The following is a 140,137-nucleotide window of genomic DNA, read 5'->3' as shown; positions in this document are numbered from 1 at the left end:
CTTTTATAAATTAATCTGAGGTCCAAGCTTTCAAAATAAAGTCAAAGATTACAGATAACTGGCTAAGCAGCTAAAGCAACAAGAAACAGAATATTACACTCATCAATTAAAGGACGGTACAGAGCTTACATCTGATGTTGTTGCATTTTTCTCACTTAATCTTTAATTATATATTTTTTAAATGTGTTATTCTTGAAAAAAAAAAAAAAAAACTTTAATGTTTTTCATTATTTCACTGCAGGTGTTCCATAAATGAATCCCCTTTGTTGTGTTACTGCAATAAAAGTTTGTTTCAAGAAGAGGTTGAGAAGAGGTCACTGAGTCTCCCTCTAAGATTGAGAGGAGTAGAAGTATAAAGTAGCAGAGAAGGAAAGTAAAAGTACTTAAGCAAATGTTTCAGTTACTTTCCACCAGTTGTAAAATAATCTCACTGATTGTACCCAAAGGTATGAGTCAAGTTGATTAATATTTGCAACTTAAACTACTTGAATGACTTAATTGTTAAATGTGTAAGTGTTGGGTTTGTTGTGTGCCTCTCAGAGATTCTGGGCATGTTACTGTCGGTCGTGTCCATCTGGGTGTTGACAGCACTGTTGGTCGTATCGGCCGTACAGAGGATCACTGACGGAGACTATGACATCGACACTCAGATCATGCTCATAACCTCGGGCTGTGCTGTTGGGGTCAACGTCCTGTGAGTGTGATGGGTTCAACATCAGGATTCGATTTTTTTTTTTTACCGGTGGTCAGACGCTCACTTGAAACTTGTTCACATTATTATTTATTTTATTAAGGATGATCCTGATCCTCCATCAGTCTGGATCCTCGCACGGTCACAGCCACAGTTTACCCTCCAGCAGCATGCAGAGGGACACACAGAGTCATGGGCACGGCCACCATCACGGCCACGGCAACGCCAGCGTGAAGGCGGCTTTCATCCACGTGGTTGGAGATCTGGTGCAAAGTGTGGGAGTCCTGCTCGCCGCCACCATCATCCACTTCTGGGTCAGTGTCAGCTGAAATACCGACTCTGTCAACATCGTTGCATCTGAACTGAAAACGAATCCAACTGAACAATTATGCTGACATGAAACCTACCGACTACACGAGCTATTTCAAAGTCGCAGACACATTTCTAAGCTCAGAATAAAATCCTGAGAGTCTTGCTGGAGTTGGGGCGCAGTCTCATGATCTCAGTCGTTTGGTGTGAGGTGGTCCTGAAACTGGATCCAAGTTGTTTTAAGGCAGTCTTTAGAATCCAAAGCTCTCTGAGGAATCAGGGTGACACCATAAGAAATTTAGTTTGTTTTGTGTCATTCCTAGACGCCTCAACCTTCAACAAATGTCTACTAATCTGCAGCGGAAGAAGCAAAATAAAGTAATTTTTCTTATTTGACTGACGTGCTACAAACTAGTGCTCTGCTATTTCAAAAAGCTATTCTAGTCTTTATAGAAATGTATTAAAGATCACTTTTTTTTTAAAGTTGTGTCTGTGGGCCAGACAGAGACAGCTGAAGAGAGACAGGAAATGTTAAGAGGAGAGGGAGTCGGGATGACATGCAGCAAAGGGCAGAGGTCGCTCGCCGCTGTGGCGAGGACTATAGCCTGACTATATTCTTACATGGGGTACGCGACATAACCCGCTGAGCTATCTGGCGACCCCCCTCAAGAAAACTATTTTTAAGTAGAAACCAGTGAGCCTGAGTATCTACGGGTCTTTTGTTGCTTTTTTAACGGATAGAAAAACATAGATTCACATTGAGTTTCACTGTTTAGTAAAAGTCTCTCCTTTCTAAGAACCCTGGTTGTTACAAACTATTCTTTGTTTTTGATCATCTTTCTGTTTTCCTTCGCAGCCTGAATACAAAGTGGTAGATCCAATTTGTACGTTCCTGTTCTCGGTTCTTGTGGTTGGAACAACTCTGCCTGTCTCAAAGGATATTTTCAGGATACTGATGGAGGGTAAACACTCTACAGCGTTGTCCATGTTGACATAATTGATGAAATGACTCGGGGGATGTGTGCTTAATGGTTTTGATTTGATGGCCACTGTCATGATCTTTGTTGTCTGCAGGCGCTCCTCAACACGTAACCTTCAGCTCCGTCAGAGATGTGCTGCTGTCTGTCAGAGGAGTAGTGTCTGTTCACAATTTGCACATGTGGAGCCTCAACTTGAATCAGTCTCTACTTTCAGTGCACGTGGTCGCAGGTACGAGCCAAAATCAACGTTACCTGTCTTCACCTCATATGGTCTGGGTTTAGAGGCAGGCGTGGGATTGGTTAAGGACAAAAAGCAGAATATACATGAAACCCACTCACTAGACATTATCCCTCTTATTACACAACTTTTTACTTAAGGAAATCAATAGTTTGTTGACGTAAGATTAATTAGATAATTGTTTGGATTTATTTGAAAAAAGGTTATATTTAGTTTGAAACCATTTGCAATGCAATACAGTCTGATTTGAATAATCTTCCGAGGATTTCCAGCAGCATTGGCAAACGCTGAAAATCCATAATTTATTATTTCAAGAGTTTGTCTTTATCCCTCCGTAAGCTCTAATGATCCTGCTTTAATACATATCCTCTTATTCATGCTTTAGTTCAACATTATACTGCTGATTAAATTATGGTTTTATCAGTTGTATCTGCAACTTTATATGGAGCGATCTCAGCCAGATTTCCCTTTTATAAATGTCTCTATGCTTTCAACCCCAATGGGACTTGACTGATATCTGATCAGAAGATGAAAAGAAGATGTGATCATTTCATCAGCAGCCTAAACTGAATCAAAATCAGGTCCTGTTGAGAGCAAATCAGGAACAAGGTCCAACTTAAGAGCGAAATAGATCATAGAAAATGTAAATGTCTTATATTTGATGGATTCTTTAAAATGATTGTTAAGCAGAACTCTGATGAAAATGTCACTATATTTTTGTCCTCAGGGAAAGATGCTGATTCACAAAGCGTCCTGACGAAAACAACGAAGCGTGTGCGCTCTGAGTTTGGTTTCTCCAGCATCACGATACAAGTGGAGCGATAAAATGCCGACTGCTGACTGACCCTGGAGTGTAAGAGACTTGTAGCAGGGCAGGAACCTTCCTCAAACGCTGGTTACTCCTGCACAAAGCATCTTAATATTCATTTACAGGGACTTTTGCTATTTTTTGAATGTATGGAAGTCAGTTTTTCTTCTGTAAACTGCAGCCCTCCTCTTTCAAGTTCTGCTCCACATATTTTATAGATGTGTTTAGTTACTATCTGTATATCATCAAATTCTTTTTGTTTACAGATTTATTCATGCTGTTACAGTGAACATGTTCAGGGGTTTGAGCATTATTTTGCTTTTGGCTTCTTTTCCATCAAGCTTGTAAACGAGAGATTTGAGAAAAAATGAGTGATTTTTATGCATGCAGCAGCAGATGTCTAGAAGCCCAGTTACCATATTTATTGAACTATTTACAGGGTTTCTGAGTTCTACTGGATGTAACTGTTTAACATCACTTTAAATATTTTACACTTGCTCAATATATTTTAAGTGTAATTAAGATACACCTTCTTTGTATTTTTTGGTGGGGTAAATTGTTAATGCAGATCACAATAAATGTACTTCCACTACTAACACCACCTGCATTAATACAGCCAGTGTAACCATTATATTTATTAGACTAGACACATTTCAAACGGACTTACAGAAACATTTAATTTGAAGAATTTGGTAAGATGTGATCTTCCCTAGTAAGGTATTACATGGCAAAATACTAATCCAACTTAAGGAATGACATCCCTTCTCAGGTTAGGAAACAAATGTGGCTTGTCAACCTTAATGTCTGCTACCTTGGAAAAAAACAAAAAAAACGCAACTATAAACACTGCACTGGGCCAAATAACTTTGTAATCTTGTAGATCACAGACAAGACATGAAAAACTTGAGGACAGAAGGAATACTTTGAGACAGATGAGTTACAAGTGTTTGCAACATCTGCGGAAAAATCCAAAACTAACCGAGTGTTCAGTCTTCACACACCATGCACAGAGGCGGTAGTCATGGAGGAGGGCAGCCCAGGTACCAAATCTGACCTGTGGTACCTTTCCCTGCATGCCATTCCCCACTCTCTCTCCCGGATTTCCAACTCTATCCACTTTCCTGTCCCTTCAAAGAAGACACAAAAGGCCCTAAAATAAAGTGTGTGATCTTGGCAAACTAGCAACAACACTGAGGAAATAAGGGAGTTAAAAAGAAGCGTTCGTACGGATCAAACATATTGGTATTGATTCAGAATTTCTCAGTGTAAGGACAGCTTATGAGTTTCTGAAGTTAGATGTATTTAAGGTTTAAGAAAAAAATAATACCTATGCTAAAACAGATTTATTCCTTGAATTAAGTCTCCTAATGCTTATGGTTAGATTTGGAAGATTCTGTAATACGACTACAGACTGATGATAATCTTGTTTCTCATTTTCTGATGATAACATTTTAGGCCTCCAAAAGATTTTTTTTTTTCCTCCTACATCAAACTTTCAGTCTTTAAGTTTCAAAATAAGAATCTACATTGAAACAAATGAACAAATCATTTAGTAACATCAGTCAGTTTTATTTCAACTGACAATCCTGGTCAGATGATTTTTCATCCTCCTCACAAACATACAGGCTCATAATTCTAGGCTGCACATCGTCATCAACAAATTAATTTAAACATTAGTTTCAAGTTACCATCACTCATTATTTTTTCCATTAAGTCTGGATGGAAGTCTTGTTCACAATGAGTCATGGAATAAAAGCACACAGATATGCAAATGTTTTTAATCACGCAGACATCTGGCCCAGATTGCACAAAAATATCCTCCCAGGGAAGAATGTGTGAGTTAAATTGTTCAAAATACTACAAAGAAGGCCAGAATTGTCTGGTCTTTGACACCCTTTCTGAAAGTCTTGAGCCTCACTTTGTCGTCTCTGGGCGTCCATCCTTCCAATAGTTTTTGTACGCCTCCAGGAACATGCTCTTGCAGGATATTTTAGCTTTGAGTTTGGAGCAGATGAGGAAGGAGCCGCCCATCTTGCGGTGGAGAGAGTACGTCTCCTCTGGAGGCGGCGTGAGTCGCTCCCTCAGCATGACAGGGATGAGGCTGTGGATTCGCTCGGTGGTGCTCTGAGCGCCGAAGTCAAAGGGTTCCTCAGAGGAGAAGGCTTCCCCGAGGATCATCACAGCATCCACGTGGGCGCTCTCCATCGTCTTATGACAGGACATGAGTTAGTCAACCAGCTTTCAAGCAAAAACTTTTTTTTTTTTTTTTTTTTTAATTACTGAAAACATTTAAGAAACGTTGCATTACCATTGATGCTCATTCACAACTACTAAGTGATGAAGCAGCATTATTTCAGTTTTACATATTTATCAGGATGAATATATCTGTTTCTTTATGTTTTAAATTTAAATATAAGTTCTCACTCGCTATTAATGCAGTTTCTATAAGTCACCAGTAGAGGTCGATAACGGTCATAGGTGTCTTAATTCTACATATATTAAATTTGCTCATTGTTGAGGTTTCCTGCCGTGTTCACAGATATCCAACCCCACATTTCAGCACCAGATCAACTCTACATAATGGTGTTTGAGTTTCCTACCTTTGACTCGTATCCAGTGAGGAACTTCATTTCTCTGGATTTCTGCAGAACACCTTCCCTGTCCTTGTTTGCAGCTGCATTAATAACCTGATCAGAGAAATTAAAGGGTTGACGTGTGTGAAAAAAAATACAAAAATAAAAGTTATTATTCAAAACAGCCATATCAAAACATCTGAATCCAAGTTTCCATTTGTCTTATGTCATAACATGAAATTCTCTTGTAATAACAATGTTGTATATAGATAATATCATTAATAGCTTACGTTAAAATTAAAAACCACCCCCTCCACACTGACTGGATTCATATCATGTTATATTAGAGGGGGAAAATACTCATTCTAATGACTGAAAAATTTTGTGTGGCTAAAGTTTAGATGTTATAACAATTTTAAGTGGGACAATTAAATGTGGTTATAACAAAAATGTGCAAAATTCTTGCAATAAGATTCATAAATACTGTTTATTTCACCGAGCTGAAATATCCTTACCTCTATGTAAGTGTCAGTGAAGCTCTTATCAAATCCTCGTGTAGCTCCGAAATCCAACAGTGCCACCTGTGGATGAAAAAAATAGACATCAGTAAACTGAAAAAAAAAACAAAAAAACAAAAAACAAAACATAACTATACAAATAACAAAACCAAAAGGGCACATTTTTGCAAGTGAGACAAACTGACCTTGTGAGCTTGTGGATCAAAGAAGAAGTTGGACCAGTTTGGATCAGTCTGCATGTATCTGAACTCAAAAAGCTCTCTCAGACACAGGATCAAGATTTGCTCACAAATCTAGTGCAACAAAAAAAAAAAGAATGGAGAAAAAAAACAAAAGAATTGTCATATAAAACCCTGAAAAAACAAACCTCTGATTGTTATTCTAAGCTGGTGCACCATGGGCAGTGACACTGGAGCTCTGTGTGTGTGCTGACATGACTCTGGAAGGATGACTTGGCAAATGCAGAGACCTTTGAAAACCCCAAAGCGGGCGACATGTTGGCAGCTCACAGGTGTAAACTGTCCTGTAGGTTCATGGTCGTCATACCGCATTCCGGAGCTCTTGAGAGAGGTCGGTGGCCTGGTCCAGAGGGAAACCGGGCACCAGCGTTGTTGTCAGGACGTGCTGGTTGCTCAGCTGGTCAATCACATCAGGCACATAGAAGTATGGGTGATCCTTCAGCAGCTCTCTGATTCACAAAAAAAGAAAAAAAAGTCAAAAAGACACGTGGACCTCATCAAGTCAGCAACATGTCAACTACAAAGGGTAATGTGTCTCATTTAGCAAAATATCAAACTAGCAGTTTCTGTTTTCAGTCATGCTACACTAAAAAAAAAGAAGCTAGCCACCGCTCATCAGGTATTAACTAAACATTCTTCTTCAGACATTGCTGTGGTCAGTCCTCTCTTCACATCAACATCTACCAACATACACTAAACACTCTGTCAGTCACATTGGCTGCAAACCCCCCCCCCCCCCCCCCAAAAAAAACAGCAACTTGAATGTGACAATAAACTGAAAAGAAAAAACTGTGCCATGCTTTGCGAGCAGTAAAAAACGGTGTGCATCGTTTTTGTCAACCCATGCTTCCCCCATTAAACTTTGTTCTCCTCTTTTGGGAATCACTGCTCTAATCTATCTTCTAAAAGGGGAAATAACACATACAGATACTGTGCAAAGTGTCAGGCTAGCAGTATTTATGCTAACCAAAGCTACGGGGCAGCCAGGGATGCTGACTAAACAATATTTTCATTTTTCCTACTGGCAGTAGACACGTATCAGTCCTCTAATCTCGCCCTCAAAAGCAAGAAAAGAAAAGTGGAGCGTCTTGTTGTGCACGATGTCTGGCTAGTGGTTTCCCTGTATCCACTCTTTATGCTAAGCTTTGCTAAGCTAAAGGCTGCTGCTTTAAGCTTGATATTATCCATAAAAGCCAGATGTGATTCACCAGCTTTAAAGTGAGTATGAGCATTTTTAATTTTGCCATTTTAGGGCAACATTATTTTCATCCTTTCCAACCTGTCTCGCTAACAACAGTCCATTAAAAATAAATACATCGATATTAAAATACGCAAGACAGAAATGACTCTGAATTCAAAAATTAAAAGGCAAAGAAAAACAAGGTCAATACAGTAGAAAGGAAAAAAACCCAAGAAGTCATTTTGTGTTGCAAGACTAAGAAAGAACTCACTGGAATTTTTTGGCACACTTTGCCTCTCGTATGTAGTCACACTCTAGCGCCAGCTCACGACTCATGACCTCAATAAGGTGATCAGGAAACAGACCTGTGAAGGAAGGATGAATGTCAAACAGCTGTTATCGTGTAAGTGATAAGTCGCTCTCAAACAATGGTACCTTCAGGCAGCGCGTTGCTCAAACTCAGTGCAGTCATGATATTATTCACGTCACTGTCGATGCTCTTGGCAACTCCCGGGTACTGAAACAACAGATTTTATTGTGTCCTTTCAGCGTGGGTTATTTTGTCATAGTTCTGGGTGTTATCTCTGTGTAAACACTCTTCTCACCTGGATCTTCATGGCCACCTCTCTGCCGTCCTTTAGCCTTGCTAAATGCACCTGACCAATGGACGCCGCTGCAAATGGCTTCTCCTCAAAGTACTCCAGCTTGTCTCTCCAGTTTGGGCCGAGGTCGCTGCTGACGGCTTTCTGCAGAGAGAAGAGACAATGAATCATCCATGACCTCGGTCTGCTACCGTTTGGTTTAATATATCCAGAGCTCTCTTTATACTGTACCATCATCTGTTTAGGAGGCATGAAGTCTGCACTTTGTCGAACACGCTCAAAGATTTTAGCCAACTGAGGGTTTATGAAGGCGTCATCTGAGATTAGAGATAAAAGGAGAGGAAAGAGAAAATACTCACTTTGAATCTTACTACTGTATAATGCATGCAGTCAAATGAACACATACACATCTCAAGGGAGAATAGTTTCTAATAGATCCCTGAAATTCTTGAACAAACCCCTAAAATGACTTTATAGAAAAGTATGAGGGCATTAGTGTGGAGTAAAGGTCTTAGGAAAGTGAGTCAGTTTCTTTCAAATTAAAAGATTTCAAAAAACATGTCTAAAATAAACCACAGTTATTTTCATTTATAGTCTTGGTTTAGCTCTGCAACATCTGCAGATGGAGATCAAGCTCATGATTAGCTTCGGTACTAAATAGAGACTGAGGTGAAACTGTTCTGTCAAAAGGATTCATGACTCCCTATATGAAGGCACACAGTATGACAATCACAACCCTTAGATTACGGCTGCCTGGCTGCCTATCACTTCAACCTTTTCCGGGAATGCCAAAACAAGCAGAATTACTGGAAAGAAATACATAAAGCAATACAGACCATTTTAACACCAAAACAGCCTCTGATTTATAGCCATTCATGTATACCTGAATTATATCTCCCCTGATTTAAAAAGTATGGACACTTAATGAGGCACTGCCTGCAAGCTGCACTGATTTCACACTTGACATGCGTCATTATCCACATTCACCCAACAACACCTCTTTAAAATTAGCGTACTATTTAAGGTTTCCGGTCTCTCACTCTGCTCTTTCACTGTCAGCTCTGACCTGCACTCTCGCTCAGCCTCCCAACCAGCATCCACCTGTATTTTAAACCATCCAAACGTGAGCTGTCTGACTGAAACAGCTTTATTGCTGGCGGCAGGGAAAAAGGCTTGGAGAAATGCATGCAAGACTTTCATTTTAGTTGAAAGCATTTATAAGAATGTTGTAGTTTGTGTATGCATCCAGTATTTGCTCATCTGTTCTGTAACAACAATGTACTCTGGAAAAATTAAAAATTAAATAAAACAAAAAAAGAAGGATTTAAAGTCATGAATTAATTCTTAAACTTAACATAAAAAAAAAAAGATTAATCAACAACAAATGACTGATCAACACTTTTGCAGTAAGTTACTTCCAGCTACTCTGTGTTTGAAATGAGAGGGTTAAAAATCACTGAGGGTTCTGCACACACCTTCAAAACAAAACAAAACAAAACAAAACAAATTGGACGACCTTGCCTAAGTCTGTGACTCAACTGTAACGCTAAAACCTGAGGCACACACGGGGCTGTGAGGAAGAACACTTTGTACTGTAAGCGTGCCGGTTAAAGTCAACACACGGCGCTGTCAGTTTAGCCTCGGCTGCCCTACAATAACTCGACAGGAATGGCACTTATTGTGTCCAGCTGGCTGGAGGTTTATTTTAGCCGATGACATTTCCCTGTTGGTGAACGAGTCTTGTTTGTTTGCCAGTGAGAACCAGAAGCATGTAGAAGACTTTATGTGAAGACGGAGGGTCAGTTTACTGTTTGTTCTCTGATAAAAGCTGAACCTTTGTTTACACACACACTGACACAGGGGGGTTTTAATGTGTGGTTCTTATCCACGAACTTGACGACACCTCACCTTGGATACTCAGCATCTGTCCCAGTTTCAGAGCAGCACCTCGGACTTTGCAAAGCGTCCGGACTATTCTCTCTGCGTTGGCTTCGGTGAGGAAGGCACTGGAGTCTAGTATGGACTTTTTATCTCCTGAAAAACAAACAGCCTTCAGTAAAGGTGCCACCATATATCAGCTGTAGATTACATTCTTATGGTGTTTTTGCATTTTTGTCCACACCAGTATTTCTTTGACTTAATAAACTGTATTCTGCTTGAACCAGACCTTCCCATGAACAATTCAAGTTTGATGGTTTTGAAAAATGTGGTCAACTTTCATAAAAGTTCACTAAACAAAAACACTCTTACAATGTAATGAACAATTTTGCCCAACTATCTTATGGTAGTTTACAATACAATCTGAGCAACAAGACATTAAAGGGTGATAATGTGGCTTCATATCATTAAGTTCTGTTTCCACCAAGCGGTCCGGTTCAATTCGGTATGGTACGCATTGATTTGTGTTTCTACTGTAAAAAGTTCTGAATGGTACCAAAATAAACAATCTGTACTGTCCTACTTTTTTGCCACCCTTGTGTTGTGTTGAGGTGCTTAGTGTACCGATCCGTCCCTAAAGGATGAAGAATCAAAAGAATCATCACTTCCTGTGCGACAGTGGTAATAAATGACACAGAACGCGCCATGTTAAAATATCCTTTGGATTTCGAGAAAGTAATTTTTAGGGCTGTTTTTACACGGCCCCACGGTCAACCTTGACTGTGCAGCAGACCTCTGCACCATGTTGCCCTTTGTTAACTGTGTTGTGTTCTTCTTCTTCAGAAGAAGAAGCTGATGCTGCTATAGTCATCCTGCTTACCAAGACAGGATATGGTTAGCTGTGGAAGTTCAGGGTTTACTGTACCAAACTGTACAGAACCAAACCGGACCGCTTAGTGGAAATGGGGCTAAAGGGTGTGGTAGGCCTTTAAAATATATTTTTGTCTTTTAGAGCTCTTTTAAATGAGTACTTCTTTTTTAAGGTTATTTTCATGCTTTTATTTTAAAGGTAGGACAGTGGATAGAGTCAGAAATCAGGAACAGAGAGAGCGGAGTTACATGCTGGAAAGTAGCCACAGGTCGGACTTGAACCTGGACCGCCCGCTTGGAGGACTACAGCTTATTATTATTATTATTATAATTACTTTTTGACCTCAGTGAGATAACTCATCTCTTCTGAAGCTAATGAGACACCCATTAATCAATAAATAAAGAGATACTGTACCAGTTGTTAACAAGTATAGTTCATTATCCTTTTGACATTTGGCAATGTAGGGACTCCAGCAAAAGGAGAAAATTTAGTTTTTTTTATATTCACAAGACAAAATAAAATAAACATTGTCACCTTGATGTTGAGGTTTTAAACTCTTCTTGGCCACTGCAGCGATCGCCCCCAAGCCGAGTCCGACTGCCAGACCTGAGGAGGGGAGACAAAAGTTGGTGCAATCTAAATGCATTTTCTCTGGTGAATAATTGACACACATATTTTCAACTTTAGTGTTTACACTTTATTTTGTACTCACTATTTACTAATAACAACTGAGAGTATATAAATGATTCATGAATCACCTGATCAATGCCTTACTGTGCATCTAATAGGAGCAACAACAACAATAATTACAGACAAAACAGACGTGATAAAAGCAGTCAGTGATCAGGAGCTGATCTGACTTCTCTTGGGAGTCTTTAAAAGTTAACGGGTTATTAAAGGCTAATACACGGAATGAGAAACAACTGATCTTAAAGTTAGCGTGCTGCTGATGATGGGAAGAAGGCTACTCGTTGACAACATTGAAACGTGTTTTGTATTAGTTAGAATCTCAGGCAGGACCCCCAAACATTTCCTCAGCTATTGATACTCTGTAACCCCAGTCCTGTGAAGGAGGGCGTCAGCACTCCCCCCTCTGTCCGACCCCGGCTCAGCAAAAGTGGTGACCGAGGTCATCAATGCAAAACCACTCAGCTTAATCCTAAAATTAAACCTGTTGCTCAAACTGGACACTGTATCGAGAGGAATAACATAAACACCCGTCTTCTAACACTTCTAGACAGCAAAGATAATATACTATTTATAGAGGAAATACACCGACTTCATGTGATGTATTTTTATTAAATTCATGTTCAGTTCAATAAACTGCACCGCTGACATCCTGCAGAGTTAAACCACGGCCTCCCATGAGCCCTTGCTGCTCTGGAGGAAGTAAGCCTGTGTTATTTGTAAAAACTTCTTTGCATAACTTCTTTAAAAAAAGTCAGAAGTTAAGTGAGGAACTCCCGAGCCAATGTAATATTTCAAGTTAGCTTCAATGTCCGATTCTTGTGGACTTTATTTTAATTTAAAAAAAAGAGGTAACTAGGTAATCATTGGGTTAGTTTAGAAACAAACAGAGGGGATGTGCTTAAAAAACTACTAAATTGATCAACTAATTGCTTATAAAGAAAACCGGTTCAGACCATGTAGGAGAATCCTAATCGTTGAGAGAAAATGACCAATAAGAACAGGCTCAAAGTTACATTTTAAAGAAGGTTCATTTCACTGAAGCCAATGCAGCCATGGAAAGACATGGAAAATGAAGAACATGGATGTTTAAAGGGTCGGTTACAATGGCTTCAAAAAATCTGTCTTGATAACTTTTCTATGAGGAAGGAAACCATTTCAACACATTTGTTAAAAGATGAGTCATGGTGAATTAGAAGGAACGTAAACCACTCCACGGGGGAGCATTACAACGGAAAATAAATCTGAGATTAAGCACAACACAAAAGCAGAAAAAAATGGCAGAAGCAGATATCAACTGAATGTTAAGACATGAGACATCGAGCATGCACCAATCAAACAAAAAAAATCAGGGATGTCAGCATTAACTAGATAATCGCGATTAATTATGGCGCACCGTGGATAAGCCTCTGCAAAAGAGCAACACTGCTGAATCTTTGAATGTCTCATTTCACTTTTAAAAAAACTTTCAGACAGCTCAGCTGACGAGTCAAAACCAATATCCACTTTAGGACAACAAACATTTAACTTTTTTATGGTTCCTTTTAGCTGTTTTCAGTAACGAGTTTATCTTTCTGTGGTTAAGTTAATGCTGTAACCTTCAATCCAACACAAGGTCCTTACTTCATTTCAAAATAAAAGCAGAAATGAATTCAGATAGCAAGTAAATTACACTCCGCTCAAGACAGAACAAAAAAATAAAAAACAATTCCTGAAGATATTTATATTAAATATAATAAAATATTATTAATAGAATTGCTTTCTTCTTTTTAAGGTTTATTTTTGGGGCTATTTATACTTTTATTTCAAAGGTAGGACAGTGGATAGAGTCAGAAATCAGGAACAGAGAGAGTGGGGAATGACGTGCGGGAAAGGAGCCACAGGTCGGACTTGAACCCGGAGCCGCCCACATGGAGGACTATGACCTCCAGACATGGGGAGCACACACTAAACACTAGGCTACCAGCGCCCCTGAAATAATGGAATTTCAAACATGCAATCAAAACAAGTGATTAATCATGATTAACTGCTGAAATCTAGCGATTAATCGAGATTAAAAAAAAATGTAATTGTTTGACATCGCTAAAAAAAATTAACTTACTTTGATTCTTTTATATATTTGAACGTTATCTATGAAAGTCCTGTCATTTATGCTTTCAGGATTAAAGCCGTAATGTAACCGAGTTCATATTAACTGTCACTTCTCTTTGGCTGATGCAAAATGACAAGTTAACATACAACTTACCTCCAAAATTCACAAGCCTTCCTATCCGTGTGACAGGAACCTTCCTCTCTCTGGCTCTTTCACTGAGCTGACACACAAGAAAATAACTCAACTTGAAGGACAAAATACAAATAAAACCTCCCAATGTAATGTTCAAAGCAAACCATAGAAACAAGAAGAATTGATGTTTTTTTTTTTAAATAAAAAAAGAAAAGGTCTTACCACTTGCTTATGTTGCTTGTTGTCTGTTTTCTTGGGGTTTCCTTCTTTATCGATGCCATCTGAAGTGAGCCGTCCCACTGTGGAGTTGTCCTGGGTAAATGATCGTGCATGTCCACAGAACAACGGGCTTGACCAGCTCCTGTGGTGCTTCAGACGTTTGGTGCTGTGTCCTCCACTGACAGCTCCAATGAAACATGTACTGAGACAAGCTCTAACTGTTGAATATCTGTGAAAGTGCGCTGCTGTGACGCAGACTTTTTGCTGCTTGTTGAATGTCTCCTGAGAGAAAAAAAAAACATAATTCATATGAGTGTATGAGTGGAAATTAAAGGACTGGTTCAACATATTTTTATCTTACATTTATTTCTTTTCATGTCCAGAATTAGATAAGAAGATCAATACAACGTTCATGTCTGAGTAAGTAAAAGTAAAATCATTCAAAATCAGCTTACATCACCTAATAAAGCTAACTTGTTAACATGTGGAATCAAAAAATGAGTGAAGAACAGTAAAAATGCCGTTTGTATGTGCATTTTGCTTCCATCAGCCAGAGGTCAGCTATCTGCTTACCCCCGTTTCCAGGTTTTATGCTAAGCTAAGCAAACCAGTGTCTTGCTGGAGTATATTTACAGTAAAGATGTCAGCATGGTGTCTCCAAGGTGTCGAACTACTCCTTAAGAAATGACTAAAACATCTCTCCATTATCAAAATAAATGAAGGCATTTCTAGGACATACTAACATGGCTTCTTGTTCAACGTAATGCACAGATATAGGGCTTGACTTGATGTAGTGGCCAACACTTACAACTTGGACATGATGTGACATGTTGTTTCTTACTGACATGTTAGCAGAAAACATTCCATAACACCTCATACAAAACACACCTCATATCAGATTACAAAGTTGTGATTATGCATGACCTCGATCACACTGGGATTGGATCTCTTACTAAATTTGAGCAATCTTAAACCATAGGTTTGTAGATTTGTCCCATGCCAACATCCTGCAGAACAATTTTTCAGTTTCAGGAGAAGCCTACCCTCAGTAAGGTCTGAAAATAAGTACTGTCCCAAAAATGCAGTTTATCTAAGAAAAGTGTGGCTTCAGTTGCATTTTAGTACCCTGTCAATGTTTTTAGCAAAATGGTCAAAAGCCAAACAAGCACAAGAACCATTGTGATCCAAAATCTTGCATACATTTGTTTGGTAAAATATTGTTCTGATTCTGATCTGTGTGAGATGAAACAAGGACACAAGTAGACTACTTCTCTACTTCTACTGTTAGGGCTCACAAGCCAAAAAGTTGGAGAAATATTTGCCCAAATGTTTGAAAAGATGTTCTTCCCTGTTGAAAATGTGTCTTTTTTTTTCTCCTTCAGAATTAAAGACCGTTATGGATCTTCAAAACTCCATACAAGTCGTCTAGTCCAAGCATCCTCCTCCTCACAACTTACTATTGTTGTTGCGTTGATGAGGTGATGGTGGCAGAAACAGACACAGAAGGTATCTGGGTTGCATGTTTGTGAAACTCTATCCCGCTCTGCAGCTGTTTAACTGCCAAATCTCGTCTGAGTAGCTCACCCTCTCTGGTCCGCTGGCATGATGGAAGTTTAGCACCCTCTGGTTCCCATTCAGGCTGCTTGGTGGGACTCTGCTGGCCGCCTGCTTCATCCAAGTCAGACCCCTCCAGACCACGATGTCACTTGTCATTGTGGTGTTGTTTAGACCTGCAAACAAAGGTAGAAGGAGTTGATGTTCTAGGCAACAAGTTACTTTCGGATTGATGGAGGATTTCAGCTGTGGAGTCTGGCCATCAGTTTTATGTTCCCATGCTTGAGGGATCAAACGAGACTCCATATCCACAGCATGCTTGGGAAATACAACCTTAACAAATACTGATAAAGGTGCATATTGACATGGCTGCCTGTGTGATAAGAGAGCAAACAGAAAAAAACGCCGTGCAAACTGAAACGTTTTAAAACAAACAGAAAGCCCAAAACACTGAATCAAGACTCCAAATGAGAATGAATAAAAGTGACAAAAGTTGAAATGCTACTCACCCAAATGTGTAACAGAAGTCGTCTCATCTGTGTGAGCACACACTGAGCATCGTGCGGGATGTATTTATCACCAGCAGCCCTTCACCTTGATTTGACTTGACACACTTTCATGTAAACACTGAAACTCCACGGAGGCAGCGAGACGGGCGACACTCTAAAGGACACGCTCCTTTTCTCCCGAGGCGACCCCGGGGGGGAAGTTCAGCGAAGGCGGACCAATGAGGCAGAGCTCCGCCGCTAGCTCCGGACCACAACAAACCTCCGCACTGGTTGGACGGACTGTCAGTCTCTCCACAGAGATTGCGTGAATACTGACGTGGCCGCGCAGGGCGGTCCGTGAAGTGCACATATGATGCATTTATGGGACACCATCATCCGGATTTTTCTTAAAACTCATAGATATAATGAAATTTATTTGTTTAAATATGCTTTACTGGAAATTAAGCATGTATGTATGGTCTCATTATCATTATTTACTATTATTATTTTTCCATTTTAGTTTTTCCTCTTGGTCATTATCTGTTCTTCTGTTGTGCAGTTGAGTTTATGTGCCGTCTTTTGGCTGTGTTCTTCATTTACAGAATGAGTATATTTTGCAATGCATTTTAAAGAAACAACTATCCAGCATGATGACTGTGTGTGATCATTGCAATAAAGTAATAAAACAAAGTACACAGGATACAAGAGCGATATAAAAAGAGCAACAACAGGAGACAGAATAGCCAGGGCAATGTTTGTTACATAAACATATTGAGTGTAGTACATTTGTTCAGGACTTTAATAGCTTTTTTGTTTTCAGATTTATGTATACGTTTTATATAGTCTTCAACATCTTTAAGAAAATAAATAGGATTTTTTTTTTTTTTTTACTTAATTAACATTTGTGAAACAAAATCATTTTGCCAGTAAAATGAATCAATTAACTACAAAAAAAATGTTTTATCTTCTTTTCTTTGGGTTTCAGTGGAAACAAAATACTACCTTCTCTCACAACAAGGCAAAGTCTCTAAAAGACATTTAACAAACAATAAAGAAAGTCTAAGTCTAAGTCTAAGTCTTCTCTCACAACAAGGCAAAGTCTCTAAAAGACAAGGTCCATGGCGTTAGGTCCATTACTGAAGTCTTGCCAGATTTTTTTTAATGTGCGTACAAAGCCAAAAAAGGTCTAATACCGATTCTGGGGGGTCCTCACAAAAAAAACAAAAACAGTTTGTGTTTATGTCGCTTTTTTTAAATTAGACCTTAAAGTGATTGGCATGATAATCACTTTATGGTCTAATTTAAAAAAAAAACCTGCAGGTTAATATTTATGACTAATTCTAATGGACACTTCTTCACTTTATTCATCATTAGGTATTTAGGAGGAATCACCTAGACTGTCTTGTTCATATCAGTTATAAAACCCTTAAACAGGGCATGTAGTATGTTTCTAGTATTATTTTGAGGATGTAGTGAGGAACACATTTTTCCTTCTGGTGAGTCAGCTGGGTTTGGATAGGGAGACTGAAGTGGGTGGAGGTCTTTGCGCCTGAAGGAATGGCATCATACACTCTGTGGCTAATTCTCCAGGGTTACTGAAAAATGATATGCAGACGAGTCTGTAAGTGAGAAACAACCCTTCCCCATTACACAGCTGGTTTAGCAGAAGAATGGGTTTTTAAGCCCATCCTTAAAGCTGCTAACAGTTCTCTTTGTTTCTCTTGAATTTAAAGTCATACTGATGTTAAAATAAAGATTTTTGAGACTTTAAAAAGTGAAATGTATTAACTATAGTATAATTAAATAATGGAAAGTATAAGCAAAGGTATTATTAAATAAATTAAAGTAAGCTTTACATAAAAAGGATTAAAATATTTTCAAATATTTCTCCTATATTAAAACTATAAAAAAATACTTTAAAAAACGATATAAATAAAATGAATAAAAAGATCATAAAAAGTAACCTGGATTTATTTTTATATTTAAAAATAGAAGTTATTTTGAGACACTGACAGCTTAGAAAAAAAACATACCTGGTCTTATCTTGTAAACTTCCCTTTCTTTAATAATAATAATAATAATAACTTAGAAACCAAGGACGCTTAATTTCATATTTCTCTCACCTGTTTCCTACATTGATGTCAATAAGATGTATAAACATAAACATGTGCAGTTCACTGTGAAACACAAAGATCTAAATCACCATCATAAGAGGAGGACTTGAAGGCAGCAACACTCTATAAAGCTGTAGCTGTGAAGTCTGGGTGATTTGGGGTCAGACTGGTTATAGTATATGATGTTAAGTAAATTATAAAACACTTTAATAAAAAAGAAGGAAACATAACACTGAAATATGTCATGAAAGTGTCCAGGTAAATTATTGAACTCATTGATATCAGTGCTCTACTTAGATCAGTAGATGGGTCATAAAAAGGAAGATATGTGTTATCATTTTGACTCAACATGACATCCAACTGAAGTTGATATCAGCTGTTGTTTTTGTAATGCTGGATGTTTGAGATTCATCACCTACAAGAGAAATGTACAAGTTGTGTGGTAAATAGTTCTCTCTTCTTCCTTTATTTAAGATTTAAGGGAGATAAATAAATGTCTTTCAGCTTTCAAGTACAGTTCTACTGTCCACATACTCTTTAAAATGCGTTCCTCTGAAACTGTGATTTTTTTTATTTTCTTACACTTCGTGGCATCTTGGTTCAATCAGACTCCCACATCAAGTTAGTTGGACATATCATTTTAAAACATTCCAGCCAGATGACGTGAGTTTATAGATCTTTGTCAGGGTCTGATGGCGGTCTTTATCTTTGGGAAGAGTCGGAGGGCGTTCTGTGTGGTTACCTCCATCACCGTCTGCAGCGGCACTCCTTTAATCTTGCTGATGTACTCAGCAGAGATACAGATGTTTCTGGGCTCATTTCTCACCTGCAATCAGGACACACAGCAAGAAGGATGTAACAAGAGAACACAGTGAAGGACGTCTTAAGGTATTATAATTTCAAAAAGTGAAACAGATTCTGTGTCTCACAAAAATACAAAAACCTGGAAGGCACAGCAGAAAGTTGTCCTCAATGCTAATTGGAACAAAAGGCTAATACAGTCATAAAATATTTTTAATGACACTCATATTTATAATCTGAGGGGAAAATGACTTTACCTGCTTTTCTGGCCCAAGAGCAGGTGAATCTGTTTCCAGACAGATGTTCTCTAATGGCAGCTGTTTCACAAGTTTCTGCTTCTTGGTGGAAAAATTCACAACACAACCCATCTTAAGTCATTAACATTCAACTATAGAAACAACAAAATTATGAGACATTATGAGCAGGGTTTAGTTGACTTCACTGTCAATTCTGTCATAAACAGGAAAATATATATAAAATATACACCTATGTCTTCTTACACATAAAGGACAAAAGATAATATAAGTACTGCTGAAAGTGTACAGTATGTTTGTGTAACTGAGGAGAATCTTTAAAAACAGGCTGGGATGTGATACAACATATTGATATTAATATCATACACTCTGCTGTACCTGTTCACTCCGTATTATGGATGGGGGGATAGAAAAGAAATACCCAGCCTTCACTCCCTCCATGGCAACAGACGGTTTCCCATCAAAAGCATGAAGTAGGGCTTTTTCGACACCTAGTGGCGAACAAGATGTATTGCAGCGTTATCCCAAACACTAGAGAAAGAGTATAGCAACAGGTAAGGAATCTAAACTGTACCCTGTTCCTTCAGGAGATGGATGGTGGGTCTTCCTGCAGATCTTGAATGAACATTTCTATAAATAAAACATAAACATGTATCTAACATGAATAGTAGTGTAGTATTCCCTTTTCAGTATCAATGTAGCTTTGTTGGAATAATCCCTTTTTTTGTTGAAACAAAGGTTTATAATCTTTACATATCATCTTGGATGTATAGTCTAAAGTCGAACAGTGAGACTCACAGAGGGAGATCCAGCTCCTTAGCGATCTGTGCCTGACGAATGAGGACCTGTCTTTGGCTCTCTTTATCAGAGTCACAGCTGACATATCTGGGTGTAAAATCCAAACCAACCTAAAACAATACATGCAAAACAGACAGAACAGTTGTCTTCAAAGCAAAAGAACGACAGGACAGCAAACGATTATTGACTAATTACAACCAGAGATGTTGAATAATTACCTCCCCAATGGCCACAAGGTGGTCTTTGTATTTCTGTATTATCGGTAAAGCAGCATCTAGATCCTGCAACAACAACAACAACAACAACAACAAAAAAGTCGGAAAACAACATCCTAAATGTTGTTTAGACCTTGCAAAGACAGGTAGAAGGAGTTCTATGCAACAAGTTACTTTTGGATTGATGGAGGATTTCAGCTGTGGAGTCTGACTTAATGACTAAATGACTAAATGACTTATCTACAACATGACAGATGTTAAAATTCACCAAAATTACACCCACAAAAAAAAAAAAAAGAAGCCTCCCCCTCGCCACGTTGTCTGGGATTTAAATATATCTGTCGCTGAGATTTCTGCCACCATCCCAACACTGTGGGATTGAAGTATAAGTAAGTATGCAGTATTGGAACAAATCCAGGAGCTAATCTTTCTCTAGGAACAATTACCCTGTTACTTTTTGGATGTCATTTTATAGAGTACTGACAATGTCTTCAGTGTTTCTGAGGAGAAGTGTATTATTTAATGATAATACAAATTTGGTAACACACAAAAAAATATATATATTTTAATTCTACTTTGGGTGAACTGACCCTTTAAAACAGGACCCTACCTGCAGAGAAGCCCCCCTCTGTTGCTCTGGGGACACTTCTTGAACAGGGTGAACACCCAGGCAGGGGAAGATAAAACCTGGAAACCTGGAGAAAAGTGTAAATGTCATTACACAGAGACACATAAAGGACATTTATTAATATTGGTGTGATGACCCTGTGGAGGATAGTTAAGTCGACCTCTGTGACAACTCAACAATCTTCTCAAATTCTCCGGCATGCTCGGCCACTGCTAACAGCGCCAACAGCCCAGCCTAGGAAGCAACAGAGCAAAGAAACGTGTCACCAATAGTATTCTTTGAAACTACTCTCACAAACTGTAATAAAAGACGGCTTACCTTTTTGGAATTTTCAACCACCTCATCGATGTCCTAAAACACAACAATTAAGTTAAAACATAATAAATTAATCCAAAATAAAAATATCCACTTGTATTCTTAAATGCGTGATCATACCTTGTCAAAATCCCTCGCGGAGATATGACAGTGACAGTCAACGTAGCCACGCATGTGTGCACGATTCAGCTTTCAGAAGCCAAAACATTGTACCTTCTTCCGGAATGAGAGAGAGAGACTGCGCATGCGTACACACCAACAACGGGAGCGCAAGATTTGGAACGCAGCGTCGCCCGGTGCGGTGGCGTTCCATTACATCTCATTGGTTGAGCGGTCACCGGTTCACCTGCGGTCAACGAATGCAACACACCCCCCCCCCCCCTCTCAGAAGACTCAAAGCCTGTTCATGTTACCTTTAATTGTCATGTTTCCGTCTGATTTGATTGCTTGCACTTTCAAATGTGAAATTTTAGCGTCAAATCAGTGCGATATCCGTCCAGTTCCCTCCATCGTTTTGGGTTAATTTGACCTGAAATGGGATGTTTATCCGCGCTTTTCATTCCAGTGATGCTTCTGGTAGTTGGCACCAGTCGAGCAAAATACGAACCGGACTGGAAGTCCATCGACTCCAGGCCGCTTCCAGAGTGGTTCGATCAGGCAAAGTTCGGCATCTTCATACACTGGGGGGTCTTTTCGGTCCCCAGCTTCGGAAGCGAGTGGTTTTGGTGAGCTTTTGTTCCAGACTTCAATTAATGAACACAACACAAGCACTAAACTTCGACTTTACACATGCAGATTCTTGGGACAGCTGGACACTCAATAATATTACATTTGTAAGCCTACTACAAAATAAGTGCACTGAGTTTATGTAGGCTTTACTAAACTATATATATATATTTTTTATCTTAGCACTGCACGATATAAAATGTGATGTGCAATAATATTGTTTAAGCATTGATATGAAATGGGATAAATACACTAATATTGAGGAATATGTATTGGCATTTTATATATAGCTCTTTGAAATATGTTTCTCTTGAATTCCCAACAAATCCAAAAAAAAGCTTCTTTTTTTTCAGCACTAAACTGGCACAAATGAATCTTAGGGTAGGCGATTATAACTCACATGAGCTTCATCTGACTGTTTCAAAGCTGTATCCGAGCTTCACTGTGTTAAACAGGCCTTCATTCAAAACATAGACTGTGCTGAGTGAAAAAAAAAAAAAAAAAAACATTGCTTGATTACTTATCAAATATTTTCTTCTTATTTATGGTGATAAATTCAAACCTTTGCCATGTGTTTGTTGTAAATGCTCATATTGCAATACCAATACAATTGGGAATTATTGTTCAGCCTTAATGATAACATCACAAAAAGACTGGGGAAGGCTTTTAGAGGGGAAAAAAAAATAGTTCTCAGTCATCACCATGATGATCCCTCAGCCTATAGCAGTTACTCCAATTTTGTTTACCCCGTGTATCTGTCCTTGTTTGGGTTATTATTACATGCTTTTGTTTAATGATCGATTTAAATGTTAAATAACTTTGCAAACATGCAGTTATAAAGTTATTATTTTTGTCACATGGTAACATTTATTTTTATTTTATTAAACACAGCTTACCTTGCATTTGTTTTGTGTTCCAGGTGGTACTGGCAGAAGCAAAAACTAAAGCCGTACGTTGACTTTATGCAGCGTAATTATCCCCCAGACTTCAAGTATCAAGACTTTGCACCTCAGTTCACCGCGGAGTTCTTTGATGCCGAAGAATGGACGGACATCTTTGCCTCGTCAGGGGCGAAGTACATTGTCCTGACGACAAAACACCATGAAGGTATGATCTACACCTTGTTTCCCTCTTGTTGTTGGCAGCAAAAACACTAAAAGAATGTAGTTTTAATTTCACATTGAGTAGTTGAAGTGCTTTGTTCATCCCCTCAGACATGCAGAAGATGAACTTTGTTATCCACATATTCCCCAGGTTTCACACTCTGGGGCTCAAAGAACTCCTGGAACTGGAACGCTGTGGATGTCGGACCAAAAAGAGATCTGGTAGATGAAGTGGCGAGCGCCCTTCGTGGCAACAGTGACCTGCGTTTAGGACTCTATCACTCTCTCTTTGAGTGGTTTAATCCACTCTTTGAACTGGACGCTGCCAATGTGTTCACGACAAACTACTTTCCTACCAGTAAAACGCTTCCTGAGCTGTATGAGCTCGTTGTCAAATACAAACCAGAGATATTGTGGTCAGATGGGGACGGAGACGCACCAGATAAGTACTGGAACAGCACAGGTTTCTTAGCCTGGCTCTATAACGACAGGTAATCAAGTAAGATTTCATTTAGACAGTAAGTTTATGATTCATTAGGATGATTCATCTTATTCCTTCACAGTCCTGTTCGAGACACAGTGGTGACAAATGATCGCTGGGGCTATGGTTCCATCTGCACGCACGGTGGATATTACACCTGTGCTGATCGCTACCAGCCTGGACACCTGCTCAAACACAAATGGGAGAACTGCATGACCATCGACACAAAGTCATGGGGCTACAGACGAAATGCCGCCCTGAGTGACTACCTCACCATCGAGCAGATCGTAGCAGTAAGAGTTGTCTTTTACCTGTCAACTTTTTCAAGCTTCCACTTCATTAGACAAAACATTTTTTTTTATTTCAAATGATATATCTTACATTAAGCTACTCTAAAAGTTTCAGCTATATTAACTCTGGTGGAGCGCAGCCCTCCAGCTGTTCACAAATCTTTGTGTAGTAAAACAATGTTAGAGTATTTTCAATAGTGTCCTTCCTGGAATAACTTTACTTTATGAACCTGAAATGATGTATTATGGTGAAACATCCATAGGCAGCGTCTTTCACTCTTATAGATACAGTATGTGTTTTTCAGACTCTGGTGGAGACTGTGTCCTGTGGGGGAAACCTGCTGATGAACGTCGGCCCCACACACGATGGAAGGATCGCTCCGATCTTTGAGGAGCGTCTGAGACAGATGGGTCAGTGGCTGAAAGTCAACGGGGAGGCGATTTACAACACAACAGCATGGAGGGCCCAGAATGACAGCGTCACGCCTAACGTCTGGTGGGTGCTCATTGTAATGGCCAATGAAGTGTGTCTCTTCCGCCTGGAGATAATTTAAGAATTTATTGAGTTGATAACGTTCTTTCCAGAAAATAGGTATGTACATGACTGGTATTTAGGGAGTGTAATGTAACTTGTGAATGTAGCGATCATGATAGGTGATTTTATTAATCACTTTTTTGGGGGGGGGGGTTTGTGGTAGCAGGGTGACTCCTCTCTAATGCCAATAATGAATAAGATCAGATAAGGTAATAGGGAAATCATTCTATTTATAAAAACTGTATGAGCGACTTTTTACTTGAATGGGCTTTGTCATTAACAGGTACACTTGTAGACCACAGGAAAAGCGGATCTTTGCCATTTTACTGGAGTGGCCTATGGATGGATCTGTGATCCTGAGTGAACCTGATGTGACAGAAGGACAGACTCAGGTAAGACAAAAGGTCGAGCTTTAAGCTTATTGACATTTAAGAAAAAGGCTTTTTAGTAGAATATACTGCTTTAAACAGACATTTTTTATATTGATTTATCAAACACATTAAACTCCTTTTTAATGAATCTGGTTAAAGCAACTGTATGTAACTTTTACACAATGACATTGTAGTTTCAGCAGTCAGCTGGGTTTTGTTTACGCCCGCATTCCAAGACACGAAACCAGCTTAGCCGGGCCTGGCATACTTCTACTGTCGAACAAAGTATGTAGTATGCAGTTCATACTACATGCTGTGTTTGTTACTATGTAGTAGGTGGTTTCAAAAACAGCCACTATCAAAGTAATCACAGTGAGCAAAAGAACAGCGATCAACAAGAAAATACAGAAACCCAGCTCAGCTCCCCGTCCCACTGATCAGAAAACATGAACAGATACAAATACATATAATATAATCATTAACAATAACCAAAAACACCAAAATATAACCCATTACATACTATAGCCTTAAAAATGACTTTAAAGGTACACTTGAATCCATTCATGGCTCTTAAGGTAGCAGATCAATAAATTACATGTCTGTATTTAAAGCCTTCATGTATTTGGTCTAACTCTTGACTAATCGTGCACAGAGGACTAAACTCTTTTTTTCACCCTTTCTGTCAACATCCCAACCTGGTCCTCGTGTTGTTTTTGTTCTTAAAAAGGTGGAGCTCGTCGGTCACGGGTCCGTGCATTGGGAGCCTGTAAAGCCCAGCGGACTGCGGGTCTTCCTGCCCCAGCTGTCCTTCAGACAGATGCCATGCCAGTGGGCCTGGACACTGAGGCTGACAGGTGCCACTTAAAACCAGCTCACATGAAGAAGAGACGGAGCTGCAGGCCTGAGAAAAGAACCCACACTTTTTATATGGACATTTTTTAATAGACTATTACGATATAAAAAATGATCTTTTTCTAGGTCTGGAAAAAGAAACACATCACAAAGTTATTTGTTTAACTCTTGTGATTGAAGTCTAGCTCAATGTTACTGCGTTTAAGAATGTAAGTCGTTATTTTTTAAAACCAGAAACAGCCTGAATGCAAAAAATATTGAGCTTTTGTAGAAATTATTTTGAATTTTTCTGCATTTTTGAAGTTAATGTTTTTTTTAACCTGGTCATCAAAGAGAAAACAACAACATCGCTGTACACTTTTATTAAGAATGTTAATAGCTTGTCCATGAATCACACCCAGCGTTTCTCAAGCCAGCAGAGTACTACACAAAACAATCCATGAGCCAATTCGATTACCTTCATGCCAAACTACACTTAATATTTGGAAAATTCTAAGCTATATGCAACTTTATATCAAAAATACGAAAACCTTCCTCCAATCTCTCTTATATGACAACATCACATGTCAGAGATTCCACTGTTGAAGAGGAGATTCATCCCCAACACACTTTTTATCGCCTATCTAGTCGACATCAAAAGTAATAGAAGTATTTCCACGTCCCTTAAGGGTTCAGTATACTTCCTTGAAATTACTTTTCATTAAACCTACATGTTAAATAAATGTTCCTGCAGTCTGCAGAATTCATCAAATGATAAAGTGTGTTTAGAATGTGAAGGAATGTTTGAATCACATAAATGAACCTTTGATGCTCCATGTTTCTTTTTCTTTTTTTCTATAAGTATGCATGTAGGGGGAAAATTGCACATTCCAAAAATAAATCATGCTTTCTTATAGGATTTGGTTGTATTTTCTTCACCTTGGGACACTTAGTTTAATGCAAAGATTATCTCAAATAGTATGACCTCGGGATTTAACAATTAAACTAATTTCTCAGGTTCTATTTTGGATCAGTGTGTTTCTTGCGCAACTACAGTGTAGTCCTCCTGCTGTAGATGTTTGATTTATGAAAGCATTATGTAAGTTTCTCCTCGAAAAGATTTTTTTTTTATTTTTTGGCATTTGTGCCTTTATATGAGAGATAGGACATGTGGACAGAGCTGGAAATCAGGTGTATGTATGTGAGTATGGAATGACATGTAGGAAAGGAGTCACAGGTCAGATTCGAACCCAGGCCGCCCGCTTGGAGGACCACAGCCTCCATGCATGGTGCGCGCGCCCCAACCACTGCGACCACTGCATCACCAGTACCCCAGCACTTTTCTCCTCTTAATTGGCCTGTTTAAACTGTTAAAAAAGCAAATGGCATTTTGTTTAGAGTCATCCACTACCGCATTTTATTTCCCGTTAAACACTTCTGTCATTTCAGCCCATTGTAACTTGGGAGCCATATGAGCCAAACAAATATTTTAAATACATTATTTGCAATAATCATCCAAAGTTCTGAAATGAAGAAAATGATAGCGAGATCGAAAAGAATAAATATATAATGACCTCTTAGCGCCCCCTGCTGCCTACATCTTTAATAGCATCCTGGTCGTGCAGTGTATTTTTTTTTTAAAGGACGCTGACGACGCAAAACTAATCTCTACAACCCCAGCTGAGCACAGATGACCCCGAAAAACAGGATCCAGTGTCATGCACCAGAGAAATGTCGGTGAAATGAAATGAGCGGATCTGCATGCTGCAAAGTGACTGGTAAGCCTCAGCTCCAGCGCTGCGTCACGTCGCGCGTTCATAACCTGTCTTTAAGATGAAACTGTTGTGTTTCCATCACGATGGAAGAGGTGTATTTGTCACCTAAGATGGTGAGTCCGGTGCAGGGCAGATCTCTGTGTTGTGTCTGCTCTCTGCTGCACGCCTTTAAGGTGGGAGGTCCCTCTCCTGCAAATGTTCCATGACGTGCAGAATGGGGGGTTCGCAAGGGGTTCTCACGTCCTTGCATTTCCCCCCCTTTCAGCAGGCTATCCCCAAACCACCTGACAGCTGATCCCCTAAACAACAACAACAACACGCACAACAGGAGGATGTGAGGATGTAAATCATGTGTGGACAGATGCACGCTGAACGGGACACACAGTAAGGCTACTGCACATTTGAGAGAAAAATGGCGATTTAAAGTGGCAAACCACTGTTTCATTTTCCATTTAGATGACATGTTCAGTCAGAATTTGCAAAATGCAAGATAATGCAAATCACATGTACAACTGGGATGATTAAAATGTCAGATTGAAGCTCATATGATGACACTTTTATAAACTAAAATAAGGATTTTCATGTTTTAATGTAGTTCACTGAACTTAATTTCCAAAAACAAAATTTTAAATTGATTTTTTTTGTATCGAGAAGGAATAACATACATATAGAATATATTCATTTGACTGTCAAAGAGGACTCAGGGTTTACCTTTTTATTATTTTCTGATATAGAGTCTTAAGTGATTAGATTATTCTTCCCATAAAAATGTAGCAAAATAAAAAAAGTGGAAAAATGTTCATGATGATTTCCCATAACCAAAAATTTAAAGTCCAGACATTTTTTCATAACACCAAAATATTGAATTGTACCTGTAGGGTAGGAGAAAAAAGACATGAGACGATATTCCTGTTTACGAAGCCCATATGAGTAACTTGCTGTTTTTGCATAAAACATAACTCAAATTCTGAAATGCTCATCACATTTGTCGCTGATTAATTTCTTTCCATTGGCGAATCGTTTTTCAACCAATGATGTATGATGTAAAATGTTGTAGGCAAGTTACATAGAGCGCATTACCTGCACGTTAAGTGAATCAGCACACTTTGGTCATATTGTATAGTGTGTGTGTGAGTGTAGCAGCTCTGATTGATTGCAGCATTTTAAATCATAGACCCCCAAAATTGCAAATTTTCTTGATGTGCTTTTTGAAACGTTGATTTCCACTGTGCATGCAGCTCTATTTTTATGTCCACCAGCACAATAAGTATAACCTGTAAGTCTGCATGATGAGATATTGATAAACTGTGTGGCTGCAGCCTCTTTTCTTCACTCATTTCTGCAGTCTTGTTGCTGTAATCTACTGTGGTAATTATATATGTAGACAGGAACCGGCAAGCTGCAACAGACGTTGGCATGGTTTCCATGGAAACACACAATCATGTCAGATTATTTTCAGGTACTGCTGCGATAATGGTGTAAGTACAGCTGGTTTGAGAGGCTGATTTAAAGCAACGGATAAATGAAACGATGGCAGATTGATCCTAAAGGGGAATCAGGTGATTTTTTTTGTTTTTAATGGATGAATGATTGATGGATTGAGTGAAAGGAGTGTATTCAAGTGTTTATTGGTGTTTGTATCAGCTGTTTGTTCAACCTGTAGTGTTCCCCTGTAAGCGATATCTCAGTCAGCCATATGACAGCCACTACAGCCTGCAGGGAGGAAAACCTCATTCCTTCCATTCATAAACACCACCCCCCCCCCCCCCCCCTCCCCCTCGTCTCTCCCTCACTCTTTGTATGTGTGTGTTGTCCCCTCTCTCTCCCCTTCTACCCTCCCCTCCGTTTAACCGCTAATATCATTAGAGGCCTGCGAGTAGACGGGTGCATGTGTGGCATTCAATCACATGCAAATTTGTGGCAGATTTAAGCGCGGTCAGCGGAGCCGTGGTGTAGCTTTAGATAGTGGAAATGCCAAGCAGTGTGGAACATCCTGGGGGACAGACCATTATATTTATAGAGATAGGCGACTTGACCTTCACTGCACATTGAGTATCAGCCATTTTAGTGCCGCTCCTCTAGATACTGAATACAGCACAATGGATCTCAGCTGCAGTGCAGTTAGTAAGCTTCAACTTCATCTTCGGCTTGTTAGAGGCGATATCTAATAATAGCTTCCTGCAATTCCATACTGTGGAGGGACTCTGTCGATACACAGTCTCCACATTCACTGCTTTTTTGGCTCTCAGAGAGGTGAAGTTTTCAACAGGAAATGCACTCTGAAATTACAGTTTGCTGCACAGGAAATTCAGGCTTTCCATTTGGGTAGGATTCTAACTTCAGTGGAAAAACTGAATGTCCGCACATAAGTTTGAAGCCTTTGTTCTGCTGCGTAAGCTTCATGTTAAGACCTCTGTTAAATATGCTTCAGCTGTAGCCCAAAGCCAAGGACTCCTATTCATAGAGGCACCCAGTTGTTCTCACCCAATGGCACACGGGGAAGCTGAGGAGGATGGTCAAAGCGGGTGAAGTATTTATAGTTTTGTAAATTATATTGTGTTGAAAGGCCAAAGTTTCACGTAAATGACTGAGGTGAATGATTACAAATCTATTAAAATCATGGGGGAAATCCCACTTTGGTGTACCAATACTAAAATACATAACAGCACCCAAACCCCTTATGATATCAATTGATTTTGGCAGATGAGATTAGACAGTTTATCAGCTGTAAATTCCTCACATCACATGTTTTCTACCTGTTGCTGGTCCAGCTAGTGCCAAGTCTGTTGTAAGTGGTGTAACCTGTAGCAGTAATATTAAACTAATCTAAGATCTTATGTGTTCTACATATGACATCGAAGTAATGTAACGGCATCAGTCAGATAGATTTTGTGGGCCAAGCTTGAAGTTTTCCTTTAAATAAATGTAACAATGTAAGTAACCACATGTCGCCAAATGAGGCCATATTTTGTAATCAAGCCTATTTGCCACAATAAAAGCTCCCACATCTGTAGTCCTACAAACCGGCTGTTAATTGCGACATTCCTGGGACACATCTCCCTTCAACCCCCAGTAGCTGGTTCACATAAAAGCGTACACATTATCACATCGTTGTAACGCTCTTGCCACTTTCTTATCTCTAAAAGAAGACACTTATGGGTCTCGATCCACCAGTTGAGAACCACTAGTTGAGAACCACTGGATTTACACACGTTGTCCTTGTATAACCTTATTTGGTGTGACCAATATGTGACTTATACTGGAGGGAGAACGCTGATATTGCAAAGCTTAAGATGAATGTAGTTAGATTAATTCATGTTTGCTGAATTTGACATCTCTGACTATTGTTAGGCTACATTTTAGCATTTACCATCATGATGTTGTTGTTGTAGCTTTTGTCAATTGTCATTGATTTACACCGGCTTCAGCCTTGCTTCATTTCATTATATGAGTAATAACTACTTAACAAAGTATACTGCTGTGTATTTCAGTCTTGAACAATGTTTTATATGTTCCATATTTTATCAATTAATGATATTGTTTGAACTGTTGAAATGTAGTGGAGTGCAAGTACCACAAAAATGTAACTTCAGCATTTCAGGAAAATATACTTTGTAACTCAAATGCATTGTTAAAATGTCGAGGTCACTTTCCTTTTAAATCAATTGTTAATCGGGCAATATCAAAGGCTGCACTGTACAAAAGTGAGAAGTATGTTATAGATAAATAAGACATTATTGCATAGAGGCTGAAATAGCTGTCATACTGAACTCATATATCTAATTCAGAGGATGAGGTTTGCAGCTGCACATAATCTGCTGTATTGTCCTACTTTTTTTTTGCTGTGTTAATGACACCCTCATCACGACTCTCTCCATTCACAAAGCAATTCCTGTCGTGATGGGAAGAACTGGCTCTGAACAGGCTGTGGGTGTCTCAGAATTCAGAGAACATGTCTAATTTCTGCAGCATCCTCCCAGCCAGCCACACGAAGTCTTTTCACTGAGTTCCTCTCACTATACAAAACTGAATAAGATCACTCTGTAGGAAATGTATATTCAGAGCTGCTCCACCATGTGATTAGTGCCTTTCATAGAGCCTGTCACTTTTTCCCTGTATCCTCCGCTCAGCATATATTCACACGCTCCTTACAAAAGATTATATAGATTATAATTGTTTATAAATGCATGAACCTGCATGATTTTATCCAAGATTTCACAGTTTTAGGCTAATTAAGATTTTTGAATTTTGGGATGAATGAACTGCTGTCTAGAAAGGTGATGTTAAGCTCTTTGCATCATGATATCTGACTCCCCCACTTTGTGTGTAGAGTGAGGCAGCTGCTGCTGTAAGAGAGAGAGTGAGAGGAAAAGCGTCCTTAAACGTGGGCTGTTGTGTAATCCCTCCCAGGGCCCCTTTGCTATTTTTGTGCCTGGGTCCGCACGTCACGGTTGGGTATTTTCTCTGGTGACTAGCTCGCATCAATAGATCTTCTAATGTACACCCAGTCAGCCAGCAGCTTCATGACTGATGGGACTTTACCTTGCTAATTTATTTCATTATCGTTACCCGGGCATGAGGAGAATGGAGATACGGACTATGCAGTATGAGGAATGTCACATGTGACTGTGGATATGGGACAAGGGACTATTCAAATGTCAGGTTTGTATTAGGATTATGTTTGATATCTGAATGTCAGCTGCTGTATCAGCCGAGGCTTTCTTCCCATCAGACCGTGTGCTTTATGTCATTCTGATCACAGTCAGGGTTGTGGATTGATACTGCATGCTATGTGCTATGCTGCTGTTAGAGCACCATAGAGGGTTTTGCCATCCAGCTACTCTAAAGCTAGTCATCTCCTTATGATATTTATGGATTTGTTGTCAGCGTGAGGCTTCATGTCTGTTCCCTTTAATGGCCAACTTTAGCCTCTAATGATGTAATGCAGCGGCATACTGATGCTCTCCATATCCAACAATTGTTTGGACATTGTCCCCTCATGTGTATGGATAGCAGTATGAGATGTGCCCATAGGAATGTCTATGTGTTTAAATAAATAACTCCTTGAAGTCATTTATCCATCCATGCGATCATACTGTACCACAGTCAGCCCACTACCATCGTGAAACACACCTACTGCCACCCACCTGCCTCCTGTTGTTGCACGTCATTGCTGCTGTGTCATATATTTTCGTAAAGGTTAGTGCTTGTTGCCATGAGCAAGAGAAATTTGCTTGGAAAGGTGTGCTGTTACAGGCTTTGTACAGAAAAGTCTGAATTTGTTGTGAGACTTGGCGGCTCTGTTCTCTCTCTATCGTGCTCAGTTCAAAGGTATGCGTTGTTTCTGAGGGTCTTATCTTGCTGTCACTCTGCACCCATATTCCCCCTTCCTTTCTGTTGTAGCTTACAGAGGATGGAAACTAAGCAATGAGGTCAGACCGACCTTGAAAGGGAGCTCCTTATCAGGCCTCTGAATTGTGTTACCCCCAGGTACCCCACTTAGTTTACCTCAGTAAACCTCCCCGTTGCAACATGGATCGTTCCAATCTGAAGCAGCCCTCACCATCCTTTATATGCACTCATATATTTTCTCAATCCGGCTCAGGAAGAAGCGATCGAATCAGTTTGAAAGCTGAGGTTCAGAACTAAAAATATCCATGTGGGCATTTGCAAAAAAAAAAAAAAGAGAAAGAGAGAATGGGATATATCATCCTTACAGCTTTAAAGCATCTCTTGGCATCTCGAGAGTCACCTTGGATTCGTATCCTCTGGTTTATGCCTGAGGAGTGTGCGGTGTGCTAACAAAGAAAGAGAGGGAGTGAGAGAAAGAGAGTCGGAGGATGTCCTAATTAAGGGGAACTCAGAGGGTTTGAACCAGATAATCTTACATAACCTCGTTAGGGAGGACACAGCATTTGATACTGAGAAGATGGAAATGACGTGCCCTCAGAGATCCATCCCCATGGTATGAGACGAAAGTGAAGCGGCTAAAGCAATTCACTTTAACCACGGGGATGATGATGATGAGTCGGGAATGTTTATGCAAAGGGAAGTATGCAGTCCCGGGTAGCTCTGAGTGGAAAGTGGAGATGATGACACTTGTAACACAGATGGGTTTAAGGGTTGGGATCCCAGAAGAACAAGGCAGCGTATCATGTTACCATACAATCTTGGCTTTGAGTAAAATAGTTTAGCAAAGCATTTTGATATTTAATAATAAAAATACTGCATTATAAAGGCTGTGGGGGAACTCCTCACACTTAATCACCCAAGATTTAACCATGTCATCTGTGTGTAATGGCATGCATCAACTTGAAAAGATCAACATTTTTCAACATTTTCTTTTTTTTTTCTGTCAGCCCAAAGAGCTTCAAGTACTATATTTTGAATAGTTTTTCATCTAAACATCTTGCACAATTCTGTTGCACTGCTGTGACTGAAACCTGGGAAAAGGATGTGGGTGTTATTTCGTCAATATTTCATAGACAAGCTATTTATCCTTATTGGTTTCTTTTAAACGTCTTTCGCTTAGTTTATACTAGCTCCTGCTTTCTCTGCAAAAACGTTTGTGTTTGACGATATCTCAATTTGTCCCGGGCTTTTAAACTTGAAAGAGTAAAAATTGCATATGACATTTCACTTTTATAAAAAAGGAGTTGGTCTTTAATTGTACAAAGGAGATGTTGCTTTGATAGATAATCCTTTTCTGCCCACACTTTTGTTTCATAAAAATGAATACATCTACGACCATTTCTGAAATTCATACTACAGTTAAGCATGTGCCTTATATACCTACATAATTCTATTTACCCCAACAGAGGTGTTGAAATTAATTGTTTCTACAATGCATTTCCATGCAGACGTGAACGATTCTGCATGAATTCTGATTTTGCTTATTGACATTGCTTGGAGACTTTCAAGCAATGTCATGTTAAGACATTTATGTTGACATTGATTTCTAAAACACTTTATAAATAATAGAAAACCGGAGTTCATATTTATCTGACTGCTCGTCTTCATTAATGAAAAAGAAGATATCGAATCAATTTAAATCGTTGACAGGATAATCGTACTTGAGTCGAATCAAGATTCCAGTGAAGATACACAGCCCTACAGGGTTACAGCAAATGTGTTTCCTCTGCCAGGCTTTATGATTTGATTGTTGAGAGTAAACTTTTTTCACAACTTTGTGTTGATAACCCTTTTATGCATATTTCTGATATCCTTATTTCAGTTGTCTAATTGTCAATTTTGTTTGGTTTCTTTCAGATGACCCTTCCCAGCAATCAATTCATACCTATGTTAACATCACTACAGTTACATAACAGTTAGTGTCCTTGACAATTGATCCTAAAGAAAGTGACATTGGATTAATGGAGTCACTTGAAACTACTGCAGGAGTGGAACGCTCCACTGAGGGTCAGGACAGAAATGTTGCACAGAAGAAATGCTCCTCAGACGCAGCACAAACACAAAGGAGTCCATCAGTTGAATCAGAAGGCAAGGGTTGGCACCAACAAATGCTGGAAGGAAAGAGAAGAGACACATGTGGTTTCGAAGAAATGTCTGACTCAGGGAAATCACTGCAATTAGAAGATCAGCACTCCCAAATCCAGTCTGCAGCCCACCAAGAATATGAGGCGTCTTCACATCCAGGACAGCCCACAAAACAGTTTACCAGTGGCAAACAGAAAGCTCTATGTCACTTAGGTTCTGCACAGTCCCCGGGACCTGCATCTGAGAGGATGTCCACCAGTTCACATGAAGTGCAGCAACAGTGCTCCCATTCAGGGATGGATCAGCTGTCAGAGGCAGCAAGCAAGGTGGAACAGAAACCACAAAAGCCAGGGAAGTATGTTTGTGATTACTGTGGAAGGGCATGTGCCAAACCCAGTGTACTTAAGAAACATATTCGCTCGCACACCGGAGAACGACCCTATCCATGTGTCCCCTGCGGGTTCTCCTTCAAAACCAAGAGTAACTTATACAAACACAGAAAGTCCCATGCTCACTCGGTCAAAGCTGGAACAGTGCCACTCTCAGATCTTGGTTCTTACAATGCCAATACAGAACAGGGGTCCTTTGAAGGGGAAGGAGAGTTATTCTCTGATGCTGAGCAAAGCACGGACACGGACGAGGACACTCTTAATGACCCGCTGCTGCTGCTGGACTCTCCAGTGGAGGGATCAGATAACACTGCTGTAAAAGTACTAAATCTCATTGCTCAGAAAAAGGGTGCCACGTCGATGTCAGCTCAGGATGGTTCATCCCAGCCCCAAGAAATCAATGCACCTCCTGCCGCTGCAGAGGCTAGCCGTGCAATTCAATCTTGCACAATCAAACAGAGACTCGCACTTCGGCTGTCTGAAAAAAGAAGCAGCGACTCGGAGCACAATCTGTCCCTCCCTAGTCAGTCTAGCAAGGGCAGCACGGACTCTGGATACTTCTCGCGCTCTGAAAGTACGGAGCACCAGACTGGTCCTCCGAACACTAATGCAAAGTCCTATCAAGAAATTATGTTTGGAAAGTGTTACAGACCAAGCCCTAAACAGACTGAAGCTTTTGTAGCTTGTAGCACGGACTCAGTTGAGTATACTACAAAACGGGCTGAGAAAGGTGTTTCTCGCGTTTTTACCCAGGAAAAAGACACCGTTGAGTCAATCAAAATAAACACAAAATCGTTCACAAGGGAAGAGCTAAAAGAGCCCCAGTTGGACTCTGGCTCTGATATGGGGCTTCTGATCAGAAGTAACTCAATGCCAACAGCCTCAGCAGTTTGTCTGACTATGCCTCAAGCCCTTAGAGGCAGCCACTCGTTTGATGAGAGAACAAGCAATGGGGGCAATAGAAGACTCAGGCGGCAAGCTGCTTTCGAACTCTCTGCACATGAAGGCCATGCAGACACTGACAGCCATGCAAAGATGAGCGAGAGTGGCATTGCACCCTCAGGATTGGAAATGGAAAATTACCCCTCTTTGGCATCTAATATGAGCCATCAGAGACATGCAATGGAACTGGCAACAAGGAAACGTCGGAAAGAGAAGAGGGAAGAAGAAGATCTGCCAGGTCAATATGAGGTCCTTCATGAACAGTGTGAAGAAATGTTTGATTCAAGCAAAGACTATGATTCAAAACAAGCTACAGCTGGGATTATAGCACTGGGAAAAGGACACTCTTCAAGTATGCTAACACAAGTGGAAAGGTGTGATATGGACATATCAGTTAGTCTTGAAATGTCTGGTCGAAAAACTTTAGGGAATGTAATTTCGGTTATCCAGCACACAAATTCAATAAACAGGCCTCACTCTGAACAGTCAGAATCTTACAAGTATCATGGGCAGAGACAGGAAAGTATTTCTTCATTTCAAGTTATGGAGGCGAGTGAAGCATATGAGATGGAAAGGAGTGATAGTAGGCTAAGGCAGTCATTTCAAATAGGCCCCAAACTTGTGCGGCAGCCCAACATACAAGTCCCAGAAATCAGGGTCACAGTAGAGCCCGACAGTCCAGAAAAAGCTCCAGAGGTGCAGGTGAAAGAGCCAGAGAAGCACGTGGAGGAGTTTCAGTGGCCTCAAAGGAGTGAAACTTTAGCACAATTCCCTCCAGAAAAGCTCCCTCCAAAGAAAAAAAGGCTACGCTTAGCTGATATTGAGCACTCCTCTGGTGAATCTAGTTTTGAGTCTGCCTGCACCAGTCTTTCTCGCAGCCCTAGCCAAGACAGCAACTTATCTTATAGCTCAACCTTCTCTTTTGATAGAGAGGACAGCTTGAAGTCAGTCTCTCCGGCCAGGCAGGATGATTTTGGCAAGCCACTAGAGCTCTTAGCTGTGCCAGGGAGTGGGCACTCCCTCTCTGTGCTTAACCAGCGTCAACAACATGAAATGAGACGCTCCGCCTCAGAGCAGGCGCCGTGTAACTTGCGCAAGGAGTTCCCAGAGGTACGCAGCATATCATTTGACTATGGCAGTCTTTCTCCAACATCCAAAGTTAGACACGTGGACATTAGTGCTGGCCACTGGGCTATGAGGGAGAGAAGGAGGGGAAACTTGGTACGACAGGAGTCATTGAATATGGACACTGAGGTAACACACGTCCCGTCACAAGTATTTCCGCAGTGCTTCGGCACCACGTCTCCCCCATTCACAGCAGTTGCTGTTCTGCCACAGACTTTGCCAATTTTCTCAACCGGGAATACATTTCCCCAGCTGTCACATCCGAGCCTGTTAGTTCCTGTAAGAATACAGACTCATGTGCCATCCTTTGGCAGTATCACATACACTTCAGTATCACAGATGATTGACAATCAGTATGACGGTGTTTGCTCCATCACATCCAACCCTCAGAATCAAAGTTCTCGTTTGTCTGGAAATTTAGATTCTCATAATCTGTTAGCTCAAACAAGACCATCTTCAACACAAAACCTCAATGTTGAAGCCCTTGATCTGTCATCAGCTAAACTTAAGACAGGTATCCCTCTCTCTCTAACCTCAAGAACTATCTCAACCACTAACGCCTCCAGTGGTGGCGCAAACAAACGGATGCTATCCCCTGCTAGCAGCCTAGACCTTTTCATGGAGGTCAAGCAGCAAAAACGTGTGAAAGAGGAAAGAATGTTTGGCCAAATTGTAGAGGAGCTGAGTGCTGTGGAGTTGGGGAAATGTAATTTGAGTGAAGAGAAGGGGCAAAGGTCAGAGATGCAGGGTGCATCAACACCTCATGCTCAGGATGACTCACATAGGAGTAAATTTATCACACTTCAGCAAAAAGTGACAGAGCCAACTGACCACAGACTTGAGTCAGCAATGGAAAGTAGCTCCCTGGAAACCAGCTCACTATCCTACTCCATGATATCAGTCAGCGAAGTGAAAGAAGTTGGCATGGAGGAACGAGTGCAGATGGATACGATGGCACAGCTGGGTAGTAGTCAAGATATCCTGATCTCACACGCTGAGCATTCGAGACTGTTATCTCAGTTTCCAAGTCTTCGCACGACGACAGGTGTGAGCTGGTGTTATCTCAACTACACTAAGCCAAGCTGCTCTCACACCGACGCCCCTTTCTCCTCTGTGTATGCCACCTGGTGTGTGAGTTCCCACAACCCCAACCCTCTGGAATTGACAACCAGTTCTTCGCTGGCTCTGCTGCGGTCTAGACAGAGGGGAGAGAAGGTTATATACACAGTGGCTGCCATGTCTCAGACTGGTACAGGGAAACTGGTTTCATCCCTCATCCTTTGGAGGCAGTCCATGGAACAGGTGAAAAAATGAAACCATATCTGCATTGTTTCCAAAACATATTACTGTCCCATATGAAAAAGGGTCCTGTCTTAGTTTTGACTTCTTAAAATTAAAATGTTCTTGCTGTTATATTATCCTTTGTTGGAATTACTTTTAAAAACTAAATATTTAAGCTGCAGGAGCAGTACTGCCAAAATGACAGCTAGAGGTTATTGTCTGAAATGTAGATTTTTTTTATTTATTGTGCAATTGTGAAGTCTTTACAAGTGCTAGACGATACAAAAATCCCCAAAATGAAATGTAGATAGTTAAGGACTCTATTACCTTGAATACGGCACATTACACTAGATTCAGCCATTACTAACAAGTCGATAAAATTAATTTCTCTATGACTTATTATAAGCGTTTAATTGCCAGATGCTCTGCAGGCAGCATAAACAAAAAAATCTTGGCAGTGGAAATACTAAGTACCAAAAAAACAATATTATTTCATAATGAATATTTAATGGTATTGTTTCACTGCATTGTATTTTGGCTGATATATAAGTTATATAATGACATAAATCAAGGTTAATATAGCTCTCAAAAAAAAAAAAAAAACACACAATATAATCAGTGACCTGTTTTGGGTTTCCTTCAAACAGACGACGAGCATTCGTAATTTTTGCCAACCAAGCTGTATAGAACCATGTGTGACTTACAATATTGAAAGCATCACATTACGTTGTCGTTGTGGTGTCAATTTAAAAGGGATGTTAACAAAATGTTTGTTCATCTGATTCAGCTGCAGAGGAAACCAGAGCCCAAAGAGGTGGACATCACCTACGGGAAGAAGGTGAAAGACTCCAGCTGCAGAGTGAAAACTACCAAGGAGGAGTGGAAAGAGAGGGAGGCGTCTACAACCCAAACAGTGCCAACACGCATTAAGATCTTTGAGGGAGGGTCAGTCAAGATATTACTTATCATAACACTTTCCATTTCTGCTGACAGTAATTACAGCAGCTATAATAGGCTGCTAGTAATTACACTATATTTCAGTCTTTGTTCTCTTTCCTATTCGGGATGTTTTTATGTACAGTATTTCTGAATAGAACTCTCTTTATTTTTTAGGTTCAAGTCCAATGAGGACTATGTGTATGTCAGAGGTCGAGGAAGGGGAAAATACATCTGTGAAGAGTGTGGCATTCGCTGTAAAAAGCCAAGCATGCTGAAAAAACACATCAGGACCCACACAGATGTGAGACCGTACATCTGCAGGGTGTGCAACTTTGCTTTTAAAACTAAAGGTGAGAATCCTCTTGGCTTATACATTTAAGAGTTTCGATATGTTGGAAGTCTGTAAGTGTTTATTTAGATCAATAGATCACAAAAATTGCCCATATTACCATACAAAATGCCCTTTTTTTTAAGAGTGCCTAGCATTTTTCCTATTTAGAGGTATCATTGTCCAAAATCAGCGTCGCAATCTGGCCTGCATGAATGTGAGAAAACATTGTTCAATATTGCAATAAAGATCTAAATTGTGATAAATAAATAAAACCAAAGAGTGCATATAAGCGCGTATAAGCCATAACTCTCAGTTTCTTTATCTGTCTGCTGTTCTTCATGTTTTACATAACACCTGTGCTTACATTATGTCCTTTCTAATCCAAAATAAATCCAAAAAACAGTCGTCGTCGTCCCCCCACTAGTCACTAATTTATCTGAAAGTAGCTAATAGTTAGCGCTAGCTTCATATGACTGCATTAAAACGATTTGAAAGATTGGCCATTATACACAGGCCTCCATAGAACTTGTAAAATGTACACATGCTGAGTGAGAAAGCATTGCTTGACGACAATTTAAAAGTGTTTAATTTTTGTATTGGAATGAACTCAGAACTTTGCGATGTGTTTATTGCTAATGCTCATGTTGCGAAAATGATAAAACCACGATTAGTTGCGCAACCCAAGTTCGATAAAGGATTTTCGCTCTTTGAAAACGGATCCATCCTCTTTGGGGTAGAAAATGAAATTTGCCAGCACATATCTCCTTAAATAATAGACACAGGTTTCCAGAGGAGTGGTAATGTTATAATTAAAAAGCACATCCAGAACGTATTTCTTGTTTCATCCTTTTACAGGAAACCTGACTAAACACATGAAGTCAAAAGCACACATGAAGAAATGTCTTGAACTGGGAGTGTCAGTGACATTGGATGACACAGAGATACAGGAACATGGTAAGATACTGACATAATATTCTCGCACATTCATGAATTACAGCTGATAAATCTAACTTAACTGGTGCGTTTGTCTCTGAAGTTGACGATAACCAAGAAGATTCCAAGTCAGAAGTTGTGATCACAACCAAACACCAGTTCTCAGATGCGGAAGACTCTGACGGCATGGATGAAGAAGCTGATGAAATCGACGAAGACGATGAGGAGGATGAAGAATACGAGGGTGACTCTACTCCAAAGTTGCGCTCAAGAAGCACAAGTCCTCAGCCATGTGGAGTTACTTCTCTGTCAGTCACAGCCACTGCTGCTATTCATGGCTGTTCCCTCACCTCTCTGCCTGACCCAGATGTTCGCCAACAGTCCTCAGGTATGCGGACTGGTATGGACCATAGACCTGTCCTCGCAACAGACCAGAGAGAGAAGTCCATGGATGAAGACTCTCTGGCTATGCTGTCTCCAGACCATGCCAGCTTTCTATTCGACCCCTATTCTTCTTGTCTGCTGTCTCCTGGTTGGGAGTCCCCGATCAGGGAGCCCTCCCCTTCACGTCTGCGTTACCCGTCCCCGAGGCGAGAAATCTCCCCTCGTGGTCGCTCCTCTCCCAGATGGGATACCTCCCCACTTAGGCCGGGTTCGCCCAGCTTGACACCCATTCAGCACCTCTCCCCAGCATCAATTGAACATCCCATGTCTCCCGGAACAGAGCTGGCTGGAAGGCCATCAATCAGAGGCCGGCAAAGAGTTGTGCTTAGGGCAGTTTCCCCACGCCGAGGTTCACACCAACACAGAGGAATCAGCGATAAAACCAGACACCAGGCAAAGATGGAAATGGCTCAACAACAAGTACGCTTTGATATGGAAATGGTATGTACCATGATAAGCCAAGTTCAACTATGTTGTAACAAATTGTTAAAATCTTGCAATTAATTTCGCAGAAGCTCCTGTAAAAGTACGATAAATTAAGATACGATACACTTTACTGTCCCCTCGGGGAAAAATGTGTCTTCCCAAGTGCTGCCTTTATCTTAGTCAATAAATGAAAACAGTAGAAACTAACAAGACACATGTAAACAGAAAATCCCAAACAAAAGCATACCAAAAACACAACAACATATTATGCCAATTACCCATATTTCACAAGATCTGCATACAACCCAATGTAATTAAGAGAAAATATTTAAAAAAAACATCAAAAAGCATAAAGTTTTGTCTGTGTAGAAAAAGTTTGAATAGTATGAATAATCCCTATCTAATTGGTGGTCTGCGATGTAGAAACTTTTTAATGTTGACCTAAATAATGCTGTGTTCATCACATCTCTGCATTTTGCTTACTGTGTTATATTTACCCATGAGAAATCATCTCAGCGATGTTGAAGCTGCTCCTGACGCTGCCAATATGTCTTTTCAGGATCAAAGGAGCAGCTTGGCTTCCAGTCTGCCTGTTGCTGCCAGTTCTCATCACCAGAACATCCTCAGCCACCTCCCACTTCACTCCCAGCAGCAGGCCCACAGTTTGCTCCCCGTTGTTCCCGTCGGAGGCCTCCAGATGTTACACTCTCCGCCTTCGTCCAGCACTGATGTCACTAGTTCCTCCGCGCCAAGCCCCCAGAGCAGCGAGGGCCAGCGTTGCAGCAGCAGGGAGGGATCTGTCCAGGGGCTCGAGAGCGGAGGAGAAGACATCAGAAGCCAGAACCAGCTGTCCCCCGAACAGGCCGCTCAGGAGAAAGCCTTCAACCCCAGCAGCAGGGACAGTGGACAGGAGGAGAACGTCCAGACCTGCTTGAAAGCCATCGCCTCGTTAAAGATTACTACAGAGGACCCTCATTGAAACCTCTTTTTGTGTCTTTTTGATTCGACACAGGAACAGACACCTCTCTGCCACATCTGCAACCTTGTTGTCCTCTGCCCTTTAGGCATATAACTCCATCTTTATCCCATTAGAGGCAATATAACAACACTTCCTCTGGTCTTGAACACACTCCAGACAACTCCTTTTACATCTGGGTTGACATCAAACCTTCAGAGTGAAGAAGAAACCTTACCTGTCTGATGTGCTCTTCTCTTCAGAGACTCTTTCAAATGATTGGACGAGCAGCAGGATGTCTTGGGAGGGGGGGGAAATCATTATTGGGTGCAGGTGCAATATGGAAAGATATTATGCTAATATGCCTTTGTTTGATGTAGTTTGCGTACAATTGCACATAAATTATATTTATGGATTCTGTACAAATGTCCTTAACATATACTCCTTCTTAGATGCATACAAACAGTGTATTTTACTGTACGTGTACTTTGAAAAATAGACTGTTGTTTAACGTAATCATATCAAGATGTGATGCAGTAGCGCAGTAAATAAAGACTATTTATAAGGGGGGAAAGGATGTGTACTATAAAACAGTCTGACCAAATTTTAAGTAGATGCTTCTTGTGCAGTTTGGTGCTTTTAATCAAGCGGCAAGGGTTTGTGCCTTTACTTTTGCTTTTCATGGCTCTGTTATCAGAAGGTTGTTGTTGAACAAGGAGAAACATGTCGAGGTATTCTTTATTCAGAAGTGTCTGCGGCGTCAGAGACACCTTTAAAAGGAAAGCTTTTTTGTTGTTTTTTTTTCTGCCAGTTCTGCTGACAGACGGTTGCAGCTTCATTTATGTGAAACAATCTTAAATAATGTATCCTTCGTTGCATTTCTCTTAATGTTGTGGTTTTTATCTTGGTATAAAAAATGCATGGGATTTGCTATTGCACAAAAAATAGAGGAAGTTAATATGTAATTATGAATACTGTAAAATGTATTTATATATTAGAACGTGAGCACTTATTGATACTGGTAAATATTTGACTACTATTTATATGGTATATCTGTACTTATGCAGCAGTGATGCAGTTATGCAGTGAGCCACGCTGGCATTGCTTTTGATCTCATGTATTTATGCTTTTTATTAAACAGCTTTCTTTCCCTCTCAGATACAGATGACCAGAAGCATTTTATGAGTTTTGACGATGCACTTTCATCCTTTCATCTTTGATGTTTTCACTGACATGGTCAAGTGGAAACAGGGGGGAGTAAAACATGTTACGTTCTCTCGTGGTTTTGAAACATTCCAGTTGTTTTTTTTGTTTTTTTTCCACGTTTCTCATTTTGTGAAACATGTTGCACACTATTTCAAGGGGCTATGATGATCAGACGAAAGTGTGTGTTTTCTTGCATTCAAAGTGTAACTGGATAAATCAATATCACTTACTGTTAGTAATGCTAAAGTAATGATGTTAACAGCGTGAGTTGGTTGACTTTACCTGTGGCTCAACCCAAATTGTAAGTAATCATTCACCAAATGCATTACTTCTTCTTTGTAAATATATGTGTATTTGTATTATTTAAACTATTTTTGCAGTGTTGAATTCTGAAAACTTTTTAAAGCAGATTGTTTATATCTCTTTAAGGGGTGAAATGCCTGCAGTTGACGTAATGGAAGTGTAATGAGAGGCGAAAATAGCACAGTGTTGATCCCTAACAGTGTGTCACATCTTTAAAAAAAAAAAAAGAAAAGAAAAAAAAAGTGTATTCACATCACTTCTCCAAGTGGTTATGTCACCAGTTTGAGAATGAATTTCAAAATCAGAAAACACTTTGTTCACTCATGTTTACATAAAAAAAAAAAAATTCAAAGGTGCACTGCTTTAATTTGTTTCCCTTTCTGAAGATGTATGTAGCTTTTTGATTTCATGGTAATGTCATTTTGTTTGTCGTGGTAAAGATGCAGAGTGCTCACGAAATGTGAAGGGAAAAGTGAAGCCTTCTATTTGCTTTTGCATACAGTATGTATACAGATTGTGTTTTGTTTTTATTGCATATTCATAATGACTGAACTGCATTGTGCCTCTCATGTCTATGAAATTCCCTGTAAAACACACAGAGGACGAATCATTTTTACCTCTCAGCTAAATTCTTTTGAGGAGGGAAAACCTCAGTAGCCAATTTGTGTTTAGCTATTTGCATCAAAAACCGGCGAGTCGAGACGGAGTGCCTCTTTTATGCTATGAGGACTTTATTGTTTGGTGCTCTACTTTTTCAAATTAAATTCAAAGTTGTTTCAAAAGAATATACTTCTGAGTCTGACCCAAGGATGTGTGTTGCAGCTTATTTCACGTTCTCGACGTTGTTATTCAAAATGACTTGCATACCTTCCATGATTGTTTAAATTGGAGCACTAACAGGAGGGGCTTTCAGAACAAATCCTTCACTTTTTATCTGGAGGGGGGGCTTTGGAGGGAAAACTATCTCTAGAGTGAAAAATTGCAGCAACTCCTACCAGTGACACCCTCTGGTGAAAAATGATTACTGCAGTCATAACATGGAACAAGAACAAAAAAAAAATAAATGAACACTTCCAAAAATAGCTCTCACCTTGTGGATAATATTCATACATTTTCAGGATGCATCAAATTCAGCAAACCAGCAGCGTGTTCCGGCAGCACAAAACGTGTTCTCCACCTTGAGTACTGAAGGTGTTATAGGCATACATAAAGCAGGGGCACGACTGTGAGCTTCTCTTGGGGAGGAGGTCTGTTCTAATTCTGGCCAATCAAAGGGACAGTTAATTTTCTCTGCTGCTCAGTGACTCGGCCTGTCAGGCCCATTTGTTAGAATAATTATATGGCTGTTAACAGCATCCCAGCTTAAAATAAAATTAGTGCTGCATTGGTTTAAAGCAGCAGAGGCATCGCATAAAACCACTGCATAAGATCTCAACAGAAAAACCTTTGGATGACGAAACATTTAGATTGCCCTCAAACTGTTACTTCATGTTAAACTCCGAGGTCTTTTGCTTTTTAGATTACAATCAGGCGACTGTGGTTTAGTGGGTGAGGGGTCCTGGACAGAGACAGAGACACACACAGTATCTCTGTCCTCCCTCTCTCTGCTGAGAGTGAGCCGTGCTCCTCTGGTCTATTTTGAGGTGCTCTTATCACAGCTGTTGTATCTGTGGTGGCAGCCTGTCCAAGCCCCTCGACACTCTTCCTTTTCCCTCTCTGGCCCTTGGTGCTGGTAAGACCCTGTTTGCTCACTATCCTGCTTCTTCAGGAACATTTACTCTCCAATAGCAGAGAAATAACCTTTAAATTATGTGATGGTTTCCAAACTTCTTCTTACACTAAAAAAATGTACTAATAACTGCTTGAATTGAATGACTTTCTAAAACTTTGTTAAAAAGGAGAATGAGTTCAATCATCTGAGTGTTGCCTGTGTGACTAAGAGAAGAGATTCATTTGTGAAGGATTAGACGTCCTTTTTCATTTATGGATCTGATTGTACACCCTCACTCTGCACATATCAATACTGCCTTTTCTATCTGTCATGTATTTTCAGTTGAATTTCCATTTGGATCTCTGCCTGCTTTGGAAATATTGAATATAGTAGGGGTCACTTATGTAACGCTGATATTTTAATAGTTGTAAATGCAGCTTTTGAATGCACAACCGATGACATTGACATCAATAAGAGTGGATTAGAAATAAATAAATAACTTGCCCATATAAAGAAGTTCTTAAAATAGCCTGTGGGCTCTGGAACAGGTGCCATGTGCTCTGCTTGTGAAAGCTCAGGCAGTGTGAAGGCTGCACTAATTTTATGCACGTAAACAGGCTCTGGCTTTGAGCCTGTATAACACAACAAGGACAGGCACTAAGGCACCATATTACTTACTCAGTGTGGTACAATAATATGCTTTTCTGTCACCTAAATTGAACAGGGATGATTCATTTTTTCTTCTAAAAAGGCAAGATTTTTTTCTTCAACTGGACATTGTCAAAGATGAAAAACTCAATGTCTACAGCAGCAACAACTAAAGTATCTCATTGGGCTCCTTCAGTAGAGAATAAACCAGTGTTTGAAGTGCCTCAAAGACCCCATGTTGGTGCTGCTTTAGAGTGATCGATGGAAATTTCTATAGTTTATAAAATGTGTGATTAGTTTCCTGATTGATTGACTTATTGTTTGGACTAAAAATATTAAAGAAGTGAACAATTCCTTTTAAAAAATCAAGGTCAGGTATCGAACACTGCTTTAGTAAAATAATCCAAACACCAAAAATATTCTGGATTACAGAAAAAAAGCATTAATTCTACAAGTAAAAGAGTTAAAATGTAAAGTCTTACACTTTAAGCAACAGTTTTTTCCAATTTTCCAAGCAAACACTTGCAACCAATGTTGATATCTTTCTATTCATTCATTAATTGGCAGATGTATCAGTTACAGTGCCGTCTTTACAGTAGGAAAAACATAGGAGTAAATTGTAAAATGTTACACTGTCGCAGGCTTACTCAGGCACTTTTCACATCATTATTTTTATGCGTGCTTTCCCTACTATTAAAAGTGACAATCTCTGATGTGAAACAGCCCGTTGCGTTGCTTTTCTTTGAGACAAAAATGAGCTAATCCCTCTTCAATTAACAACTTAAAGGTGACATTGATAAGATAAACACTGGTTGGTCCAACAGAGGGAGATTAAGTGACTAATGTTGACTAAAGACAAACATATAATGATACACCACGATATCTGATTGACTGAAGAATCATAATGCCTCTAATACAAAGTGCAGGATTTAGATATTTGTTCACTGCTTCTTCTCTGAATTTCATCATCTCGCTTTCAGCTTCTTCTTTGACCATTCATGTTACCCTCATTCATGTCATAAGCACTGTGAGGACTCAGGATGTAGTGGCGTCGTGAAATTGTCAGGGAAATCTGTACAGAGTGCCGTAAATGTTTTTACATTTTTAATACCGATATGTGGCAACAGCAATACTATAATTTTATCAAACAAGTCAAGACAGTGACATATTCCTGTACTGATATTTCTAGTTCCAAGTGTCTTTCCTTTTGTGCTTGCTAACTGTTTTTATTGAATATTGAGAGGACATAAGAAAACAGATCAGTGTTTATTATGAGAGAGCAATCGCTTGGGCCAGGGTGAGAAAAGCATCAAATTGATTACAGAACCAAACTGCTTTCCTCTCAGTGCTCGCTCAGAATAATGGAGGCTTGTCAGGAGAGCATCCCTGCACCCATTGGTCCTGAGGCATCGCCAGCCCAGGGTCACCACATTGACCTGACAGAAGACCTGGCCCAGCAGCTGGAGGACATCATTAGCACCTACCAGGATGCAGAGATTCCCGCTGAGCCAGAGGACACGGAGGAGGTCACAGCCGTCAAAGAGACAGACTCCCGCAAGGACCAGAAACTGGAGAAGAAGATGCTCAAAAACCTGGGTATTTGTGGGTTTTTTTGTCTCCTCAAAATGTCTTTATTGATTTGAGCTGAAATGGGTTTCATTCAGCTCAGTCAGCTAAAGTCCAAGTAGTACTGAAACTGATAGGTGCGTAAGCAGAGCTGAAATGCGTGTAAGTGCATCCATCTGCAAAAGACGAGAAGGTAAAATAGTATTTCCACATTCCTTTTATAGTGATGGACTTCTTGTAATCCTGGAGAAGGATTCCTAAAAATGACTTGTGTATCTATCAGATGATGAATAATTTAACCTCTTTTTTTTTTACACAGTAAATACAGCACAGTATATCATTGTGAGTTAATCTCAGTCACTTTGTGCTCTGGGCCATTTAAATTAAATCAAGCTCAAACCTGACTTGACTGACGTGAATTTCACTGCGGCTATTCAGGGAAGGAAGCCATGCTGCTGATGCAAAGCTTGAACAAACTCAACACTCCAGAACAGAAACTGGAAGCCATCATCAAGAAGCACGCTGAGCTGGTGAGTGGACGATAACAAGGAATTTGAAATTTGAGAAGAGAGAAAATACAAGTGATTTGTATCTCTACTAGGCCTTTGTGATATGAGAAAAACCTGCGATATGTGATAACATTGTTCTATATTGCGATAATGATATAAAGTGCCGTAAATGGAGAAATATTAGTTAGTTATGTGTATCCAATTTTCTTAATGTTTTTGTTTTTACAGTGCAAATTGTTTCTCCCAAATTTGAAATTAAAAACAAAAAGCAATATTTGTTTCACCACTAAATGAATCTGAGGATAGCTGATAGCGTGCTCAAGCTTCATCTGACTGCATCAAAATGGTGTGAAAGAACAAACATCATGCCCAGCTGTCCATCTGACAATCAAAATGTGTGCATGCTCAGTGAGCACTGCTTGTTTACCAAAATCATTTTTAGCAAAAAAATTCAGACTTCTGCAATGTTTTAATGCAAACGCTCTAATTGCAATAATAGTGACATCTCTACCCTTATGGGCACATGGTGGATTTTTCTGTGTCTTTGCAGTTGGAGGAGCATCGGAGTGATCAGAAGCAGCTTAAATTCCTGCAGAAGAAGTTGCTCCAAGTGATGAAGGAGAAGGATCAGCTGCAGAGCGAGCACAGCCGCGCCGTGTTAGCACGCAGTAAACTGGAAGGGCTCTGCCGAGAGCTGCAAAGGCACAACAAGACCTTGAAGGTACTTCAGCTTAATCTCTTACAAGGATGGTTTCTAATCTGCTGAAATCAACATTTGCCGTTTGTTGTTTTTTGGTGTGGGCCGGCTGTTGTTACCATATGTTGTGCCCAACAGGAGGTGACATCAGCTGACACCAGAGATCAACCATTATGTCAGAGCTAAGGCTATGACCTCTTAAACCGCCCCACCCACATCTCGTGCTGCAAAGACATTCAAAAAAGCAGATTTCATTTGTAATTCTAGTGAAGGGGTCTAATGGTTTATTAAGTCAGTGGCCAATGAGCAATAGATTGATTTTTGGGAAAAAGGAAGAAAAATCTTCAATATATTTAAAGATCTAGAGAAGTCTAGTAGGGTATATTTTTGTGGCTTTTTATGCTTTCATTTGAGAGGCAGGACAGTGGATATAGTCAGAAATCAGGGAGAGAGATAGTGGACTGGCATGCAGGAAAGAAGCCACAGGTCTGATTCAAACCCTGGACTTCCCGCTTAGAGGAAAACCGCCTCTGTACAGTGGGCATGCAAACTAACCACAAGGTCACCGGCACTGTCTTAGAATATCATATTCCCCCTCGGGCTTGTAAATGATTTTCTCTTTATTAGTTTGTGAACTGGCTCTTTTTGTCATTCTGTTGTTTGCAGGATAGAACTTTTTTGTCTGTTCACTGTTTAATCACATATTGAACATTCAGCTCTTTGTGATACTTCCACTTAATTTGGAAATCCAATTTCAAATAGATTGTTTGACTTGACAGTTTGTAACTACTTATTACGAGTTAAAGAGACATAACACCGTTTCAGAGTTCTTATCTGTGAGGGTTTACTTCTCTTCTTTGAATAATGTGTCAGAAATTGGAATATCTTCCAGTTATGGATCTGACAAAATGAGCAACCTGAAATCACCTTCGCTTTTGGAAGTTATGTGAGAAAAACAACACTAAACTCAAAAACTATCAGCAGGTAAATTGATAAAGAAACTTGAGCAACTTTGGGTTTATTTGGGTTATTGACAAAATCACCTAAGGCTTTAGGGAACTTTTATGGTCTTTTTTTTTTTTTAACCACTTACTGAAAAAAGAATGTCCAAGTAAACGTATTCATTATTCAAAAAAGATGATAAATAAATAAATGGACAATGAACTGTATTGTTAGCGGCAGCTCAAATAACTTCACACTTTTAGAATTTAGCTCCCTGGTGTGCACTTACAGGCACTCTAGATTTATTATTTGTATTTCTAAACTAACAGTTTTCTTATTACTTCACACCCTTGGAATGGCTTCTATTTGGGCCAGTACTTAAGTAGACGGGTAATATGAAACCACAGAAAACTTTCAGAAACAATGGGTGCATCCACAGTTCCACATTGAGAGTAAAGTTAAGCAATGCACTCTTCCTGAAACAAGTGAAAAAGCTAAAGATGCCCCTGGTTTCGTAGCACATAGATAAAAAGGTTATATCTGTCTATATCCGACCTGCAGGAAGAGACCCTCCAGAGGTGCAGAGAGGATGACCTGAAGAGGAAAGAGATCACAACCCACTTCCAGGGGACGCTGAGTGACATACAGGCCCAAATCGAGGAACACAGCAGCCGAAACACCAAACTGTGTCAGGAGAACAGCTCTCTGGCAGAGAAACTGAAGGGGCTCATTTCACAATATGACCAGCGAGAGTCGGTACTGACCCTGCCAAACACATACACAAAGTTATATATACCACAATCTACAACATGCAAACCTCCCTGACACCACCTGAACTGTTCTTATGTAAAGTCTCGTAACATCTGCCAGCTTCAAGCCCATGAATTATTTGCACATTTCACCCATTCTTACATTTATGAGCTGCTGTATTTGTTTTATGTGGCCAAGGCGCCCTGAGCGAGAAACGAAACAGCTTTGGGTGTGAAAACGACTCGTAAATTCTCCTGATTGTCTTCCAGAACCTGGAAAAGGTTTTCAAACACAGAGACCTGAAAGAGAAGCTGTTGGAAACCAAACTCACGCAGGCAAACATGATGCTGAAGGAGGCCGAGGAGAGGCACAAGCTGGAGAAAGAGCTTGTATGTATTTTGTTTATAAGATTTGTCGATTGATAAAAGCACATCCTATTTGCTGTTCTATTCCCCTGATGCTCATTGTTACTGAACATTTCATTATTCCACAGATGCTAAAACAGGCTGTGGAGTATAAAACTCAACTGAAAGCCCTGAGGGGACAAGAGAGTGATATGAGGACCCAGGTACAGTAACACAGCAACATGGGGTTTTTTTTACCTCTCTGGAGACTTGTATAATATTCTTCTATTATTTCTCCTCAGCTCGATATGTACTCAAGGAAGTTTGATGAGATCCAGGGCACGGTATCAAAGAGCAACAGTGTCTACAGCGGCTTCAAACAGGATATGGACAAAGTGAGAGCTGCTTCACTGAATGTTTGATATCAGCTTCTTGGTTATGGTTGAATTACTTTGTTTATCTGAAAATAAAACATAATAAATACAGTCATAAGAGAGACAAATCCCATGAGATCAACACCAACAATGACAAGCTGTACAATCCTGCACTGTACTGCGGGAGCTATTTTTAAACTTGGCTTTGAATGTGCATTGTGTAACGTGATTTTTTTTGTGTTTGTGTGTGTGTGTGTGTGTGTGTTTGTGTTGTAGATGGCCAAGAAAATGAAAAAGCTGGAGAAGGAGTGTCAGTCTTGGAAGACTCGCTTTGATGGCTGCAACAAGAGTCTTGTTGACATGGTGTCAGATGTAAGAGATGTTGTTCGGAATACGAAAGTGTTGAGTCATATATACACACGCACTCCTGAAAATTTCTAGAAACTTCAGGCCGGCTGCCCCTGAAGTCTTCCTGAGACTAGCCCTGTCGGACAGGAGGGAGGAGAGAGTCTCAGGAGACATGACGTAAAAAAGAAAGCAAGGAATATTAATGCTACTTATAGTTCGACAAATTCAAGATATCAAAACATAATGAAGCAGTTGAGAGATTTCCTCGGTCGCAGAATAACAACTTAATCACCCCCTCCTTGTGAATTTTCCTGAATATTTCCCGCTGCGTTCTTACATTTTTAAGTTTACTATGTAGCTCGCAGATATTGCACAAATTATTGTTAAGTCGGAGTGAAAAATGTGCCTGTACACAAGCAGCTCATCCCACACATTTTGGAAGTTTTCAGGAGTTTTTGTGGCTATGTCTAAATGAGGCTTTTGGTTATTTCATTACTGATTGACTTCCCTTCATTTAACGCTGTTTTCCATTACTCTTTAAAGAAAGCAATCAAGGAAAAGGAGTTTGAGCTTGTCACTTCCAAGAACCAGAAGCTTGAGAATCTATGCAGGGCTTTGCAAGAGGAGAGGAAAAGTCTATATGAGAAGGTGCAGGGAGCCGGAAGCCAACTGGACAGCAGCACTACTGAACCAACAGAGAAAGAGTGCCCTGAGGTGCTGGAGACCCCGAAAGACCCAAAGGATGACCAACCCGCCCAGAAAGCTGAAACCCCTGAACCTGAACCTGCGACCACTGCTGGGAAACAAACAGTTGAATCTCCGCTCAACAAGGAACTGGCTAAACTCAAGTCCGAGCAGGCCCACCTGAAAGAGATCGCCAGTTCTTTCACCATCTCTCATGTTGTACCGACAGAAACACTCGCCAGCCAATCACAAGGACTCTCTGAGGGCGCCCAGGAGCCAGAGGAGCATCACATAGAGGAGAGCAACGGCGAACACCTTCCGAAGGTCGAGGAGGACAAATTCCAAGATCAAAGGGATCTGGAAATGGAGTCCGTTGATTAATGCTGCGACTGCTGTGAAAAAAGCAAATATAATTCATGTGAGATTCTTAGCAATAAAAAGAAAAATGCTGGCTTTGTGCTCAGTGTCTGCTCCTCATGTGTAAAGATTTAAGAGAAGGTTAATTTAAGTCTCTGCAAAAAGCTGCCAAAAAACACTTAACAATTCAAAGCTTTTTTAACACATGGACCCAAAGTTAAAGAAAGTTAAGAACATTTATATCCTTTCCTATGTCTAACATTTAGACTTACAGAGTGGCAAATGGCAAGAAGTTATCTTACATGCCCATTTACAGTAGTTGAAAATTCCCTAAAGTTTTTGAGCATTACCAGGATGTTTGTCGGACAGAAATTTGATAAAGCAGATATAAATCAGAAAGCGATCCTTGGTGTGATTCAGCAATGGTGTTATGAAGCAGTGTGTCTCCCAGGCTTCCTTTCCTCTCAGCATTATAACAGCAGCATGACAGCAACGCTAACAGTGATCTGCACTGCAGTTGGTTGACAATGTATGATGAGGTTCCCTTTTCTTTAATAAGGCTATATGTTTAAGAAAGCAATCTTCTGAGTGCCTTTGAAGGGTCATAACATTAAACAATCAGTGTGCAATCCAAATGAAGAAGCTCTGTTTACATTCCAATATGAGTAACGAATTCAGCCGCCATATTATTAATAAATGGATTTGTTCCCCTTTTTTTAATATGTATCAATATTCTGCTCTAAAATCCATTATCAGCCCGGCTCTTGAATTTTCCACATAGAAAAAATGATATGTGGCCCTCTCACACGGCTGACTGGCCTAAAACCTTCCTGATTCATAATCAATACAAATATTAACAATTGTATCAGCACATTTCTGGTTGTTCTATAAACAGTCAAATGTACAAGATTTAGTTTAAAAAAAACCTGATAAATTAACTTTTATTCCTAAACTGTATTTCAGCAAGAGACATCCAATCCCAATTTAGACCCCCAATTTGGACCCTAGACAGAATTTCTCTTCACATCTTGACCCAAAATAATTTGACATTTTTGCATCTGACTGTCGTCTCTCTATATAATACGCAGCAGAGGCTCATGGTTACTGTAGTATCTAGATGGTGCGATAATATTGTAGCTTGTTGCATGAGCATTACTGTCATAAAGGAGCCAATTCTCCTCGCCCCCTTATCTGTGCAGATCAAGTGCAACTACTGGAAGTTTCATCGTATCCAGCATCTTCAGTTTTCCTCTTTGATTGAGCTGCTTTAATTTATACCGCCTTATGCTGCAAGGAACAACTATTGATGGTCATACTGTATTTTGCATGCTAGTGCAAGCTAGTATGCCTAAATGTATCTCAACCCAGTATTTTTGTACTAATCAAGATGTTATTTCTACAACCCAAGATACATATTGGTCAGATTTTAAGTGGCAAAAGAGGAGTCAACCTACATAAAGTAAAATGGGTAATGAAAAGAATTCACTGACTAAGCTCGAAGAACAAACTACACAATCATTCTCACAAACTGTCTCCTTCTTAACTGGACTTCACGTGTAGTGTTAGGGGGAACAACCCTTTAAACTGAGCTTCAACAGCAAATCTGCTATTTGCACATAAACCCAAAGTGGACTTTGAGAGGGAGTCAAGCTTGTCGTACTCTAGTGAACGGATAACATTTGATATAATCTCACGAAACAAACCGAGAACCACACCGAAGCAGAAAATGGCTTTTAGAGCAGACGCCACTGCAGCATCTTGTTCAAAAGCTCTCACGGCTTTTGTTGAAGACGGAAAAGCTCTGCTGGACCTCGCCAAGAAGGAGAGCAGTGAAGGTAGGAAGCTTTTTATGCCAGACAAGTGCACATAAAAATAGTCATGCAGATACCACGTTGGACAGTTGGCATGTGGTTTTATAGGTCTGACCCTGAGTCGAGGGGCTGCAGGCGGCCTGTCAGTCATTAGACATAAAGAATAAACGCAACACACTGTTACACGCTAACTTCATTTACTTTTCCTAACTCAGGCTCACTACAGGAATTCATCAGGCAGAAAATCCGCATAGAGCAACAACAGTCACTGCTGGGTCTGATTGAAGCTGGTGCAGTTTTGTACAGAAGGTTATGAGTACAACACATAATATGACTTCATGAGCTTATTGTACAGCTACACAGATTCAACTTTGAGCTCTGCGACTCATAGAGATAAACTGTTAGCTTCTGTTTTATGTTTCTATTGTCAGTTTGTGTGTTCAAAGGAAAAAGGATGCAGAGGACCCGTGGAGAAAAAGCACTCAGTAAGACCTAATGAGCTGAAATGATTTAACCAATCCAATTTTGAAACCAATTCATTAACGTAAGACGAAATTACAAATGTAATAACTTTTGGGTTTTCCTAACATGACACAAAACATTCTCGAGTTTAAGCAGACTAATTATGATAAACTTTTCTTGGTTACTCGCTGATAGTAAGTCAATCACTGAGCTCTGCTTTGTTGAAGTTGAATTAATTATCTGATGGTAAGTTAGCCCGGCTCATCCAAAAATGACGTTTCAAAGGTTTTTTTTGTTGTTGAGGTTATTTGAATAATTTTATCCTCTGAATTATGATAAAAATCATTAAACAATCTGGACTCACTCAGGCTGCTAGAACTATTGTAATTGACATCCTGATTTAGTAAAAATCAACCTAGTGACTCCAAATAGTCATTTGGAGTCAATTTAAAAAGAAAATCTTCACGTGCATTCATATCTTTCCATCATAAAATAACAGTCCCAACAAACTGAAACCATATTTTAAAAGATCTTTTTTATTGCTTCTCCAGCCGTGCAACTCTGCAGGGTGCTTTGCAGGACTTTCGGGAATTAGAAGTGAGTTCATAAATTATTATCGGATATTAAAAAAAACAAAAACATTTCTGTCTGAGTGTTGAGTCTTTACTGACTGTGGCTGATGTCGTGCAGGTGCAGTGGGATGCCTTTCTGCAACATTTGGATGATGAGTTACAGCTAGCTGCTCAAACACTGGATGATACCGAGCAGATCAAATGTATTTCACCTGATACATCTCTAATCGACGCCAGAACAGGAGAGTATGTGGGATGAATTTTTGTCTTATTATGTAATCATTCTTGTTATGAATTCAAACTCAACACAGTGCAAGTTTAAATTAGACAGAACTACAACATTGACACTTTGGCTGCCAATTATAATAATAATGATATAAGCCTTTTGCTCTACCTTTAATGACAGAGAACGTGACAGTGCCTCTGTTTTTGAATTGTAATCTGTGATCACAACTTCTGCACTTTATCTGTGAACCAATCAGCACATTTTAATTGTAGTTGCTCTTAACTTATTGTTTGTAAACTCTTTCTTAATCATGTAATCTTTATTATGACCTGTGCTGCTGCCCTATTGACCAGGTCTAACCTATGAAAGAGATCTTGGTCTCAAAGGGTTAATTACCTTGTTAATTACCTCGTTTCATGCAAAAGGGGCAGGAATTAATTTTTTCTAATGTCCTTCACATATTTGTTGAAATCCCTGTCACTAATGTATTGTTTTAATTCCTAAAAAGTGGGCACAAAATGAGAGTAATGCTTTATGTTTTTGTTCTGTCCTGCCAAAACTATTGTGTTGTTGTCACTTATTTTGCACAGAAGAATTGTACTTTATTTTGTAGAAAAGTGACATTAGAGAAATATTTTGGGAGAGGTCAAAAGATCCTGCTAGTGTTGATCCGTCAGTTCTCCTGTCTACTGTGCCGTCTCCATCTGAAAGAGCTGGAGAAACATCAGGTAAACAAGACTGGAGACTTAATATTAAAAACAATACTTCATGTTTTATAGATAAAACAAAGACAAAGGCTTTAAGTCTACACATTCAGATTGAAGCCATACCAGTGCCAGTATTATGCCAACATATTGAAAATATATTTGAAAATTCATGTTTGTTCTTGCATAAAAAACAGATGTTTGATGCTCTATGATGTTTCTAGACTATTTAATTTTCATTTGAAACAGATATTTCAGACCTCAGTATAAAGAAATAAAACAATCATGCAATCTTATGAAAACACATTGTGTGCATTTTTACAATTCCCGGAGTAAAATCATGAAACAGTGACTTCAGTGACATTTCCTCCTGTATACATACAAAGACTACTAGTGTGCTTTTACAGTTTATTTAGTGGAGAGATGTTTGGTATGATTGAAAAATTGAAAACTTAAAAGTGTTTAAAGAATTTTATCAGATAAAAAAGATAAGCCCTTTTTTATATGCTATGCTGTAAATGATAATCTTTTACATTTTTTCTCCATCACTTTTAAAATTGATTTACAAGTGCTCTTTCAGAACATTGGTTCATAATCAACTGATCATGGGTAAATGATTTCTCTCCGTTTGCAGACTGATAACAGTGAAGTTAATAAGTTCAGTATTATCAGAAAGAGAAACCTGAAACGTTACTGATCAAATTCTTTCTTTTAAAGCTAGAGAACACGTCAGTTTTGAGGGATGGATCCTAGAAGTGATTATTGTTGTTTCGTTCTCTGTTTAATACAGCCAGGAGAACAGAAGCGTTTAATCACTAAAGGGTCATGACATCCATGAATTAGACCACTCTTTATGATGCTTTTATCACCCTTCTATCACAACAGTTGTAAAATACAATCTGATATGAATCTAAATTGTCACTGTATATGCCTTTTTTTCAGCGCTCCCTGGATTCACACTCAATTCAAGTGTTGGTCATTTCATTTGGCTGTCAGGAGGGAGCTTCTCACTGGCTGAAGGAGACCGGCTGTCAGTACGACATGCTTTTGGATTCTGACAGAAAGGTCAGAGGTCATCAACACACAATGATAATACAGAATGCGCACTTCATAATTAGGTTGTCTGACTCTTTGATACCTTAATAAGATCCTTAAAGATTACAGACATACGCTCAGCTCCACTTTCGGTCAAACAGACATTTATCAAAAATAAATGTCAGATAGCAAGTTTTTTAGAGCCCCAACTTTGGACCCAGGGCTTATTATCGATAATTGATAGGAATTATTTTTTTATTTTAGTAGCACCTTTATTTTTTTAATGATACTAATACTTTTAACATGTTGTTACTTTTCTGTGACGATAAACAAAGATAAACATTTTAGCTTTCACTCAGTTTCTATGTTCTTCCTCTTTTACACAATGCTTGTGTTTGAAACAGGTTCCTCCTCAATCAAAAAATAATTCCAAGAAGAATTTTTTCCACAACTAAATGATTTTGAATTAGTCTGAGGGTAGCTCATTAGCTAATAACTGGCCTGAGCTACATCTTATTGTGTCAACAATAGTTTGAAAGCATGGCCTTCATCCAATGGGTAAATTTGCTACGTCCTGAGTGAAAAAGCTGTGCTGGTTTACATGAAACAGTTTTCTTATTAATTGCAATGTGTTTATTGTGAAGGCTCATGCCTACAACTGAGATATGTCAAATAATAGTGCATCACTTTAACAGAAAGATTTATTGATTATCATTTTATTTTAGTACCGGGTATCAGGTATTGTGACAATCTGACTTGACACTTCACTACTCTGTTGAGCTTGCAGATGTACACAGCATTCGGCCTCGGAGCATCGTTGAAGAAAGTGTTGAGCTTCAGTAACATGCTGCTCTATGCTGAATATGTGGTGGACAACATGGAATTTCCAAGAGGCCTTCCCTCCATTCAAGATGACATGTTTCAGGTAAAAGGATGCTCGCTGCTTCATGTTCAAACAAGAACATTTTAGAAGGAAGAAGCAGAAAAAGTGGTGTTTAAGCACTGATTACTACACCAGTTAACAGGCATGTGCACACAGACAAAAAAAAAAGGCCTTGTGCTCCTGCTGTTTGCCCTCTGCAAAGTATCCCCCTTTATTTCCTGGCCTGCCGAACATTTAATCTTATTTTACCAAATGTAAAATAAGATCAGGTCAGGAGATATGTGATAAAGGCCAGTGTGATGCCCTCTCCTCGATCTTCTTTCCTGCTGCAGCTGCAAGCACATACGCGAACATGCATGCACACATGCACAGGCACTACGTCAGTGTTATGATAAGCAATGCATTCATCTATCTTTGTAAGTGAGGGAAAACAGACATCTAAGTTCAGATATAAAGGTTTTTTTTTTTTATGTTATACTGTCTCTAAAGATAACGTCCTCATATGGTCCTTTAATGATTTTGCTTCCTCTGTGTTTTTCAGCTGGGAGGCGACTTTGTTGTGGACGAACATGGGAGGGTGCTGTTCTCTTACTGCTGTCAGAGTCCCATAGACAGACCCTCAGTGGAGGAAATTTTATCTGGACAATAAAAATATAACACTCCTTAATGAACAACACTGGTCAAATTTAGGAGAACATAATTAGCAAATAAAGTCTTCCTTCTTAAACAAAATGTATTATCCCATTTCAAATAAATTGTGGATTCAATTAAATTTAACACAAGTATTTTAATGATAGCTGAGCAAAATACATATCTATTGAATCTTTCCATTTCTACTGGGGTTATTCCTCAGGTCTAGAAGAACGCTCATATAGTCCCACTGCATAAGGGTGTGGATAAAACAAATTTCAATAACTATTGGCCCATTTCAAAACTATTGTGTGTGGATAAGGTCTTAGAAACATTAGATAAGTATCAGCTCAAATCATTACTCTGTAGTCCTATCTTGGGTCCAAATCAATCTGGCGTTGGAGCTAATCCCACTGTTTGTCTTTCACTTATATATGTTATACAAGAGACAGCAATGTGTGTTTGAGGTGATAATCATTCTGTGGGTTTGCCATTGTCAGAAGGGGTTCCACAAGGTTCAATACTGGGTCCTTATTTATTTACAATGTATGTCAACAATATTACTTCTGCTATCACAAATTGTAACACCCATCTTTATGTTGATGATACAGTTCTGTACTGCTTTGCTAACGCTGCATATTCAGCCATGGAAATCTTCCAGCAAGCATTCGATCAATCAATAAAAACTTTTTTTGTTTAATCTGAAACTGGTTCTCAACCCTGACAGGACTGAATACATGCTCTTTACATGCATGACACTGCAGAATTTATTTTGCATATCACCACTTTGACAGAACACTGCACAGCAAAAGTCAACCAATGACTGAATATTTTAGAAAAATGTCTATGTTTAACCTATACTCAATAGCTCAATAACCTGGATTACAGTGTATCTTGTTTCTCTGAAATGCTACAGTCAAGGTTAATGTTTACTTTAAGCTATATTTTGACTACTGACCCAAAGTGGATATGTCTATATGTCTGTGAGCTCCTGTTACCAAACCAGAGTCCTTTGGGCGGGGGGAGACAGACATACTAATTCAGACTTGGAGTTTAACACCATCCCAGGCCAGGCTTGTAGCACTAGTTCTACATTTCACGTTTGCTACAACAGTATTAGCATAACACATATATTGATTCACCTGTCTCCATATATTTACCAATCCGGACAAAGGTAAATTTCTTTCTCATGATTTGCACAATAATAGTGAGGGGAACATGAAAGTAAAGGGACCGTGGAGATTAAAGGGCCCATACTGTACATTCCTTAGTCTGGACTGATTAACTTGCTCTTCATTTTCCTTGAAAAGATGACTAGTAAACTCAATAATGAGAAAGAAAGGAAGACTCTGATATCAACACTGACGCATCACTTGTCTCCTCCTATTTTCAGAGTGGAGCTGTTATACCCAGAAGCATCGCATGCCAAACATTAGTTAATCACCTCAGATGGCAAATGTAGACAAACTCTTTGAGTACATAGGAGACTTTGGCCCGTTCCAGAAGAAGATTGTTACGCTGGGTTCATTACCGTTGATACTCTTTGCTTTTGTACTTGTCGGGGTTGTTTTCTTAGGGTACACACCAGATCACTGGTGTTGGATTCCTCAATCTGAGCACCTCCAGGAGGAATGTGGCTGGACAGATCTTGAGGTGAGGGAAGTCACCGTTCCCCGCTCTGAGCAGTCAGGGACCTTTAGCCGGTGTGAGAGGTTTAATGTGGACTGGAACAAAAGTCCAAACAAATGTAATGATCCAAACTGGCCTCTGAATTCAAATGAAACCCAGTTGGAGCATTGCAGCAGATGGACGTTTGATAAAAGCCACAGCACTATTGTTTCTGAGGTGGGTTCCTTTTATTTTTGTCCCTTCCTATGTTATAAACAAGAGTAAGAATTTTGATATAGGAGGATGTACCTGCTATTGTAAATTGTCAACAGATAATTTCTAGGTACATAAACTACAAAATGTCCTCCTTTGATGCTTTTGCATATGATTTCATCATTTGAGGGATTACTTTAAGGAAAGGAAACTAATGTTATTCCAAACTTCTGTGATGTGATGTAACATTGTTTTCATGAGCAAAGCTGTCTTATGGAAAAAAAAAAGCAATATTTGCCTTTTATTTTAATAAAAGTATGTTATTTTTTTATACCAGTTTACAAATTGTTTATTACTATAACCATAATTACCTCAAAATCTATCCAAGATTTGTTTCTTTCTTTCTTTTTTTCTCTTCTAGTTCTCATTGGTCTGCGAGAGATCTTGGCTTGCTGATCTAAATCAAGTTTTCCTTGCATTTGGTTTTTTCATTGGAGCTTTTGTCACTGGATACTTGGCTGACAGGTCTGCTACAAATATTTGTTCCCCCTCACAGTTTTAATTGACGATTACCGTAACAAAAATTGGTCTTTACAATAGTCAAAACGATGATGATCTTTGTCTTTCACAGGTTTGGTAGGAAGCCATGTTTAATTGCATCAATGCTTGGCCTTGGTATCTCGGGTGTAGGGGTCGTGTTGTCACCATGGTACCCGCTGCTGCTCACCTTTCGATTTCTGCAAGGATTTTTTGGAAAGGGATCCTGGACAGCCGTTTATGTGCTTGGTATGATACAAGACTTTTGAGGGAGAAAATGTAATACATGTGTGCAGTTTGGTGAAGTTGCTTTCATTTCCAAGGAAACCACCAGTTAACCAGACCCACTTAACACAGGAATCGGAAACACATAGCTTAACAAGTAAACACAACATTGATGTCATGCTTCATGACTCATGCATAGACAACCCGAAACTGAACGTCCACTTCCTGCCGGTTCATTGTTGGTAGCGTCCATAGCTACCACCATAGCAACAGTAGAAAACGTAATATCCCAACGTTTTTCTAGTGAGACCTGAAAGAATCTTTGCAGAAACAAACAAACTAAAGATCATAAACACAAACCGAACGAAGATTATGAAGATACAATGTACATTTGTCGCCAGAAAGGTTATCAAAACGACACTTAAGCCTCAAACTATCTTAAAATATTGCATTTTCCGGCAAAAATAGAAGGGATTTTTTTTTCGCAAGGGGAAAACTGGGCAGTCACGTGACCTGAGGTATGCCTATACAAAAGAATAGGCAAAAGGAAACGTAGGCATGTCACAATTTTAGAGCCCTTATTGTGAAACTACTACGTTTTGCGCTGTGGAACAACATAGGTATTATACATTTTGACATGAGACTGGGTCTAGATCAGGATTCCCCCAAACTTCAATACCCAGGTACATGTGAGCCACCACCTCTTGTTGAGCATTCTAACTTAATTTGCTCAAGCTCAACCAAGTCGCCTTTATGAGAAAAATGTTCCACAATAATTGTTCACAAAGAGTTCAAAATGTTGCACTGTTTATTAGTATCAGTTCTTTTGCCTGAAATGCCTTAAACATTATACCCTGCCTGTGTTGATAATCTGTGATTTAAAAATATAATACATATGTGAGATATTATGCTGTCTGCTAAGTCATTAATCTTTTCTGGTACAGTCATTGAGTTCTTCGGGTCCAACAACAGGAAATTTGTGTCCATGATGAATCGTACTTTCTACTCTGCTGGCATGGTCATCATGCCTGGTCTGGCTTACTTCATGTCGTCCTGGAAGATGCTGCAGCTGGTCATGAGTGTGCCCTGCATTCTGTTTATCTCATACTATTGGTATACATACAGGGTTTGCTTAATATATGACCATTTAATTTATTTGCATGGCTATAATAAGTCCAACACAGATGTGTATGTCTTTAAGGATTGTTCCTGAGTCTCCACGCTGGCTGTTTTCACAAAAAAGAACCACAGAGGCCATGAGAGTTGCTTCAAATATTGCAAAATACAACGGGAGATCTTTACCACCTAATCTTCCAGAGGTATGACAAGATTGTGAAAAACACAGTTTAATATTTGAAATTGTCATTTTGGTCAAAGAAAAGTCGGGAAATGTCAATTTTCGAATCTGTCAACTATAATACATTTTTCAGATAATACTTCTGGAGGAAAAGAAAGCAGTAAATCCTGTGTCAGTGAGGGATTTGTTCAGGACACCAAGTATTAGAAAAAACACACTAATTTTAACTTATGCCTGGTGAGTAGGTTTAATTCTGTATCATATCCTTTGTTCATGTAATACAGGCCAGCATATGTGAAAGTAGTTTTAAAATAAGATTTTTATTTGATCATTTCCTCATCCAGGTTTACTAGTACTATTGTGTTTCAAGGCCTGGTCCTGCGTCTGGGGATCACAGGGGACAACCTCTTCTTGGATTTCTTCATCTCTGCTGTGGTTGAACTTCCGACTGGCCTCATCTTCTACCTACTGGTTGATAGAGTTGGTCGCCGCTCCCTCATGGCCATCACCAACCTCATTGGTGGAGTCGCTTGCCTGGCTGTCCCCTTCATCTCCCGAGGTACGTTAAACTGACAGTCCAGTGACAGGCTGTGAAAAGTCAAAACAGCTGCAGGAAATTTAAGGTCTTGGTCGGTAATGCGTTGTTACTTCTTGGGTCCCTTTTCTTTCCTGATTTGTGTCCACAACAGATTTTGCCTTCTTAAGAAAAGGTATTGTAATCGCTGGGAGGCTTGCTGTTGCCATTGGATGTGAGACATTGAACTTTGCAAACACAGAGATGTATCCAACGCCTCTTAGGTGAGTTTAAATAATGTGTAAACAATTTTACATCAGACTAGGAATGTGGATGGTAAGTCATCCAAACAATTAAATGGTCGCTACTAGCCTGTTTTAATCTTCTTTTCAAACAAAAGCCCTTCTAGGGACGGGTGTTGCAAATTAGCATGCGCTGAAACACTACAGTACTTGTATGGAGGGCTGTTTTCAAATCGTCTTTGTATATTGTATCTGTCCCTAACATATAAACCATGAATAAATAGCTGATGCTGTAGCTTCGGTTGTTGGCTACTGCCATATTGCGGTAATGCTCTACAACACAGATGTAAACCAGCAAACATGACAGATGGTATCTCATAGTGTGGAGGAGTTTGGAACTATTTTGTTCTAGAAAATGTAGATGAAGTTGTATTTAGGCTGTGTCAGGTCAAACAGGCATATAACTACACAAACGGAGCAATGCATAACCAGCTCAGGCATGTGCCGAGTGTTAGCCACACTCTGAATTTAATTCAATAGACAGGGAAATTAGTTGCTTGGAACATCCCTCAGACTAACACAAAGCAGGCCTTAAGACTACATGGTATTATTAGATCTTTCTGCAACTTTGGCGGCAAAGGCTGACATGATCTCTATAAATGTAAACACCATGTCTCTTTAAAAAGAAACAAAGTTTATATAATGCATATCTCACTCGATTTTGTAATGACTTTTACATTTCCAACAGAAATCTGGGAGTGTCAGTGTGTTCATCAGCGAGTGACTTTGGAGCAATTGTAGCCCCATTTTTGCTCTACAGACTGTCCAGTATCTGGCAGGAGCTGCCTCTTTTTCTTTACGGTACACTCTAGGCACACTCTCAGAACTCTTAAGTAATACATACTTAGAGAAAAATTGCTCCTTACCAATTTGAGATGCTTTTGCTTTCTTATATAGTCATGTCTCATTGTTTCAGGTGTGATGTCGGTGCTCTACAGTGGATTGGTGACAATGTTGCCTGAGATGAGAGGAGTCGCCCTGCCAGAAACCATTGAGGATGTGGAGAATCTAAGAGGGTAAATCGAATAGAAAAAAAGTTTAGAAAACAACAATAGGAAGAAAAACTAAACTCTTTATACAGATTTCATATGAAAACAGTTTTTTTTGGTGGAGGAAAAGTTTTTGGAAGCATTCTGGATCCCAATGTAGTAGTTTTAAATACTCACATTTCTACTGTATGGGCACAGGCTATGCATTGAGTGGATGCAGCATCAGCCATAATGTAATCCATCAGTTATTGTCTGACTTCCAATTAGCCTCTTATAACTCTCTATTAAACAGGTTTCTGTATTTAAGTGCAATGGGCATAGACTCAAAAATAATTAATCAATAAACGTTGCTTTATTGGCCTATGAAGTGCACAAGGAAGAAAGTCTTGTCTTGATTTTCCTGTGATACTTTATTCCAAGAAAAACTGGCTACATTATAAGTAAAACCTGACGTTGCTCCCAAGGGCAATATTGTTGTCAGACAATAGCAGATAGGTGCAGAGATTGGCTGAAACCGACAAGATACAACAACAAAAATGATCATAATTTCGAAGTCTGAAGAAAGAAAAGTTGAAAAACAAATCAAGTGATAAGGTGTTTCTGACACAACAGGAAAATGTTGCAAGTAGGGGGGAAGGTGGCAGGTTAGGTGGCACATTCTGACATGTAAGAGACAAGATTTTTTTTTTTTTAAACCTAAATGTAAAACTATGCAGGTGTAGCAGAAAGGCTCATACTTTATTCTTTAATGCCGCTTTTTGTGTTTTTGTGTTTCTGACAGGGGGAAAGGCAAGTCAAAGGTCACAGAGAAAAACGGTATGATTATTTGACTGAGGCCTTGAACAGCTGGATCATTACTGGATTACCTCTACACGTGTTGTATTCAAAATATAATGCGAGTGTTATATATATATGTGATATACTGAGAAGGTGTTAACTAGAGAATTGCACTGTTAAAGGATGCAACACGTGAGGTGTCAAGAAATTGATTGAAGAAAGAACTCTTACTTTGCAGCGTCACCCTCAAAATGTTAATATCCAGTGCTGAAATTAGGTTTATTTATATCTAGATTGAAGACCTTGTGTTATGTTGATCTAATGGTGTAATAGTTCATAAAAAATCAGAAACTTATGTACTGTAAAATAAGGTTTTGTTGTTTTTGGTCTCTTTTGTTTGTTCCTACCAATGTGTCTGTTACTCGATAAGACATTTACAATAAGTTTTTACTGATTTAAATTCAATTAGAAGAAAAATAGTCTTTATCTTTTTCTTTTTTGTGGATCCACATCAAATAGTGCAACAATGTAGCATATTGAGAACCCCTACAAAATTGCCATTGAGAAGCTCTAGGATAAGTCTTCTGATATTCAGCGATATATTATATGGTTCTCATCATTGGCTGGCACCACAATCCTGAATTAGCTTTTTAATTAATCTGCCAGTGGCAAATAAAATCAACAAATACGCCAGCCAATATATTTTCTGACGGTCCATAGAAATGCTTGAGAAACAATGTCATCAAAAATAAATGTTGAATTAAAAAAAACTTCCTCACATCATTTTGGTGTTTCTCTCTCTTTTATCCTTCAATCTTTTTTAATTTAAATATATAATATAGCCAACCATAACTTAGAACAAGAGTTTGACAATATTGTAATATTGTTCAGTATATTCTAGGCAATATTCAATTTCAAAAGGAGACAGGAGCAACAGTTAGAAAAAAAAATATTTCTATAGAAAAGCGAACAAACGTTGCAAAATGACTTGAGAAATTAAAAGGTTGCCAACCTTATCTGAGTGCTTCTGATGACAAAAATTACACAGGGAGTCCTGTAGACCATTCTTCCATAACTCAGGGGTTTCTGAAAAGATTTAAACAGTAATTTTAATAAAGACCCACATACATATGGACGTGTATACAAGTGCATTGCACCTTTCTAGTCTTCTAGAGACGACTCAAAGATGCTTTTACACTAAATGTCACACTCACCCATTGACACCACATTCACACACTGACGGCAGAGGCTGCTACGTAAACTGCCCAACAGTATTACTAATCTAATTCTTATGCATTCACACAACGCTGACTGTGCAACTTGGGTGCAATTTTGGGGTTTAGTCTTAGCTAAGGACACTAAGACATGTGGCTGAAGGAAGTGAGATAGAATCCTTTGGTTTGAGAGACGAGGGACTCTACCACTGAGCTATAGCTGGTGTGGTTTTGAAATGTATATTTTCTTATGTAACATTGACAGACTGCTGTGATTTATTTTTTTCTTCATAAATACAAATTTAAATGATTGTTCTTATGGGCTGTATCCTTCTTCTTTTTTCTCAAAATAAAGTTTCACCTTCTAAAAGGCAACTTATCTGAATTCCAACATCCAGACAACAATACCCCTGATTATGCAGTTTTAAAGCTATAGTGTATATCTAATTAAGAGTTGTTTTTGTCGAGGCTTTTGTTCCATTGTAGTGTTACCAGTAGAGCCTCGGAGCAGCCAACAAAAGCTGCCCTACATAGATGGTGCTGACTGAATGGGAATACATGAAACCATAAATTGTGTTGAGAATCTTGGGTGAGAGAAGTGGAATTCCCACCAGCGTAAATGTTAGTGTCGCTACTAAAAAGAGGATGCAAAGCTCTCATGGTGAATGTGGAAACGTCTGAGACTCCTGTGCACTATAAACACAACGTGATGACCTCAGCAGCATGATTCAATTATTATATAAAAGAAAGCTATGATAGGTTAGCATTTCAATCCCTTCATGAAAAATCCACAAATGCACTTTAGCTCATGGAAATGACATGAAACAATTAAAGAGAAATTGACAGATCTATTTTGGTGGTGGATCATTTGCCTGTAACAGATATACGATTAGGAAACTGTTTGTCTCACATAATAAAGATCTGCTGACCCGTTAAATAGGGGCAGAGGGGTGTGGGGGCTTAGAGAGGGGATGAAGTATTCAATTATGTTTAAAAAACTCACTGCACAGTACAATGAGTTTAAAACTAATGGGGAGTAGATTGATAAAGGGGTGGGGTCCTAGTGGATACAATACCATACAGACAAGAACTTTTCTGTCACAGGATATTCCTCTCAGTCTCTTTCTGGGGAAAAAAACCCATCTACAGCAAATTAGCAGACAGAAACTTTGAAGTCCCTTGTGAAAAATGCCGGAGGAGGAAAAACGGGAGAAACTAGCCCAAGTTATCAGACAATGGAACAATAACAGACTGGACCTTTTTGAAATAAGCCCACCAGATGAGGTGAGTAGCCTGCAGACATCAGACAAGGTTCAGAAACCATCTACATTCTGTGCACCTTTATTTCTGCATAACTATCTATGCCAAAGTTTTGGATGCACCTTTAGATGTGTTTTTAGAGTTGAACGATGTATGTTAAGGAAATGGAGGGTTACTAATAAGGGCTTTTTTTTTTTAATATCATACATTTATGCTGCATTCAGGTGCTCCTAGGATGGTCCCAGTTTCTGAGTCAGGAATTCATTCATCCGACTTCAGTGTGTTCACTTGCTTTCAATTCTGAAAGTCGGAATATTGAAGCTTTAGAGTTATTTGTCCCAGACTGGCTGACAGACTGGGGAGTTCATGTTAGTTGCTGTTCACATAGTGGCCTAGATTACTTAGAAGATTTATTTATAAGCATTTAACAATGCTATTTAGTCAGATTAAACGCTACCTGACTTTTTACTCAAGGTTGAATGCTAATATAACTAAAAACTAAAATATTGTTTTAGCTAATGTGCCTGACTTGTTATGAAGGGTTAAATACCATACTAAAAACTGTACTAACTAGTATGGGTTATTACAAATTACATTTGAGCAAAGAAATTATGTGCAATACATGAATTAATCAAAGTTTCTTACCATAAACATAACATATATTGCCTGCCATGTTAATGACAGATATGACGTGAAGTCGGCAAGTCGGGCACCAAATTATTATGGAAATGTAGGATCCAGTATTTTTGGTGCCTCAATCTCTTCAGAGACGAAAAGCTATGATATTTTAACCACTGTTTCTTTTGGCCAATCAGCTGGTAATGGTTTTATTAGTCCCCTGACCTTCATGCAAATGTAAAACACAGGTTTTTAGACGTGTATTGTGGAACGAAAGCCTATCAATCCCATGTTTTAACGCAGTACAAAGTAATAAAACAGTTTTTTCAGCAGAACTTGGAGTTTCATGGTGTGATGCGCTTCTACTTTGAGGATCATCTTGGAGGAAACGTGGCCACAAAGTGCCTGCGTGTTTGCAGCAGCTCTGCAACTCACGAGGTCATCGAAACACTTTCAGAGAAATTCAGGCCTGATATGAAGATGCTGACAACAAGTTATTCCCTGTATGAGATCCAAGCAAGTAAAGGTAATCCCTCCACTTATGTGTCCAGAGAAGTAATAAAGCTTTAAGATTCTGGATGAAAAAGGAGCAATAGATCTCCACATGGTGGCGTATTTTGGTAGCCAACCCTGGGACTTTGCATAACCTGGTTCCTCAAAAAAAAAAAAAGGTTAAAAGACAAACAAAAGATTCATTATTCCTCCTTTATATCAGAGGAATACTGTCAATGCTGTCACTAGAAGTAAAAGCTTATGTAAGGCTTTAAGCAGACTACACAGCAGTACAGTAGCATGACTTCAGCTTTACCTCCACAGAGCTACCGACTTGGTAACACAACTAACAGCCTAATGAGCTTTATGTTCCAACCTCTGTGGTTTTATTTAGCCGCTTATTTGCAAAACCCTTTTTTTTCCGTCACATTTAAAGCTTCAAAATTCTGGAGCAAGGTTAATGCCCCCCTTGTTTTACTTTTGAACGTGATGTGAAAATCTCTTAAGCCTTTGTTAACCACAAGGCCTTTTTCAGACTTCTGATCTTAAACTTTAAACAATTGACTTTGAGATAAAGGAAATTCATTCACCGACAACCAGAGTCTCAACTCTCAAAACTCCTCATCTCACATAGTCAAACGCCACATAAGAGTAAAAAAAAAAATGTTGAGCAGGAAGAATGAATGATGTTGGTTTTTGGACTCCTGTCATTGTATAAATACACATGTTTTTGCCACAAATCAGCAAGTTGGTTCTCAATTTCTGACATCCAGCCAAGATTCAAGATTCAAGATTTTTATTTGTCACATGCTCATACAGATGTTCATATCCAACTTTATGCTGCTTTGTGTTTGCTGTCGTCGCGATGAATGTGTTTGTTGTGCTTCTTGCTTCAGTCAGCTTGCTTCCTACCATCCACTGACAAACCACTGCTCGGCTGTCCTTGGTGTTTTCCTTAAACAACAGGATTGCTGATTGTAAATGTTAAACATGTTTACATCTCTTGGGGCAGCCACAATTGTCTTCCGAGCTGATCAGGGAGGGTAAAATCAATCTTTACGTAACTCACATCACAGGAAAATCTTGGAACCATCAGATAATCGGGCCTTTGCTTTGCTTTTCCAATATGGTTGGAAGTAGAGAATCATCAAATTATCATGTGGTGTGTACCCTGCTAGCTCATGGTGGATTCATATTGGGTCTTTGTAAATAATAATAGAAAGAGTAAGGTCTATACCTGCTCTTTTTGTGAAGTGTCTTGAGAAAACATTTGTTATGAATTTGCGCTTAACAAATAATAAAACATTAATCAAACTAATGTTCTGTGTTGTTGTAATAAGAACGTAAACTGGATCTGGATGAAAAGCCTTTGGTTGTACAACTACACTGGACCACGGACGACAGAGAAGGACGTTTTGTGCTCAAGAAAGACAAGGAGAGTTCTGAGGTACCACACACACATTAATCAGTCTGCAGTTTCATTATGTCATGCTTACACATTATCTCATATCTATGCTCTATTTCTGCATTTTGAAAATAAAGGAAAACGTTCACGAAAAGGAAAAGGGAGGTATTATCCAAAACTTCAAAAGGACACTGTCAAGAAAAGACAAAAACAAAGAGAAGAACAAAGCAAAAGCAACTGACAAGGTGTCAGAAGATGAGAATGGGTATGATTCTTCTTTGTTCACGATGAAATGTTATTTTCTAGACCATTATCTTAAAGGCCTACCTTACTGACTATCATCCACCTTTTAAAACAAATATCTAGGTCAACTGAAACACGGCTGAACAACAACAACATTTGTGTGAACAACCATGAGACAAATAAGCTACAGAGGCAGACAGACCAGGGTAAGTCTTCTCTAAGTTATAGAAAAATATAAATTGTAAGAATAGTCAGCCTTGTAAATAAGCAATACAAAGTAAGTAAGTAAAACGTTATTCATACAGCACTTTTAAAACACTCAGTCCCAAAGTGCTTCACAAATAAAAGCAATCAGACAAATCATAAGGAGAGGAAATGTACATAAATAAATCCCAATTACAAACAGGGCAAAGTAAAAATCAGGAAAACACAGAAACAAACTACGCACAAGAAAGGGTTTAGGAGTTACATGAAGGTAGGCTATTTGCTTTTGCAGAAAAATAGATTTGAGTATCATCGGAATAGCAGTGAGACATCGTGAAACTGGTTGAAAATATTACCCGGTGGCAGCATATAAACAAAAAGGGATTGGTCCAAGGACAAAACCAGGGGGAACTCCACAAAGCAGAGGAGCAGAGGAGGAATGTGATTATCGATACAGACTTTGAAAGACCTGTTACTCAAATACAATTGAAACCAGCTTAAGGCTCTACCGGAAATGCCAAACCAGTCATGCAGTCTGTGAAGTGAATGGCATGATCGAGGTGTCAAAGCCAAAGGCTGCAGTTAAATCAAGAAGGACCAGTAAAAAAATGAGAGTGAAATTTACATTTCTGTGTTATCATAAAAATGAAAAGTGTAGCATCAAATAGTCAAATGTCAAATTTAATTTAATTTGAGGGTCATACCCAGAGTATAAACAAGGTAAAGCATGTGCACATGTTTGTTTGTTGGGACAGAGATATGCTGTACAAGATTAAAAGATTTTTAAATATTTAAGAAATCAGAGGCATGATTCAGTACAGACGTTACCAATTGCTTCCATTAATACGAACATAAATAGGGTGTCTGATGACTTTTCTTTCATAAAATACAGGAGCAAAGCATACAAGAGGTTTTCATCCAGATCAACCTGGATTGCCAGTAGGAATCAAATTCTGTGATAACTGTGAGTATATTTTCTTCCAGTTTTATACTTGTCAGTTTTAAGCTCACTTTTCTTCATTCTCACAATGCCCCCCTGCCCCCTGCTGGTGTGTTTGCATTACAGCTGAGGAAGCCTTCCTGTCTGCAGTCATAAATTACACCAACAGTTCCACAGTTCATTTCAAGCTCTCGCCTGCATACGTCCTCTATGCAGCAGGGCGTTTTGCTCTGCAGAGATGTCACAGCAGAAGCTCTAACCCGTCACAAAGTGTAACCTCTGTCACAAGCAAAATAGTGGCCATGACAAGGAAAGTCATCCAGGCAAGTCAAATAAACCCCTGACTTTTGTTACATATGTATGCACTGAATATAAGACTCAGATTATAAGGAAATCGTAAATCTAACTAAACGAAAGGCTGCTCTCTTGCGATATCATACCAAAAGAGACTTATATCCAGTGTTCAAAAGTAATAAGTAATCAAAGCCAACTCTTTCAGGTGTTTAAATGTATTTGCTGTTTAATATACTTTGCAGAGACAGCAGACCATCGCTGGTGCTCTCGCCTTCTGGATGTCCAACACCTCTGAGCTACTGAACTTCCTCAAGAATGACAAAGACCTTACCTCACTTACCCAGCACAGTCAGGTGGATCTTTCCCACCTGGTGCATAAAGCTTACAGGTACAGAGGAGACCACAAAGAATTCAGTTATTTTTGAATACAAACCGAGACATGCTCAACACTGTCCTCCACGAGTCACCATAAACGTACAGATAAAGTACAGCTGAAATAAGGTGTTACCATGCTGCTTGACCAGCTCTTTTTATAAAAGTATTTTTACCTTTTGGTGCACCACATATCAGTTACCAACAAAACAATCAACTTCATCAACTCAACAACTCAAAAATAGCTTCTTAACCACTGTAATAACCCTGCGATCGCAAATCCCGACAACACTACAATATAGAAAAGCACATCAGCAGTGTGTTACTTTAATGTGCTTTTTTTCCTTTGCATTACTTTATGTGTTTATATAACAGCCCATAATTCACTCATGACACATACATTGGTATTAGCTTATTTTGGGAGGATATCTTGCTACAACAGAGCAGAAGTTGTCATGTAGAAATGGCAAATTAGTTATTTAAAGGGGCCAATTTTCTTGGGATTCTTTTCTGACATTAAATAGACCAAACAACCAATCAAACATTGTAAACATAATCGATAGAGTATTCAACAATGTAAATAATCACACAGTCCACCATTATGTTAAGCATAATGTGTTTTTGGTTTGAGGTGTATTTTATTTCCCCAGGTTCCTGTTACAGTGTCTGCAGAATGAGTTAAGGAAGCATTTACCAACTTTTTTAATCGATCCAGAACAACACGGCAGACTGCCTGCTGGTATAGGTAAATCTTAATAAACCACATAATTAACTGTAAAGAGCTGTAATATTGCATTTTGCCTTCCTGTTCAAAGAATATAAACTTTTAACTTTAACTTTTGACCTTTGCAGAAATGGTGCTGAACACCATGATGAACACCATGTCTCTTTTACGTCGCTGTCGGGTCAACCCCGCCTTCACCATCCAGCTCTTTTCCCAACTCTTCCACTTCATCAGTGCCTGGCTCTTCAACCAGCTGATGAACCAAGGGCACAACACTCCGAGCCTGCGCTCCCACTACTGGGGAGCTGCTCTTCGCCAGAGGCTCACAGCCATCGAAGCCTGGGCGGAGAGGCAGGGCCTGGAACTGGCTGCTGACTGCCACCTTGGCCACATAATCCAGGTCGGTCCCATCAAGCCCTCACATGTCTGAATATAAGTAAAACAATGGTTGGAAAACAGATTTTATTAGATATGTTGTCATAACATATGTCATGAGTAAAACCTGAACCTGATTTTCACTCTGAACTTCTTTGTAGGACATCACATTTATTGAAATGTTTAAGCTTTGAAGGTTTCATCTTTAGAGCCCATCCATGTACCTGTTTGTACACGGTGTTAAAAAATAGCATTTCCTGGCTGTTACTAGGCAACCATGCTCCTGACTATGAATAAGTACACAATGCAAGACGTGAAGGACATCCAGAGCACCTGCTTTAAGCTGAACTCACTTCAGTTGAAGACTTTGCTAGCTGGCTACCTCTATGCAACCAATGAGCCTCACATCCCTCCTGTAAGTATACTTCTTGTCTGTATTTCCACTCCTGTGATACGTCTGTTGTTTTCCCTTCTCGAAACTACAACTACAGTGCTACCTTTAGGGACAAACACTTCCAATGTGTTTTTAATTGATCCTACATCCAATAACTATGGCTTTTATGTGTAAAAAGAGTGATGTGTGCGTAAATGTAGCAGCAGCCTCAACCACAGAACCATAGCTCTGCGGTATAGATTTAATAATATGAATAATGAATGAACATGAATATGATAATGAATTATAAATGAAGAATAGTAAAGTGAACTGTCACATAAGCCATAGCTTATGAATGAAATACTTCTTCAATATTGTGCTGATTTTGAGGTGTGTGAAGGAAACTTGAAAACCAACCCAATAGTGACAAGAGCAAAGTCATTCCCATTAAGCCAATATTAGACAGGGATTATTTGGGGAATGGGCCTTGAAGAGGTCAAAAAGCTCCAGTAATAATTGTAGTTTAAAGAACAACTTTATAAGACTGACTTGTGTTCACTTAAGTGAAGGTATGAGATTCTAGATATAACTTTGGCTGTAAAATGAAATATTCACAAGACAAATATAGTAGAATTCAATGTCCAAATAGGCAAATGTATAAAGCAAAGTAGCATTATCATGCAACTGTCAGGACTTTATAAGACTTTGACTAGTGTCTTAACAAAAATGAAAATAAATAAATATATAGCTAAGCCACAGCAAGACATTTTAGGTAATTTTCACTTATTTGCTTCCTAGACAAAGCGTAAAAGCACAAATCGTAGCCAATCAGTTAAGAGTTAATATTTATAGTCAATGGTTAAGAGCCAGCGCAAATAAAATTATTTAAATATCCCGCCATTGACCTCAGAGATAAGTCTCCTTTTCCTGTTACCATTACCTTAACTATCTGCTATTAGTCTGCTGCAACAACGCTTCAGCTGCTTATGGGTGCTAAAACCCAAAAGTTAAGTTAGCCTACTACTGCCTCAACTACAACCTTATATTTCTAGATACTACTACATAGAGTTGCACTACTTATCTTTCAATATGTAAACAACTGCTTTGTTAAAAGGAAGTATACTTTAGTTAAATAGGGAAAAAATAATTAGTCACAAATCATATTTAGCTAAAGCTGTCTATTTTGAAATATCCAAGTAAACTTTAAAATATTTAAGTCTTATTTAAGTATTAAGTACTTATTTTTGATTACGTAGGCTATATCATTACTGTTCTTTAAAGTCCAGTGTATGTCAATACTTTTGTTAATAACAGTGAATGTTCAATACTTTAATTAATAACAGTGCATTTGGCCTTTTTCTTTTAGGTTATTTTAAGTTTTACATGCTAAAACTTAATGTGCAAAGAAAATAGTTGAAATAAATCAATGAAAAGCAGGCTACTTTAATTTTTTCAGAAAGGTCAGCAGTCAGGGTCATCTGCAGTAAATTCCTCAGTATGTTGCTCAAGATCACAGCAGCCAGATTGGATGTCCCTTCCCTGAAGCCTTGTCATGGAATGACAAATGCCAATCCATACACTAGAACAACCTTTTCCTGAAATATATCTGCTGTCTGATCTTCTTGTCACCCTCGCTGCAGGATTTGATCGATGCTGTAGTGACGGCCGCAGAGGCCTCAGCAGATGATATGATTCGGAGTGAAGGACGGGACATCCATTTGGAGGAGTGCCTCGACCTTCACCTGCCCTTCCTGCTGCCGGAGGGAGGATACTCCTGTGACACCTTGAGAGGAATCCCTGCAGGATTAAGGGAATTTTTGGAGCCAATTTGCCGGAAAGGTATGGGATTTTTGTTGTATTTCCAAAATGTGAATACAGTAAAGTACCAGTTATTGCATCCAAAATAACACGTACAACTGGTTTGTTATTTGTATTGACATCCTTCTCATTCAGGTCTCTGCTCTTTGATGTCCCAGCCAACCTCTAAAGGTGATTGGACTGTGTACTTCAGTGAACTCCCCTCCTCTGAGGAGAGCACACACTTGGTAAGTAAAACACAGACTGCTTTGTTGATCCAGATAAATAACAAACACACACATCAAATAAACCAATGTTATAATTAAACATATTTCCTTTAACAGGCAGCACACAGAGAGCCAGAGATCGTAACTATTACTCTGAACAAACCTCTGAACAGTGGCATGGGGGTCAGCATTGTTGCTGCCAAGGTGACTCCCTTCAATGTCAATATTTTACACTAACGCTGATGCATTCACAAACTGGAACTTTTCTAACAACAGAACTTTCTGCTTAATGTTCATCTTAGTTTATACCCTTCCTCTTGTTTTGCTTCAGGGAGCAGGGCTAGGTAACCTCGGCATCTATATCAAGTCGATTGTCAAAGGAGGACCGGCTGAAATTGTGAGTTCTGAACATTTTAATTCAGCATGACATACGGAGAATTTCAACGGGATTAATATCTTTTGTCTCCACCTTTTGCAGAATGGCAGGTTAACAGCTGGGGATCAGCTGCTGAGTGTGGATGGTCAGAGTCTGGTTGGCATCAGCCAAGAGAGGTAGCTGCTACATATCATGCTGCTTTACAGCTGCCAGGAAGAAGGGCTATGTTTGCTTTCTTCACCTTTGAATTAGTCATCTCACCACTGTAGCCCAGAATTACATAAATCTGTAACTTAAGGTTGCATTGCCATGTCATTTTGTATGTGCATTTATTGCCCCAAATAGACATTTACTACGTCAAATGCAAAGTACTTCCTCCACAGATAATGCCATGAATCTATTTTTTTTTTTTGCTGCGGCTTCTCTCGCAGCTCATTCAACATGAAAGAGTTGTTTGTTTCTCCTCTCAGATGAAGATAATCTAAGAAAAAGTATGAGACAAAGGCTTTACAGTCCTCTAAATGTTTTGAAAAATGTAGACAAGTTCTCTTCACTAACAGTTTAATAAGCCATTAAATTGAGAAATAACATTTGTATTCTTTTATTGATTTAGGGCAGCAGCTATCATGATGCAAACTGGCCCTGTTGTGACCCTCAAAGTTGCAAAGTTTGGGGCGAGCTACCACGGCCTGGGGGCTCTGCTGAGTGAGACTAAAGGTTGATAAAAATAAATTGTCTTTTTTTTTTTTTTTTTCCGCTGTCTGCTCTTCTGGAACTAATTTAGACCTTTTCTTCCTTCTCAAGGCGATGAGACTTACGCTGTCCCAAACAGTAAATCACATGAGCTGTACTACGTTGGCGATCCTGGACCCTCAGAAATGCTGCATGGAAGCAGCAAAAGAAAAAGGGAGCAGATGATGCAGAGAAACAGACAACTTTATCGCTCCAACCCCAACATGACCAGTGGGTGATTTTCTATTTTTATCAGATTTACTAAATTAATTATGTTACATACTTGAGGGCAAGTCATTAGCACATCCACAGAGTATTAATTCACTGCTTGTTTTCATAGACTTTGCCCCAGGAGAGGGAGATGAAACTGGTGACCCTGTGGTAAGAGGGAACAACATCACTGCTGTTTCCAGTATCAACCTTTCTACTGATGTAAGTTATTTTGTATTTGATTAATGCTTGGAATGTATTGTTTAAAAAAAAAAAAGTTAAATCACTATGATGAGAGAAAATGTCAGCAACATTTAAAAAATGAAAATAGATGGCGTATGAGTAACACAAGGAACTGTTTTTAACTTAATGTAATGTGTTAAAAAAAAAAACAAAAAAAAAAAAACTTTTGTTACCTTTTTGTGTCTGTTTTCAGACCCATCACAGGGAATACTTGACACTGCCAAACCCTAAATCCCAGGAGAAGAATATGTCTGAATCTGGGCGACAGCAGCAAACATTCAAAGTGTCTTTGAAGCCTTTAGATGGACAGAGTTCAAGTAACAGAACCTTCATGGTGAGTGTCTGTTAAATACTCTGGCACTGAATCAATCCCTTGGTGATCATATCATCATCAGAGTCAACTTAATGTTCAGAAAGAACATTTACTTCATTACTTTAACTAAGTCTAATTGAGAGGCAAAGTAGAAGAAAACTTTTGTGCTTCAGCCCTTCACAGATGGAATCAAGAGGCGTTTAAAAGTTTAAACTTAAACTCTAAGCTTTATTTTCAATGATGCCATGAAGTTTTGACATCCATGATGGCACAGTCGCTACACTAGCACAAAAACTATACTAAACAAAAATTGTTCTCTTCTAGCGCCAAGCTCTGTCCCAGGAAAACTTGTGTATGGACCGTGGAGGCCCCCTGCTGGACGAAAGGCAGAACTTGTTGGATCAGAAGGAGCAACGTGCAAAGCAAACCATGAGCCACTATTCATCTTTCCCAATCCGTTCAAGTGTTTCTACACATGACATCCTCTCAGTGAGTTCATCTCCTACTAAACAACAGCAGGGGAGCCGCACAAGCAGCGCCGGTGTTTGGAGAACTCCTTTTTCCCAAAACCAAACACCTACACCTTCAATCCAGCCAATACGTATTGACATCCCCGTGACCAGAGCTGTGAACACACACACAAATCCTCTACTGACCACCTTCCAGAGTTCTTCTTTAGTGGCACTGAAGATGTGCCAAACTCTCAAAGTTAATGGGAAGAGTCCTCAGAACCCAGCTAATCCTATTCATGCATGTCCCGTCCCCGCTATCAAGAAGCTACCTCAGCTGTCACTTGTCCCGCAGCAGCAAAGATCCACTACACACAGAGATCCTGCAGCAAAGCCACAAGTAAGCATCCCTCCAACAAAACACGTCTCCTTCCAAGAACCTCCCACCCAGCAGAAGCAGAGTCGCACCAAGCAGAAAGACCCCCAAGGGCTGTCTGACCCGTGGAGGAGGGAGGCCCAGGAGAAACTGGAGAAGCATCAGAGGCTTCAGGCGGTGGAGCTCCTGCAGCGAGAGGTGCAGGAGCTTCAGGGGAAAGGAAAGCTCTCAGCGGAGGAGAACGACCGGCTCAGGAAGCTCAGCCTGGAGTGCCAGTTTCAGAAGAGGCTGCAGGAGATTCAGCAGAGAGCAGAGGAGGAGGAGGAGGACGACGAGGATTTGGACATGATGGTGACGATACAGCAGCTGGATACAAGGACACAGGTGAGGGTGTAAATTAGACTACTACTAAAGTAGAATTTTTGGCCTCCGTACATGTGCCACGACCTAACGACTAGGTCATCTGCACCTCCCCCCTAATCAGGTTGATTTAATGGAAAGTGGTAAAGTTTGGACCTCAGTTTGTACATGTAAAATAAAGTCTCTTAAAGCTTGGTAGGATTTTTGACAAAACAATTTCCAGGTACACACTCACGACCCTCTTTTGGGTTCTGGCCCGCCTATTGAGAACCACTTACGGATAATATATCATGTTAACTTCACCTTCAGATGAAAACATTGGAAAAACTATTTACCACAAGTCAGCACTTCTTTATCGTAGTGTATTCTAGTGTTTACAGAAAGGACTTAGTGATCATTTACAAATATTCCGACTCTTTAAGCTAAAATGTCTTATTGATATGGCTTCCACTTTTTAAGGGAAGGTGGAGTACATTGTATTTTTCTGTCTAGATATGTTTAAATAAATAAAATAAATGATCTTGAATTCTTTTTTTTCCCCCCGTCTTCAGAACAGGAGAGGCTCTGCTGGGAACATGAACACTGAACTTAAAGAGTTCAAAAAGCAGGCAGGAACTCATCTGTCCCAAAAGGAAGACCAAGTGAAGCTTGGTAAGACAGACATGTAGAATTTGCTTTCAGTTTTCTTTATTTCAAATACTCGGAGCTCATCAGACAGTTTACTTTGCTATGCACATTTTAACATTTACATGTTTCTGGCAGATCAGAAATCAAGCGGACGGACTAATGACTTGCACACCGTTGCATCAAGAGAGTGAGTTTTAAGCTGTCGAAGCAAAACAACCGAAATCAAAATCAACTTTGATCACACTTTTATAAAAGAGTTTGTAAGATCCCTGAGTGAAATAAATCTGTTCTCTGTAAATATATTTTACAACAGAACAGCCTACGGTTTGCGTCCCAAAAGGTTTTTAAGTATTCACAATTCAAGTACTCGTTTGTTCACAGGAACCAGGAGGAGAAAACCAGGAGGGCATCAGCTCCAGAAAAGCTCACGTTCAAGGAGCGTCAGCGTCTGTTTTCCCTCGTGCCCAGTGTATAAAGGAAGGTTCGAGCGCTGCCCACGGCAACACACAAGAATAATAACTAGAATGATAGATATGACACTATGAGATCCACACTGTTGATGGCATCATGGTGACTGTTAAAAAGGTAAGTATGGACACAACAAATTCCAGAAACCCGTCAGCATTAAAAACTGTTTGGCAGCGTGTCTCAAGTAAAATTATGATTTGAAATGTGATGCCCACTGCCCACTAACTTCTGGTAGATTATTGGTTGGCTGTCAGTATTTCTGTTGTTCAATCTGTTGCTCTTAAATTGATCAAAATTACATTTTTGCCACCTACAGGTGACTTGAGTCAGAACTATTTTTAAGTGATGCTTGTATAGTTATTGTTGTACTTTTTGTTCTTGTTGGATCGGCCCTTTTAAAGCCTTGAAATGATATGCTGGTGAAAGTGTAAAATATATAGTAGCATGTAAAAAAGGCAGCTTGGACATGTAGATGTATTTCTAACTTTCGTCATACTGAAATGTCACAGCAACATTCTGTGGTTTCTGTGTGTGCATTGCTCTCCAGAACATTCAGCGTTTGTCAGCTCTTTGGAATTTACTCTTCTATTAGTTAATAAAGTTGGACATTAGCAAAGTAGTCAGGACACTTTTTCTTCTCATTTCAAGCTTATATGTCAAATCAGATGACTGTGTGCTTCTTAACCGAGAAAGCTACTTAGTGCGCTGATAAAACTGGACCACAGCTTTCTCCTGATCGTGGGTTTCGATCGAGCCTTTGCGCATCCTGCGGATCTCGTTGATGGCGTCGATCCCCGATATCTTCCTCGTCTTCACCAGGTAGCAGGCCAGCATGGTCCCTGTTCTGCCATGGCCGTGCATGCAGTGAACTCCCACGCCCTGAAGAGGAACAACACAATGTTTGTTTAGTGAAGTCATCGGCTACGCAGCAGAAACATCCCGCATTAGTCATGTTATGAGACAGAGCTGCCGTTTTGTTATTGCAAGCAGACATCATGCAGTCAGATGATTAATGAAACGACGACCACAAATGAATAATTAGAATAAATAATAAATGATAGCTTGTATTTATATATCAGCTCACAATAAAAGACAACTTGATTTAACCAAGTCCAGAAGTGGAGTTGAACAGGTGGGTTTTCAAGATTTTCTATATCAGGAGTTAAATAATAGAAATGTTAATAAGTAGTATAAATATTTTTAAACATGTCTAGAGTGATATTAAACTGGATATGTTTCAGACTGCTTACTGGAAAGAGCAAGTCATTTGAAAACATCTCCTTTTCATTACATTTACTTTCAGGAACAGATAAAGAAGTACCATCACAAAAGTAAAGCAGGCCTGACTGAGTTGAAAATGGTTCACAGAAGCTTCCTGTTCTGCAGCACATAAACAACAAAGATCACATGAGACAACGGACAAAGCCAACAGAAACACAAAACAGCAAACGGATCAGCAACATTTAGAGGGGGCATAAATGAAATGAACAGATACAAGTTAAATCAGTTGTTGTCCTGATATGATATAGGATCTCAATCCAGATTTTAGTGGATGTATGAAAACCACATGATCTCTGACCATAGTTGTTTTCGTAAAACCATACTGGGATTAATGTTTGCGAGAGTGATCCAGTGATGTGCTCCTCCTCACTGGTGTTGCATCTTGAAACTATAGCACCTTGGGGTTTTTGTATTTTGTCTTGAAAGAGCAAATTTTGAATTTTCTGATCAGAAATGTGCAACACTATTTTTTGCAAGCACCTGTTGTGACCAAATCTAGGAACACCAATTCTGTCTGACAACGCAAAAAAAAAAAAAAGACAATCAGACAATCAGAAAGAGTAAACATCACACTGAGCTTGAATTTAAAAACTGTATGCATAGTAAGAAACCTAAACTCTGACAAAGCGTTTTTTCTTCATGATTCCTGCACTTTGGATGAGCTGCAGAATTGTGAAAGAGATTTTCCTTACAACTATTCCAGGAGTGTCATCAAAGTCAAAAGTAGTAAGTTACAGTGTGAGCCACATCTAGGTTCAACTCTAGGTAGTCCTGAAAATGCTTCTTTTTTTTTTAAAGCCTAACCCTCCATTGAACACAGACTATCAACTATCTCAGCGCTTACCTCCCCCTTGGTGTTGGCCTCTTCAACAATGGAGAGAAATCTGTCAATCTGACTCGGTGACGGTGGGGTAAAGTCTGCGATCTTGATATGGTGCAGCTGTAAATCTGGACACGTGTCATGGTAGGGTGGTTTTCTCTCACACAGGCAAACCAGGTGTTTTATACCGTTGTCCAGCAGGTACTGGTAATCAGAAGTCATTCTGGGTAGTGCCAATCCGGCCAACTTGCCCGGTTCAACCCAGGAGAAATTGTTTGGAGACATGGAGGCCATTCTTTTCAGACTGAAAGGAGAAAAGAAAGAGTCAAATTAAGCCAGTTTATTTGCTTGCATTATATAATTACTTTACACTTGGTTGTTGTTTTAAGTATCCTGTGTTAGACTAAAGTTATTTTAGATATGTTCTCTCAAAAGGTGAACTCATATCTTGTTAATGTATGCTAAAAAAAACCCATGATATATCTCTGGCTACAACAATATTGAACATACAAATAAAAGCAAAGACATTTGATAATTGGTAGCAAGCACTTACTATTAATATTACCTTTAAAATAAGATGAATGTGCAGGCAAATTGGCTTTAGAGACCGTGAGAAATTGCAATTAAAGCAAACACTCAGTGTAGGAGTGAGATGCAGACAGTTTTTGACAGTGTCAGGCTATTTGTCGAAACCAACCCTCAGCAAACAGGTGGAGCTACATAGTTCAGAGCATGAAAAGGAGGATTAGTTTCATAGCAGTGCACATTTGACATGATAAAAGCCGTGTGTAAAAAAAAATGCACCGTGAAGGCCCCTCAAGCCTCAACCTATTTTTACATTAAGTGTAAAAGCTCACTCTCATGAACTACACGCTTCACTTACCGTCTCCCTAAACTACCTAAAGATAATTTCTAAACTTCGTGCTAGCAGAGATTAATGAGAAAACCCTAACTTTACTTTAACATGCTTGTTAACTACCTACAGTTTTATACAGTGACAGAAGACAACGCTGTTACATACAACCTACACCAGCTACTGTTGTGCTAGATGGGGCACTGGCGACGCTGTGAAGTTGGCTTCACATTGGAGATTTGGTGGAGGTGTGGTGCGTTCAAGTGCTTCTTGGATGATTGCATATTATATATTGGTTCCACACACCGGAGTGCGCACAAGGTAATAACGTGTGCACACAATAACATTTTACAAAAAAAAAAAAAAAAGTGCAGGAATTTAGTTTTAAAAAATCCGGACGAGTAATTGAAAATTTCTTTTCGAGATGGTTTTGTTCCAATTCATATTTTTTGTACACAATCAACGACAAGATTGATTAATTGCATTAGCATATTTACTCCATAAATTACCCCCCCCCCCCACACACACACACACACACACACACATTTTTGACATTAACCATGTAAAGAAACTAATCTAACAAATTGTTTTTTTTAAGATGCATGTTAAAATGCTTGTGCCTAGAATCAATGATTTAGAAAGCAGGACTGATCTTTTCAAGAGTCTCTGCCTCTTTGTTGAATATCTAGATCATATTTTACCAGTGTAGGTATCGTGGGTTTCGACCTGACTCGCTGTGGTTTGCATGTGTTAGACTAGTTTGAACTCTTATTATTATTTTTTTTGCCATTAGAGAAATAGTAGAAAACATAAAAGGTTTCACTGAAAGTCAAACGTGCTTTGTGGACATCGTATATGTTAAGTTGTTTCCCGTTAACAGCCTTAGTGGGAGCTACCAGTCTGAAACTAACTTCAGCTAACTGTAAGCATTGACTGTAAACAATATGGCTGCAACTAACAGGAACTATGATGCATTTTTAGATAAATAACAGCAAATCATCGGGGGTAAATAATCGCTCTAATGGCTCCTTAAATGTTCAGATTTTAGGAATTTAATCTGAAATAATATATAAATAGTCTGACGTATTGATAGGCATACTGTACAGTGTTTAAACTTTATTTAAGTAGTGTATGATCTCTGCTTGTATGTCAGGATGGCCGAGCGGTCTAAGGCGCTGCGTTCAGGTCGCAGTCTCCCCTGGAGGCGTGGGTTCGAATCCCACTTCTGACAATAAATTTTTTTTCCCCCTAGTGTTGTTCTAAAGGAATGTTAAATTTATATATTTTACCGATTTCTATAAAGCGATTTTAATCCACGATATTATGTTAATTTTTGAATCAGCACAGTTATCTTGTCTCAATTGCGATTTGACCCAAGGATTGACTTATCACTTTCGAGTTGCAGTCTTCACTGGAGGTGCAGGTTTAAGCACAATTCAGGGGGGCAACCTAACTATGACAAAGTGTCTGTGCTGGACTGTAGTGATGTTTTATACCTACATGTTTCCTCTCAAAGCTTACATGATCTGCTGAACAATGTGTATCATGCAGCTCTGAGGTTCATCACTGTTTTTAAAGCCCTCATTCATCATTGTTTGTTAGATACACTTATTGGATGGACTTCTTTGTCCAAGTAGATTTATAATCTTACTTTCTTTAATTTTATGAACCCCGGGCATACACACTGACACATGTTTCTCACACATGTACTTTGGCAAATTCTTTTTATTTTATACTTTTTAAGCTGTAAACCATATTCTGATCAGAAAGGCCTTTATTTGTACACTTTTAGCTGTCGTATATGATATTGATCTTTTGTCTGTGACACTTCAAATGACCCATAATTTCAGATTAATTTATGTCAGACATGCAGTTTCAAATTAGATTTGTGGAGGTCATAACAACATCTGTTGCAATGAAGTCATGTTCTTTCTAAATACTCTTCTGAAACTGCTCACACCCGTTTAACAGACCTAAACTGTTCAAACAACATCTTAGCAATGCCAGACTCTTTTTTTTTTTTTTAAATCTTTTAGATGGTTAGAAAGTTTTTTTAAGAGAGATATAAATCAGTGTGTAGTGCAGGGTTTATCATTTAAAGTTTATTTTCCTTTTGGATTAAAGCTATAACCATATAATAAATGTACTGCCTCAGTTCTGCATTACAGCTTCAACTAGGAGTTTGAACATGTATGAAATAATTTTGTCTGTCAAATAATCAAAGGGAAAAAATTTACTTAGAAGTTCAACTATACTTTTTTTCGGTTTTCCTCTCAATGTATATATATTGTCAATGTCTTACCCACTGAATCAGTACAAAAATATAATGCCTATGCACAGCTTGAGGTTATGAGTGATTTATATCTGAGAGATATCCTTGTTGAATCATTCATTGTTTTAATTCATTTTGGAACTTCCAGCTGAAGGCTGCCCCGGTTTCATACAATGTCCACATGAAAGGAAATAGAGAAGTAGACTGTCTGTTCATTTCATGCAATAGGTAATGATACAAACACAAACATTCAGAACTCACAGCACAGCACAGTTTACTTGCTATTCATTTTATACAAATAGTAGAAAGAGGGTTTGTATCTGAAGGGGACAAACTGCATCACATTTGCCAGATAGATGTTGATACACAAGAGACTTATTTTCACACATGTAATTGTAAAGAGAATCACAGAGTAGACTGTTTCAAACATCCCATTAAAAAAAGCGATCACCAACCTGCTTGTGTAAGAAAAAAAGAAGAAAACAGAGCTCGTTCAGTTATCACGTACAGTTATAGAAAGTTATTTAGATGAAAGGTAAAGTTGAAATAAACATAAAATAAACAACTCATAAAAACTTTCCAATAATCAGGTGGCGTCTAGCGGTAGGTATATTTTCGTTTGCTGTCCCACAATGCTCGACACACCCACAAGCCATTTATCAACATAACATGTGGAAGTCCCAGAAGAACCACAAAATATTTTTATTCTCATTTTAGCTTTTTTTTTTTTTTTTTTTTTTTTTTTCACCTTTGTACACATCACAACCTGAAGACTTGGTAGGCTGTCCATAAGTTGTCATACTCCTCCTCATCACCATCATCATCCCTTTTGTGTCATCTAAAAGCACAGACCCCCTTCAACATGCTGCAACACCCGTCAAAAAAGCAATCAAAACCCCTTTAAATGGTTACATGTAAACTCTGCGGGTTTCAGGTGCCGTTCGAAAAAAGGAGGGCAATAATCGACATCGCCCTCCAACTAGAAGTTTTCTACGTATTTTTGAACATCCGCGTTCAAAGTCCCACACTGAGCAGACTGCTGAAGGGCCATGTTGTTGTGTTTACAGGATGGCACAGAAGAACTTCTTCTCCCTGAAAGGGTTCTCTGACGCTGGCACGGGCGATAACAGAGGGTCCTCTTTGGCGTGGGCTTCGCAGTACGACATTAAGTCTGCCGCTGCTTTGGATACCTGGTAGGAAACAGACACACACATATGCAGAGAAAACAGAGGGCGAAGAGAAAACATTGAGGTTTTATTTTCATAAAGCATTCAGAAAAAAATGTGTCTACAATATTCAAGCTTAAATAAAATCCTATACTTCAACTTCAACAACCTTTACCTACTAAACCACCACCTCTATCCTGAAAGTTTATCTACTGCACACCTTTATCCTGTCGATGTTGGCCTCCATTTTTAGCTGTTCCACCAGCTTCCTGGCCTGAGCGATGCTGGCTGTGTTATTGCTCGCCATTGGCGCTGTCAGTCACGTCTTGTGTGCTTTGCCTGCATGGAGGAGAAAGTCATTTAAGCACCTCAAACATTGTAGCTCAAGCAACGGGCCGCTGATTAAGACAAGTACTATCATAAAGAAGGCATGCACAGTGAAGTGCTCGCAACAGATAGCCTGTTCACATTCCTGAGGATACACACACATGCATGTACAGGCTTATTGTTTATCGTGTCAGTTGCTAGGCAGCTCATGACAGTGAGGGGGAGGCAGGGAAGGTGGGAGGAGGGTGAGGGGGCAGTGCTTTGTCCAGATTTATATTTAAAATAGATAAAAGGATAACTAACATTGCTGGCATAAGAAAAGAAAGACAGATTTATAATTTGTAATTGTGGTTTTCTGAAAGCCTACTCGTATACTTAGCGTTACATTTTGGTCCCTGTGTCACCCAAGGGCACAGTGTTTACACTCTGCATCATGTGATGGATTTAAAATCTAGAAATGTATTATTTGAGCCATGGTAACAAAGGTTGCCTCATAAAACAGCAGATGTTAAAAAGCTCCAGCAGCAATTTTATTTGCATTTCTATCAATGTAAAACTGTTTTATCACTGGTGTGTTCACATTTCATGGTTTCCATCTGTTCCCCTGTGAAGACGACCGATATGTTTGAGCTTATACACAACCAGTCAAACGTTTTATCACAGTAACAGTATTATCAATAATACAGTATACTATATTACGATATTATAGCTACTGTAAGCTGTATCTAGGGCACACATACTGATAGAAGGGGTTTTTCTTTATTTGTACTATTTTCCACATTTTAGAAAAATAGTAGATATTAAAACAATAAAAATAAAACATTTTATTTCACTTCTGTTTTGGAAATATGTGAGCATCAACTTCACTATTTATATTTATATAAGAAACACATTAATGTCTTTAAGATAAAAATAACAAGATGCATTTCAGTCAGGTGTGTCCAAACATTTGACTGATACTGTATGTCACATTAACGTGCCAGAATACATGAAGAAGACACTTTGTAGATTTCAATAGTAATTTTTAAAATCACAATAACAGCAGTTTTGTGTTCACAAAAAAAAAACCAATGTAGGACTTGACAGTTTGTTTACATATCTCCTCCATAATGTTAGCCAAAAAACATTTTTTTCTTAACAAAGCAAAAATATAAAAATTGCATAATTGTTTAAACTTTTGAATCGTCGATCATTGAATCCATTGCATCCACAGTGAATAGTTCACCTCTAGTTGTTATCAGGTCTTCCTCAGTCTCCAAACTGCAAAATTAAATGGAGGCATCGACATAATTCTCCTAAACGTTTTGATGATGGTGAACAACAATCAACAATATGGCTATCTTTTCATTTAAGGTATTGTTGATGTGAAGGTCGTAGCATTTAATTCACATCCTTTTATCCTCATTAAACCATTCATTAGGATTTTTAACATGAATGAATTATTTCTCATTCTGGTTTTTCCTTAAATTTGAGTGTATCATTGCACAGTTTAAGTTCCGCGTCCTCAGATGCTCCTCTGTCTTTATAACCTCTTTGATTAAACGGATCAAGCTGTGGGAGCCCTGAAACAGCGTCATCCTTGCTGTGTGATCAATCTTCCCTGTGCCTCCCCTCCTTCATCCGTCTGTTTGCGCTGCTGTGTGACTCAGTGTGGGGTTAAGACTGATCTCAGCAAGGTGCTGAAGCTGAGCATGAATATTGATGGCCCACAGTGGTACACCTGCAGACCGGTGAACTGATGTGAGAATTTCCGATGTCACACTGACCCCCATCCTCATGACCTAATCATTATTTAAAACCGGTACAGGTTCATGACTTCCAGAGTTTGTAAGTGTCACATAATAAACAGATTGATTTGCGTTTGATAGCTTATCAGAGTTAATGCAAACGAAGAATTCTAGTTTAATTTAAAAAAAAATATGTGAATAGGCATGCTTTTCTTTTTCTCTTTTCTTTCTTTTTACAATTTTTGACAAGATTCCTTCCTTTACTCTAAAGATGCAACAACCTTTACATTTCCTTCTGTACTTGCTGGAGGTAGAAACTGTTATTCATACATTTGAATACTGCAATTTTGCATCCATGTGTATTAAAAAACAAAGTACAGAGTTTATTGTTTTCATGCAAAGTATGTGGCACACATATATTTTTCTTTCTTCTTAAAAAACCCCAACCACTAGATGGCATGGTTTTAATTTATCCTCAGCTATTTTAATATTTAACTGGTAACTTAGAAACAATGTAAAATAAGAAGAAGCATTTATTGCTTGTGTAAACACAAAGGACACAGGCCTATGAAACAGGTAGAGTAATTAAGAAAGCAACGTATCCCCCTGTATACAATACGTAAATAAATCGCTATGTATAGAATAGTAACCCCTACATGATAATACATAATCCTGTTGCCAGACTTGCAAATACAAATCCCAAAGACTTTCATTACAGCTGTTTGTCGCTGACACATGATAAAGTTGATGAGTTGTGATAAATGTCTGAAAAGTGACTTTACTTTAGTAATTATGTCATAAGTTTTTAATTGAAAATGTCAGAAAATAATTTTAAACTGGGTCTCACGCCTCTTTAGAGCTAAGGATAACGTGGTCTTTTAAATTATGTCTCAGGCCTAACCCCCAATTTTTAAACAAAGGGAACAAAGCAGCCAATAATCATATTTAACAATATGACCTACTGGATCCTGTTTTGGCATTTATACTCAGAATGAATGACAGTAAAGACCTGTGTTTGTAAAACATTATGACAGGAAACAGGTGACAGGAAAGTTTTTGTCATCTGATTATGTTTTAGGTATGTTGCAGTTTATTGAATGGCAGGAGGTCAGAATCATAGACTTTAAATATTAATGGATGAAGCCTTAGTGAAGTCACTCATCTGTTACTGCTGGGGGCTTTGGAAGCCCGTCAGTGGCGGTTGCCACGCTGGATATAATTTCTCAGCCTAACTTCCAGTCGACCTAACGACAGGCGAGCTGCTGGAGGCTTGAGTATTTACGACATTCTCTCATTTTCAGGTCTGAAACATTTCCTCTGAACAGGAAAATCTGGACTCCTTGTCAAATCAAGTGACAATCTGAAGAGGATGTGTGAGCTTAACCTGCAGCAGAGTGCTAAGTATTAACCGTGTGATATAAACATTATGTTTAACAGTTGGCGGAGCTGAGGGATACTGGATGTTCTCACTCTGTGGAGTTCACCTTTTAGGGTCATGGTTTACAAATGCAACTCAGGTGGGTGTCAAAAAACAAATCTGTTGGTATTAACGTCAGTTATCAAAACAAAATGTAGGATTATTTTTCTTTGTACCTGTGAGGTCTATAGATATAGTTTTAATGGTGATAGTAGATAGCAGGCCAAAATATAATGGAAAAAATAACTCATATGAGTTCAGACATTCATTAAAGCCCCCAAGTATGATTCTGACCCACCCCATACTTAAGAAAACATAATCTCCCTGACAGACTCACTCAAAAAAAAATAGGTCACAGATCATCTGTAAAGGTGTGATTGAAGTACAAATGCGTTTTTTTGTGTCTTTGTAGTGAGGCCATAATACTGTTTAGACACTCAGGGGAGACCAAACAGGCCATGATATCACTATTCATAACTGAGAGATGCAACTCTTAAAAGGTTTTGCTATGAAGAAAAGAAGGAGCCCTTTTCTTTACAGAAAATAATTAGACATCCTGACACAATAGCCTGGTTTGAGCTGAACTGACTGGATTAGATGCTTTAAATTAGTCTGGTCTAGCCTCAGGACCCACTTCCAACTCTACTTCCAACTTCCAACTCCTTTATGAAAAATCGCGACCTAAATTTCAGATGTTTTTTTCAAATAAAGATTTATTTCCTAAGAAATATTGCAGTTCAGACCTCAGGCGGGAGACTATCCCTATCAGAAGGGGGGGTGGATCTCTCCTGAGGTAATACATGGGGGGGAAAATGCCGCGAACGTAAGCTACAGAGTCCGCTATAAGGCGCTATATTGAGAAAACTTGCATTCATATCGGTGCTACTAGTAGTAGTAATCACAATATCAACAAAAGAGCGGAGAGGAACATACTGACGAGCACAAAAAAAACAATATGTCACTCAGATGGTGGAAAAGACATGCAACAATTTGAATAGGTGCAAACAAAGAGAACAACACTTACATCTGTGATATTTCTAATTCATTTTTTAGCGCTAAATGCTAATGTCTACATGTTTTCATACTGTGTAGTGTGATGGTGACATGCTCACATTTAGCACCTATAATATTTATCTGGTTTCCCTGTCTCAAATTAGCATGTTAGCTTGCTAACTGGGCTGCCAGCATTGCTGAAAACCTCAACAAATAAATATCCCAAAGAGGAGAATTTTAAGATCTCTGTTGAGTCTAAATGAAACCTTTTTTTTGTGTGTGTGTTCACATACTGGGAAGAAACATATTTTGTCTGCTTAAAATATGACATAAGCTTGACACATCTTATTGTCAATAGAGCATGTGGAAATGCCAGCCTGACATTTTCATATCTGAAATGGGAGGGGTGAGGAGATGGTGCCTGTTCAAAAGCTGGTACTTTAAAGGCAACAAAAAGGTTTTAATAGTACGGATCAAGTATTTTGTTTCCTGCCTTGTTTCTTTCTTTGCCTTGGGATATAATTCCACTGCTTTTACCATAAACTCTGCTCATTTGTGTATCATGCAACCTCTTGTGTTTCCTTCCTTCCTATCTGTCAGCTGCCTAAAATACCATCCTGAGATGTCACACATGGTGTCACCATGCTGATAACTGTGACATCCCAACAGGCACTGCTAGATAACGCGTTTTGATGGACACAGGCCTTAACTGAAAAAAAATGTTTGCTTTCAAACATTGCAGAAGCTGCCCCACAAAACTGTACAAATGTCACCGATTTCCAACAGGCAGAGTTTTTTTCCACTGCTACGACCACTCATGGTGTAATATTATGAAAACAAAGTGGCTCTTCCTCTCGTCGTAACTCACCTTGTCTACTTGCTCCTCCGCACTTGGCCCTGCTGTCTGCTCGCAGTTCAGTCAGCAGCTTACGTCCTCCCAACTCTGTAAATAAAGAAAAAAAGGGATGACGAGAGTTTGAAGCTTGTGAGAATCGGAGACGGAAGCTTTGCATGTTTCCATTTCTGCTTTTCAGAAAGAACTGTGTCAAGTGTTGTGTGTGGCGCCGTCGTCTGATCACTGTGTGTCAAAGTGTCACAGCTGGCTCTTTCAAACATAGCTGAGGGGCTTTGAAAAAAAAAAAACACTAATGGAGAAACATCACAACAAACCGCAGATGCAAATGAAACAGAAAAGGGGACAAATTAGATTATAGTTTTAAAGTAAAAGATTTTGCTAAATTTGCTTTTTCTGTGTGTAATTAGTCTTTCGCTTCAGGAAGCAGATCTTTACCTTAGCTTAGTTTAAAGACTTGAAACACCAAGAAACAGCTATCCTGACTGTCTGACAGTAACAATAGGTACAAGATAATCTGCCAGTTGTATATCCGTCTGTTCAAAATGTTATGGGTTATGAGAAATGTATATATATTTTTTCGCAGAGCGTGACACTGACATTTATCTAATATCTTTTTGCGTGCTGACCATAAAGCGACAGTGAGTCAATGCTTAACTAACGTTTTGCTTAGCTTTGCATCGGAAATGGGGAAACGGCTAGCTTTTCTTGATCTGAAAGGAACAGAAGAAGTTCTAAACCGCTCATATAAACTCATATTGGTTGGTCAAAATAAACAGCAACTCCTTGAATTTATACTCTGTACAGTATTGGTGGTGCTGGTGGCAGATGGGTTTGGTTACATTTGGATGGCCAAGCCGGCTGTTTTGATTTCCCTGTGATACAAGTCTTTCGACTAAGCTAAGGTTCATGTCTCTGGCTTTATCTGCAAACTAATCAGACATGAAGACAGACAAATGGAATTTCCCTATTGGCTTCTTCTGTTGTGACTCTTGTCACCTCTCCCTTACTATCTGTGTGCTCCTCTTTATTTATTTCTCTGCTCCAACAGATTCATTCTTAACACATCTGTGACTCTGCAGATCAGTTTTCTGCTGCTTCTGACAAATGGGTCAATTTCTCTGCATGAGCATATCTGCAGAGGAAGGGAATTCCACCCTTCATAAATCATGGAAGCATGCAATAATAAAGCAGCATTACAGTAAAACAAAAAAAAAACTTGTCAGCAGGGAAATATGTCCCTATGGCAGAGTACTCAAACAGCAATGAAACTGCTTCAGCTAAACAGAAAAAGAAGCATGAGGTCATACTGTACTGTATGGTCACGTCTGCATTTTCTGGAGTCTGTAATCCCACTGTTACACTGTGTTATGTAAGCTGTTTAATCATTTTTTTTTTTTATCAGAGCAGTGATTCTTAAACCATCTGCTCTGGTGCCTCAGTTTTTAGCAGGATTGCCTTGTGGATATTCATGTTTAAAGTATCCCCTTGTATAAATGTTAAAAAACCAAGACTGGTTGCCGGTAGCCTAGCGGTCATGTCTGGCGCCGGGTGTGAAGAGGCTACTGTCCTTGTCGTAGCGGCCGTTGTTTCGGGTTCGGCCTTTGGCCTTTGCTGCATGTCATCCCCCGCTCTCCCCATCTCAACGTTTCCTATCTCGCTTCAGCTGTCCTATCCAATAAAGGCAAAAATGGCAGAAAAAAGAAGATACATTTTGGTGCCCATACTAAAGTTTTTACCTTTTTTTTTTCTTCATTTACTAAAGTTTTACGAAAGTAATTGGATGCTTAATATAAACAAATGAGTAGGTAAGGAACTCTGCCTACATAATTCAAAACATGATTTAAATAGGAAGCCCTCAAGACAAAAAAAGCATCCGTTGGTAGCTTACAGTTTGAAACCCTGCACTCAATCTCATGCTGAAAAGGTGACAACAGTTTTTTTCAGATGAACTAGAAGAATATTGTTACACCTTTTTCAAACATATAAGTACGCAGTAAAATGTTCTTGTAATCAAAGCAGCATTTGCGCATTCATCCCGCTTTGTAACAAACTCACATATTCCTGCATCACACAAAGACATTGTTTGTATGTCAGGGTGTCTTACAGAGTGCAAATATGTACAACACAGTTACAACTAATCACAAATATTGACATCACCCCTTTCGCTCAACATGTGACACTGTTGAGTTTTATTTGCTTTGAACTGTGTTTGCGTAACACATCCGCCTTGTCACTCATTAGACTCACATATAGATCTGTGAGTTTTCCAGGGAAACGTCACAATCATCTGTTGTTCTGCTTGGACATGATATATAGTTCCTTGTAATTGGATATAACAAAATGCCAACAAGATATTTATATCAAATTTAAAGATGTGTTGCTAACCTATTAGGACAAAAAGAGTTTATGCTAATTTTAGGCGCTTCACCTGGCAAACAAACTGAATTAAAGGTGCAAAGCATTGTTGGGAGGGTAAAGATAAATAACAATGGAGGCTTCATTTCTTTTAATTTGATTGTTAAAGAATCCATGTCCTCTTGTTAATCTAATTTTAATTGAGTATTGAGATACTTAAAAAGAGGACTAAGAACGACCTTAATGATGTCCTTGTGACGTCCTTCACTTTCTTCTTCAGTTTACTGTTCGCTGCAAAAGAAGCAAGAAAGCCAGCTGTTCTTTTAAATGAAAAAAAAAAAACATTGCTGAGTTTGATTTTCCCTGGGAGAGGTTTGTGTCATCATATTTATGTTGCAGAGCAGCAGTGAGATCAGGGCAGGAGAGAGTGTTAAGACTGAGTGTGCAAGCTTTTTATTTTTTTATTTTTTTTTTAATCCTAATGCTTTTGTAATATTGTTCTCTACTTTTATGCCAGCAAAGCATCTTAAACTAAACAAAAAGTCAAGAAGGTGCATTATGAGATGTAGCCGGTGATCCATTTCTCTCCTGTTTTCTAGCCTTCTGCTTCCCGTCCCTCCCTGCATGGCAGACAGGTGTTCAGTGATGGGACTTAAACACCCCCAGCTTGCTTTGTCCTGCTGCTAACACCACCAAATCAATCTGACCCCCTCTGCCATCCTTCCCCTGCCATTTGGAGCTGTTTTGAACCCTTTCCTCTGGGTCGTTCAGGGGGTCTGTGTTCGTGACGAGGCGCTCCACAGATGTGATTATTGCTGCTGCTCGACTCTTGAGTGTCGCTAACTTAAAGGGTGATTAAGCGCTGCAGGAAACATCCTGGTGAGGAAAATATAATTCCTGGCCTGTCGAGAGTGATGATCTCTGACGCACTCCCACACATGCTGAATCTCTTTTCGTCGTTCCTTCTCTTTCTCTCTTTAGAGCACACCTTTTTTTTACTCTGCCTTTTTACACAAAGAGAAAAATGAAGGCGACCAGGCGGGGAGTGATCTGTCCTCTTGTCATGCCCAGAGTGTGAAATCAGAGCGTGGTAATTATAAATCTGTCCCCAGCTCAGCCAAATGGACCCTGGAGAGCTTGTGATTAACCTGTGAGGGTCTGCAGGGACGGGCGGAGGCAGAATGGGACCTCTGTTTACAGATAATCATGGCTAAGTTTTAAGGGCCAGTAAGCCTAGTCTCCTTAGCCTGCAACAGTTACAAATGATCGGCAGAAATGTCAGCAAACATTAGCAAGCTGGTTTCGCTAATGTTAGCTTCATGAGTTGGTTCAAAATGGCATCTCTGTCTGGCTTTTTTAGAATAAATTCCTGATTTGGTTTACGTTTTCTATTTTTTAATTATGTCGTGCCAAAAGACTGATATTAAAGCTGCATGTCCCAGGGTAAAATGGTATTATTCTCATTTCTGTTCACTTTCACAATAATAAATTGAAGGTCGCAAAACATTTTTGTTAGGCAAAATCTTACATTATTTGTGCTCAAGAACATCCAGTCTTGGAAACCGTTTGCATAACTTCATAGCATCTGGGAGTGATGGCCAACTCTCAGGTGTTGTGCTCATCAATAAAAGGATATCTGGCCAAGACCATCTCCGTAAGTTGACATTGCTCGCTGTCCAACTGTCAACTTGAGAAGGTAGAATTGAGTGGGAGATTAAGAAACAACATCTAGGAGCAGACTATTGCCTCTGTTGCATAAACATGTCTGTTTATAGAGATTGATTAGGGAGAAAAAAATGTGTTACATGACTGCTGCTGGGTTTAAGGATTGCATTACAGCCAACCATTTTGCTCTCTACAGGACTAGTGTACTATCAATGCCCGCGGAAATACTAATTGACTTTCCTACTCGCAGTGGATTTGCTTGTCATTGATGAGACTTTGATTTTAACACGTCTTTTTACCCCATGAATACACGGGAGTTAGGTAAAAATGAGGTCCTTGGCCTTCAAAATAACTTTTACTGCATTTAGTTAACTAGTCAGTCTCACAAGCAACAAGTCCAGCTAACACAAGAAAGTTTGAGCAAATATTAAATTATCTTTTGCAGGAAGGAAAAGATGTTTGAACCAGCCTTGACTTAAACGGCAGTCTAACCTCAGCTACATACCAACAGTTATAAGTAAAAAAACAAAAACAAAACCCTGTACTTTTTCCTCCTAAAAAGATCAACTGAACAATTTAACAGAAGTGATAAAAAAAAAGAGGTGAATACTTTAAATCATAAAAAAAACCTTTACTCCCATAGTATTATTGTAAAAGCTTAAACAGCATTTTCTTTCTTTTACTTGGAGGTATTTTTTTACTGCAAGTTCCTCATCGGTTATAAAGAAAATTGCAAGACTGTTTGTCATAATTTCTTAAAATACCAAGCAGCAGTGGTGTGTTGGCTATTATGCAGAAAGTTCAGTCATCAAGCCCTCACAGTGTAACTGAGTGACTGTACCATCCTCAGTTCGTCATAGGACAATGAAGTGCAGGAAGAGCTGTCACAGTGAAACAGGATGCAGCGAAGGACACTCTCAGCTTTACAGAGTTGACTGAGTGGAGAAAGTTACACAGGGTCAGAAAAATCTAATAAGTAAAAGCTGGAAATAGGTAAAAAGTTCATCAGGGAGAAGGAGCAGGATGATTTGTGATGTAAGATCTTCTTTCAGAGCGGCTTTTTACAGCAACCACAGCAAGGGAAGGTAACATGAAACTGACCTCTGGAGTTATTCATGAACACGATCAAGAGGATATTGACTATTGAATGTAACAGAGCACAGATCCCTGCCCTTGAACATGAGAAAGGACGTCCCTCCCTATGCACACAAACATAGAGGGCATCACTATTTCTGTAAAACAAGCCCTGGACCTTGAGCTGACCTCAAGGATGTAAGAACAATTATAGCAACATCTTGAAAATGTGTGTCCCAAAATAGTATATCCGAGAGGTTTCCCACATACCTAAATGCTATAACAGTACAAATCAAATCTGCATTTATGTTGATTAAAGTTTAATAGTTCTGTTAGAGTTCTCTTCTTAATATCAACAACAGTTAACCTTGAATCTTGAATCACAGCTGCAGTCTTTTAAACATTGGCAGGTGACCTAAAACACTTTGAGTGCCTAACCAATCAGAGACAAGCTGCAGGCATTGTCCCTAAAGGTCCCTAGACATTTGGAAAGTACTACCCACTCAATTTTTTTTTTAACGGGTTAATCAATTACCCCAGAACTACATTTAGATCCTGGTTCCTGTGGTTCGAAATGCACATAGTTCCTATAAAGGTCGCTAGTTCTGGGGGAAAGTTCCTGCAGTCCAAAATGGGCTTTATGTACACAGCCCAACTGGCACAAGTTTAAAGTTTAATGGAAATTGGGGCCCCAAAAATGTGGGCCTGAAACCGATGCATACGGGAAAGTCAGGATATGTTATTGCACCTCAGTGGGTTGGTAGCAAAAGGAGACATCTTTAAAGCCTGGCTCACACTGCAGGATAATCGGCCCGATTTGAGCTCCGATTCTTCCTTCCCGACAATCGCAGGGTCTCTCCCGACTCAAGGCTGCTCGGAACCGATTATCTGCTCAGATTATCTTGTAGTGTGAGCGGTACAAAGATCCAATCTTAACGTCCCGATCCGCCCGGCGATCGTCAGGGACGCCCGGTTTTATTTCAAACATGTTTGATATTTAGAAGTTAAAATCTTGACGATTACGTCATGAAAGGGTCCGGCAGAAGTTGTGTGTGACTACAATATAATCACGAGAGACAAGGGAGGAATGTAGTCATGGCGACCAGCGGTAGGACGCAACACAGCGGGGTTTTTTTTGTTTGTTTTTTCGGTACAGATCATCAGCGCAGCACTTTTCTGAAACTTGTATCCATATATCTACAATATCTATTGTATCTACTTTCCTCTATTCTATAACAACTTTCACTTCCTTCTCTTTCACCAACCGCCGTACGCTGGAGTTTCCGACTCGCTGGATTGTCCGACAATCGTGGTCGTACAGTGTGAGCACATAAATCTCAAGGTCTGGTCGGGCGTCGTAAACGATTCAGTCGTACAGTGTGAGCTGACGTGCCACCCCGACTTTTATACAATTGGGGATAAATCGCACAGTGTGAGCCAGGCTTAATGCATGACATTATAAAAAGGCTAACTGGAGACGGTATGATTATTGGCCAGTTTTAAGGACAGGAAAAGTTTTATGACCCAAAGAATGTTTCTTAAAACTTTCAACCTAAATTTGGTTTGTTACTCGCTGACCAAAAATAATATACATGTGTCAACCAACAAGAAAGTGGACCTGATGTCTGGCTAATCAAATCAGCACTTGAGTCCATTCAACAGAGTAATTGTAATTTCCGCACAACAAATACAAATAAGAGAAGTTTTACTGTGAATGAGGTGACCTGCTATCTTTCAAAATTTGGCATTCGTTATTGGTGAATTGGTTTGTGCAGGATGACTGCTAGTAGCAAGAAAATTTAGTTTTTTGGACATTATTCCTTTTTTTTTTTTTTTTACCACATTCCTAAGTGTGCTTCCTATTATTTGATTTGAAAAGTGAAACAGCTCCTATTAAACCTAACACACTGTTTTGTTCTCCTTCATCGTGCCACTGCGTCTCGGTCAGACCACTGCCACCCGTGATTATTCGATTACCCTGGACATCTGTGCCATTCTTAGCATGCCCTGCCCATCCTGCCATTTTAGAGATTGTGGTGTGTGTGTATTTATGTGTGTGCTGGGGGTTAATCTAGGTCCCAGAAGGGGGGGAGGGGATGAGGCAGTGGCCCAGGAAATGATGCATCTCCTGGGAGTCAAGACGGCAGCAGGGAGATGGCTTATTGCTCCGGGGGAGCACAAATGTGGTCTATTATATTTATTAAATCGAACGATCAAGGCTCCGCATGTTCCTTCTTTGTTAGATCAAAGCAGTGACCAAATGTTGTTGTTTTTTTCTCCACAAATGTTTAAAGACTCCTCCTAACCCTTTTATGTGTGTTTTGTAACTGCAGTGAAGTAAGTGGAGGAAAACAATGCACAACTCTAAAGTTTCATTTATTCAGAAACATTAAAAAAAAGAAACGTTTCTGCATGTGGCCAAAATAGAAAATGTACACTAGCCAGTGAATATTGGCTGTCAATGAAAGAGTTGTTCAACTCGCTTTGTAAGGAACCAAACCATCAGTAAGAACCTCTTCTCCGCCCCTGAAATGATTTTTTGATAGTGGACAGGGTGGTTCACCAGATATGAGGTTAAACTTCCACTGATGGTTAAACAGCTTTTGTGTACATCAAACTCTCGTTTCCCTTCCTCAGCTGTAGACTCAGCAGGATTTTTTACATTTGACTTGAGTGAGGAGGCATAAACATACTTTTCCTCTGGAATCAATCAGCATGCCAAGAATAACAGGCCCTACTCCTGGGCTGTTAACAATATTACAAACATCCGGACTTGTTTAGATTTTGCTGAGAGCCTGAGTGTGCTGCTTGGACTGTTTCAGATCCTGAAAAGTGATAAAAGGCTATCTGCTTTGAGCAGGATTCTGCTTATACATTTCATACAGGCTGCCAGAAACTTTGTAACTGATGTCTTCACAGCTTTTAACTTTAGACTTGGATCAGCCATAATTCATCGAAATGCTGACTCAGTTGGAGAGTTTCACCTTAGTAATGTTTAAGTTACATAACATGACTTGAGATAATGACTTTACTGCTGTCAGAAATAAAGACTCGATCCAAAAGCTCTGAGCCTTAAACTTTAGCCCTGAGACTTAAGAATCGACTTTGTTGGACACAATTTAAAACATGACTTAAACTCTGCAAAAAAAACAACAATTTATCTTAAAACTAAGGGGTTTGAACTTGACATTTGTGAGACATGACTCCCTAAGCCATAAGAAGTGAAAAAAGACGACATTCAAATCTCGTGAGATCATGGATCTTTTGTGGACAAGTTAAGAGACTCAGATTTGCCTCAGAAAAATAAAAGAAAAACGAAAGTTTGAATTGGATTACAAAAAGGTAAGGACCTGGAACATGACATTTGTAAGGAAAGAGATTAAGAGCGCCAAAGTAAATTTTCTGGCCTTCAAACACTAGAGACTTGGCGTTACACTTCAAGGTTGACTTGTACTTTCCATAGTAGACTAGAAAACTATGGTTGGATCCAAAATGAGGTCTTAAGACTTGTTGTTGTTAGATTTAACTGATGTGTCTTGACGCCTTAAAGACTTAACTTGGCATAATCCTCAAACAAAAATCATGAACAAGGTCTCATGCCTTACCTTAAAGATCTTTGGCCTTTGTAGGACATGTCAAAAGCCTTGAGACAGTACCTCAATCCAGGTCACAAAAAAGGAGGACTGGAGACTTTACTATCTGAAGCCTTGATGTTGGTTGTTTGAGAAAAACATACTTTTAATGTGACACAAGACTTCACTTTGCCTTAAAACAGTTGAAAACAGCTCTAGAGATTTGGGCTAGAGTCAAACTTGATAGCTCAAAACATTGGCCTTGAAGCTGGACATGACACCGTCAAGATTAGACTGTCTTGAGTCTTTGCTTGAGATTCCCAGTCCCTATACCAAGATACTGAAGTGTAAGACTTGAGGGTTGACTTGAACCTGCCCAGAAAAATACCTGAAAACTGTGAGAATCTTAAACCCTAATTTTTACTTGATTGCTGATAAATTGGACTAACTTTTGTGTTTACTCTTAAGACTAAACTAACAGCCATAATATTATAACTGTATGTTTTATCCTAGGCAGCTAAAACTGCTGCTTTACTTGGATTTTCTAAAAGGACTTGAGACCTTTTTTGAACAACATTTAGCTTGAACTTTTCCTTAAAAGAGCTCTGGATGCTTTTTTTTCCCCAGACAGACCACTTCATAGTCGAATGAGCTTTAGACACAAAATCAACACCATTAGAAGCAAACAATCGCAACGAGTACAAAGGTTGATGCCTCCAGTGCGACAACATCCTTCTTATCTCGTGTTACATTACCGCTGAAGCCTCGTAAATCTGAGACATGAGTTTGCCTGTTTTAAAAGACGAAACGTACGGGTTCAAATAAGGATGACTTCAACAAGAATGATGCGTTTAGGAAGACGAGCCAAGAACTGCTTTCTGTTTGAAGGCAGCAATGCGAGAGGTCAAAGTGATCAATAAGGCGTGGATAGCTTTGCATTCTTCCTATTCTCTCCCATCATTACTCCCTTACTCCCTTTCTGCTCTCCATCTGTAGCACTGTTTTCAGTTTGTTCTGGAAAACTCTCAAGGTTTCTTAAGCGTCTTGTTTATCCTTGTATACTTTTTTTTTCCTAGTCTCAACATCAATGTGTGAAGAACAATCTTTGGCCTTGGAGCAGCTTTCCTTTGAGATACAGTACGAGCTGCCTGTACGTGATCTCTTGCGTAATTCTGACTTGCAGTGTGCATTTGTAACAGGCCTGTATATGTAGCACACAATCCCACACGCATGAGTGGATGATTTAAGCGTGAGTAGTGCATGATGCTTTTGTGTGACGAGCCAACTGTTGGAAAAACAGCATGCCTGCGTTGGTTTTCTTGGATTTCCTGTGAATGCATGCTGCTGTCAGCTACTGTATGTCTATGAGCAACTTAAAAACACACAAAACCCCTCCTCCACCTCCTCCTCCACCTCTTCCGACCATCTGCCTGGTACAACCACTACATAGATCTTGTGTGTGGTCGAATGCTTTCCCCTCTCAGTATATAGAGAGAGTGACGAAAGGACGGACAAAAGACCTTCCAGAAGGCTTGTGGGATTCCTCTTTGGTTTTCTGGTACCTCTATCAATCACAGCCCCTACATCTCCCCTCTTCACCTCCCTATTAATGTCCTTTTTTTCAAACCCCTCTGCTCGTGCAGTTTTCCCTTGAAACATATTTCATTAATTCCTGTGGCTACATATCATAAGATCGACCCAATCCTTAGGGAAAAATAAGAAAAGGAGGGAAAGGGGAGTCATTTCTCTTACCCCCCCCCCCCCCCCCCCACACATTTACACATGTATGAAAGGAGGTAACAAATGGGGAGGGGGGGAGTGGGGGGGGGGGGGGGGGGGAGAAATAAAATCAGCAGCCCACCTGACAGGGAAAAGGTTTTATACTGATTTTATTGGGAGGAGGGGATTCCATGATGTAAACCAGCCAGTGGCATCAATCTCGCCCCTCGATCGCTCACAAAATGACAGCGTAGAAATGACAAATTCTCCCCTCCTCCTCCGGAACACACCCTGCTTTAGATGCAATTAACCCAGATGCTACAGAAACAGAAAAACAATGACTGCACCCCAGACAATTAAAAAAAATCCTACCTTAATTTTTCTGTGTTAAGTCTCCCTTTGTAACCCTAAACGCATCCAGTCCTGCAGAGTAGTATCCAAGCTCTTCTGTCACACACAAATACACACACACAGTCAGTCACTAAGCAAGAGCAGGCAAATGCATCCACGCTCATAACACACACTCCTCTCTCTGTATGCCTTTCTCTCTCTCTCTCTCTCTCTCTCTCTCTCTCTCCAGCTGAGATCCTCTCTGCCTCCCTCCTCACTGCTGCTCTGAGTCTCCACCCTTCAGCCAAACACTCAGGCTACGAGAAACTACCCTATTCCTCCTCCTCTTCCTCGTCCTCCTCCCCCCTCTGTCTTTCTCTTCTCTGATATCTGTGCACACTCCCTCCGCCTTGCTGAGGTCCATTGGAAAAGCCACGACTGTCTTTTCGAACAGCAACAGTAAACAAATGCAAACCAGAAAAACTGACAGTCTGGACGAGCTGGATTTTTGCTTAGATAAATATTCACTCGAATCCCAGCATATATTTTAGCTGCTTCATTTCCCTCCTCTTAACTCACACGCCTGCCAAGTGCAGTGTGCTGTATAAGTTTGCTGGCATTGCATGACAAAATTAACTCAATCAACCTTCAAAGACAGCAACACCCTGCATGACACATACGACGTACAACAGTCAGAGTTGAGGCTTTTAATTTTCAGACCACTCACCATTACAGTTAAGCTGCCAAAGAAGGACACAAACTAAAAAAAAAAAAATATGACAGAGAGACAGACCCAGCAGCTAGACACGAATGTTGAAACAACGAGCATAAACAAAGAGCTCACATGTCCATCGTTAATATCTCAGTTGTGATGTTCTAGATTTTCTGCTTGTAACATGGCACCAAATCCATGTTATGTGTGCTGCCGTGTAGCTTCTTCATACATTGAAAAGGGGTTTCTCACATGAAATAATGGGGTTGTGTGTTTGGCTACCTTACTGTATATATATATGTAGGTGTTTTTGTCTGTTAGGATGAAAGAAAATAAATCCAGTGAAACACGATAAAACAGCACTTTTACTGCCTATGAGTTGGGGATAAGAATGCAGTGTCTGTTTATATTGTAGTGTTTATATTTATTCTGTAGATATTAACTCTATATCTCGATCGCTAAACCTGCACTCATGGGCTTTATGACAAATCACTTACATTTCATTTCTTCATGATTGATTCGCAAAAAGACAATGAACTGTGAAAATCTGGAACCCCATTTGAAGAACAACAACTCATTTGATAGTATAGTTATGGCCTTAATTACGAGCTAAGGGTAATGTTACTTAGGAAGTGATTGAATGCTAACATCAGATTTGCTGTCTGAGCGTATCAAGAGATACCAAAAAAGTTATTTACCTTTGGCTGATATCCTTCCTCCAGATGTCCTTTTTCAGTTTCCTTTTGAAATGCTGACAAATTGTAAAGCTGTTAAGTTGTGCTGCACTAACATGATAAACTCACAGCTCATTTAAAAAGGAGAGGTTATACGTCCGTCTCTCCGACTAATATTTAAGAATTAATCCTTTTGCAAAGCTCCAGCAGTTAAAGACAGGATTTAGAATTTCTTAGATGTAAACCCTTAGCGAATCATGCTGATTGTAAGTTGTTATGTTGTTTTCCATTTTTATTTAAGTTTTGAGGAATTAACACCTTTTACTGTATGCATGTTCAAATACTAAGCACTATGCATGCATCTGTGCATATGCTTACTGTAGACCTGCATTTCCTTTCATCCATGTATCCATCAATCTTTATTTGTAAAGCGCCAATTCATGCAATCCATGTTCTTTGCCTGCAGGTAAACTCAGTTACTCATCTTCGCCCCACTGAACTGAAGCGATCTGAACGTTAAATTCTCTGTGATTCACATTTTCCTTAGCTTCATTCATGCAGATGTTTTTTTCTCCATGAAACACATCCAAGCATAGACAGAAAGAGAGGAGGAGGAGGAGGAGGAAGATGGAGAATAAGTGAGTCATGGTTCCTGTTGAGCCGTACACAGGAAGCCTCTGTCACCGAGACAGCACATTGATCTCTGATAACCCTTCCTGGGTCCCCAAAGCCACTTTTCAAACCTTTAAGCCTCACATACTACCGAAGCCCTAACAGATGAGCTCAAGTTTCTCTTTATAGACACCTCTTGTTATGTCCCACATTAGTCTGAAACATAAATGAGCTTGAAGGTGGACAATCACAAGATCTTTGCTGCTTCTCAATTATTGCTGAAATTGATAAAAAATTGAATCTACTTAATCGCACAGTGGTAGTTGTTTTATTTGTCTTTTGTAAGGATCTCTAATGGTCCTGAGGAGCATAGAATCAAACAGAAATAATGAACAAAGAACAAAACTGAGACTTTAGATCATGACTTTCCTCAGTTTTGTTTTTATTTGCTAAACATGAAGCAGTAATGTAAACAGGTAATTCCTTAGTTTAAGGCAGCAAATTCAACATTTTCTCTCGTCTTGCAAAAAAAAAAAAAAATTCAACATTTTCACCCTAAGCCTAATTTTAGCTATTTTCAACGGTACTTTTAGCTTACGATTTCAACAGTTTATCCGGAAGAGTATTGTGGCTTACTATTTGAACTGCTTTATTAGCCTATTTTTAGCAAAGTGTTTCAACTGTGTGCTTAGCCATTAGCTTACTTTGGGCTTACTGTTTTCAACTGGTACTCAATAAGCCTTCTTTAAGCTAACTGTTTCAGCGGTTTTAATAGTTTAAATAAAATAGCTCTATTTAGCTGTTTATCCGTTAGCCTAGTTTTTGGCAAGTTCTTTTAAAAAAACGTTGCATCCTCTAGTCTATCTTAAAGGAAGAATGTGCGACATTGTGCACATAAATACAGCAGAAATCAAGTTTATACTCTGTGAATGTCTCTCTGAGTCACGACTGTCTACAATGAGTGAGAAGCGCGAGTCCTGCTGGCTGTGTCGTTGTCAGGCTGTGTATACATGATGTTTACATGGGCGGGGCGGACTTGCGTATAAAGCTGTTTTAGTCGAGGGCTAGAGAAAAGAAGACTAATCAATGTGAAGCTATAAGTTAACCAAAGTGTGCTAACATTAGCCTGCGAACATAACAATGCTGGTCACAGTCAATTGACGCTCAGGCAAAGGACAATTTTGTCCGCCGCGTGCGCTTATGGTGCGTTCTAATTCATAACTTCATCGTTTGACCGTGAGTGGAGAGGGGGTTGGAGATGTGCCGCTGGAGGAGAGCGGAGGCTTTAGAATAGCGGAGGAGTCGTCAAACAGCGGTTTGTTTTGGTTTAATGTTGGCGCTCAAGTGCGACATCTACTGGATCAGAAAGTCGCACAGCCTTCCTTTAAGCAATTTGTTTGTACAAATAACTTATTTCTTATAGCTATATATTTCAACTTTTTTATTTTAAACATTAATCTTCTTTTAGGTAACTAATGCGACTATTTCCACTGTTTATCCGCCAGCCTGCTTTAAGCTAACTTTTTCAACAGACCATTCAGCCATAAAATGTATTTTAGTATGTCAACCGTTTACCCGTTACTTTAAGTTAAACTTCTCTGCTTGCTTGCTATCTAGCGTTCATACATTCTCGTATTCAGGTGCACAGCCTAACAAGATCCCTTCATACAACTTACAACAGAGACCTCCTTGAGGAACAAGTAGGCTGCCCTGGCTTGGGAATCATCGTCCCAAGCTAATACGTTCTGGCCTTGTTGCATCAGCAGTGACAGTATAGTAAAACCCTCCCTTCTTCTATCACTAGAGAAGAGATAAAGCCAGAGATTTCTTTATTTGTAATCTGATTACTATGTTTTATTATCGGCTCTGGGGATCAGCTTTGAACCTTGTGGTGTCAGTGCAGCTGTTTTGGTTAATAGGCTGGTTTATTAAGTGCTGTTAATCCACCTCTCAGATGACACGGGTAAATGTGGTGACTTGCAGGTTTACTAAAATTGTCTTTTCTACTGTAAAAAAACAACGCATTTTTAGTTTAACGTAGGCGCTGAAGTAAATGTCAGTTTTTCATGAACGAGTAGATATTCTCATAGATTCATATTAGGGGTTTCATGACCTAAATTGTAGCACAAAAATGTCTTTCTCAAAAAGGCAGAGAGTAATCATGTACAACAGGTTAACATATAACCTCTTTTTACACACTCGATACAACAATGGCGGTTTTGGGTGAAGTCTATGATGATGAAGGTTTTTTTTTTAAATGATTCTGTACTAACAGTGTTTTTATGTGTGTTTCTACAAGAGGTAGGGTTATCACAACCAGCGGGGGAGGGGCCTGGATTTTAATTCTGATTTGTGACCATCTGGCTCCTCCAGGCAGCTGCCGGCCCAAGCTGAGCAGAGCCACCCCGCCTAGCTAGCTGCTCTGCCCCGATGCCCCATGGGATTTACAGAGAGGTCAGCACTGCTGCTAGAGACACAGTGTCATCTAATACTCTCAAACAATCAGCTCAAATGATCACACACACACACACACACACACACACACACACACACACACACACACACATACTCATAGATACAACGATAAGATGGGTTGCAGTTTAAGAGAGGATGTGAATAAAGAAATTGTTTTAAGTAACATCCTCGTTAAGGGAAAAAAGGCCACGATCGTTTCAAATAAATAAAAAAAAAATCACAATTCTTGCTCTGAATGGATCTACACCTAATTCAACAAGACAAAAGAGAGGCGATGGTAGAAGGGGGTGGGGACAGAGAGACGGAGAGAATGGATTTCCCCCCAAGTGTTGCCATGGCGACAGCAGTGGATAGTGGATGACTGATTTCCTGTACAGCTGTGGAGCTCGAAGGGTAGAGAGAGAGAGAGAGAGAGAGCGAGAGAGACACGTTATCTGTGAAAGAAGAAGGAGGTGGAGCTTGCTGAAGAAAGCATCCATGTTTTCTCTTAAATGTACAAATTCTTAGTACTGATTAGTTTCTTTTTCTGCCTGCATGATACAGGAATTGCGTTCTTTTAGAAATGGACTAAGTATTTATTTTCTTCTTCCACAATCTGCAGGGATACATTTGCATGTTTCATGGACGACAGTTGTAAAAAAATATCACAACAGGCAACCACAGGACAAAAATTAGTAACAGACACAAAGGTTCTAATACTTACATTTCTTACATTTCAGGGTGATCGTAAAATCGCATACCAAACATAAAACCCTACAATTGCTATCCATGATTCTCTTTATTTCAGTCTTTTTTTCCATATACCTTATAAGAGAAAATGTTTTGTTTCATCAAATGTTTGAAGAGCTCTTCATGTGCCTTATAGTGAAAAATGTTGTACTGACATCAATAACAAATTAAGCTTCAAGTCAATGAATTTAAAGAAAGCTTCTCTGCTAAATCATTTGAAACAGTATTTGAGATGGCAGTTTCTGCTACACTGCTAGGAGTAATTATAGCTTCTTCTTTTTCCTCATCATAATTAGATTTATTTGGTTATGTTCAATGACAAGCTGGCATATCAAGTCATCTCTGGTAAGGCGTCAGAAACATTCATTTTGTGGATTAGTACATTTGAGCCGTGTAACTAGTAGGCTGACAAACTAGCTAGTTAACTTGTCGCGCTTTACCTGTGTAGCTCACATTGGTTGGTTTATTTTAATTTCTATTTTATTGTTAAATAAAATGTTTTCCCCTTGTTTTCTTTGTTAATGGTACAATTCTGTGGCGTTCTTCTTTTTTTCTCACCTAAAAGCCAATTCCTAACCAAAGTTCCAACTGTTAGCTTTTTGTGAGCATGTTGAGGCCTAAAGATTGCAGACACGCTGGTTGTTTCTTAAGAGATGATCCACAAAGTCTGCTTCTGTTCAAGTCTCTGAGCTTTTTTCATTGAAGCCCGTCGCTATCAGCCAAGAAAGTGAAAACATACAGAAGTGTATTGCATTCACAAAAAAGATTGTATTAACTGTTACAGTTCTACTCTGTTTTTCTCAACTCATGAGAGGTGGGTGATCCCACAGTAGAAACGGAACCTAAAAGTACAAGTAAGACATGCAGCATCCGGCCTATGAGCTTTTCAATAGTGTCAGATTTATTAGGTAGATTGAATTGAGGAGGAGGAAGAGGAGGGGAAACAAAGGCACTTTAATAAGAACTGGGGCCAGCTAGTATATAGACCATTTGTCAGCATTAAGTTGTAGGAAAGTATTAGCTCTGTAATATTTTCATATTAATCTCAATCTAAAGCACATTGAACTAATGTGCTGACGTGCTCTACAGATAAAATTGCAACGGCTACTTTTCCTTCATTATTTTGTAAAACTATATCAAATGTAGCAACACCAAGTTTAAATAGAAGCATCCCCAAATAACTTTATATTTCATTGTGAAACAGCGGTTATAAATACTAAACTGTTTGTTTTCCGGTAGCCAGCCACCTACAGTAGTGTGTTTCGATGTGGCAGAAACATCACTGCTGCTGTGTCCCATGTGTTAGCATACACTGCCACCTTCTGGCCAAACTAAAACCTACCTGAAAGCAAGCTTCCACCAGAGGGCAGCACACACTAATAAAACAGAAGACAATTATTTAGTGATAGTCATGGTGTATATTTATGTTATATTTTTATTGGAAACAAGTCCATCATCTTAAATAAACTTACAGGCATACAGTACTTTTTATTTTTTAGCTGTTTTTCAATTAACTATATTTCTTTGATTTTTTTTATTGTCATATTTCATTTTTGAAACTACAAACAAAAGAAAAAGCTCACATATAGAAATCACCACATAAGAACAGAACGTTGGCAAATAATTGTACCTTTTTATTAGATATTGAGGGCATTAGTACCAAGAAGGCACAGACCAAACTTCATAGTAACATTTCTTTTGTTTTTAACTACAGGGTGACAAAAACATATCCTGAAGGGGGATCCTTTCACAGAAAGGATTATGGGCACGAACATACAGACTTACAGTCGCTTACATATTGTAAGTTTGACCATATATGGAAGTCAGAAAATGTAGTAAAAACAAATTATGCAGACTTTAAGGACGTGGGTTATGACTATGGCTATGTACCTCAACACTGTTTGAATATAAGAAACTTTGTCCATCAAACTATGACATGTTTTCATTAATGAGAAGAAACAGCTTCAAAACAGTAAGAGGAAAACATGTAAGAAATATAAAAGTTATTATAGAGCAGTATCTCATTTATGTGTTACACAAATGTTTTTTTTTACTTGTTAAGTTGCTGCATTACCTGCATGTAAAAACAAAAGTATTTTAAAAATGGCATGGTGTATCTGATAGCTGACCAGAACAAAAATAAACAAAAACGACACAGTGATCTAGAATGATTTCACATCTTGTATGAGTTTGAAAACACTGACAGCGTTTGTCTTACAAAATGACACGTTGTGCCGACCTAAAGGAACAACGAGTAAATAAAACAAGCTGAAGTTTGAATGAAAACTTAGGCCGTTTGTTGTTTGACAGACATGTTGTATATAAACTCTAAAAGCTTCATTTCAACTTAAGATGTAAGAAAAAAATAAACATCTCATCTGCAGATGAACTGTTACAGTGAAAGCCACAGAATTCATGGAAAAGTATGAAGATTTAGTAAGAACTATTATCACTTTTGCTGCCGGGAGTGAAAAGATTGATATCACTCATCTTTCTGTAAGATGTGGAGGAAGCTTTAGCTTAGCTAAAGGTAAAGAATTAAAGTGTGGGGGGGGGGGGCGTGGCTCTTCAATGGTTAAAAATACACCAGTTTGTCTTTGAACACATTATTTTATGTTTGAATTGTACAAAAGAAAAATCACACAAACTTGAAAATGAGCTGCATGTGTGTGTTTGAGTATGTTATGGCAGGCAGCAGGGATTTCTCGCTTTATCAAGAAATTGTTCTGCAAATTCTGTAACCCTGCTGTGATATATAGAATTGTTACTTTTCAAGTGTTGCTTTTTAAAGTAAAAAGTAATAAGCTGGTAGTGTCATATAGTTGTGGATGGTGGGGTATTGTTAGTGAGGCTATCAATGCGAGGTTTGGCAAACTGTCTTTTCTCTGTGGCTGAATATTAAATGTAGGGATATGAGATTGTTTTACAAGATTCTCATTGAACTCTCTGCATGAAGGAGTAATAAAAGCCCTTCACCTAAACGATGAAATATTCTTTTAATATCACAGCCCAGCAGGATCTGCTTTTTTTATTTTATATCTTCAGGATCTTTAAACTTAATACGATTTCATTTCAAATAAAAAGAGTTATTCTGGGGTCTCATTCATTTTACAGTGCAGTGTTTCCCAACATATATGAACACGAGTCAGGCTCTTATTGAAGAGAAGCTGAAAACTTGATTGGATTTTTAAAAAGTATGACAAAGTTGATTTAAAGAGCCCATATTATGCCCTTTTTGAGGTTCGTATATTTAATCTATGTACCCACTTTTGTATGTTCACAATAGCTAAAGTTGGAAAAAAGTGTCTGTTTTCATGTACTTCTCCTCCTTGCTCCCTCTACGCTCTGAGTCCGTCAGCTGCACTCTGTTGAGCCCACACTGTTAGACCCCACGTGGGCCAAGTCTGCTCTGATTGGTCTGCCGATCCGCTCTGTCGTTATTGGTCAGTTGCTCAGCATGCTTCTCGGAAATTTCATCATGAGCTGCTGGGCTTGCCACAACGAGCCAATGAGCTTAGATCAGTGATCTCACACTGACAATGACGCCGCACTGACACATTTTTATCGAGGGGGGCTAGAACCGAGCGTTACATGCGGCTAACGCTACAGCTAACAGGAGGACGTAGGAGAAGCCGCGTTTCCGCAGACTTTGAATTTTTGCACATAGATGTGCCTAAACATGCACAGGACACTTGGAAAACACACTAAAGGGCATATAAAACCAGAAAAAGCATAATATGGGACCTTTAAGCATATAAAACTGTTTCTTATTTTTTAATTGCATGTACGGCGCATTAATAGGTTCTTTTGAGACCGCTCGTAGCATCCTGTCAGAGACCACAGTCCTCTTTAGCTTGTCAGTTTAAAAAGATGAAAGCCACAAACATCACACGTCCTTAATACTGTCACATACATATTGTTTGTAATACTGAAGGATATCAAGCACATACAATAACTGTTAAACATAAACAAGTCTGGACAGCTTATACAAAAAAAAAAAACACGTAAAAAGCTTTCAGGTAAAACAAAAAGGATGCAAAATAAAAAAAGATGAAACCAATTCCAGTTAATGATCAGGGTGACACAAACAGGAAGACAAAGGTGAAATCAAGCCGAGCACAAAGGAAGACTTGCATGTTTGCATTAACATGCAAGTTTTTTTTTTTGTTTTGGCCCACAGCGAAGCCATGGCGGCCTCCATTTTGAGTCTAGATTACAGGGAAGCTTTCGTGGCCGCACACTAGACTCAAGTCTGGACACGCAGGAAGTAACTCAACTTCATTCCTGCAAGAAAGCTCAGTCTGATTTCACAGGACAAGGAAACATTTTGAAATCATTCTGACATGTTTTGAAATGCTAAAAAACGGGCTTGATCTAATAAAGGAGTGTGTGTGTGTGTGTGTTTAAAAATAGTGTCGTGCTTTGTGTTCTGATGGCTTGGATCTTAAAAGGTGAGGGTGTGTGATTGTCAAGGCGACGGTTTGACACCTGCATAGAGGGATGAAGGCACATCGGTGTGTGTGTTCATGATTAAGAGTTCAGTCTGAGAGGCGGGAGTTGGCACACTGCACTTCCTGTTGAGGTAAAATGAAGTGGTGTAGAAGAAGAACAGAGGGAAGGTTCATCTCCCCTCCTTCCCTCCATGACTTTGAAATGTGTGTGAGGGCAGTTTTTTTCTTTCTTTCTTTTTGTCTTTGGTTTGTAGCTCAGAGTGACTTTGTCCTTTGTGTCCTCCAGAGAACTTTGATATGCTCTTCATGTCTGTGCATGAGTCTCTGTCAGCTGTAACACCTCGTGCATTCACACACTTCTTTTGTCTTTAGTAAGGAGGAAAACACAACATGTGGTTCTTAAAAACAGTCCGTAGGAGACACATTTGAATAAAAATGTTATTTAAAAGATGATGACACAATCCCTTTTTGTTTCCTTTCACACAGGGGAGCAGCTCAGGTTACGTTTTTTAAGACGCATTTTCTCTTTTTTGTTCTTTAAGTTCCCATTTCAGCCAGGATCCTCCATGTTTGTTCATGTGTTATTCGTCTGAGCAGCAGCAGACTTCTTGCCAGTTTACTAATAACTGCTGCCAAGAATAGAAACCACCTCTCAAACGCTCCTCTCTCATCTCGTTCCCTGAGGGCTGAAACATTTCCACATCTGACACGAGTCAGAAAAGGTCACCCTGAGGTCGCCTCTTTTCTGTTTCTGTCACACCACGAACTCGGGGACCTCGTCGCTGGTCAGGTCCAGGGAGAAGTACTTGTTGGTTCTCTTAATAGGAAACGGGTGCTGCTCACTGAGCATGCCGGCACGCTGCTCGGCCAGGCCCTGATAGCCCCCGCCGCCGCCGTCGCTCAACTCCTGAGCGCAGCCGAATGTGTAGCTGTGGGCAGTGTCCTGGCAGAGCTCCGCCCACTGCAGGCAGTCCTTCTGGTAGAGCCGGATGTCGTCGAGAGACTGGCTGTGACGATCTGTGGAGGACTGAGGCTTCCTGCAAGCTGATGTCTGTTTGTGGAAACCAAGAAATTCAATATTACCAAGCTGCAGTAACATTTCCCGCTAATTTACGAATTAATTAAGGCTAATGCAGGTTCACACCTTGCTGTGATTAGTGAAGTGTGATTTACCTGTGGCAGAGACTCGATGCTCTGTCCTCTCATCTTGACGACGGTCTCAGAGGAGCTGGATGTGGAGGAGCTGACGTCTTTCACTATCAGTCCTGCAGAGAACAGAAGAAAACATTTAGCTTAAGTATGAAACAAGTTACTGAATGGCAGATAAAAAGGAAATTCACACTCAGCGAACATGCTTCTTTATGAGTGTCTGACTCTGTTTGGTAACTAAGAATAATAAAGTATTACACTTCTGCAGGAAGTACAGTTCACCCTAAATGACTCTTAACAGGTAAAGAAGTCAAATTAGATCAGGAAGATTTTGAACCATCTCTACCTGAGTATCCGTTGCTCTGATCAGGTGACATGGTCAACATGTCCTCTGTGATGTGGATACACAGCTCCTGGTCCAAAGCCATCTCATGAAGCTCCTCGTAGTCTTTGGGGTCGTCAACCAGCATCTCTATTTCTAAGGGAAGAAATCAAGTCCAAATTAAAAACAAGTCTAGAGTCTTCTGTTGGTGATCTTTAAGTTTCAACAGGGACTATTCTTAGATTAGCTATTTGTATAGAAGTGCCCATGAGCCAGTTATTACTGTAAATGAATGTGCCTCAACACGGTTTGTGGTCTTAAGTCAATTCTTTAAACCTATTGTTAGAAAACAAAAAAGACATAAATAACTTTAGTATATTAGTATTATATTTGTACTTCTTCTACACAAAGGAAATGCTGCTGAGTCTGGTTTGGCATTAAGAATTAAACACCAACTCCACATTAACCCTCCTCTCTCACCATCATCATCCAGTATGCGCTCCTTGCCGCTGCTCTCGATGCCGGAGGTGTGTGAGCTCCCGTGGCTGGTTGTGGACGAGCTGCAGGTTCTTAGGGGCCTGTGGGGTGCCTGACCCGGGGCCCTGAAGCTGTCCGTCTCGATGCCCGAGGTGTGTGAGCTACCATGGCTGGTGGTGGAGTGGCGGGACAGGCGTTTGTGATGAGAGACGCTCCCCGCACTGCTGCCGCTGGCCCGGGAACGTTTGTCCAGATGGTCCATGTCCAGCTCGAGAGCGTCACTGATGTACGACTCCCTGTACTGCTTCTTCTCTGATATCAGACAAATACACACAGATACACACAGATTTAACGAGAGCTACAAAGATGAAATGATTACTGGATCAATCAATCCAAAGAAAATTAATCAAACAAATGTTTTGACCAGTGATGAATTATTCCAGTCAAGTCTGAAGCTGTAATGTTTACCTTTAAACATTTACAGAGTTTAAATGCAGCTACAAGACAGTTAGCTTAGCTTAGTTTAGTTTAGCACAAACGCTGGAAAACAGGTAGAACCAGATGGCTCACTCTAATCTTAGTCGACAAAATCACCTAACATCATCTCTCAAACTAACTAATTGTCACATTCTTTTGTTGAACCATTACATAAACAGTTGAATTAGCCAATCTGAGCTTTCACTAGCTATGGGTTGGAGGATTTTTCTTGGAGTATGGTATGTTTGTGTTCACACCGATCAAATGAACCGGACTTTAGGGTCAAGTCTTCTCGGATCCGGGCCCGGGTCCCTCATGTGAAACCACCCTGAATCTTTCAGTTTTTTTCTCTTTTTTTCCCTGTTTTTGCACAGAATGTAACACACGATGAGCAATGATCAAATGTAACTGGGAAATACCTTCATTTTCCTCCAGTCGTCGGACTTGTTTGAGAACAGGCTGCAGGTTCATGTAAAGCCGGTGGCTGTTACTGAGCAGCTGCAGGAGGTGGCGAGAGCGCACAGGACAACCTGTGTAGTAGATGAGTTTACGGGCTGAGGGAAGACCATCGGGGAGGATTTCAAACTTCTTCCCCTGAGAGAGCAGAAGAAGACAAAGAAAAAGATAGCACATGATGACAGGAGACTTTAATTTATAGCAGTTAATAATATTAAGTTAATGAGGTATGTGGATTTGAAAGTGCCAGAGAGGCCTGAAGGCAAACCACAGAGAGGAACTGAGCCTGTTCTTAAAACTATTATGCAGCCAAACACAATGCGACAATCAGTGCATCCGTTCTTAACTTCTTCATACACACACTGAGACGGAGCACTTTGGAGCATATTTGATGATTTTTGCAGGAGGAGGACATGTTGGGTGAATGCACAGAAACACTAAAATGGTGGGTTTGTGCTTTCTCTCCAGTTTCTTTTGGCAAAGGCTTAGCCCCAAAACAGCTGTCTTTGGTGTCAGCGAGATTGTTTTCAATACAGACCTCTAAACATTTCTGCAAAGGTTTGGGCTTTCAGAGGCGAGGGGAGGGTTTAAAGCTCTGCAAAATGCAAAGAGCTGCACATTTCTGACCGCAGCAATGCACGTTCACTTCATATATATCCAATCCTTTTAAAAAGAAACAAGCTTGATCCAAGTATGTTTACAAGCTGTGCACATGTTGGGAAACACGTTACAGGTATGAAGCTGTGTGGTAAAGGCAAATAAGTTCATAGAAACCAACTAAGAGTACATTGACAGTGGCCTTCCTCTGTCTGACAATTATCTCAATGCAGAGTTATCATTGAAGCTAAAGACTTCCTCTAAAAAAGGCAGAAAACTGTGTTTGAGGAAAATGAAGGACACATTCTGTTCCTTCCCTTCAGTAGAGTATTTGTCTTTAACCTCAAACTGCAGCTCCTGGTGGCCACCAGTAAAACAATGAAATCGCACTGAGCGGTTAGGGTTTGGGTGAATGAGCCAAAGAGAACGAGTCAAAGAAGGTCACTGCTGCACGACAACTCTTTTCTTAACCCTTTGGACCAGGCTCCCTTTTCGTCTTGCTTGGGATAGGTGAATATTGAACATAATCCAAAAACTAAACACATTATGTTTAATCCATTTTCATAGTAATGCATGCACACATTTCTGCAACTTTCAGGTTAAGTTAGATGATCAGATTTTCAGTAATGATTAGCTTTGGCCTTAGGTTGTTTGAATTTCCAAATCTACACCATGGAAGGTCCAATTAAGCAGTCCTTGTTTTCAGTGTAACATTTAAGCACTTTGTATAGACTGCTTTAAGACCTTTAGATATAGGGATATGTGATTGGCTACAACTGCATTTATTAGACTCTTAGGGACTGAAATTGTTTGAATTTAAAACCAAAACATGACAAATCAATGGCTTCACTGCTGGTGGTTGCAGGCTGAATGCACACAGCAGCAGACTGGTGTCAGGTTTTAGATTATTAAAAGGTTTTCAGAGGCCTCTTTTCTCCTGTTTCATGCAGTACACATGGTCAGTCCATCTAAACTCTCCACTGAGGACAGCTGGACAACTTTCTCCTCTTTCCAAAAATTCCTCCCAAACAGGCCACACACATCGAAAACTCCCAGCGTCACACGGGGGCCGTTTTCATCCAAAAATCCCTCAACAAGACCAACATCAACCAGAAAACTGGCGAGGTTATTAAGGGAGTCTCTCCAATCCAACACCACAGGACACGAGGGGAATGACTTCATTTGTAAATGCAGGGGGAAACAATCAAACTCTCAGGAGGGGCATATATACAGCTTTATTTCTTCTTATTGCATCAGAAACACTGAATTCGACAACTCCTTGCTTTTCAAGGATGAGCTTAAGTTCTCTCAATGCAAGGATGAGCTTAAGTTATCTTGGCCAATATGCTGAAAAGAAAAACCCTGAAACCATTGTAACATATGGTATTTATCGGCCCGCACGTCCCTCCACCCTGCTCTGCACTGGCTCGCTCAGCCGAAGCTGCAGCCGTGGTAACAGCGGTGTTGGGTGACGTGACTCGTGGGTGTGGCGGAGGCAAAAGCCTGTTATTCAGAAGAAGGGTGGGACAGAGCCACGAGAGGCCTTTCACGTCCACAGTGAAACCACAGCAGCCACGCCACGGTCGACTAGCTCTCACGATGCTGCTGACTGCAAGCTCAAAGAAAAACAACCCGAAAAAATGAATGAAGAAAACAGGATGTGTTCACTGTGAACTGTTTGGCAGATGTAACAGATTTTTTTGCGCTAGAGTGGGGCCAAAGCAAAACTCACCACTTCAAAAAACGTCTAGAACAACAAAGCATCTTTCTGAAGAGTTTACGGTCATTTATCCTGCTTTTAAAGTTTCTACAAGTGTAGAAACAAAAATACAGGAAAAGTAGCTAAAGTTAGAATCTAAAGGGCTGGATTTGTCTGCGATGGATAGAGGCAATAATGACCTCTCCTGGTTGAGATTAATAGCCGACCGGCGGAAAACGTTCAACTGTCACTGTGAAGCAGATACATGGTGAGCATCTCCTAACCCTCCTACGATATCAGAGACCCTACGGAAAAAATTGAACCAACTGCTGCACTCTGCTCAACGACAGGCTGAGTCAGAGCACAGATGAGAAGATTAAAAGGAATCAATTGAGAGTCTATAATATGAGAAGAAATACTGCTCCTGATTACATGAAAATATGTGCACAGTATACAGTGTGTGTGTGTGTGTGTGTGTGTGTGTGTGTGTGTGTGTGTGTGTGTGTGTGTGTGTGTGTGTGAGAGAGAGAGAGAGAGAGTGTGTGAGTGTGTTTGCAGGGAAAGTCATCCTAAATCCCTGATTAGTTCCAGAGGACTTGCAGGCTAAGATAAAACAGCAGTGCAGAGAAAAGAAGCCCTGCGTAAAAATTTCCACGACCCTGAGCATTTCACAAAGATTACCATGAGCCAGGGGATGCTCTGGTTTCGTCATCGATGAAGAGAAAGTAAAATAAACAACACAAACTGAACAACCTTTGACAAAATGTTTCTTTGTGCTATCTGTAAGAAAAAGGTGTGATGGTTTGTCTGACTCACCACAAATACAAGTTTTCCCACATTGGTCCAGGGGAAGTCGTACAACAGTTGCCTTACAGTGCCCACATTCTGCAACAGAGAATTACAGACATGTGAAATCAATGATTACAGGTATGATCTTTTTTTCATGACACCCTGATGCAAAACTCAGCAAAAACTCTAGAAGCACCTATGAAAGCCTAGAGACTGAGTTAGCATCTTAGAAATTTAAAATATAGTAAGAATAAGGGACATAAAATAGACAAAAACTGACATTTACTTCAAAAATACTCTTTAAAAAGGGATAGAAATGATTTGACAACACTGGTAGATTTTCACAGAGAATAAGACTTTTCCAATTAAGTGAAATCATAACTGAAAATGGAAGATGTTAGTCATGCTCTTTAAGTCTAACATCAAAAATAATAAAACCTTAAATCCCACATCAATAACTTCCTCATTACTGAGTAGGAAATGTTGAATACCTGAAATATTTGGATGCCTCGTAAAGTCAGTCCTAATGTTAGAGATGCCTCCACTTCCTTCTTGTCCTGTCAGATAAAAGAATCAAACATAAATCAACTTATTGTGATAGAAGCGGGAGAAAAAACATCACACATTAAATGCTCCTCTAACCAAACAGAAAACTATAAAAACAACTTATCCTATATCCTATTATTCTTGTTATACAAATAGTATGATATTTCATGTGGGTATTTATACATTTTACTGTCAGTACTGTGGAATGTTCAGGGGAGGCAGTGTGTTTTTTTACTTTAAGAACTGGAACCATTGAAATGTATGATAAGAGCCCCTTGTTTTTTGTTGTTGTTTATTTAACAGGGACCCATTCAATGAGCATGGCTCAATACATAAAATACACAGTACATCCTAGGCATACAGGTTTCTAGCTATGTCTATTTGCAACCCTTGTACCCGGGTAGGCTTTTCAGAAGCATTAGACTTACCGGTAACTTTTTGATACAATACAATAAAAACCCATTCTTTTGCATGCGTCTTTAAAACCTTGAGCTCGGTCAGTTTTTTGTTTTTTTGTTTTTTTTTCCAGATGGTATTCCACATATGTGTTCCTCTTTCTGAGAAGGATGAAAAAATGTAGTTCTGCGTTTTGGTGCTCTACAGTTTCCATCTGAGCCCTCGTTCTGATTGCACTTTTTTTGTTTTGTGTACCAGTGGTTAACAAGATGCTGTATGTATTTATTATCTCTCCTATCCTAAAAAAAAAAGTCCATTTGCATGAAGAGATTGATTATCTTAGATTGCATTAATTATCTGTCAGAGTAGACTCTCATGTCACTGCTGTAGACCTGAAAACGTTCCCGTCTCTCACCTTGTAGAGTCTGTAGTAGTGGACAGTGACGTCATCAAGCTGGGCACACTCCTTGATGTATTTGAGGTGAGCCTCCGAAGCTGTGAGAGCGAACTGGTCTTTGTGCATGTTGGGGATATGCCTCAGGATGTACTCACGACCGCGCTTTGTTATCACCTGAGAGAGAGAGAGAGAGAGAGAGCGACATGTGACATGTCATGCTTGGCTGCCTTCAAGTTGTACAGATTAATCACAGCAGGCATAAAGAAGCTCCCTGCTGCAGGCCAAACAGATGTCAACCTGGAGAAACTGAACGAGAGCAAGAGGTACGAGCAGGAAACACACTCGCTAAGCTTCAAGTGTGGCTTCTAGATACTTTCTAAGCGTCTGAATCTGTGGGGGACTTTCTGTAGAGGAGCGCTCATCATCAAGCAATTTCCTGTCACTGCTGGTTTCAAGTGGCGATAAGAAGGCAGGAGGTTAATTACAGGAAGTGAAGGGCAATCAGACGGGTGTGGCTGTCATAACCATAGAGATGGAAGGGGGAGGGTGCCAGTTTGGCCACAACAGCCATGTCAGAGCGAGCATTTCTCAAGATTAAAAAAATAGTCAGTGTGTGTGTGTGTGTGTGTGTGTGTGTGTATGTGTGCCAATTCCAGGGACAAAAATAAACTTAGTGCCCCAGTTCTCAACATCCCACATGCTCAGATGTGGAGCTGTCACTTAGTGTTTGTACAGTGTGATTAATGGAAGTGGGCCACAGACACAGATATTGTATTTACTGCAGGTCAGAACACCAACACACCTTTACTATACGTTTTAGCTTCTCAGTCGGTGATACAGCAGTTTCATTTGAGTCATTTTGAGCCGAGACCTCTTTAAGTCACTGATGTTTTACAAGGAAATTCACTGTGACTCACTTTAAAATCAGACAGACTAACCACAGGAGGATTTACCAGTCTAAAAAAGGTATGTTATCACTGTTTTACTCACATCTAACACTGCTTTAAAGCTTCTTCAGGGGAAGTAGAATTAAATGGTTGAGGTGCATGCACCCAAAGGCAGATATGTAGGTGTCCTTTATGTAATAAAACATTTGAAACTGGTTTTCACAGACTAGTAGGACAGGTTAAATACTGAAGCTGTTTCAGTGTGAACAGGAAGGGAAGGAAAAGTGCAAAATGATGATCAGCCATCTTAAATCACCTCTTCTTTGATTTTAATTTGACACGCACACCCACAGACGGTTCTTGTTGGACATACTCACCCATGGGGGGAAGTAGGCTTCAGGTTCAAAGTACTTCCCAAAGTGCTTGTTGCGTTTGAAGTTTCCCAGGTCAGCCTGGAGGGCGAAGGCTGCCAGGAGGAAGTAGGCCTCCTCTCTTTGGATGCACTGAGAGAGCAGCACCTGTTTCCTCAGGTGCCAGTAGTAATAGTACCTGGCTGCCCGGTCACTGCAGGGCAAACAGAAGTCAAATTGAAGGAGGTTGAAGATTAACTCGTGTTAAACTGAGTCATGTTAGGATAGTTTGTAGCGATTAGTCGTTGTTATTCAGTTGGAAAGCTTTACTTGCCTGATCAGTCTCCCGTTCTCTACGTAATACTGAGCTCTGAAGTGAATGATCATTGGAGGACCGAACTGGTCGATGCCCTGAAAACGAAAAAAAGGTTGTTTTCTTTTCTACAACAGGCAGAATCTTAAACTACGATGAATCAGGCATAATGCATTAATAAGCAACATGTACAGAGGTTTTAAAAGTGAGGCAAGAGAGCAGCTTTTAGGCAAACTGTAAGCCTTCATATGCAGCAGGTAAAGTGTAGCGACTGCCTCTTAAGATGGAAAAAGAAAACTTTCAGTAGACACTTGAGCCTCCCTTATCAGGGCAAAATAGTGTTTAAGATGATCAGGTGTCAGTTTATATCCATGACTGCTGAAGTTATATAATCTTAAATTGGTGAGTGGTGTCTTCTGTAATGGAAATGTAGAGAACCTTAAATGTACATTTTATGTATTTATACATTTAATAAAAACAGACCAGTTCAATGAACCTGGAAAACAATTGAAATTTGGAATCATTTAAGAACACTCAATAACAGGAACATCAATTCACATATTGTGCATTTAAGGAAATAATCAAATACCCTTGTTTAATCCAGTTCTGTGACCTCGCTGGGGTAAATTATGTGAGTCATCGTTAGTGTGTCTTAAAAACTGGGGCTTAATATACTCGTCTCACTTTGTAACTTTGTCTGAATGAACGTCTTACCTTGCTGGCTTCTCTTTTCCATTCTTTGGGGCAATATTTGGATAGCTTTTGATCCAGCTCCATATAGATGTGTTCATTATCTGTCAGAGGAGGAGAGTAACAGATTTATCTCAGACATGAGGTTTCTGTTTAATCAGTGTGTGTGTGTGTGTGTGTGTGTGTGTGTGTGTGTGTGTATATTCTTTATGTTTGTGTGTGTGTATTTTTGGATGTATAGATACCTTCATGTTTGTGTGTGTGTGTGTGTGTGTGTGTGTGTGTGTGTGTATGCGCAGAGAATTCTCTCCTGAGTGCATCCTGTTCAAAGCCTGCCTCCGAGCCATCACATCAGACAGCCTGTGCACTTCTCTTTGTACTCAGAGCCTGTGCTGCTCCTCCTCACTCCCTCACCTAACTCTGTCAGGTCTTAATCTGCTCCTGAACTGACGCCTTTCATGAGCTGCAGCCCTGCACATCTGACGACTCAGTTTATATACAGTGAAAACCCACTGAAAAGCACAAATTAATCAGAATTCAAACTGTAAAAAAAGAAAGACTAGAAAACACATTTTATGTTCATGTTTTCTACATAGTGACAAATAACTCAATAACTTTAATTATCTTCCAACAACACATTTGGTTTAATTTTCGGGTCAGTCAGATAAGCAGTATAAGCGGTGCTTCTCAACTCCGACAAAATGACAAACTGAAACGTCTTCATATGACATCAGTGTTTGTTGTAGACAAATATTCAGAGATTTGCATAAAATCAACCCTTTATTACGACGTACTACAGGCAGTCTTCATCGACAATACAGGAGCACATTTACTCCAGGACATTTTGTCCATGTATTACTCCACCTACATCAGCCTGTAACATCAACATTATTTCAGAATAAGTGGGAGGTACTATATGCTACTTTTTCTCCACCAAAGGGATCTCTGTCGCCATGCAGATGGAATTGAGTTCAGTCATATTTGACTTGTGGCGTTTAAGAAATCCAAGCATTACAATTGAGAAACTATTCAGCAAAATGGCTTTCCAGAAACAACATTCCTGTTGATCAGGCAAATCTAAAAACATCACTGTGAAAAGTTTTCATTGAGGACTATTTGTAGTTTTCCCTTTTCATAAAAATAAGTAGACCAGGGGTCAGGGTTTTTTTTTAATACTTTTTTTACTACTAAGGTTTGAAGAAATTAACTGTGAACCTTCTTTTAGGTCTGATACATCTGATATGTGTTACATCATATTATTTTAATAAACAGGAATGTCATGTTTGACAGATTGTTGAAGATTTTTTTTCATGAATCCGGTTTCAATCACTTTTTTATTTGTGTGGCTACAAATGTGGAGGGATATCAGCAGATGATTTGGGGAAATTGAAGTAAAAGAGAAACAAAACAGAACAGATCAAGCCAATTCTTTTGGATATGTATTTCTAACAACACAGCACTTATTATCGTTATCAAATTCATAGTCTGGACATTCAATGCAAATAAAAAGTTGTTATTTTTTGTCTTGCAAAACAAAAGCCAGGAAATATTGAGTTAATAGTATGTCATAGACATTTTTACCAGAGAGGAAATTAGCAACTCAGCAAAACTAAATTAGGACAGTTTACTCAAAAGACGTATTTCTTACACAAATTAATGATGCAAATAGTGTTTCATTTTTTCCATGAATCCTCCAAAGACGCATCTGAACCCATGTCTGATGTATCAGCTCGTCTTTGGTTGGGGGGACATAGGGTGACACACAGGGAGTGGGTGGCCTCTGTTTGCCTTGGGGATTTCACGCTGTTCAGACAAGCACTTTAGGAATGTCCCACAATCAGACCCATTGGCTCCTGCTCAACTGACCTGCTGCACCATCATTGGCTCATCTGGGGGCCAGCTGTCTGAAAACATTGCCTTTGCAAATAACTCTCCCTTTGCAGTTGCCTACAACTGTCACCCGATGTCTGCCTCGCTGTAGTAAAGACACGGTGACTCATTCCACTTGTACGACCCTCACTGTGCCGTCACCGTAAAAACAACTGTAGCCTCGCTGCACAATAGGGGCCAGTCAGGACCAGGAGGCCCTGGTTCCTGGGACACCGCCATGACATGTAGGTGAGAGATGCTACGTTTAGGGCAGATTTCTGTTTCCCAGCCAAGCGATTGGTCTGAGGAAATAAACTTGCCTGGTTACGCTGTTTCTATGTGGCTTTGTTGCTCTTTATGACTGCATCGCTCCACTATTTCATGATGTAACCGTTTACTTTAAATATTTTGAAAACAAAGCTTTGTACACATTAGTAGAGATGTGGGGGACGGTCACAGTAAACACAGTCTGCTTTGTTCAGCTGATGGGTGAAGCAGTTCAACATCAGATTAACTTTAAACAGCATCACACAAAAATACACATAGACTGCTCAATCAGTTTGTTTCCCCCAAAGGAATCCCTAAAATAAAAAAAATCTTACTCTGAATAACACTGAGTCCAAACAGATGGCAGTCCTTCAGCCTTAAGAGGTCGCACACCTGCACCAACAGTTCCTGGCACAAAGTCTTCACCTGGGGAGGAAAGAGGAGGAAGAGGCACAATTTTAGATCATCTTTTGACGACTGTATACATAAAACAAAAAACATAATCAGATACAGGGATGTGTGTAGTCGACTTCACAGTTAAACATCATCACCCTCACTAGTCGGCACCAGAATTACAGCTCAGTTTAACAGCATTTTTTTATATGTTAGTCAAATGTTATGCACAGACTCATCCGGGCTGTCGTAATATACTGGCTGTAGCTCTGTTTAATGGGCCTGCTCTCCCCGCTCTAATACCTCGACATAAACAAGAACATTGAACGGATAGCATCTGAACTGGATATGGACTGGAGCAATCTGAAACCCCATTTAGCGCAGTAACGTGCTCGAACTAATAATGATGGCCACTCAGCAAATATAACCGTTTTCACATATGCACTCCTGAAAATATCCAGATAATTTCAGGATTGGTGTTCACATAAGCATCTCACAGCAGGAGACTATCCCTGTCAGATGGGAGGGGGTGCAGGGCCGGGTCTCCTGAATTAAGACGGGACGTAAAAAACCACAAAGTAACAGAATCCGCTAAGCGATGCTATAATGAGAATATTTGCCTTTATATTAATGCTACGTGTAGTTCAACGGAATCACAATTTCAACAAAAGAGCAGAGAACATCATACTGACAAACAGATAAAGTAACGCACTTTATGCACCGTCACAGTATATAAAGGTCACTCCCCCGTCCCATTTGCTCAAGGTGAATTCTCTGGAGAATATCCTGCTGCGTTCTAACATCAGCTCACTATCCCGAGTTTTCAAGGAGTTTTCTGCAAGTGTGAAAGCCCTAAAACATTGTTTACCTGCAGACAATTCATTGAATTACAGGTATATCTTGACTGTTTTCTTACCCTTAGACTAGTTAGTCTGAATTCAAATTCATGTTTAACTGTCTTGGAAATTATTCGCCTAGGAAGATCCCTAATCACATGTATTCTACCACCACCTAGTATCTGTGAGTGTTGTGAAAGTTGTGCATGTCTGGACATATCTCAGTCCAACAACAGAACATTGTACACAGAACATTAATTACATAAAGTAAACATTGGATAATCCCTAATGAGATTAAATACATTCCTGCGATTTCTGCTACAACGATTCAGTGTTTCATTAAGTACCAGCTGACAGCTGCCAAGAATGAATTTCACAATTTATTATGATATCCAAACCCCTCCATTTGTGCTCCGATAAGTTTTACAGGCTTATTCACTTTCTTTAAACAGGGTCAGATGAGGAGACTGATACCATAACTAATATGAAGCTAGAGAGAGTGGTTGGTTTTCTTAGCTTGGCTCTGCCTGTCCACTAATTCTCTAACGCTTATTCTCTTCAGGGTCTCTTCATCAAAACAATTACAAAAAAACACCAACTGAAGATGTTGTGAAGTAGCATGCTATCAGGCAGACATTTTCTCCATTGTTAAAAGACTAGAATTGCTGATAAATATCTACAATAACTAGTGCTGAAAACAATTTCATAGACTACCGGTAAGTACTGTGCATGTTGTGCATGTTTGTCTTTCTATTTTTAAGTTCATTTCACAGAAATAAAATCACACATATCTCAGGGTTAAAATGTTGGAAACATTTGGAGGACACAACAAGTAAACATTTCAACAAGATAATATTGTGTTGTTGTTGTTGTTGTTGTGGGGTGTGAAACCTCCTTAGGTCCCTTGAAAGGCACTAAATCCATTATTATGATATTATTATTAATGTCAGAGGTGTAGTCATTTTTAGACAACTGAATGAGTTAATGTTACAAAATGTATCTTTAAAGGACATTATTTACAGCTTACCTCACGCAAAGCAAGTCTAGCTGTTTAAAGCTCTTGACATAAGCCAACCAATTATTGGTTGTCATTTTATAGTTGACAGATGTTCATAACAATATTTTCTTATCACTCTAAGCAAAACAGCTCATTAGTCTGTTTCCAGAACCATTCCCTTAACTTCCATTGACTCTTATGTTTTAACATCTTTGTATTTGTACTCACATTGACAATGACGTTGAGCGTGTCATCATTGGGCAAAAAGACACAGACACAGCGGCGGTCCTGCATGGCTTTGTTGTTGTGGAAGCTCAGTTTGTTCATCTTCGTGTGGCTCAGAAAGAACAGGCCCCTCCTCCTGCTTCCACCGCAGGCACCAACACCACCACGACCACCACCAGGACCAGCGGTCACTGTATGTGTGCTTCAGCTACAGCCCAGTGCAGACACACCAGCACCTTCAGGCTCAGCAGGCCAAGCAGCACTCACAAGGCAGAGCATGTGGACGTGAGCTGGAGTCAGACACTGTGGAGAAATCACAAGAGAAGAAGGATTTAATGACGCAACATCCATACTGTTGACAATAAAAAAAGGTTTTACAATCTTAAAGTGTTTAAAAATAACAACACGGCATTTGCTGAAAATAAAATAAGTCTGACAGGATACAAGAAAGACCGAGAGAGAAAAGGAGGGACACATTCCTGTTTGTGTCTTTGAATATGTGACTTCATGTACAGGGAATGTCAGTGACTCCTGAGAAACATTTGAACATCTGTCTGGAGAGGAACTGATGAGATGTTACGATGAATTAAAGAAACAGAGACTAATACCTCAAAAACCCACTGAAAGCCTCCCTGAAAGATAAAACAGAAATGCCAAGGAAATTTTATCAAATGAGTAATACAACAACAGCCAAAATGTAGTTGACTTCATCAGCTGTACAGAAACGTATGCACAGGGTGTTAAGATGACTACTAGATGCTGCCAAACATCACAACAATCAGCTTCATATTGTCCTTCTGGCAGCTTGCCTGTAAACTCATTCAGCTGTATTCTGCTCTTAAAAAAAAAAAAAAAAAAAAAAAAAAAAAAGCATCTACATCGTTTACAGAGGTAAGAATGTTTTCATAGTTCAATAAACAGAGACTCTCACAGTGCCACATTAGTTGGTCACAGAAATGTTGTAGTATGTGTGTTACAATTTTTTGGCACAGTGTTTGAGAATTTGCCTTCATCCTGAACTTGGCCAAGAGGCGGGTCAAATATTCACTCCTTTTTTTTTTTTTTTTCAATCTACCTGCACCGACTTGACAAAAATAATTCCATCTCAGTCCAGGTCATCATTCCCATTCCACATATTTTGAAATTGTAGACTGGGAGGATAGCCTAATGGTTATGTCGTAAAATGTAGGTTCTGGTGATACATTTGTTTGAAGGTAAAATTTGTTTGTTTTAGGAGTTCTGTTAAAACAATGTTGTGGTCTGATCTTTCCATCACATAATAGAAAAGTATTGAAAGTGGTATTGATAAAGTATCGGATCGTAAAGGAATATTGATATGGGTATCAAATATCGATAAAAAATAACAATCCCATTCCTATTATAGCATCAAATATATCCCTTGTTCTACTGCCATAAAGAGTATAATACAACAAAAGAGGACTACATTAAATGATAGACATTTTTCTCTCATTCAAATACATAGTTATATTGCCCAGCTTTATGACAAGATATATGAAACACACACATGAGAGAGGAAGGAGTAAACACAGCTCCAACATTAACACTTCTCCTTTAGCAGTGAGCAGCTCTCACACTCACACAACAAGCTCTGTGCCCGAGGACGTGATGAGACCTTCAGTGGGTGTGAAAAGTCTCACACCAGACAAAAGAATGTTAAAGAACAATTAATCCAGATTATCACTTCTTCCTGTTGAACGTCACTCACCTTGAAGCCATGTTGTCATTAAAAACAGACAGGAAAGATACCTGAAAGGAACACATTACCGAGTGAAAAACAATTAGCATTTCAAAAGATGTAATCAGGGGATTAAAGGGCCATTCACCACGTTGAGGAGTTTAGGTTTAAAAATGTTTTTGCTGAAGTATGAGGCCCCTTCCAGCTATTCAAAGACATGCAGAGCAAGGACTCAAGTGTCACAATGTCTTGACAAACTCACTAAAAATATGAGTGAAAAACATGCCTTTAAATCAGTACCTAACAAGCAGAGGCAGAACCTCACGGAAATTACGGTACTTAAAGGAAAACTACTAATAAACAACAACTTTAACTGCAGGCTTGGACCTCTGCAGCAAAGTCACAAAGTGCTTCTCAGACTAAGTACCCATTCAATATGCTTGCTGTAGACATATAACACTGCTTTGTTTCTGCACAGACAGGGAGCATTGTGTGCAGCACAGCCATAAATACACATACTGTTGACATTCAGCATCAGTTCTCATTAGAGCTGGTCATTGGATGTGCAGTGTGGCGGGCAACCGGCCACTCAGCAAACTCTGCTGATGAGCTCTGACTGGGATGACTCCTGCACTGCTGCTGTCCTTGACTTAACACAACAGTACTGCACTGCACCCGCAAATACAAACTCACACATATACAGTATGTCGATGCAAATAAAAATAGAGACACATGTTCAGAGCATGCATTCACAAACCCACACACACACACACACACACACACACACACACACAGTATTGCTTAGTTTCTGCTCTCTAGCCGTGACCATATGTCAGGTGTTACTACAGAATGGCAGAGCTGTGTAAGATGGCAGCGGGGTTAATTAGAAGTGAGATCCAACTAATTGGATCACTTCCCTTCATTTCCCATTTTCCTTCCAGAGCATTTACAGTAAGACTGATATATCTGCAGAAAATACTTTGTTTGAAATGGTTTTGTTTGTCAGATTGGTGAGGTCATAGACATAGAAAAACAATAAAACAACGCAGTCCAACTAAAGCTGCATTCATACTAAAAGAAAGGGCTTAATGGCAGCCCCACTGTAGAAACCCAATGCCTTTATGGGGGCTCTGCTGCAACACTAGACGCCTGCATTGTATCTGATTAGCAAGTATCATGCTTTAATTACTGTATATATTCCCCATGTAATCCTGTTTACATTCTTTCATTCACCAATATACAAGGACTGTGGGAAAGTTACCCCTGTCCATGGAACCAGTCTGGAAATAGTTTTTTTCACTAAGAGGTATAAAACTGCAACCTGCCTGTTTTTCACTTTATCATCATTGAAGTACTAAGTACTGGTGCTAAGCTGCTGCTGGTTTTAACTTTACTGTATAAAAAATAGACAAACCTTTGACAAGAAGTCCAAAAAGCATGTGCCAAAACAAAAACATAAAACATACAACTTTCCTTGAGCTTCCTTATTGCTGTCTCCACTGTAATATCTATTTCCAAAGATGAATACAGAAGACAGTTTTAGTCAATTGTTACTGACTCTTTAATCAATTGTGAGTTAGGTTGTGTTATAAAACACTGTGTAAGTGATGATCATGCTGTATCACCAGTTAAAGTTACACTCAGGGCAAGACAATCCTCATGTTCCCCTATATTAAAATGTCAATCTTTACTGCAAGTATACAAATGGTTACAGCTAAAAGTCAATACACTCTCACTCCCACAGGCATATTTCCTTGTTCATAAAAATAAAAAAATATATTTTGTCATTCAATCATTAAGTTAAATCAGTGACTCAAGCTTTCCAGCTTTCCAGCTTGAGTGACAGCTAGGTGCTGCTTGCTTTCTGCTAGGCTTTTAGCTAATTCAAGTCCCTAAACTTGACCTCTTGGAAAGCCACATTCTGTCAATCACTGTCAGATGTGGGTCCAAATACTAATATGACAATGGCCAAAAGCGAAACTTAAAGGCTTTAGATGCGATTTTTTGATCCAGCAGATGTCGCCCTTGAGCACCAGCATGAAACCAAAACAACTCGTGGTGCATTGTGGGTTAGCATGCTAATGCTAACGGTCTTTATTATGCTTGTATCTTCACACTGCATGTAAATTTACCCAAAATAAGCGTGATCTAGACACGCAGTTAAGCAGTGAGTACAGTATGTTATTTTTCTTTTCTCTAGTCCCTCAATTAAAGAACTTTTATACATGAGGGGAGGAGTCAGCCGTCAACAAACAGAAAATATGACTCAGAAAACTCGGAAAACATCACAGACAGTGGGACTCAGGTGTTACACCCATTGTAGACAGTCATTACTCACAGAGTTATTTTCAGAGGATATACTTGATTTCTATTATATTTAAGTGTGAAAAATCGCATATAAAGCCTCTAAGGCTTCATAAAATCATGATTACTATGTCAACATCTTATATAAATGGGAGGAAAACTGTATCAAGTAATGCATGACTTGTTGTTTATCCTGGCCTAAACCAGCATCATGTTCTTGTAATAAAGTTAACAGCTCCTAAGTAGGCTCTGCTGAAGACTTAAATTGCATTTTCAGACAGAGATATGATTCCTGACTTTCACAGACACATCTTATTTATGACTTGTTTATCCCATTGTTGAAGGTTAGTGGTAAAAGCTTATGTCTCTGTCGGTCAGTCGTAGAGACGGATAACTCAGACATAACTGAGTAGTCATTATTGATGGCTTTAAAGGGCTATTGTGTCATGTCTGGTCTGCACATGAGACATCACCACAGAGGGAATGTCCACCATGAAATGAAGGGGTGGATTCTGTTACACACTGTTGAGCGTGAACACTGTGTGAGGGAAGAGAGTGCTGGATAATGAAATTATTGCTGCTTTCAGACCCCCTCTCACTGCCATGCAAAGTGTGATGCAACACCAAAGTCCATCTCAAGCAGCTCAAGCACGCACAAAGAGCAGCCAGCAGAGCTTCCTCTTGCCTTTCAGCCTCAAAACAGGGCTACTGTCAACGTGGCAAACCTCAAACCTCAGAGTTCGGGCTTGATACCAAATCCCAAACTAGGGGAGAGTGAAAGGGCCTCAGTCACAACTATACCTCTCTTTTTCTCATTCTTTCCCTCCTCCATTGACATCAGAGGGCTGGAGAGAGTCCCTATGTCTAACTGTTGGATGGTAGAGCCAAAGAAAACTTCCTTTGCTAGGAGAAGAGGGAACAGACCAACTGAAGGAAGCTGTCACCATGCGTATTTAAGAATAGCTCCAGGTAGAGTTTGTGTCAAAGAGTACAGGGTGGATATATGCAGCAGAGAGAGGGAGAGCACAGGGAGGCAGCGCTTCGAAGCTTAGGCATGAAAAAAGAAAAAACTGCTGCAGTCAGGAGAATTCCTCACTAACATCTGCTTCTCATTTTAACAATGGCGGCCTTTGATTCCTGATGCATACACGAGCAGCACCGCCATCGTCTTCTTCGTCTCCACGTGCTCACAAACTGCATCCTCTGGCAGCATCTCACTGTAATCCCTGATCTGGAGCTGAACTGTGTTTGAACACAAGTCTTATTAAGGTAAACCAACTCATGGTGTTTGTTTTCACCTGCTGTAAGAAGTACATGGGTGCATCAGGACTTTGCACATAAAGTTGAATGATTCAAATAACGAACAATAATATGCAACTATTTTAATAATCAATTAACCAACATGAAGATCACAAGTTGGGCAACACTATTTGTCAATATGATAAGACAAAACAACAACAAAAAAACACATTACCATAGGCATATTTTCATGTTACTTGTAGGAGGTATGGTGGGTCAATGAATAACCAATTTAAATTTAAATTAGGTCTCTAACAAGCAGTTATTTTGTCCATATTCTAACAGTTAATTATAGCAAATCTGAGTGAAGATGTCTTTGTCATAAACATAGTTTTTGAAATCAACTTTTCTTTAGATAAACTGCCATGTGTTTCATATTTGTTCACATGTACAAGAAATTAAAGGGTTTCAGCTTTTCACAAATTTATGATAAGCATTTTAATATTTGTTATGACTTATAGTTGCTTTCCATCTTTGTGTTACAGCTTATTTGTCAGACAAAATTTTTTGTTCAGATGAAAAGACAAAGTGAATTCTGATTCTTTGTAAGCAGTCATATGGGAGGAAGCCTGCTTCATGGGCTTCAGATGCTGAGACAATATGCCTTTGCTGAAAGGGCATGACTTTTATAAATAGTGCCAACGTCTGGATCCGAGTGGGGAACCGCTCGTTTTCTTTCTGCAGTTCGCTGCCAAGAGCTCTGTTTATTCAGCTGATGAGAAATGCTGCTGAGCTGACGAGTAGCTCTAAATCACATCCGTCACAAAATGGAATTAGCCTTCACAGTGAGACTTCCCTCCTCTTCACTGTCTAAACGACTGATACTCTAAAAGGAGGGACTAGGTGAGAAAAAATAAACAGGAAAAAGCACGCTGGCGGACAAAATGCTTGACCACGTAACCTCAAACCCGAGACGACCTCAACGTCTATTTTGGATTAAGGCTTGTAAATCATGATGTCGGGAAGTGGCTGTCGTTATGTACAGGAAACACACCATTATGCTTGGCAAATAAAGCTATTCAATCATCTTATATTTGACTTTCGCTGCTGTCAACAGACCAAAGATGGAGTAAACAAATAATTGTGTCACTTGCTGCAAATAATAGAGCCTAGAGGTATATTTATCCGTGCCCCCATAAATACCTGGATGCTGTGTGGATCATGTGCGTTTTTAGCCGTAGAACCTAATCTCAGAGGCAGAGGGAAAACACACACAACTATTTAAGACCCTGATTCCCATGATCCTTTGCCCATAAGATCATCTAGCAGATATTTGTGATGTCTATTTCCACTGGCTGACAGAGACGACAAACTGTGTCTGGCTCAGAGTCAAACGGAAAATCAGAGAGCCTCAACCAGATTTTATCGAATAATATCCCGCTATTTAAATGCAGGATATGAATTATGGTAATCATCCAAAATACACATAAACCATGGAAGTGTCATTATCTTTCAAGTAAAGAGTAATCAGTATATTTGCTCACACATATCCAACATTGGAGCAGTAAACGCCTGGATGTCTCCCTTCATCAAATGTCACACTCATTAACCCTAAAGGTCAGGCCTGGACACAGCATGGTATTATAACACTGTTGCATAATTCAGTCGAGGAATTGGATGGTGGGTGGCCTCAGGCTCAACCACAACTAACTATTTAAATGCTGCTAAAATATCTAACATACATTATCTGAATTCACTGTAGAGAAAATGTTCATTGTGTAAGAATTTTGAAGACTTTTCACCTCATTTGGCTTTCGACTTTCAACCATCATTACATCCTTTGGCCATGAATTCCTCTCACACTAAGAGAATGAAGCACCTTCAAGCTTGATGACTTATTTGCATTCTTGATGGACATATGAAAATGAAAGTGACAAAAAAAGACTTGGGTAACTTTCTATGAAATGTGAAATGCCAAATAACCAGCTTCTCAGCTGCTCAAGTTGAGTTGTGTGTTGGATTAAAGTTTAATCCTTGTGGCACCAGCCATCGGGGCAAAGAAATGTGATTTGGAAATATGTGTCATTAATCACTCTTGTCAAAAGCTTTATGGACAGCTGAAGGTTAAATTAAGGGTGGGAATCTTTGGGAATCTCACGATTCAAATGGGATTCTTGGTGGCATGATTCAAAACATAATCCACTGAGGATTTAAAAGCTCTATAAAAGAAAAGGAGGAATTACTTTCATGCTTTTACACAAACGCAAACCATTCACTCTGAAATCTGATTAATTGAAAAATGTTACAAGACTATACATACTATACGTATAACAATGCTAGATTTGGAAATGATTTACAGTCCATACAGTTCATATTGACATATATATGAACAGCACTTTTAGTACAGTAGGAATTGCTCCACTATGCTGTTCTCAACCAATCCATCATTATCCACACTGCTGCTCAGCAACAGGTAACCTATTGGGAAGCATAGAGTAAAATATGCCAGGGTTATGTATTGGCCAAAACCTGTCGATACGATTCTTATACCGGTGGAAGGTTACTTTATTTGTACCTGTAGGTAGATTTGGGAGAGACACTTAATACAACACAGACAATACATAAAACACACAAAGTGCAAATGCACAGATCTACAGAAGATGGCATCCATTGCACACATAAAATGTCAGTCAGAAAAAGAAAAATGACCAGGCGAAATATAGTACTTTTTCAACAGTAACAGAAAATTTACATCAAGCTTGAAGTAAATTTGTCCACAGAAAAGAAAAGCTAAGTTCAATGACTTCAACATTCATAACATCTGGCTTCCATGTGGCTCTTAGCAAAGAAACAGAGCACACACACACACACACACACACACACACACACACACACACAACTCAAACTGCCGGCACTGCCAGACAAGTTAAAACAGAGTCAGCAGTCGCTCCCTTCCCTCCCCACCCAGCATTCAGGCTTGGACTGAGCATGAGCAACCTCACAAAACTAGCAATCGTAGTGCAACACACCGCGAGAACGTCAACCCAACCATTACATATGCTCAAAATAGTGCAAGTAGCTCCAAAAGAGAAGGTTAAAGAATGAGCTGCAATTATAGCAAACCCCAACCAAGCCCTGTTGTTTTGTTTCCGGCAACAATATTCCGTTTTTTTGACAGAGTAAAAAGGATGCCATAAGTGTCATACTTGAAATTTAGTATGCCTTTTCTTCTCAGGATTATCATTTTACCTGTTGGAGTGAATTGCTGGGTTTTGCTAAATTGAAAAAAACAAAACTGTAGATATCTGAAACTTGAAAATCTGAAAAATGAAATCTGAAAGTATGTAAAGCCTATAAATGACTATAAATCAAGGAGGTGTATGTATTGGCCCTGTATAGGCCCAAGTTGGCCCTACTGCTTAATGTGCACTATATCTTAAATTACCCTTAGAAATTTGATTATAACAGATTAAATCAGGTTGCAAAACCTGTTGTTTAACTCAAGTATCCTCTGTAGCTGAAGGAGCTAAAGGTCTCAGTGTCACATCTACCTGCTACCAATCCCCACCAAAATCAACTAAATATCCTACAGGAAGCACCATGAGCTGTTGTAAGAAGCGTGTGAGATAAGCTGATAATATCCTCTGGGGGGATGCTGGCAGGTTAAATCTCTTTGGTCCACTTCCTTGAAAGGACTCGAGCTGCACCGAGAAGGCAAAGTAAGCTGAGGGGGAGAAAAAAAACACAATCCAAGGAAAGGGGAGAAAGGGAGACAAATGCAGGAAGAACTGACCTATTTTTTCCGTCTGTCCCTTTTGGTGCACTTGAGACATGAATCTGAGGAGTCATGCAACATCCCTGAAGTAACAGAAGAGGCATGTTGTTGGTGTGCATGTACTCAAATGGCCATAAAATCCAGAAAAATAATTCAAGTTAAATCTTGACAATCACATAGCATCCAATTTCTGGCTTTTTCTAACCTCCTCCAAAGCTAGACTTCCTAAGATTTCAAGTATGAATACAAAAGCAGTAGCAAGGACTGGATAGCGTAGGGTGATGAGTGGAGAGCCCCGGGCCCCTGTATAACTAACACCAAGACATGCATTTGACAGCACACACAGTTGAGCTCCATGATGCAAAAGGACAGTATGAGATAAAGTTTCTTCTTCTTTATGACAATAACAGTAATGTCATCCTCTGTCATGGAGTTGCACCACCCTCAATCTTGACACTCAATATATCGTATGTTTTACACCTTATAGCAACAAGGCTGAAGGCAGAAGGTGATGGATCTAGAAGAGATCATTTCAGAGAAGCTTGTGTAGTACTTTGAAAATTTGCTCCTAGCATATGTCAGGCTTCCCTGAGAGAATTTGCATTGTAAGGAGACGATTATGTAAAAGCACACAACGGGTTATCTCCAGTTACCCATGTACTTAACGCAGCAAATACTTCCTTCTTCAGCTCAGGTACTTTGTGTTACACGTTTTGTATTGACGGAATAGCTTGAGCATCAAAGAAAGCCAGCCCTAAGGCTAATGATTCAGTTGAGCTCTTGACGCAGAGTTTAAAAACTGAGGAAAATCGCTGAAAAATTCTGTAAAACAAAAAATCCAGCAATTGCTAAAGCATACCATAATTTCATATTTCATGCGGTTTTAATGACAGAACAGTCAAATAAAGGTTAAAACCTCCAGAACTAGTCGGCAACACATATTTTGTTACTCACATAAAGCGTAAAGTGGGATGAGGGATGTTACCTTGTGCAATAGTTGGCCATCCCATCACACATTCCAACACATTCATCTGAGTGAGTCACCGACACACAAACACACACCAGTCATCTTTGTTCACACATTTCCTTTATGCTTCCTACACAAACGGTGTGCTTCCTGTCCAGACAGCACCTGCACCATCTCTATCTCTCTCTCCCATTCACAGCATCAGTCTAAAAAACTGTTTTTAAATGTTTGTTTCCCATCGATTTTCCTTCACACAGCTGGAGCGAAGACCTTTTTGGCATGTCCCAAACTATGTGCTTGGGAACCGGCCACACAAGATAACCAACTGATTAACCTACCATGTGTACTGGATGAGTTTCCAGTTATAACAACCCATGGAGGAGATCCTCTGACAGACTGAGCTTGGGTCAGTAGAGCACATTCATGATTAGGTTTGTAAATTGCAAATTTAAAAAAAAAAATGCAACGATTTAAATCTGCACCTTTAATACGATGTGTAAAAGTGTTAATTACACAACATAGCTGAGTTCTTAATTGGAAGAGGACATGACTTGTGACAAGGTAGTCAAAACAACTAACTGCAGGGTAAAAGTTCAGCTTGCAAAGCAGCCTGTCTCCCAAACAGCCCCAAGACATTAAGTCACGATTTGCGTCAGGGGAATGCTCAACTCTTTGCAATGACATGCATTAAGAAACAGAGCAATGTTGGCCCAAACATGTCCCACAGCTAAACTTCGTTAGAAAAAACGTCATGATTCCCATTGCCTCATTTTGCCTGATTATCTTGTGTCTAACATTAAACAGAGGGGGAAGTTGTTGGCATTCCTGAATACTAAGAAGACGACTTTCCAGTTTGTTTAGAAGGAAATAAATGGGGAATGTGTTGCTCTTTAACAAGGTTGCTTAGCCAAGGTTACACATTTTGTACATCCTCTGAGTACTGTTGGAAGGACGTGGTTGGGCATGGTAACTACACAACAATAACAATAGGGGACCTTTTGATACGTTTCCTCGAATAATGTTAAAATATTAACACAGAATAGTTGAGGCACTAACTTTTAACTTTTGCTCTTCGTACGGTATCTAGGTCTGTTTTGGGCCACCTTAAAAAATAGGGAAGGTGGTTAAGTTTAAAACCATTAAAAAGGAGGAATCTTTTAAAGCTATTAACTTACTGTATTTGCTGGTGTCTGTTTCATATTTGGTCAAATGCATCAATTAATAGAGGAAAAAAACTCGACCCGGTTACTCATATTTCGTGGCTAAAATACCCTGGCAAGCATCACTGTTGATGAAGCAACACAACTTAATACTTTTAAACACCTGGCACAAACATAAAACTACACAAAACTACTTCACCTGGGAGACATTTAAACGATTCAAACTGCAGGATTTACGTCACAGTCGTTGGTAACCGTTAAGATTCCCTGGAGTGACGAAATGTAAACGGATAAAGATGAAAAAAAAACCCACCTTTTGACGAGAAAACAAATTAGTCCTGTTTTAAAAAAAAGTGTTAATCCGAAAGGTTTTGATAAAACAAGAAGGTAATGAAATATCCTCAGTTTGGAAAAGACTTCAGTAAGTTTCAGGGAAGAGTCGTTGTTCCGCCGCCTTCAGCTGGCGCCACATTCTGTCCCGACTGGAGCAGAAACAAGTACAGAGGAATACATGTGCGGTTAGAGGAAGCCTAAAAAGGGGGGGGGCGGACCGGGATGAAGAGTAAGACTCTGAAGTCATATTGATACATATATTCAAAGAAAAACATATTATTTAAGTCATTAGAAATGTACACTCTAATGTGCTTTTGCTCATTTTCGTGTGCGCGTTTATACCGTTTAATCTCCATAGTTGCTTTAATGCTAGTAGTGCAACACCCCTTTTGGAATCCCAAGTTGGTATCGCCCACGGCTGCCTCTCATTCCATTCCTCCCGACTCTGCTGGACTGGAGCTCTCTGTCGCATTAGTTTTGGAAGTCTGCGTGGAGAAATAGTATCGACCGTGTGTACTAAACAAGCAATCGGAATAAATAGGTAATGTGACGTTAGGCAGTTTATTTTTAAGTTCTCAACAACACCCAGAAGCTGGGGGTCTTTTCTAAGTATTATTGTTGACAGGGAATGTAATTTAAAAAAAAAAAGTAGTAATGTGTATTACATTTTCCCACGTTGTCTAATAGAAGCATGAAACGAATGGCTGTTTATATGAGTTTGTTATATGAGTATGAAAGCAAAGTAGGCTAAGTGTCTTTTTTTGAGAAGACTCAATGTAATAAGTTTAAATTAAATTAAAAGTCTGTTAAATTCTCATAAATATATCAAGAGATTGAAGAAGGCTTCTTAATTACATACACTTAATTGTTAATAGTAGGCGTACTTCTGGCTTTAATGTTGTGTAGGCTAAAACATTAACAAAGTCAAGGCCCGAAATAATCAGGCAAGAAAGCAGACCTCTTGAAAACTGTCATATTTTTCTTCTGCTTCCTTCTAATGTGCCAAAAAAACAGCCTACTTAGTATGGAAAGAGCGTGGGAAGCCAAGAGGATGAAACTGAAGAACTGCAACCCTTATATAAGTCACACAGACATATGTAGACACCAGATGTGTCTTTGATAATAGGCTAAATGTACACTTTCATTACCGTGTTTATTAAGAAGAATTATATACTGGACCCTAATGTTTCTGGGAAAGCCTCTTTCTCCCCCTTGAGATGTCACAGGTTTAAAAGTGGGGAGAGCCCCTCTTAGTTGACATGGTGACCTGTAATTAGTGCTTGGGGGCCCCTAGACTCTGCTCCCACAGCTTGTCAGACAGAAAGAAATGAAGTGCCAAACATGAAAAGGGGCTCGGAAGTGTGTCTGGTCAAGCCAGGCTAAAACCCCCTCTGGCCCAGATTGTACACGGCTTTGAAGTGACATCAGAAAGGGACTTGCAAACAACAAAGGTACCTAGAGACCATTATCCTCAAAAAGCAAAAAAAAGGAAACTGCAGACCACAAATCCCCAATCCCTTGGAATTTGAATTGATCAGGTACTGTCTGAAGCCGAGTCAAAGGTACTTCCAACTTGTGCGCTCCCTCCCTCTTAAAACCACAGACTGCATCATCCCTGTCCTGATTTGATTAGCTGTCTCTGTCCAGGCTGGAGGTGCGGCGGGGAGCAGGTTGGGCTCTTTGTTGTGGCACTATCTCACTAATTGAAATAACTCCCTCTGTGTTTCTGTCTCCCCTGGGGAAGATGAGTACCAGCCCCCCTCCCACCCACTGAACTTCAATCATCATGAAGAATCCTTGCCATTAGTCTTTCCCTTGGCTTAATGTGACACATGCAGCAAACCCCAACCCCCTAAGCAAGGTAAAAGCAACATAGCATGACATATTCACACGAAGCTGTTTCTGTTTTGTACACGAAAACACCGGATTTAAAGCTTTGTACTCTTAAGCTAGTGAGTAAACTTCTTCTTAACCAAA

General features: G+C 39.5%; 12 protein-coding genes and 1 non-coding gene across 21 annotated transcripts in view; 8 read left to right on the top strand and 5 right to left on the bottom strand.

The window, feature by feature from the left end:
- The window catches only part of LOC109978423 (proton-coupled zinc antiporter SLC30A2-like), a 6,124-nt gene extending 2,502 nt beyond the window's left edge, over window positions 1–3,622 (top strand). Inside the window, exons 4-8 of the mRNA XM_020627806.3 lie at window positions 541–694; window positions 795–1,005; window positions 1,857–1,962; window positions 2,075–2,209; window positions 2,946–3,622. Coding sequence (XP_020483462.2) covers window positions 541–694; window positions 795–1,005; window positions 1,857–1,962; window positions 2,075–2,209; window positions 2,946–3,043 — 704 coding nt within the window. The 3' untranslated portion in view covers window positions 3,044–3,622. The remainder of the gene's footprint in view (window positions 1–540; window positions 695–794; window positions 1,006–1,856; window positions 1,963–2,074; window positions 2,210–2,945) is intronic.
- A 1,168-nt stretch (window positions 3,623–4,790) lies between these two features.
- coq8ab (coenzyme Q8A, genome duplicate b) lies at window positions 4,791–16,356 on the bottom strand. Its single transcript, XM_020627796.3, has 15 exons — window positions 16,081–16,356; window positions 15,602–15,747; window positions 14,021–14,299; window positions 13,820–13,886; window positions 11,422–11,493; window positions 10,047–10,172; window positions 8,370–8,455; window positions 8,142–8,282; window positions 7,972–8,053; window positions 7,808–7,901; window positions 6,664–6,805; window positions 6,303–6,410; window positions 6,115–6,180; window positions 5,627–5,713; window positions 4,791–5,234 (listed from the first exon to the last, which is right to left on the bottom strand). Exons 2-15 carry the CDS (start codon window positions 15,728–15,730, stop codon window positions 4,941–4,943), a joined length of 1,773 nt encoding a protein of 590 aa, XP_020483452.1. The 5' UTR covers window positions 15,731–15,747; window positions 16,081–16,356; the 3' UTR covers window positions 4,791–4,940.
- Window positions 16,357–18,620: 2,264 nt separating this feature from the next.
- On the bottom strand, window positions 18,621–21,432 carry LOC109978113 (putative deoxyribonuclease TATDN3). 2 transcript variants are annotated; one of them, XM_020627649.3, is made up of 10 exons: window positions 21,305–21,432; window positions 21,188–21,220; window positions 21,030–21,103; window positions 20,852–20,936; window positions 20,245–20,307; window positions 20,027–20,136; window positions 19,803–19,858; window positions 19,607–19,719; window positions 19,232–19,312; window positions 18,621–18,999 (listed from the first exon to the last, which is right to left on the bottom strand). In XM_020627649.3, the coding sequence occupies exons 1-10, from the start codon at window positions 21,356–21,358 to the stop codon at window positions 18,856–18,858; spliced, it is 813 nt and encodes a 270-aa protein (XP_020483305.2). In that variant the 5' UTR covers window positions 21,359–21,432; the 3' UTR covers window positions 18,621–18,855. The 2 variants fall into 2 exon arrangements, with proteins under 2 accessions (XP_020483305.2, XP_020483310.2); XM_020627654.3 differs by having other exon boundaries at window positions 19,232–19,309.
- A 117-nt stretch (window positions 21,433–21,549) lies between these two features.
- Window positions 21,550–26,440, top strand: fuca2 (alpha-L-fucosidase 2). Its single transcript, XM_020627646.3, has 7 exons — window positions 21,550–21,909; window positions 22,830–23,017; window positions 23,165–23,504; window positions 23,577–23,787; window positions 24,090–24,280; window positions 24,603–24,711; window positions 25,418–26,440. The coding sequence occupies exons 1-7, from the start codon at window positions 21,719–21,721 to the stop codon at window positions 25,553–25,555; spliced, it is 1,368 nt and encodes a 455-aa protein (XP_020483302.2). The 5' UTR covers window positions 21,550–21,718; the 3' UTR covers window positions 25,556–26,440.
- Window positions 26,441–31,768: 5,328 nt separating this feature from the next.
- On the top strand, window positions 31,769–44,874 carry hivep2b (HIVEP zinc finger 2b). The gene is made up of 7 exons (XM_020627306.3): window positions 31,769–31,958; window positions 34,566–38,551; window positions 39,318–39,475; window positions 39,644–39,819; window positions 40,656–40,754; window positions 40,837–41,618; window positions 42,163–44,874. Exons 2-7 carry the CDS (start codon window positions 34,670–34,672, stop codon window positions 42,580–42,582), a joined length of 5,517 nt encoding a protein of 1,838 aa, XP_020482962.2. The 5' UTR covers window positions 31,769–31,958; window positions 34,566–34,669; the 3' UTR covers window positions 42,583–44,874.
- A 771-nt stretch (window positions 44,875–45,645) lies between these two features.
- txlnbb (taxilin beta b) lies at window positions 45,646–53,099 on the top strand. Its single transcript, XM_020627320.3, has 10 exons — window positions 45,646–45,799; window positions 47,773–48,022; window positions 48,431–48,522; window positions 49,052–49,222; window positions 50,702–50,896; window positions 51,160–51,279; window positions 51,384–51,458; window positions 51,537–51,629; window positions 51,885–51,980; window positions 52,500–53,099. The coding sequence occupies exons 2-10, from the start codon at window positions 47,788–47,790 to the stop codon at window positions 53,019–53,021; spliced, it is 1,599 nt and encodes a 532-aa protein (XP_020482976.1). The 5' UTR covers window positions 45,646–45,799; window positions 47,773–47,787; the 3' UTR covers window positions 53,022–53,099.
- A 1,473-nt stretch (window positions 53,100–54,572) lies between these two features.
- On the top strand, window positions 54,573–60,027 carry LOC109978594 (prostamide/prostaglandin F synthase-like). Of its 2 annotated transcripts, XM_020627912.3 has the most exons (9): window positions 54,573–54,832; window positions 55,024–55,117; window positions 55,240–55,293; window positions 55,822–55,867; window positions 55,961–56,088; window positions 56,682–56,796; window positions 57,715–57,837; window positions 58,595–58,732; window positions 59,232–60,027. In XM_020627912.3, exons 1-9 carry the CDS (start codon window positions 54,724–54,726, stop codon window positions 59,337–59,339), a joined length of 915 nt encoding a protein of 304 aa, XP_020483568.2. In that variant the 5' UTR covers window positions 54,573–54,723; the 3' UTR covers window positions 59,340–60,027. The 2 variants fall into 2 exon arrangements, with proteins under 2 accessions (XP_020483568.2, XP_029131596.2); XM_029275763.2 differs by having other exon boundaries at window positions 54,779–54,832; window positions 55,024–55,293; window positions 55,956–56,088.
- A 654-nt stretch (window positions 60,028–60,681) lies between these two features.
- Window positions 60,682–67,368, top strand: slc22a3 (solute carrier family 22 member 3). The gene is made up of 11 exons (XM_020627669.3): window positions 60,682–61,165; window positions 61,563–61,666; window positions 61,773–61,927; window positions 62,848–63,016; window positions 63,105–63,222; window positions 63,334–63,437; window positions 63,545–63,759; window positions 63,890–63,998; window positions 64,705–64,817; window positions 64,933–65,032; window positions 65,787–67,368. The coding sequence occupies exons 1-11, from the start codon at window positions 60,770–60,772 to the stop codon at window positions 65,833–65,835; spliced, it is 1,632 nt and encodes a 543-aa protein (XP_020483325.1). The 5' UTR covers window positions 60,682–60,769; the 3' UTR covers window positions 65,836–67,368.
- Window positions 67,369–68,057: 689 nt separating this feature from the next.
- LOC109978178 (afadin) lies at window positions 68,058–80,526 on the top strand. The gene is made up of 24 exons (XM_065966581.1): window positions 68,058–68,280; window positions 69,208–69,400; window positions 70,707–70,813; window positions 70,909–71,036; window positions 71,138–71,220; window positions 72,111–72,182; window positions 72,285–72,481; window positions 72,695–72,840; window positions 73,475–73,569; window positions 73,677–73,948; window positions 74,195–74,338; window positions 75,937–76,135; window positions 76,250–76,341; window positions 76,438–76,524; window positions 76,652–76,717; window positions 76,799–76,872; window positions 77,310–77,413; window positions 77,501–77,659; window positions 77,769–77,860; window positions 78,075–78,215; window positions 78,519–79,403; window positions 79,931–80,030; window positions 80,142–80,193; window positions 80,388–80,526. The coding sequence occupies exons 1-24, from the start codon at window positions 68,185–68,187 to the stop codon at window positions 80,479–80,481; spliced, it is 3,678 nt and encodes a 1,225-aa protein (XP_065822653.1). The 5' UTR covers window positions 68,058–68,184; the 3' UTR covers window positions 80,482–80,526.
- Window positions 80,050–83,661, bottom strand: dusp23b (dual specificity phosphatase 23b). Of its 6 annotated transcripts, XM_020627778.3 has the most exons (4): window positions 83,459–83,640; window positions 83,141–83,291; window positions 82,600–82,879; window positions 80,050–81,353 (listed from the first exon to the last, which is right to left on the bottom strand). In XM_020627778.3, the coding sequence occupies exons 3-4, from the start codon at window positions 82,867–82,869 to the stop codon at window positions 81,168–81,170; spliced, it is 456 nt and encodes a 151-aa protein (XP_020483434.1). In that variant the 5' UTR covers window positions 82,870–82,879; window positions 83,141–83,291; window positions 83,459–83,640; the 3' UTR covers window positions 80,050–81,167. The 6 variants fall into 6 exon arrangements, with proteins under 6 accessions (XP_020483434.1, XP_020483447.1, XP_020483446.1 ...); XM_020627791.3 differs by lacking the exon at window positions 83,141–83,291 and having other exon boundaries at window positions 83,604–83,661; XM_020627790.3 differs by lacking the exon at window positions 83,141–83,291 and having other exon boundaries at window positions 83,559–83,642.
- Window positions 83,662–84,576: 915 nt separating this feature from the next.
- On the top strand, window positions 84,577–84,659 carry trnal-cag (transfer RNA leucine (anticodon CAG)). Its single transcript has one exon. It is a non-coding gene; the product is annotated as a tRNA-Leu (tRNA).
- Window positions 84,660–85,957: 1,298 nt separating this feature from the next.
- On the bottom strand, window positions 85,958–103,175 carry gng2 (guanine nucleotide binding protein (G protein), gamma 2). The gene is made up of 4 exons (XM_020627719.3): window positions 102,944–103,175; window positions 92,199–92,273; window positions 87,087–87,205; window positions 85,958–86,890 (listed from the first exon to the last, which is right to left on the bottom strand). Exons 3-4 carry the CDS (start codon window positions 87,171–87,173, stop codon window positions 86,762–86,764), a joined length of 216 nt encoding a protein of 71 aa, XP_020483375.1. The 5' UTR covers window positions 87,174–87,205; window positions 92,199–92,273; window positions 102,944–103,175; the 3' UTR covers window positions 85,958–86,761.
- Window positions 103,176–109,716: 6,541 nt separating this feature from the next.
- Window positions 109,717–138,292, bottom strand: frmd6 (FERM domain containing 6). 2 transcript variants are annotated; one of them, XM_020627917.3, is made up of 14 exons: window positions 138,141–138,292; window positions 126,690–126,989; window positions 124,571–124,661; window positions 122,124–122,203; window positions 121,431–121,507; window positions 121,124–121,310; window positions 119,878–120,033; window positions 119,012–119,077; window positions 118,548–118,616; window positions 115,399–115,573; window positions 114,506–114,814; window positions 114,050–114,181; window positions 113,728–113,819; window positions 109,717–113,605 (listed from the first exon to the last, which is right to left on the bottom strand). In XM_020627917.3, exons 2-14 carry the CDS (start codon window positions 126,786–126,788, stop codon window positions 113,309–113,311), a joined length of 1,830 nt encoding a protein of 609 aa, XP_020483573.2. In that variant the 5' UTR covers window positions 126,789–126,989; window positions 138,141–138,292; the 3' UTR covers window positions 109,717–113,308. The 2 variants fall into 2 exon arrangements, with proteins under 2 accessions (XP_020483573.2, XP_065822535.1); XM_065966463.1 differs by lacking the exon at window positions 138,141–138,292 and adding an exon at window positions 135,719–136,550.
- Window positions 138,293–140,137: the final 1,845 nt, after the last annotated feature.

The sequence above is a fragment of the Labrus bergylta genome, chromosome 18, assembly GCF_963930695.1.
Source record: "Labrus bergylta chromosome 18, fLabBer1.1, whole genome shotgun sequence".
NCBI classification, from domain to species: domain Eukaryota; kingdom Metazoa; phylum Chordata; class Actinopteri; order Labriformes; family Labridae; genus Labrus; species Labrus bergylta.
Note: the sequence above shows the minus strand (reverse complement) of the source record. Positions and strands in the feature narration are given on the sequence as shown.

Bases quoted from the DNA above. Each gene is read 5' to 3' on its own strand.
- dusp23b (XM_020627791.3), bottom strand. From the start codon at position 82,869: ATGGCCTCCATGTCTCCAAACAATTTCTCCTGGGTTGAACCGGGCAAG. The intron at 81,354-82,599 runs GTAAGCGCTGAG...GTTCCTCTTCAG, and splicing joins AGGCCAACACCAAGGGGGAG to GGCGTGGGAGTTCACTGCAT.
- txlnbb (XM_020627320.3), top strand. From the start codon at position 47,788: ATGGAGGCTTGTCAGGAGAGCATCCCTGCACCCATTGGTCCTGAGGCA. The intron at 48,023-48,430 runs GTATTTGTGGGT...GCGGCTATTCAG, and splicing joins GAAGATGCTCAAAAACCTGG to GGAAGGAAGCCATGCTGCTG. The intron at 48,523-49,051 runs GTGAGTGGACGA...GTGTCTTTGCAG, and splicing joins TCAAGAAGCACGCTGAGCTG to TTGGAGGAGCATCGGAGTGA.
- slc22a3 (XM_020627669.3), top strand. From the start codon at position 60,770: ATGGCAAATGTAGACAAACTCTTTGAGTACATAGGAGACTTTGGCCCG. The intron at 61,166-61,562 runs GTGGGTTCCTTT...TTTCTCTTCTAG, and splicing joins ACAGCACTATTGTTTCTGAG to TTCTCATTGGTCTGCGAGAG. The intron at 64,818-64,932 runs GTACACTCTAGG...TCATTGTTTCAG, and splicing joins GCTGCCTCTTTTTCTTTACG to GTGTGATGTCGGTGCTCTAC.
- LOC109978594 (XM_020627912.3), top strand. From the start codon at position 54,724: ATGGCTTTTAGAGCAGACGCCACTGCAGCATCTTGTTCAAAAGCTCTC. The intron at 55,118-55,239 runs GTTATGAGTACA...TTCTATTGTCAG, and splicing joins GGTGCAGTTTTGTACAGAAG to TTTGTGTGTTCAAAGGAAAA. The intron at 56,797-57,714 runs GTAAACAAGACT...CCTTTTTTTCAG, and splicing joins AAGAGCTGGAGAAACATCAG to CGCTCCCTGGATTCACACTC.
- frmd6 (XM_020627917.3), bottom strand. From the start codon at position 126,788: ATGAACAAACTGAGCTTCCACAACAACAAAGCCATGCAGGACCGCCGC. The intron at 119,078-119,877 runs GTGAGAGACGGG...TTTATCTGACAG, and splicing joins ACTACTACAGACTCTACAAG to GACAAGAAGGAAGTGGAGGC. The intron at 113,820-114,049 runs GTAGAGATGGTT...TGTTCTCTGCAG, and splicing joins TCAGAGCAACGGATACTCAG to GACTGATAGTGAAAGACGTC.
- coq8ab (XM_020627796.3), bottom strand. From the start codon at position 15,730: ATGACAAGTGACATCGTGGTCTGGAGGGGTCTGACTTGGATGAAGCAG. The intron at 13,887-14,020 runs GTAAGACCTTTT...CTTGTGTGTCAG, and splicing joins ACAAGCAACATAAGCAAGTG to CTCAGTGAAAGAGCCAGAGA. The intron at 10,173-11,421 runs GTGACAATGTTT...TTTGTTTTTCAG, and splicing joins TTTAAAACCTCAACATCAAG to GAGATAAAAAGTCCATACTA.
- gng2 (XM_020627719.3), bottom strand. From the start codon at position 87,173: ATGGCGAGCAATAACACAGCCAGCATCGCTCAGGCCAGGAAGCTGGTG. The intron at 86,891-87,086 runs GTGTGCAGTAGA...GTTTCCTACCAG, and splicing joins CCAACATCGACAGGATAAAG to GTATCCAAAGCAGCGGCAGA.
- LOC109978113 (XM_020627649.3), bottom strand. From the start codon at position 21,358: ATGCGTGGCTACGTTGACTGTCACTGTCATATCTCCGCGAGGGATTTT. The intron at 21,104-21,187 runs GTAAGCCGTCTT...GTTGCTTCCTAG, and splicing joins TGGTTGAAAATTCCAAAAAG to GCTGGGCTGTTGGCGCTGTT. The intron at 20,937-21,029 runs GTCGACTTAACT...ACTTTTCTCCAG, and splicing joins ATTGTTGAGTTGTCACAGAG to GTTTCCAGGTTTTATCTTCC.
- fuca2 (XM_020627646.3), top strand. From the start codon at position 21,719: ATGGGATGTTTATCCGCGCTTTTCATTCCAGTGATGCTTCTGGTAGTT. The intron at 21,910-22,829 runs GTGAGCTTTTGT...TTTGTGTTCCAG, and splicing joins TTCGGAAGCGAGTGGTTTTG to GTGGTACTGGCAGAAGCAAA. The intron at 24,281-24,602 runs GTGGGTGCTCAT...TGTCATTAACAG, and splicing joins AGCGTCACGCCTAACGTCTG to GTACACTTGTAGACCACAGG.
- LOC109978178 (XM_065966581.1), top strand. From the start codon at position 68,185: ATGCCGGAGGAGGAAAAACGGGAGAAACTAGCCCAAGTTATCAGACAA. The intron at 69,401-70,706 runs GTAATCCCTCCA...TGTTGTAATAAG, and splicing joins TGAGATCCAAGCAAGTAAAG to AACGTAAACTGGATCTGGAT. The intron at 77,660-77,768 runs GTGGGTGATTTT...TTGTTTTCATAG, and splicing joins CTCCAACCCCAACATGACCA to ACTTTGCCCCAGGAGAGGGA.
- hivep2b (XM_020627306.3), top strand. From the start codon at position 34,670: ATGGAGTCACTTGAAACTACTGCAGGAGTGGAACGCTCCACTGAGGGT. The intron at 39,476-39,643 runs GTCAGTCAAGAT...TTTATTTTTTAG, and splicing joins ATTAAGATCTTTGAGGGAGG to GTTCAAGTCCAATGAGGACT. The intron at 40,755-40,836 runs GTAAGATACTGA...TTGTCTCTGAAG, and splicing joins CACAGAGATACAGGAACATG to TTGACGATAACCAAGAAGAT.